Below are 135568 nucleotides of genomic sequence, written 5' to 3' on the forward strand. Positions count from 1 at the left end.
ACTGTTGCTTCACTTTCTGGTTCTCCTGAACCAGCCCATAGTTTGGGTTGCAAATTTTGAAGGGACAATCCAAACCTTTCCCATTGATTACAAAAAAAAGTCATTTCTGTTGGTAGATCTTTTATGCCCTAGAGCTTTTACAAAACCTATTTTTTGGGTCTAAAGTACCTGGCAGTGACCTTTTAATGACTGTTAGTGAAAAGGAAACACTGAGTGCTGGTCTTGGCAAGTGGAAAGATTTAACTCACCTTTTTATGTGTAAAAGTTTATCAAAATAGTAAGGTACAGGTGTGACTTGTTTGGGTGGGAGGGGAGCTGGAGAATGGGAGAGAAGTGTTTGACACTTAAGTTATTACTGCTGAAATGTATTGATTGAGCTGAGCAGATTTCTCTGATCAAGTTCTGTTTGTGAGAAGGTACTGTTTAATCGTCAGATATCTTTTTTTAAAAATAAATTATCCTGCTGTCTAAAAAAAGTTTCTTCCACAATGAAAGTGCAGAAAAAGCAGCAGACCTGTCTTTTGCACTGAACTAGCTGCCTTTAGAAGGCTCTTAGACCACAGAAAAAACCACACCTACTGCAACAAGAAGATGTTTATTAGAGAACACCATAATATAGGTCCATATCCACTGACGTGGTGAATTTGGCCCATAGTCAGGAGCCAAGTGAATTTCCAGTGGTTGGAGTAAGTGAGGTCTTCCAGGTTAGCATGTGTTAGAAGATGAAAGGGCTCGCTCTTTGTTTGCTGCAGCTCTGTCCTGGAAATCTAATTGTTACTTGTAGTTAGACCATTGTTGGACCTTTCTCAAACAAGGGACCTGCAGGTTTTCCTGGCATTCCAAGCAGAGCTATTCTCTCTGATTGGCAGAGACATAGTCATGATGCCTCAAGTTCAGTAAGAGCACAAGAATGGCCTGCAAGCCAGCGCTTGAAACCCTTCTGAATGTCATTCCTCATTCTCTGCTATTTCGCAGTGATTTAACTGGAGTGTTTGTTTTTGAACAGTTTGCCCCTTCTCAGATTTGCAGGCCCACATGCACCCCGGTGTTCAGTAGACTTACCCTGGGGACAAACGTGGCACATAACATCATACAGCTGTGCTTCCTGTCTCCCTTCTCCTCTCATCAGTGAGGATTGGCTCCTCTGAAGTCAGAGAAGGAAAACCTCTATTAGCTCACATCTTCCCCATCCCCTGAGGATCAATGCAGGATTGTCCCTGCAGCATGTGCAATGATTTTATGGCAGATACAGAGCTGGATGCCTTAGGAAGTGCTTGGAGTATGGAAAAGATGGAGAAACCCAGGAATTTCTCCACTTTCCAAGGAACGAGAGTTGGGGGAAGATTAGGAAAACCAGCCAGGTGTTGATGCCGAGTTTTCAAGAGAAGTTTAGACTATACGCATCCAGTGCAGCTCTGGTGTTCGCTCGGTGTTTCCTTGAGTCAGTGTCTCCTGGACTCTGGAGATTTGAATTTCCCTTGCTGTGATCACAGAAGCACTCTTTGTGTTGCCAGACAGCTTGGAAAGCAGTGAGCAAATGGCTAGGAGCGCTCAGAACCTCTTTCCTTCCAAGAAGCCAGGAGAAGAAATGGTGGAGTAGAAAGGAAGAGGCTCCTGCCTTCTCCCATCATCCCAGCATTCAGAAAGGGCAAGGCAGAGCAGGATCCAGCAGCACTAGTGAGGAGGGGGTTAGAAAGGAGGATTCATAGAGAGGAGGGGGTTCATAGAAGAGCCACAAGAATGATTAAAGGATTAGAAAACCTGCCTTATAGTGACAGACTCGAGGAGCTCAATCTATTTAGCTTAACAAAGAGATGGTTAAGGGGTGGCTTGATTACAGTCTTTAGGTACCTACATGGGGAACAAATGTTTAATAATGGGTTCTTCAATCTAGCAGAGAAAGGTGTAACACCATCCCATAGCTGGAAGTTGAAGCTAGACAACTTCAGACTGGAAATAAGGTGTAAATTTTTAACAGTGAGTAATTAATCATTGGAACAATGTACCAAGGGTCGTGATGGATTCTCCGTAACTGACTGTTTTGAAATCAAGATGAGATGTTTTTCTAAAAGATCTGCTCTAGGCATTATTTGGGGGAAGTCCTATGGCCTGGGGTGTACAGGAGGTCAGATTGGATGATCACAACGGTCCCTTCTGGCCTTGGAATCTTTGACTCTAGAATCCTTTATAACCAGGGCAACCTATCCATGTTGTATTCTATTATAATGGTTGTTACACTAGCATTGTGCTAGATTCCCTGAATTTACTACTACCATCCAGCCTCAGGATTGGTCTCCCATCTAGTGTACCTGTACTGGTAAGTCTGTTCTAGTAATAGCTCGCAACACCTTGCATCCTGTGGGTAGGATACACCTTGTTGAGATAGGTACAGTCCTTTGTTTTGGTGCATATACCTGCTTCTAATCTGATTTCCATTTAAGAATTCACCTTAATTTGTTCAAATGCCTACTGCCTTTGGCAGGTTTGTATGTTTATTTCAACCTTTCACCTATTCTGAGGGAAGAAAACAGGAGACTAATGGATGTTAGACAGGTATTAGTGGGGTTAGTGTGCAATCCTCAATGTAGTCCAGAAAATGAACAGAGAATTCCCTAACACACCCTGTTTCTCTTCTGGCCAAAACAGGATCGTCATGTCACGGTCCCTTCTGCCAGCCACTCCTGTATGTGTGTGTACATGCACAGTGCAATGAGAGTCTGACATGTGATCCATACGATGGGCTCAGACTGATGCAATGACAAGTTGGAACGGGAAATACAATGCACACTATTATCTCTGCCCTCAGGGTGGCTATTTTTCTGCTACCACAGGACTGCAACCCCACTTTCTTGGGCTTTGATCTTAAAGTGGAATTAGTTATGTCTGGATTAATTTGATTAAAGCAGCATGCATGTCTCTGGGGCTGTGGAAATGCAGATGGGGAGGGATAGCTCAGTGGTTTGAGCATTGGCCTGCTAAACCCAGGGTCGTGAGTTCAATCCTTGAGGGGGCCATTTAGGGATTTGGGGCAAAAATCTGTCTGGGGGATTGGTCCTGCTTTGAGCAGGGGGTTGGACTAGATACCTCCTGAGGTCCCTTCCAACCCTGATATTCTGTGATTCTAAGAACACAGACTAGGTACCTGCATAGGTGGTTCTAATGCCCCAGTATAATATGAAGGACTGCCAAGCTGCTGGAGATAAAAGTGAAGATGAGACACAACAAGAAAAAGTAGAGCGTCAGTAACCTGCTTTGTAACACTAAACACTTCAGTTTAATGTGGCTAAAAAAACCTCATCCTCCATAACTGTTATAGAACCACAAACTGGGTGTTTGCAATTACTGGTCAAATTTCAGGCAGGTTTGCACGCACTAAAGAAAATACCAATGTATGGTTTGAGTAGACTCTTGCGCACTACCCATACTTAATGCCATGTGGATCACTTAGCACTCTCCCCCATGAAGGAGGGGATTAGGTGGAGGCACTGGATGGGGTTGCTGGAAATTGGGGTCCAATTACTGGCTCTGCCCCAGCCATCTTGTATGACTTTGGCAATCTGTGCCTTGGGTAAAATGAAGCCAGGTGTGTTGGGAAGGGTGCAGCTACTTATGGTGCTTCGGGTGTGAGTATCCAGTGATGGGCCCTGTTGTACTAAGCACTTGAAGCTGTCATCTCTTTTCAAGTAATAGTTTTTTTGCTTTGATAGTTACAGGCTTCAGTATGTGCCCACCTCACTGATCTGGAAGCTCCTACCACAATGAGGAAACATGGTTAAGGAGCCAGACTTGGTTTAGTTTAAAACATTGTCAGGAAAGAACAGCATGCTCTGGCTGCAGCTCAGGGAGCCCAGTGTTGTAAGTGGCAATGAGCAGAAAAGGCTGGTCCACATTCTGCCTGAACTGCATCTGTTAAAGCCCGTGGGTCCTCTTATGACTAGATTTAACAACTGCACAATGCTCTAGCAAGAAGAGGTGGTCCCAGTCCTGATCAGAGCAGTAAACCAGTTCATTTCAACTCTCCCAAGAGTGGGGTCAACCTAAATTTGCCATTCACAGTCTGCATTAGATGTCTATTTTGCTGAACAGTTGAGCTGGCTGCTGTTCTCTGATCATACTGCACCAGGCACAGCTATTTCAAGCCTAAGTTAGGGGCAGATTTTTACAGAAGCATCTCAAGGTTGCACACCTAACATACAGCTGCATCCACTTACACTCTCAACTCTGCATGCAATTTGGGCAGACAACTCTGTGTGCAATTTAACATGCAGCCCTGGGCTTTACTAAGATCGGACATGGACAGTGATCAATAGCTCACTACCTTTGTCTTTATTTAGGAGCAAGAGACCCTTCCATACTAGTTAAAAGCAAAGCCTATATTCTACTAAGCAAGTTGTGCCACGCTCCACAGCGTGACTGGCCACAAGAACACAAGCAGACATAGATCCAAACAGCAATAGGTTTATTTTACACAGAACAAGTTTAAAGACTATATATACACAGCTTCATAGATACACTTCTGTACAATAGAGAATGTTCTCAAATACAAAGAGAATGGCTGGAGCTTCAGCACACCTGCATCATCATGGAGGTCACCATATTATCAAAGGCCCTAGAGAAGGAAGAGTACGAAATATTAAAGGAAGAGAAGACAGTCCACCACACTGAGATCTCTCTTATACAAAGAAGCTCTTCAGTTAGTAGGTAAGACATAACTTCTATTTAAGCATTTTTAATGGTAACTTCCCACAGGCTTGACAATAAATATTTCATTCCTTACCACTGGTGCAATGCATTTCACAAACAATTACTTTCCTTCTAATAAAGCTGAAGTAACCGTGGTTCTTGCCCTGTCAGTAGATTACAGTCATTTTAGTGGTAGGAATATAGAATCTGCTTTTGCATATGCAATGATGGTGGGAGGGGAACAACACTCATTGGTCCCATAAAAAGATTTTGAATATGAAAAGATGGGCACTGTCCTGTCAACTGTTTTGAGAATTATGCATTCTGGAAATAGTCTCCTCATCCATACTCCTCTACAGAGGATGAATTTTCAAAAGCTACAGCCTGCCTATTTAGAGGTGTCCAGTGGACAAGGCTGTTGACAAAGTATTATCCACCACGTTTCAATAAAAAGAATATTTAAGTGAGATCCATTGGTAACTTTTTTTAAGTAACCTCAGGTTCCTGAGTCAGCATCTCTAATATCAGTTCATAGAGCTACTAATGAGTGTGAAGTCTGTGGGAGACCGTTAAATGTAGCCTCTAATGAGGATGGTGCAATGGTAAATTTTCTATTATGTAGAAGTAGTCCAAAGAGAACACAGCTGCATGTTTTTGGAAAGGAGTTTGCAGCTCCCAGCTTTAAACTGATCACTCACAGAAGTTACATTCTTAAGAGCTAAATCCTAATAGCTCTGCATGTCCCAGAAAGGCAACAAAATCAAAAGGATTAGTGGAAGCAGCTCACTCACCTGGAATTAATGCAGTCCCCAGGGTTATAAAAGGGGTTGCACATTACATCTGTGTATGAATTATGCAGCTTTCGGAACATCTGAAAAAAGATCATGGTTTGTTTTTAATTAAAACCTAGAAAATTACTGTTGGGGGGAGGGGTTGTTTGTTTCTTGGCTTCTCAGCATTTTATGAATAAGTGGAAGGAACAAAAATACTGATCTGGCAAGTCACATTCTGATTTCCTGCACTTACGCTGCGGATCTCATTGTCTCGAAGTGCTGTGTTTGAAGAATCTACCACCATAACAAACTTCACCTTGGAATTTGTCACGTAGCCATATCTGTGCAGTTGATTAAGGAACACATTTTTGACACACAAGTGCCTGGAAAAGCAACTAAAATAAGACTTGAGTACAGTCAAAAGAAAAATTTACAAGTGGATGTCACCCTCAAATTGGTCACAATATAATCCATGTCTAGATGAGCTAAGCAAGGGATGGGTCCTAGAAATTGGACTTATTTTCTACCTTAGTGTTACCATTTCTGAAAGGATGATAACTTAGCCTCACAAGCATAGAGAGGGCTGTTTGTATAAAGATTTATAACTAGAAAGAGTTATGATAGGTTGTATTTTTAGACAGCTGCTACCTTGCCTGCCTCCCAAGGCATGTATTACTGTTCAGTAATGGCATAAATGGCCTTCAATCATCAGTCATTTTGATGATAATTTCTTTGGCTCTCAAGAACCCCCCCTTCATCAAAGAATTCTGATTATTCTTTGCAGCCATGCCCATTCGGGTAGCTAATATCACTGACTCAGTAATCACTCAACAGCAATGTTACAATATGGAATCTTCAAAGTTAGCAGCAGGATTATGAAGCCATGGATATCCGCTGTCACATACATTAGTCAGAAAGTGAGGACGTTTCAATCCATGTGATTAAAAGGGAAGCAGAAGGCCAGCCACAGAAATGTTAAAAGATCAACTAGTCTCATAATTATTAGGTATAGCTGCAGTCCTGAAATACCAACTTTGTATCTGTGAAAGCTTCTGCAGTCTTACCACCTTCAGCAGCATTACCAGAGGGGGTCCAATTCCGCTGCCTCAGTCACAGACAAGTTGTCATAATTTTAGCTAAGTGAAGAACTAGATACTATATTTATAAATTGTGAAATCTGATCAAACCATAGCTAGCTTCGGATGCACCAAACTTCCTCATTGCAGACAGGAAGGGTAGGTTACTACTGCTTAAGTCGATCTAACGTGTGCTGTTCAGGTGTGTGAAAAAAGACACCCTCCCTGAGTGACGCAAGTTAGATTGACCTACGCACTGTCTACACTGGTGCTATGCTCTCCCGCCGACATAGCTTCCGCCTCTTGAGGAGGTGGAATAATTGTGCCGACGGGAGAGAGCTCTCCCGTTGGCATACAGCGTCTTCAGCAGACATGCTACAGCAGCTGCATCGATGTAGCGCTTCTAGTGTAGACCTGCCCTAAGAGACAGGGCCAAGAATAAACAGAACTGATACTATTCAGACAAAAACATAGCTAAACAACCCTTAGGACTAGGGCTTCTATATGACACTGCAGCAGCACATCCTGTGTTTTGAAATAACTGCTCTGTGTGAATAGACCAATGCATGTTGCCACAGTGCCTTCAATGTGGCTTCAAAAAGCCACAGTGGTTGCCTGTGCAGAGCAGCTTGCAGGACTGGGGCCAAGCTAAGAATATATAAACCCATAATTGCATTGCTCAGCTGTATGGATGCTGAATGTCAGATGCCAATACCCACTTAATGATCACAGATACTGTGGTATAAAAATTAATATTTGAAGTGAAGGGTTTCTAAAAAATAAATTTAAAAATACAGGACCAGATGCTCAGCTGCTGTATATCAGCATAGTTTCACTGACTTCAGTGGAATTACTGATTCACACCAGCCAAGGCTCTGACCCCTTTTAATCTTCACCTTTTGCAACACTCATTGGCTATTTACATTCCTTGTAACAACCTAGTTTTACAACGGCCAGCAAAAGGGATGGTTGTCCATTTAAAGGTTTCATTTCTAGGTTTTTTCTTGCTGCAGTGTTTGTGTTTCAAACACTTTAAAAAGCAACCGTTTTCATTGTTGTTTTTTTTCTTTAATGGAGGAAACATTTCTACTGGTCTTAAATTTCCAAAACACTGGTTTTCACAAAATGTTAACTGACAGTGTCCCTTTAAGCACTCTCTCTCAGGTTGTTTTGGTCAAATGAAAGTACCAAAATCTATGAGATATATGCATACTAATCCTCAGCACACTTGCCCATTAAAAATCAAACTGCACAGTGGTTATTTCACAACACAGGATTTACAGCTGCAATGTCAAATGAAAACAATGGTAAATTCTAGAACTGGAAGACAGATACTTTTAAAACCTAACCCTGCATTCCTTGCTTAGAGAAATCAGTGGAGTTCTGACTGAATAAGGACAGATTGTAGGAACAGGCCCTATAGAGCACACCTGTCAGGCATTAAAGATACACTTTGTAGTCTTCAGTTGGGTACAGAAGTCCCAGATAGAGCTCTCTCTGATCCACAAGGGCCTTCCCCATGGCAGAGATCTTTTCATCCACAACATCCAGGGAAGTGTGCACTGTATAATGGAACTTCAGTTCATTTTCTGTTGGGATGCTTCGGATGTACAGGGGATAGTTCTAGAAAGGATGACGACAAATTGTGCTAACTGGGGCTACCTATTCTGTGCCCGAATAGATTAGCACTTGTAAGTGTAGTGCTCTGAGGATGCAAACTGCTATTATTTAAAAACTAGCTATTTTTAACCACAAATTCTATTTAAAGATATCACAGAATGCCACTGGTCTACACTTGTATAGCACAACACGTATTTATACTGCAGATCTAGCTTTATCCTCTACTATTAACAGTCTTTAGAAGAGGACTATTGCCAGGTTTACATTTTCTCATAACACAAAGGTAATGAGTGATCCATCCATCCCCCTAGGTGAGACTGTCCCAGCTCATTTGGTCATCTCATTGGAATCATCCTTCCTGGAAGAAAGTCCATAAAGGGCTCCCACAGAGTGACAAAAACCTGGGGCTTCCCAACCCCTGCTCCACCAACCCCTATGCCAGCCTCTAAACAAGCTCCCTGCCTCCCCTCAACCCAGTACCACTGCTTCCCTACCACTCCTGACCTTCTCAAATCAGTCCTACTGCCCCCACCCCAACCCCCCCACTGCTCCTGCCTCCTCCCCCATCTTCCAACCCAGCCCCCTCCCCCTACTGCTCCTGCCCACCAACCCAGCCCCCCCATGGCCCACCCCTACTGCTCTTGCCCCCAGGACCCACATCCTATTACTTCTGAGACCTGCCCCCAACCCAGCCCTCCACTCCTACTGCTCCCACCCCCCTGCCCAGCCCCATGACCCACCTCCTACTGCTGCTGCCCCCAGGACCCGCACCCTATTACTCCTGTCCCCTCTTCCAGCCCCCAGGACCCACCCCTACTGCTCCTGCCCCCCAGCCCAGCGCCCCCTCCCTGCCCTGGCTGCAGCGCGCCCCGCCCCCACCTCCTTGGCGATCACGGCGATGCACACCGCCATCTTGGACGCCGGCGCCCCTCCCCTATCACGTGATCAGGCGGACGCTTCCTCCTCCGACCCCCGGCGCGCGGGCTTCAGGTCATGTGACTCTCCGGTGAGACGGGCTCACGTGACCCGGTCCCGCTCCCGGCCTGGCAAGGAGGCGGGGGGAGTGGGCCCGTGGCGCCGGTTGCCATGGAGAGGCCCCTGCTGCTGTCCCTGTACCTGTGCTGGGCCCTGAGCGCGGGGGGCGCCGAGCGCAGCGGGCCCCCCAACCTCCTCATCCTGCTCATGGACGATGTGAGTGAGCGGGGGAGGGGCACTCAGTCGTTGGGGGGGCTGAGGGTGTTTCACTGGGGGTGGTGGAGGCTGGGGAGGGGGTTCATTGGGGGTGTAGGTGGGGGGCTGGTCACGGGGGGTGGTGGAGGCTGGAGGGGGTTCACTGGGGGTGTAGGTGGGGGGCTGGTCATGGGTGGTGGTGGAGGCTGGGGGGTTTCACTGGGGATGGTGGAGGCTGGGGAGGGGGTTCACTGGGGGTGTAGGTGAGGGGCTGGTCACGGGGGTGGTGGAGGCTGGGGAGGGGGTTCACTGGGGGTGTAGGTGGGGGGCTGGTCACGGGGGTGGTGGAGGCTGGGGAGGGGGTTCACTGGGGGTGTAGGTGGGGGGCTGGTCACAGGGGGTGGTGGAGGCTGGGGAGGGGGTTCACTGGGAGTGTGGGGGGGGCTGGTCACGGGGGTGGTGGAGGCTGGGGAGGGGGTTCACTGGGGGTGTAGGTGGGGGGCTGGTCATGGGTGGTGGAGGAAGCTGGGGGATTTCACTGGGGGTGGTGGAGGCTGGGGAGGGGGTTGTCACCTGGCTGCTTGGATGAGACGATAGTGTAGGGAGGAGGGGTTTAGATTTATTAGGAACTGGGAAACTTTGGGGAAAGGGGGAGCCTATACAGGAAGGATGGGCTCCACCTAAACCAAAATGGAACCTGATTGCTGGCACTTAAAATTAAAAAGGTCATAGAGCAGCTTTTAAACTAAGGGCTGAGGGAAAGCTGACAGATGCGGAGAAGTATATGGTTCGGACAGAGACATCCCTTAGGGGAAGATCTACCAGTGGAGATTCTCTGTGTCAGGGGTTCTCAAACTGGGGGTCGGGACCCCTGAGGGGGTCGCAGGTTATTACATGGGGGGTCGCAAGCTGTCAACCTCCACCCCAAACACCACTTTGCCTCCAGCATTTATAATGGTGTTAAATATATTAAGTGTTTTTGATTTATAAGGGGTGTCGCACTCAGAGGCTTGCTTTGTGAAAGGGGTTCCCAGTACAAAAGTTTGAGAACCACTGCCCTATGTCCTAATAAGGAGGAGAGTATGGAAGATAAAATACAGGTAGGATCTGATGAGAAACAGTCAAATGAAAAAAAGTCTCATTCAGTTGCCAGCAATGCCCCTCCCTCTGCCATGTACATTGGTCAAACCGGACAGTCTCTACGCTGGACACTCAATAACAGACTTAAAAGTGGCCATTCTTCAACAAAAAAACTTCAAAACCAGACTTCAGTGAGAAACTGCACAACTGGAATTAATTTGCAAACTTGACACCATCAAATTAGGCATGAATAAAGATGGAATGGCTGGGTCACTACAAAAAATAATTTCCCCTCTGTTGATACTCTCACCTTCTTGTCCACTGTTGGGAATGGGCCACATCCACCCTGATTGAATTGGCCTCATTAGCACTGACCCTCCTCCCTCCCCCGACTTGATAAGGCAACTCCCATCTTTTCATGTGCTGTATTTTTATACCTGCCTATTGTATTTTACACTGCATGCATCTGATGAAATGGGTTTGAGCCCACGAAAGCTTACGCCCAAATAAATGTGTTAGTCTCTAAGGTGCCACAAGGACTCCTCGTTGTTTTTGCTGATACAGACTAACACGGCTACCACTGAAACCTGTCATCATGTGATGGGTGACAGCTAAAAAGTGACAAGTTTTAAAAATGCTTATATACCAGTGATGGAAGTCTAAATAATAAGATGGGTGAACTAGAGTGCCTTGTATTAAATGAGGATATTGATATAATGGGCATCGCAGAAACTTGGTGGAGTTAGGATAATCAATGGGACACAGTAATATGACTGAAGGCCAGAAATGGGAGAAAAGAAAAAAAAAAGGGGGTGCTTAAAGATTGGGTTTGCAAGGTCTCAGTCTTGCAAACTACTCCATGTGGCCGAACTGCTGAACCAACACCACTGAAGTCAACAGGGCTCCGTGCGAGCACAGGGGTCTGCCCACGTGGAATAACGTGCATAATCGGTTCATTATTCACCCTTAGAACAGCTTACGCATGATAAATATTAAAAATTCTTTACAATGGTATTTGTTTAGTGCCAGTGTTTTGGGAGCGTTCTTGGCACTTGGGTTAACTATTTGAATGAAATTTTATCTGATACCAGTCATTGTTTCTTTATCAGATTAAAAATCTTCACTTGTATTCTGAAAATTGGAATGCTCTGATGTTCCCTTTCAAGCCCTTTCCAGATTTTATGTAAAAGTTATAAAGAGGTGGAGAGGAGTACCTGGGCCCTGAATACTGTGTTTGCATTAGTGCGTTACTGCCCCAGTCTACGCTGGCTACGTCTACGCTGGCTACGTCTACACTGCAATTAGACACCCACGGTTGGCCCGTGCCAGCTGTCTTGGGCTTGCAGGGTTTGGGTTACGGGACTGTTTAATTGCGATGTAGAGGTTCAGGCACCGGCACTCTGGGACCCTCCCATCTTGCACGCTTCTAGAGCCCAGGCTTCAGCCTGGGCCCAAACGTCTACGTTGCAGTTAAACAGCCCCTTAGCTCAAAGCCCACAAGTCTGAGTCAGCTGGCATGGGCTAGCCACAGGTTTCTCATTGCAAGTAAACATACTCACTAAGGCTCCTATCTTGCAAAAAAACTTATGCATGAATTTAACTTCACACCCATTAGTAGTCTTATTGAAGACAAATGGGACTACTCAGATGCATAAAGTTAAGCATGTGTGTAAGTCTTTGTGGGATCAGGAGCTAAGCACCTATGCATTTTTTCTAGTAGTCTACTCGTCAACACCCCTAGTGATTGTGATTCAGTTACTGCCTTTGGAAAATTATTCCATTGACTAACTGATCACACTGTTGGAAAATGTTTCTGAATTTCTCACTTGAATTTTCAGGGTATTACTTCTTCTTGTTCCACCCTTGACCTCCTGAAATAAGTGGCTTCTCCTTTTGAAGAGTCATTGTCACCAAAGCCTTGTCTATGCTACAAAAATATCCATTGGTGTCAGCAATGGGTGTAGTTTGAACCAGTGCAGAACAGAGTGCAGCTGCAAGTGTGGACAAGGACAAACCATGTTCAGCACACTTTCAGAAACTGATTAAAATTAGGGCTGTCAAGTGATTTAAAAAAGTAATCGCGATTAAAAAAAAATAATTGCGCGATTAATCGCACTGTTGAACAATAATAGAATACCATTTATTTAAATATTTTTGGATGTTTTCTACATTTTAAAATATATTGATTTCAATTACAACACGGAATATGAAGTGTACAGTGTTCACCCTGTATTTATTTTTGATTACAAGTAAAAAAACAAAAAGAAATAGAATTTTTCAGTGCATCTAATACAAGGACTGTAGTGCAATCTCTTTATCATGAAAGTTGAACTTACAAATGTAGAATTATGTACAAAAGAAACTGCATTCAAAAATAAAACAGTGTAAAATTTTAGAGCCTGCAAGTCCACTCAGTCCTACTTCTTGTTCAACCGATCGCTCAGACAAACAAGTTTGTTTACATTTGCAGGAGATAATGCTGCCTGCTTCTTGTTTACAACATCACCTGAAAGTGAGAACGGGCGTTCTCATGGCAGTGTTGTAGCTGGTGTTGCAAGATATTTATGTGCCAGATGTGCTAAAGATTCATATGTCCCTTCATGCTTCCAGGGGGCATGTGTCCATGCTGATGATGGTTCTGCTCGATAACAATCCAAAGCAGAGCGGACCGACACATGTTCATTTTCATTATCTGAGTCAGATGCCACCAGCAGAAGGTTGATTTTCTTTTTTGGAGGTTCGGGTTCTGTAGTTTCTGCATTGGAGTGTTGCTCTTTTCAGACTTCTGGAAGCATGCTCCCTACCTTGTCCCTCGCAGATTTTGGAAGGCATTTTAAATTCTTAAACCTTGGGTTGAGTGCTGTAGCTATCTTTAGAAATTTCACATTGGTATCTTCTTTGCATTTTGTCAAATTTGCAGCGAAAGTGTTCTTAAAATGAACATATGCTGGGTCATCATCCGAGACTGCTATAACATGAAATATATGGTAGAATGCGGGTAAAACAGAGCAGGGGACATACAATTCTCCCCCAAGGAGTTCAGTCACAAATTTAATTAACGCATTATTTTTTTAACGAGCGTCGTCAGCATGGAAGCATGTCCTCTGGAATGGTGGTCGAAGCATGAAAGGGCATACGAATGTTTGGCATATCTGGCACGAAAATACCTTGCAATGCGGGCTACAAAATGCCTGTTCTCACTTTCTGGTGACATTGTAAATAAGAAGAGGGCTGAACAAGAAGTAGGACTGAGTGGACTTGTAGACTCTGAAGTTTTACATTGTTTTGTTTTTGAGTGCAGTTATGTAACACAAAATCTACATTTGTAAGTTGCGCTTTCACGACAAAGAGATTGCACTACAGTACTTGTATGGGTGAACTGAAAAATACTATTTTTTTTAATCATTTTTACAGTGCAAATATTTGTAATCAAAAATAATATACACTTTGATTTCAGTTACAACACAGAATACAATATATATAAGAAAATGTAGAAAAACATCCAAAATACAGTATTTAATAAATTTCAAAACTGCGATTAATTGCGATTAATTTTTTTTGAGTTAATTGGGTGAGTTAACTGCGATTAATCAACAGCCCTAGTTAAAATCCAAACGTTGCACCACTAAGAGCTTCAAAATGAAACAAACAATAAGAAGGAAGCTGACTTCATTAATTTTCAGTGCCCATACTGAGAAAAATGCAAAGAAAAACAAATTAAATAAAGAGCAAAAATAATCACAGATGAATTAGTCTTAAAATTATTTGCCTTTAACCATCTATGATGGTGTTAGTAACATAGTTAAATAAATGTATTTGTTTACAACATAGGATTTTTTAAGTTGGCAGTATCCCCTCAGGTAGCTTCTCTTCGAAGATCTGCATTTATTTCTTTGGATTCTTTCTTGGCAGGAATGTGTTGCATGTAGTTTTGAGCTTCTCAGAAAGCTAATTGAGGGTGTCTATGGACAGAGGTGGTGTGCCAACTCACAGCTATCACCTACCTGGCTGCCTTGTGATGACTTGATGTAGCTGCCCACCTATGTTTCCCATTTCGTATTCAGGATTATTTTCTCCCAAGCGAACTTTAATTTTTTTCTATATTTAAAGCCCTTTGGGGGCAGGGATAATCTCTCCATATATCTTTGTACAGCACCAAGCATAATGGGGCACAGGCCCTGATTGGAGCTTCTGGGTGCCACAGTAATAAAAATAATACCCTCCCTTGGGCTTTTGCCTATTTCTCTGATCTTACTGAAGTATCTATGCCTCCTCCGTTGTGTCAGTGAATTTGATTGCTAGACTATTCTTTTCTCCTTCATTATCACTGGTAAAGATATTGAACAATACGGAACTCAACACTGACCCCTTTGGAACTCTTCTTAATTCCACTTCTTGGTTTTATGTTGTACCATTTCATTGCTCTCTGCTCACGATCCTTCAGCCAGCTTTGTATCTATTCTGCAGTATTCTTTTCCAAACTGCCTCATTCTGATGTCTCTATTAGACTCTCAAGTGGGACAGCATTGAAAGCTTTCCCAATATCTAGTTGTATTATGTCCTCTGCATTTCTTTTTCCCATCTGATACGTGACTGTAGTAAAGAAAGCTTTTGAATATTTAAGGCAGAGTATAATCTTTATGCAGGCATAGCGCCTAATTGCTCAGTAAGTTGCTCCCTTTTTGCTTCAGTATTATTTTTCAGTATTGAAATTAGCCAAATAGGTTGGTAATTTTCTAAAGCTCCCTTTTTTGCACAAAATAGGCTTCTGAGCAGGAGCTGTGTGGTCACATTAGCCACACATCTTTGTCCTAAGCCACACTATGGTAAGGCCATCATCTGGCACGCTGGCAAAGAGAAATGATGTGATTCCTGAGCTTTGCTTTTAAACTATACCCCTCAATGCCCTCAGTTATTATGCAACCCTACTTTTTTACTTAGATCTTCACTGTGCATTTCTGATTGCATATATCCAGTATTTGGAAATGTAGGCCTGCAGTGGATAATTTTATAATTAAGATGCTGGACTGAGACTGAAGAGATCTGGGTTCTGTTCCCAGTTTTGTAATAGATTTCTTTTGTCACCTTGGGCAAGTCACTTAATCTCTCTCTGTCTGTCAGTTTCGATCTGTAAATGGTGACAGTAATACTTCCCTACTTCACAGAAGGGTTGTGAGGATAAATTCATATTGTGTATGTGAAGTGTTCAGATATTATAGTGATGAGCACTATAGAAAAGCTTATAAAAATAAAAATGCTACTCTGGTCCAGAAGGTAGTACAGTAGTTTATAGAAAGCTAAAATTACTTTTGTCTTTTTTGGTCTGGTCTTTCTGCAGATGGGTTGGGGTGATTTGGGAGCGTTTGGAGAGCCCTCTAAAGAAACCCCTAACTTGGACCAGATGGCTTCAGAAGGAATGCTCTTCCCAAATTTCTACACTGCTAACCCTCTGTGCTCGCCATGTAAGTAAACTTCAGCTTTAAACCACCATGTAAAATTGCCACCTTCTGGGAAGATCAGGATGTTTGCCAGCATCTTACATAAACTAGCAACCAAACCAGTGATTACCCTTAAGGCAGTGTTAGGATTTGGAGCTTTCATCTTGCATTTTGCTTCCTTTTTATTTTTTTCTTGAGGAAAAACTACAATCTTCTGTTCATACAAAACAGTATTTTAGTCATCAAAACACTTCATTTAAAGGATTTTTTAAAATTCTGTTTTAGCCTTCAGGCCTCTGCAGCTGAATTATTTCATCTCTTCCCTCTTTGGGGCAATCAGACAAAACAGTATCTAAATCTTTGTTGGACAAATCCAACAGGAAGGAGGCACACAATGGGCTTGATTCTGTTCTATAGGCAGAACTTCCATTGACTGGGACTTCAATGCGTGGAGCAACTACACGTTCCGGCCCATTGTTGTCGCTGTTAGCCACTAAGAGATTTAGAGAGGGGAAAAGGGACAAAGCCATTTGAGTCCCATGTAGATTTTACATCTTTGTCACTGTGTCTGGTTCTTCAAGTCTGATTGCCAGCTGACAGCTAAAATATAAAGGAGAAAAGAGGACTTTCTGAGGCCTCCATTTGGGAAAACATGTAACCATATGTTTTAAGTCCATCCCCATTCAGGAAAGCACTAAAACACCTGCTTAAGTCCCATTGACTTCAGTGGGATTTAAGCAGATGCTTAAAGTTAAACATCTGCTTAACTACTTTCGTGAATCAGAGCCTTGATCTCTATCATGATAGAGCTGGATACCTTGCCTTTGTTAATTGTAGAAGTAGATAAAATGGTTTTGCCAAGGCAAGATAATGAATGTAAGTTTAGCAAATAACTGATTTATCTGAGCTAGGTTAAGATGTGTCTCCCATATACTCACCCCAGAAATGCTGTTTAAAGTTACTTGGACAGAATGGCGGCTGCATTTCCTATCTGGAGGTGGTCACGTTTCAGTAGTGGGTCAACTGCTTTCTGCACACAAGGGCCAGATTGCAATCTCAGTGGAACTGGAATAACTCCGTTAACATCAGTGGTGTCACTTTGGATTTATGCTAGTGTGGCTGTTATCAGAATCTGGCCAAGTATGTACATCACTTTAGGATCCTTTGGGTTGATTATTACTCTTATCAGCTAAGCAGTAATCTATAGCAGAAATTCCCTACGATCTCCAGTCATCATGCTGTCATCAGTCAAAACATGACCTCTGAAGCAGAGAATTTGTATAAAGAAAATAAGACACCCTATTCATGTTTTCTTTGTTTTGATTGTTTTATCTGCAGCACGAGCAGCGCTGTTGACGGGACGTCTCCCCATCAGGAATGGGTTCTACACCACGAATGCCCATGCCAGAAATGGTGCGAACATCAGTGCTGCTTCTCCTAGAAATGCCTTTTCTTCCTTTATTCTTTGCCTTTTCGCTTGGCAGCAGGCATGGCTGAATATTGGCATTTGGCTCTGTGCTCTACCTTCATGGGTTTTCCAGGAGGTACATTTTCAGAGTGACAACAAGCGATTGGCATGTAGCTCCACTGCAGGTGTGAAGTGTATTGCTTCTTACGCATGATGCTGAAAAGGAAGGACATCGCCAAATGTTCACATTAAGCAAAAAGACCTAAGTTAAGATGTTAATCTGTTTGCTTCTTCTGGCTGAGATGTTGGTTCCTTGGGTGGGCTAATTAACATTGAGTGAAAGAAGAAAAGTGACATGGGATGTGGTGTTAACGTCTTAGCTTAAGAACAAGCTGTTTAAAATCAAGTCTCTCATGGGGTTTACTACTCACTGCTGGGGCGTCTCCTTGTACTTCATCTGGGGATTAGTTCTTGACCAGTCTAACGCCCCCTCCTTCAGTTGCTCACCCCATGGTGTCTCTCTCTGGGCTCAGGTTGCTCCCTCTTTGTGTCTCAGGCAGTCTTTTGATCCGCTGGCCAGTCAGTGCCACTTTTCCAGTGGCCAGTAGGGGAATCCAAGCCTGCCCACTACTCGGGGTTCCAGCCCAGGGACTCTGTGCCCACCAACAACAGTCTTCTCCAGCTCCAACCTTGTTGCCAATTCCATGGCCTCTTTCCTGCCTTTCTTCCCTATCTTCTGACCCCCCTCTGCTCCCTGTGGCTATTTCACCCGTCCCTTGGGTTCTTGCCAGAGTCTGTATTCTAAGGCAGGATCCCAGGGCTTACTCCCCGCTAGGCCACCTCCTCATCTCTGACCAACTGCCCTCCTCTCTAGGGAGTGACGTCAGAGCTCCTCCCTGCAGCCCTTCTCCTCCCACCAACTTCCTCTCTTTATAAGCCTATCCCAACTCCTCCCCCAGCAGGGCTTCATCAGCTGTTAGGCCTTAGTAGTCCCTGCCTCTCCGCCGGATGCAGCCTGTCATGTAAGGTTAATTGGCCATTTTTAATGGTTTCAAGTCTTGTGTGGGGCAAACACCCCCTCATACAGTCTTACAGAAGTAAACCTCTCCCGGCCAGTAAAACAAGGAGAGTTACATAACACGATGCTGCCTGCCAGGAGAGCTCTCCTCCAGCACTCATGAAGGAATGTACCTGCTCAGAATGTCTTTGGGTTGGTCTAATTCTAAAATTACAGGTGCTTTATGAGACCACACATTCTGGGCACACACTTACAGCTACCTATTGGTTCACACTATGCATCAGTGGGAGAACTTGGGTATCTCCTAACTCACTGGTGGTTGTGCCCTGTGTTCTCAACTAGAAAATATTGGAGACACGCTATTTTGGATCAGCCAGTGCACTTTGAGCAAGTCCATTTGTCCTTTATTTAACTAATCCTTTGACTTATAAAAATACACTAGTTGTGGATAACTTCAAGCAGTTTGGCAAAAGTATAAACCAAACGGCCCCAACTTGCTCTCCTTACAGCCACCTGCATCCACACCGTCCCTCCAGCCAACAAAGGCTGCATGTGTGAAGGGCTCCCTTCCCTGGAGCAGCGAGTTTGCTGAGTCAGCTTGTTCCGAGACCTGGTGGGCTGGAGAATTTGAATCCTTTACTACAGTATTGTTGGACCATTAAGCTAGCCCAATGTTTGGTCCTGTCAAATAAGCTTCTAGGGATGAGTGTCCATAAGCTTTCCTGACCTGCTTGCTAGCCTTAGTGATGAGTTAAAAAACATGTTCTTGTTTTATACAGCCTATACACCACAGGAAATAGTAGGGGGAATCCCAGGTTCTGAGCTGCTGCTTCCAGAATTGCTGAAGAAGGCAGGATATGTCAGTAAGATCATTGGCAAATGGTAAACTTGTCTTGAAATTTCTTGTTTGTATGTGTGTGTGGTTTAGTAGTGTGGAGAGACTGGGAGAACCAGAGTTTCAAAAAACTCTTTTGAAGCTCAAACATCTGTCTCTTCAAATCTGGGCAGGATCTTCCCACCTGCTGTGATTAATTTAATAGAGTGCTATTGTTTTATAGATAGATATAGCCAAAAAAGGCCCCAAACCCTCAACCCTTTGTGCTTTCATTCAGCACCACGTTGTACTTATTTTCATCAGAAGTCGCAGAGATGTTTTGCTGGAGCATTTCCCTTGGCCTCTACAACTTTGTGTCTTTGGCCCCTGCTGTGTATCATTGATCCTCTGCAGATAAGTCTGACTTGTAAACTCTGGGGGCATCTTTTTTTTTGAGCAGCAGAATGTTAGGATAGAAATGAAGATACAGTCACATGAAGGAAACATGCTGCTATTAGACAGAGCGACAGAGAAGAGTGATGGCCTAATCTAGCAGAGCAAAGGGTAAATAAATAGACAGTGAGAGAGTATTGACCAAAGATCTGAGTGAACTACATCCCAAGAATTTTAAAAGGACTAAGGGCTTGATCCTGTTCTCATTGAAGTCACTGACAAAACTCCATTGACTCTTATGGATGCAGGCCCAGATCTTAGCAAAGGAAACATCAGAACTTGTGAACCTAATCTTCAATAAATCATGGCAGTCAGGCGAGGTACCTGACAACTAAATGCAACTGTGGTTCCTGTGCAGGGTAGGAGGGAAAAGCTGGAGAGCTGCCAAACAAATACAATAGGCTTCTTTGATGGGATTACTATTGTAGTAGTTGAAGAGAAGCCAGCGGGCATAGAACATCTGAATTGCAATAAAGAACTTGTGTGATGTGATTGAGTCCCCTTGGGTTTCTAGGTCTCCATGCTGGTAATTCACAATTCATAGTAGTACTATGTAATAAATAAATGCATAAATAATAAACTTCAAAACTGCATAGATACCAATTGGATATAACATGTAACCAACAGAGTAATTGTTAATAATACAACCTTCAAGTGGGGACCAGTATTAAGGTAGTCAGTTATGGAATCCGTATTATTTAACAATATTAACAATATAAAGAAAGGTATAGATTCAACTGTGATCAAATTTTCCAGCAACCCAGAAATTGGAAGGAAAGTAAACTAACCTAAGACAGTGAATTATTTAGTAGCCCAAATCCAAACAACAAAATGGTCAGGAAAAATCGGATCAGTGGGCTGAATGCAATGAGATGCATTCAGTGCTAATAAATGTAAATTCATACAGCTAGGGAAAGGAAATAAGCAGCAAAAATACATATTGGTTCCAGACAGTTATCTGGAAAGCAGCGAGTCTGGAAAACCTTCTAGGGATAATAAAAAGCAAAGTAAAAATGAACTCACAATGCAGTGTCATTGTTAACCTAAGAATTGCTGTACATCAGCTGCTTCACAGAAGGGTACTGGAAACTGCAGATGTGAGATAATCTGACTCCATTAAAGTTTCATCGAAACCCCTACTGGTTAGCGACTAGTTTAAGCCTTAAACATGAGGTTTTATATCTCTTTTAACCCTCTCTTTTAAGTATTTGCTATTACAACTCTGAATATTATTTGCAGTGTTGTTATAGCCGTGTTGGTCCCAGGATATTAGAGAGAAGGTGGGTGAGTGGTGGGACTTTCTACCACCTGCGGAGGGTGAGGAACCCCCGGTGGGCCAGCCTGTACGCCACCCTAGACTCATGGCCCGCCAGGGATATCAGTTGGCGGCTCCTTCATGGAGCCATGAGCACAGGTCTGTACCTACTGTGGTTCATCCCCATCCCCAACGCCCGCCCCTTTTGCAGTGTGAGGTAGATCCTGGTGCACGCCTATCTAGAATGCGCCAGGTTGCAGCACCTAATCTGACTCCTCCAGAACCTACTGTTGAGGTTCTGGCTGCACTTTTCCCCACATCTTTTCATATATGCACACCCTGTCTGTGGCCCCACAGAGTCGTGAGACCTCGTTAGCCTCCTCCTGGCACTGGCCAAAATAGCCATCTTCAACACCAGGAGGAGGATGCTGGATGGGGAGGTGCTTTGCATCTGTGGGGCCTATTTCTGTTCCTCCCTGGGCTCACTCATCCATGCAGAGTTCCTCTGGGTGGTGTCCACTGGCTCCCTGGACAGCTTTGAGGAGCAGTGGGTGCTGTCCGGGGTTCTCTGCTTGGTGTCCCCTTCTGGATCCCTAGTTTTGAACCTCTGACCTCCACTCCCTGCCCTGTTATTTCTTAGTTGTCCCCCATATTCAGTTGAGTCCTGAGTCCTCTGACTCCTCCCCAAAGGTTGCGCCCTTCCGCCTCCCGGAATTTCAATAAGGCCTTTTATTGGACCAACTTCTGTTGGTGAGAGACACAAGCTTTTGAGCTTACGCAGAACTCTTCAACGCTGGGAAAGATGCTCAGAGTGTCTCAGTTAAATACAAGGTGAAAAAGATAAAGAATTAACACATGTTGCAAGAGGCCATTCAAGGTGAAGTTAACAACTGAAGGAGAAAAGAGGGTTTGTGGGTTCCAGATTGTTGTAAATGAGACATAAATCCAGTGTCTTTATTAAGCCCGTAATTTTTGCTATCTAGCAGAGTTATGAATTTAAAAGCTTCCAGGCTCATCTTTTGAAGGTGTTTATGCAGAGGACTGAGAGGTCAGATATGGAGTGATCGTTCTGTAAAAAGTGTTTGCCCACAGGTGATAGGGTGTTTTTGTCTTTTATCATTTTTCTGTGTGAGTTCATTCGACAGCATAGTGACTGTCTGGTTTCACCCACGTAGATGCTATTGGGACATTTAGTGCACTGGATGAGGAAACCATATGTTGTGATCCGCATGTGTAGGAACCATGGATCTTGAAAGGTGTGTTGTGGGAGTGTTGATCATCGCAACGGGTGGAGATATGTCTGCAGGTTTTGCATCTGTTGTTCTGGAAGGGTCTGGTGGTGCTTTGAGGTGGTGTGTCCTGGTCTGTAGGGAGCTTGCCTCTGATGATGAGCTTGGCAGGGTTGGGGGGTTGTTTGAAGGCCAGAAGAGGGAGTTCAGGAAAGATTTCTTTCAACATGTGGTCCACATCGAGTATGAGTTATAGTTGTTTGATGATACCCTGTATGGGTTCCAATGCAGGGTGGTAAGTGACAACTAGGAGTGTGCAGTTGGGCGGAGGGGGGGCGGTTGCTGTATTGAAGCAGGTTCTTCTTGAGTATTTGGGTGGCCCATTCCATGATGTGATCTACTTCTCTGGCGGAGTGTCCTTGTGTGGTAAAGGTAGTTTTAAGTGTGCTGAGGTATGTATCCGGGACTTTCTCGATGGGGCATATTCTGTGGTATCTGAGTGCCTGACTATACATAACAGATGTCTTGGTATGTTTGGGTTGGTTACTGGATTGGTGAAGGTAGCTGTGGTGATCTGGGGATTTCTTGTATGTAGTTGTCTGTAGGGCGCCATTGTTGAAGTTGATCATGGTGTCCAGGAAGTTGGTGCTGGTGTGGGAATGTTCTAGAGAAAGTTTGATGGATGGGTGCTGGTCGTTGAAGTTGTAGTGGTAATCTTTGAGGGAGTTTAAGTTGTCTGTCCAGAGGATGAAAATCTCATCAATGTATCTCAGATATATCATTGGTTTGTGGTGCATTTGTCCAGAAATTCTTCCTCAAAGTGGCCCATGAAGAGGCTGGGCAAACAAAGAAAACCTGCACAACGCCTTCAAAAGACAAGCCTGGGAGCTTAAATTCATAACTCTGATAGACACCAAAAATCATGGGCTTAATAAAGACACTGGATTTATGGCTCACTATAACAATCTGGAACACACAAACCCTCCTTTTGTCCTTTGATTGTGGAGGTGTTAACCACCCGCTTCACCTCAAATGGTCTCTTGCAACATGTGTTAACTCCTTATCTGTTCTACCCTGTAGTTACACTCTGAGCTAGGGTGACCAGAAAGCAAATGTGAAAAATCGGGACTGGGGTGGGGGGTAATAGGAGCCTATAGAAGAAAAACACCCAAAAATTGGGACTGTCCCTATAAAATCAGGACATCTGGTCACCCTACTCTGAGCACTTTTCCCAGAGCTGAAGAAGAGCTCTGCGTAAGCTTGAAAGCTTGTCTCTCTCACCAACAAAAGTTGGTCCAATAAAATATATTATCTCACCCACCTTGTCTCTTTGAATTTTATGTTATCCTTATAAATCTTCAGTCCCTCTTTGAATCTTGCCAAGTTCTTGGCCTCAGTAACATCCTGGGGCAGTGAGTTCCACGGTCATATTATGCTCAGTGTTGATAAATGCAAAGGAATGCACATTGGAAACATAATCCTAACTATACGTATAAAATGATGGGGTCTAATTTAGCTGTTACCACTCAAGAAAGAGATTTTTGGAGTCATGGATAGTTCTCTGAAAACATCCACTCAATGTGCAGCAGCTAACAGAATGTTGGGAATCATTAAGAAAGGGATTGACAGAAGACAGAAAATATCATATTGCGTCTATATAAATCCATGGTATGCCCACATCTTGAATACTGCGTGCAGATGTGGTCGCCCTATCTCAAAAAAAGATATATTTGAATTGGAAAAGGTACAGAAAAGACCAACAAAAATGATTAGGTACAGCTGGAACAGCTTCCATGTGAGGCGAGATTAATAACACTTGGACTTTTCAGTTTGGAAAACAGACAACTAAGGGGGAATATGATCGAGGTCAGTAAAATCATGACTGGTGTGGAGAAAGTAAATAAGGAAGTGTTATTTACTCCTCATAACACAAGAAATAGGGGTCACCCAATAAAATTAATAGGCATTTGTTTAAAACAAACAAAAGGAACTATTTCTTCACACAATTCAGAGTCAACCTGTGGAACTCCTTGCCAGAGGATGATGATAAGGCCAAGAGTATAACAGGGTTCAAAAAAGAACTAGATAAATTCATGGAGGATAGGTCCATCAATAGCTATTAGCTAAGATGGGCAGGGAAGCTGGGAATGGGCGATGGGACATGGATCACTGGATGATTACCTGTTCTGTTCATTCCCTCTGGGGCACCTGACATTGACTGCTGTTGGAAGACAGGATACTGGGCTAGATGGACCTTTGGTCTGACCCAGTATGGCCGTTCTTATGTTCTTACTATGTGTTGGGTGTTAAAAGTATTCCCCTTGCTCAGTTTTGAATTTGCTGACTTTGGGTTTAATTGACTTCCTTCATTTTTGTGTTATGAGAGAGGGAGAACAGGAGCGTCTAATCTACCTTCTCTACCCCATTATTTATTTATTTATTTTGTATGCTTTTCTCATATTCCTTCTTACTCGCCTCCTTTGTAAACTGTCCCTCTTTTTAAAATCTCTCTGGAGATCAGATTTTCGATGCCCCTAGTCACTGTGAAGATAGCGAGGGGTATTTTTGTTGTGGTGTGTGTGCGCGCGTGCAGGCGCACGCGCATATATGTGGGGATACCACATGTAAAACTAGGGAGATTTGTGGTTCTAATTTACACAGCCAGTGTGTGACCGGATCAGGAATCGTGAGACTAAATTAGTCTCTGGTGTAATTCCATTGATCTCATCGGGTTTACACCAGGGACCAATTTAGTCCAATGAGTGCACTTCTGGTCCCCAAATTTTAGAGACAATACAAAAGAGGGCAACAGAAATATCCATGGGTTAAAGATCTATGAGGAGAGACTGAAGTGACACATGCATGTTCAGCTAGAAATTTGTCCAGTTGAGACAGTGAGAGAATGACCATCTATAAATACTTTCACAAATGAAGGAAGTGAGTTATTCACAGTCCCAGAAGATGTGGAAGGAAAGGAGCAGTAGCCTGAAGCTAAAGAAGGAAAGTTTAAATTTTATATCCAGGAAAAAAGCTGTTAACAGAAGCGTGTGTGTGTGTTTGTGTGTTGCTTTCATATGTACATTTTAAGGGCCTCATTGTCATTTACACTAAAGCCCCTTTACATCACTCTGGTGGCATAAAGGGCCTTAAAGTAAATGTAAATGTAATAGTAAATTACACACACTTTGGGGCCCCTTTACACAATTTACTGGTGTAGAAGAGCCTTGGTATAAATGAGACCTAAGCCCTAAATTAATTATTATTATGTATTTTTGCTGTGTGTTCTGGGCACCTCCACTCAAGGCACCATCATCACAGATAATCAACATGTTTAGAGAGAAGAGAAGTTGGACATTGACTTAGTGGAGCTACTGGAACAGTGGCAGGGATTTCTGTAATCTCTTTTGAATGCACGTTTTTGTCTAGTCATTATTTATTTGGCTATCTAGAGGACTGTAACTAACTAATCACTGACGTTTTCCTTTAACGTCATTGAAAGATGTTTCTTTCTACATAGTTCTGAGAAGATTACTATTTACTCCTTTGCAATGGACTCCTGAACCCTTTGTGGCTTTTGTTCCTAGGCATCTGGGTCACAGACCCCAATTCCACCCCTTGAAGCATGGATTTGATGAATGGTTTGGATCCCCTAATTGCCATTTTGGACCTTACGATAACAAAGCCACCCCAAACATCCCTGTTTATAGGGACAGGGAAATGATTGGCAGGTAATTCAGCTGTTTGCTCCATGGCTCATTTAAAAAAATATTTTGGAAGTTATCAACGGCTTGTTTTCTTTGCTTTCCCTGTGGTCTTATTCAGCTGTCCTGTGGTCTACTGAAAGACAAGCGTTCAATCAGCAAGCTGTCTTCAGTTAGGAGAGGCAGGCAAATACTCCTGGATCAGACACAGCAGTAACACCGAGGCTTGGTTGGATGGGCAGCAATCTCCAGAAACCTCTCACCATGCCAAGAATTATTGGACATGAGCGAAGGAAATGTCAGTCATAAGGGATGAACTGGTTCAAATATCATCTGACATGTACCACACGGCGTTTTCAGCACATGTAGTGAATTGGCAATCCTAGAATTGTTAAAGTGGGAAAGGGACCCACTGAAGGGGATGTATTTCCGCTCCCTTCCCACCCCCATTCTGTTTGCTCAGGACTTTTGTCCCTAGACCAGAGATGGCGGACTGTGAGCAGTGTAAGGCCCAGGTGACTGTTTGCAATCATGCTAAGCCAGAGGTGGGCAAACTTCAGCCCGCGGGCCACATCCAGCCTGTGGGACCGTCCTGCCCGGCCCTTAAGCTCCTGGCTGGGGAGGCTAGCCCCCGGCCCCTCCCTTGCTGTCCCCCCTCCCCTGCAGCCTCAGCTCGCTGTGCCACCAGCACTCTGGGCGGCGGGGCTGCGAGCTCCTGCTGGGCAGCGTGGCTGCGAGAGTATTAAATTGCTTCCCGTAGGAATGTGCTACTTAGGGAGCACCAGGACTGGCAGCCGTAAGAAGTACACCGTAAGTAGCACATTCCTCCAGGGAGCAATTTAATACACTACACCCGCCCTCCATACAGTTTCGGAACCCTGACATGGCCCTCAGGCCAAAAAGTTTGCCCACCCCTGTGCCAAGCCAAAGTGAGGAGCATTTCTTATAGGAGAGAGTGCAAGAGGATTTTGGCATCTGTGGGAGGACGGTGTTAGGTTTAGAGCATTTGTCACTTGGAGTAGGAGGATTTTTGCAGCTGAGAGGGCAAGTCGAGATGGGACACTTATCATTGGAGGAGGAAGGTGTTTATGAAGGAGGATCTTGGCAGCCAGAAGGATTCAGAGCGTTTGTGTCTGGGCAATGCCTGCTAGATCTTCCAGCTTCCTTTCCCACTCCCAGACTTACCTGTTTATTGAGAGAGATGCACAATCCAGTGGTTAAAGCACAGGGCTAAGAAACAAATTCCCGAGTTCTAAGCCTTGCTCTCATATTGTGTCTGTTTTCCCATCTGTAAAATGGGAACATTAATACTGCCCTACTTTTATAGGGTTGTTAATGTTTTTAAAGCACCTTGAAGATTATAAGCACTAGATCTGTGCTAAATTTTAGTCTGAACTCCTCAGCTGTTCCCTGGTGGGATCCTGGCATCCTCATCCCGACCTCAAAAGATGAACTTAAAGCCCAGCTGCTTTAGTGCTGGGCTTTTATCTGGCATCTTGCTTTTTAATGATGGAATGCTCTGGTGCTCAAGTCTGAAAGGCTTCAAAGGCCAGAGCACTTAAGAAAGGGACAAGGGAGTGCCCAAAATTCCCTTATGTGCCAGAGTGTTCACATATTTAAACCAGGTATTGCACCAGGAATTTGTCACAAGCGATGCAGCTAACATCAGGGGTGAATGTTGGCTGCTAGGGGTTGTGGCAGGCTAGAGAGCCAAGAACAAACTGCATGTTGCCGAAATGTGCTCATGGACCACAAATAGGTCATTGCTGCTCTAAACCATCTCCCAGAGGTGCTCATCCAGCTGTGCCTCTTTTGGAAACTGATTCCATTCCCTTAGTGAAGGCATTTTTATTTCTCCCCTCCCTGTTTGTGGTAACCCTTTATATGTTTTCATCATGACAGCCCACCATTTCTTCTGACCTTGCAATTTCACTGTTCTCTCCTAACATAAAAAAACATCAACAACTTCTTTTCAGTTTCTGAGAAGAAATGGCTGGTTACATAAGTGGTGAGTCTCTGTCCTTTTGTTGAGTAACAACAATGACCTGCCCATATAAATAATAGGGAAGAACAGCCCTTTGGTTCTGTGTTCCACGGGTATTTATTTTTTTTCCTGGTTCTGTTTTATTTTAAGATATTATGAAGATTTCAAAATTGATCTGAAGACAGGGGAAGCAAACTTAACTCAGATCTACTTACAGGTATTATACATTTTCTTTATACATTATACCCATATAGCTTTATAACCCACAGCCCTTTTTTGTTACTTTAGGTTCAGGGTTTTAGGTGGCGGAGGATGATCCTGTTAACATTAATTTCTGTTGTCATTTACAGGAAGCTCTCGACTTTATTAGCAGGCAGCAAGCCAGTCGTCAGCCGTTCTTTCTCTATTGGGCTATTGATGCTACTCATGCTCCTGTTTATGCCTCCAAACATTTCTTGGGCACTAGCCAGAGAGGGTTGTAAGTCACCTTCTATTTGATTTCTGCTGCCTACTGTGATAGTAGAAAACCACAGCAATATTTATTGGACTGAAGTAACATAGATCACTTGTTAAAAGTGTGTGTGTGCGTGCATGCGTGTGTAAATACACATACTAGCTAGCATGGAATTTCCTTTCGGTATTTTTTTCCCAAAAGACTGTGTCCAGTTTGATCTTTAATATATTTGTTGTAAGCCAAAATAAAGATGGTGTGATACAAATGTGGGTGAAATCTAAGCTCCCTGGCCCACCGTGTGAGTAATGAAACGCTGTTCTGTGGAATGGGTGCTTTTGTTAGTCTGTTGACGTAGTTTGATTAGAGCCTGGCTTAAAAGCCTGTAAATCAGAACAGCAAACAGGCTCCACATCATGGAAAATGCAATTTACAGTGGGGGAAGGAGAGCTTGATAGATATAATGGACCTTGCTTTTAAGATCACAGTTTCAAACTAGCATCTATAAACAAAATTATTTTATTAGCCTCAGTTCATGGCAAAAGTGGCCTCTGCTTATACTTGGCTTCATTTATCTCAATTGCTGGTCTCTGTCCAAGAATGCTCAGATCTTAGCAAATTGGAGAGTCTGAATATCCAAGAGAGGCTGCTTTCTGCAGATCAAAGAGACATAAGTTACAAAGTGACACTGGTAAACTTCTATTATGGTACCTGATGTGTAGGTGAATTATTTCCCTCTTCAGCACAATTAATTCAGTATTCTTGTGGGCTTTAATGGAGTGCTTTATGTTCTGTAAGACTACCTGGTTTAAACTATTTCTCCTCCTTTACTGGCTCGCATGTTTGTCATCTCTACTATCTCAGGTATGGTGATGCTGTGCGAGAAATTGATGACAGCATTGGGAAAATCCTAAAATCCCTTCAAAGCCTGGGCATCAGTGAGAACACTTTTGTGTTTTTCACATCTGATAATGGAGCTGCTCTGATTTCAGCACCTAAACAAGGTAAGTGTCTAATGAACAGAGCTGGACCTCGGCTATGAAGTTCGGGTCCAGATCCAAATACTCTCAGAGTTTGAAGACAAAGACATCTGAGGTTTTGGTTTGGTCCTTTATATAGATAAGAGAAGCCTCAAAGTTCGGGAGTGTTCAGAACTAGAGTTCTGCCTCCAGTCCATGCTTGTGTTAGTTGCTCACCGGGGCACACTCATATTTAGACAAGCACATGTGCATTCTGTACTGTGCCCCAGTGCTAATGGGTATATTTTTTTATTTTACTCTTAAAAGCAGTACATTAGCTTCCTACCGACTGTGTATTTGCTCCCACCTTCTCTCTTAATCTGTTGTTGATACTGTGTGTGCAGAAGTGACATACACAGGGAACTGCTAAGGCTCCTGTATTAGTTAATTAGGAAGACAAATTAGAGGGCCATTATCGAATCTGAGTTTTCTGGATCATTATAAAAGATCCAGGAGTCCCAATGCGTTTAGCTCTATGAAACGTTGTCAAGGAGGGTAAACGTTCCCTGCCATGGACAGCTTTGCTGCACTTCTCAGTTTTTCTCTTGTTTTCAAGCTTCTATTCTTGAGCAGATTGGTTTTATTTCCCCCCCTTTCCCCCCATTTGGAGGTCAGGTAGTCTTGTGATTATCAGGCCACAAGATGGGAGGCTCCTGAGTTCTAACCTTGGCTGAGTGACTGAATCTGTGTGGCCTTGGGCAAATCACATGACTTTCCTGGCTGTTCCTCAGCCAGTGCAGCTGTAAGGCTGCATAAAAAGTGGGGACCTTCCATGCAAACCAGCTGCCGTCTCTGAGCCGAGCTTTCCTGGGGAAATCAAATGGAATCTCACTTTTGTCGTCGTCGTGTCTATATCCAATGAAACTCGTATCTTAAAAGGACCCTAGAAAATCAGATTTCAATCTGAAAATGTTCATCGAATCATAGAAATGTGGGACCGGAAGGACTCAAGAGGTCATTTAGCCCACCCACCTGTGCAGAAGCAGCACCAAGTTGACCTAGACCAGTGGTCACCAACTGATCGATGGCCATCGACTGGTCGATCCTGGAGACTCTCCCAGTCAGTCGCGATCTCCACTCATGCAGCGGGGCTGCTGCTAAGTCCGGCTCCCTGCCTGCCTGGCCCCACACCACTCGCAGAAGCGACCAACACACCCCCACAGCCCTGGGGGAAGAGAGGGGGCAAAGGTCTCTGCGCGCTGCTCCTACCTGCAAGCACTTCCCCCACAGCTCCCATTGGCCGGGAACGGGGAACTGTGGCCAATGGGAGCTGAGGGGGCGATGCCTGCAGAGAGGGGCAGCTCACGGAGCCAGGTGCCCCCCCTCCCCCCCCCCGGAGCCACAGGGGCGCGTTTGCCCCTTCCGGGAGCGGCACGGGGCTGGGGCAGGTAAGGAGCCTGCCTTAGCCCCGCTGCACTGGTGACCAGGAGCTGCCCGAGGTAAGTGCTGCCCAGCTGGAGCGCACACCCTGAACCCCCTCCTGGAGTCAGCACCCTGTACCCCCTCCTGCACCCTAACCCCCTGCCCCAGCCCTGACTCCCTGCCCAGAGCCAGCACCCTGTACCCCCCCGCATCCCAACACTCTGCTCTAGCCTGGAGCCCCCTCCTGCACCCAATCTCCCTCCCAGAGCTTGCCCCCTCGTGCACCCCAACCCCTTGCCCCAGGCTCAGCCCGGAGCCCCCCCCACACTGCAAACCTCTCTTCCCCAGCCCAGAGCCCGCATTCCCTCCCGGACCCCAAACCCCTGCCCCAGCCCGGTGAAAGTGAGTGAGGGTCGGGGAGAGTAAGCGACGGAGGTTGTGGGGGGGATGGAGTGAGCAGAGCGGGGCTTCGAGGAAGGGGCAGGGCTTTGGGGAAGGAGTGGGGTAGATCCTGGGTTGCCCTTAAATTCAAAAAGTGATCTTGGGCATAAAAAGGTTGGAGACCACTGATCTAGACCATCCCTGACAGGTGTTTGTCTAACCTGTTCTTAAAAACCTCCAGTGATGCGGCTTCCACAGCCTGACTTGGTCACCTGTTCCAGTGCTTAACTATTCTTACAGTTAGAAAGTTTTTCCTAATATCTAACCTAAATATCCCTTGCTGCAGATGACGCTCATTCTTTTCCTGCCTTCAGTGGACATGGATAACAGTTGATCATTGTCCTCTTTGTAAGAGCCCATAATGTATCTGAAGACATATCAGGTCTCCCCTCAGTCTTTTCCCAAGACTAAACATACCCAGTTTTTTTAACCTTTCCTCATAGGTCGGGTTTTCTAAATCTTTTATCATTTTTGTTGCTCTCCTTCAGACTCTCTCCAGTTTGTCCAGGTCTTTCTAAAAGGGTGGCACCCAGAACTGGAGACAGGACTCCAGCTGAGGCCTCACCAGTGTCGAGTAGAGCAAGACAGTTACTGCTCATGTCTTAGATCTGACACTCCTGTTAATACACGCCAGAATGATATTGGCCTTTTTTGCACCTCTGTCTCATTGTTGACTCATTCAATGTGTGATCAATTTTTACCTCCTTCACTCACAGGAAACATTTAAGATTCCTATAAATGAAAGAAGTTAACAAAAATTTTTGTTTTGTTTTGTTTGTTTCCTTTGTGCATTTGATAGCACTCCCTAGCTAGTTTACTAATCAGTCAGTTTCTCCCCTGCTGAAAAGACCTTCACAAGCATCCACAGGAAAAACATCATAGTGTTTATCAATTTTCTTTCCTATAGGAGGTAGCAATGGTCGCTTTCTGTGTGGTAAACAAACCACTTTTGAAGGTGGGATGAGGGAGCCAGCTATTGCTTGGTGGCCAGGCCAGATACCTGCAGGACACGTAAGTATCTGGCCTTAACAATTTTAGGCCCAATCCAATGCCAACTGAAGTCAATGGAAGGAGTCCCATTGGCTTCAATGGTCTTTGGTTCAGGGCTTTTAGCACATTCTCAATGGAATCACTGTGTCAAAACCTGGGATCTGATTAAGTAAAGAATTGGTTGATGTATATACAATAAGATCAGTTAATTACGTTATTGCAATCTTATACCGTGAATGCACATGATTGGATTTTTTATGAACACTAAGGGGTTTGACTTTAGCCAGCAGATACCTTTTTGTTTTCCCGGTCTGTTTAACCCCTTCACTTTTGTTGGATCGTACGTCTGTATCCCCAGCATTTTTAGTGGATTATCAATGCGATCAAATGGAATGCAAGGACATTCCTGTTACTGTGTGTCCTGCTGTAGTGGAGGAACATGCTTTCTGGATGTATTCTGCATGTCCTGCAGCATCGAGTGATTTTAAACCTGACACTCCTGGTTTTTGTGGCTAGATAGCAGTTTCACTCAGGGAGGTAGGTCTGTGTACCAGAATGTTGCTATTTCCTGCCTGCACAGAGATTAAAATGATGCTCATTCTAAAATAATCCTCAGGTGGCAATACCAGCATGTGCAGGAAATTGTCCCAATACTCATTAAAGAAAGATTTAATCAGCTCTCCAGGAGGCAGGATTCCTCTTAAATAATATGCATTCCCTCCCCTTTGTAGATGTCTTTTATTCAGAAAGAAGTGATACTTCATCAACTCGACACTGTGCCCAAGATCGCAAAATATTTATAAAACATTTATTTTTCTAATTTACATTCCTTTTCAATGTTGTAAATCCATTAAATCGGATAAAGATAATTTATAGAACATATTTAGAGGGCCACTGTCAGATTTGGCCTAAAATTTGGAGCACAAGGGCAATTTGAGTTTGTCATTTTTAAAGGTTTTACAAAACCTAATAGGAATGTTTTTATGATTCTTTAACATTTGAAATGAAAACAGTTTATTGTTAGAATTTAAACATTCCCATGAAGTCCTTGCAAGCCAAGCATAAGTAACCTTGGACTAGTGCATGAGAACACAAAATTGAAACTAACTGTTTTGGTTTGTATGTATAAACTTGAGTAAAGTGCCTAAAGTAAACAGCCATCATTAATGGGGACAGGTACATTAGATATGAAAAAATAACTCTAAGGTATAATTAGGAACAAAGGCAAGAAAATTTTTTTTAGAAATAACTTAACAACAGTAATCTTGTACATGCAGTGTAGCTAGCTATTTTATGTGATGGTAAGAAATGTTTGCCACAGATTGGAGCTCAATGTGGTAGTTTGTGGTGAATTGCTTGCTCTTTTAGAAACAACTGAAAGTTTAACCTAAATTTGTATGATCAACCATTTATGTATGGTTAACACATTGGCACACCCAAATGAGGTGCCATACTGCCATGGGTACACACACAAAGGCAAGTTACCTCTATTTAGAAAAGCTCTTATGTAAATGATTAACTTTAAGCACATGCTTAAGTCTTCTTATTAGGCAGTTTCTCACCTGATGTAAATTGGCATAGCTCCATTGACGGATCTGCCTTCATTGACTTTAATAACACTTAAGTATATGCTTCACTTTAGGCATATGCTTAATTCCTTGCTTGATTTAGCCCCATTTCAGGAAACTGGACACCAAATGGTTACACATATAGAGGTCTAATCCTGAGAGGAGTTGTGCTCCCACAATTCCCATTGGGCTCAGACCGCTTTTCAAACCTGTGGTCCATAATGTGCTGCTTCATTCTGTGTTGTGGATGTGCTAGTATGGGTGAGATCTGTAAATAAATACATAATAACAGATATTGATAGGTCTTCTATGCTTGTATTCTTGCAATCAAGGCTCCTGCAGTCTGATGCCCACCGCAGCACTGTCCTCAGGTGAGAAGTACAGCATTGCTTCAGGTTTTTGGGTAGTGCAACTCTGCCATTGCCTTCTAGTGTTACAGTCGCATGTATAGTTTTTATAGTGCATAGTTATTTCTCAACAATTGCCTTTTCTAGACATAGTCGGTGGAGAGCTCCCTTCTACAGTTTTTTGTCTATTTTACATATAGTATGTTGAAGCTTTTACCTTCCCAACCTGACCAGGAGGGAGGAGTCAGAGGTTAATTCAGTGTTAGTGCCCATGTAGTCATTGGATTCTCTGCTAAATCAGTCGGGAACTTTGCCCGCTAGTAATACTGCTTTTACAATGGACACAAGTCCACCAGGAATTGGAGTGAACCCACAAACTGTCTCATAGTGATGACCAAACATCTATCAAATGGTGACAACTTTTGGTTACTGTTGACCGAGGCCACATTCAAAGCAGTAACCTGCTGTTGAAAGTTTCCCTATCCTGTTGCCTGCGCCATTCAGTTGCTCAGCCCCACCAAACTACTGGAGTTAAAGCATTCTCTGGAAGGGTCATGCCTCCTTGTTGATGGTCAGAAATTTGATAAATGCAGAATAATGCACATTAGAAAACATAATCCTGACTATACATTCAAAATGATGGGATATAAATTAGCTGTTACCACTCAAGAAAAGATCTTGGAGTCATTGTTGATAGTTCTCTGAAAACATGCGCTCAATGTGCAGCAGCTGTCAAAGAAGCTAACAATGTTAGGAACCATTAAGAAAGGGATAGATAACAAGACAGAAAACATCATAATGCCACTATATAAATCCATGATATGCCTACAACTTCATTACTGCATGCAGTTGTGGTCGCCCCATCTCAAAAATAATGTATTAGAATTGGAAAAAGTACAGAGAAGGGCAACAAAAATGATGAAGGGTATGGAACAGCTGCTGTATGAGGTGAGATTAAAAAGCCTTGGACTTTTCAGCTTGGAAAAGAGATGACTAAGAGGGGATATGACAGAGGTCTATAAAATCATGACTGCTGTGGAGAAAGTGAATAGGGAAGTATTATTTATTTCTTTACATAACATAAGAGTGATCATCCAATGAAATTAATAGGCAGCAGGTTTAAGAGAAACATAGGGAAGTATTTCTTTACACAACGCACAGTCAACCTGTGGAACTCTTTGCCAGGGGATATTGTGAAGGCCAGAACGATAACAGAGTTCAAAAAAGAATTGGGTAAGTTCATGGAGGATAGATCCATCAATATCTATTAGCCAACATGGTCAGGGATGCAAACACATGTTCTTAGTGTCCCTAGTCTCTGATTGACAGAAGCTGGGAGTGGACAATAGCGGATGGATCATTCAATGACTGCCTGTTCTGGTCATTGTCTCTGAAGCACCTGGCAGTGGCCACTGTCAGAAGAGAGGATACTGGGCTAGATGAACCATTGGTCTGCCCTAGTATGGCTATTATGTTCTTATGCTGACAATCTTACTGACTTGTAGCTTTTTTTTTTTTTTAGTGGGTGTATTTCTTTATTTCAAATAAAAGGAATGTTGAGTAGAAATTATAAAGGAAATCAAGTGGACAGTTCTAATAGGAACATCAGTAGCACTATAGGTAACCAGTTTGGGGCTCGGTGGGGGTCTTGCCACAGGAGGCTACTGCTGGTGTTGGCATCAAAATTCAGTTCCTTTTGGCCCCCTGTTTTGGCATGTTTATTCACACACAAACACCCTTTCTGTAGCTTCCTCCCCCTCTCCATTTTCCAGGTGAATTCATAACAAGTCAACATTTAAACATTCCCTGCATCACGTCTGCCTTCTGGAAAGATCTAGCTGAAAGAAATTCATATTCTGCTGGTATTTGAATCCTTCTCCTTCTCTCTTTCTGCGTGTCTCCTCCCCTTCCCTCCCCAGTTCCTGCTCCCTGAAGGAGAAAAGAACATATCAACCCAAAGACAGCATTGCAACCTTTTCTTCACTATCTCCCATGGGGCGCAAATTGAAATTGAATTAGACAGGGATATCAGGTCTGCTCGCTGTGATAACTGTAAAAGGATTTTATTTAAAAACACCCTGACATTTGTTCACCCAGTTTCAAATATTTAGCTTTTCTCCTTTCCTTTCCTGGCGGGGGCGACTTTATTAATTGTCGCCTTTGATTCAGAGTTAAAGCTTGAAAGCGCTGATAACAGCAGTGGTGACTATTTCTTCCCGCAACGTGGCCCACAGCAAAAGGATTTCATTTTCTTAAAGACGTTATGTGTTCACTGAGAGTTTATTTAAAAAAAAAAGGGGGGGGGAGCCCTTCTTACGTGCGTAATGCCAGCTGTTCCTCACTGATACGAGGAATATCTGATCTCGCTCTTCTTTTATATGTTATTTATTTTCTCTGGGCTGTTACTCTCTCTGGATTTTTATTTTTCTTAAGAAAAAATGGAAGAGGCAACTAGAATGAGAGTGCTGTTGACAGGAGAAAATGGTAATTTAAAAAAAATTCCCTGAAAATACTTCAAAGTTGTATAAATATTAACCTTTTTTATTTTTTCTCTCTCGTCACGGTGCTGCAGAGCACAGATAAATCCAAGTGGCTGTGGCACGGGCGTTTAATTTCCTTACGAAGTTTTCTCTGCTTCACGGAAGAATGTTGTCTGAGACCAGAAACGTAATTGAATGATTAAAGGGAGTCCTCTACATCTGGTTATGTTTAATAAAGGCCAGTACAAGAAGTCAGTGGTGGCCCCAGAGGACTGTCACAGTGTATAAATTAGATAGTACGTCTCAGCTTGGCTATTGCTTCTTGCTGTCTGTTAGCCAAAAGATTTAGGTGACAGGATTGAGTGGCGACGTGAAAAGTGATTTTTTTTGGATTTGCCTTATAAACTGTGAAAGGCCTAATTACAAAAAGTCTTACATGCTAGCTATCCTGTTCATTCCTGCTGCAGCAGGAGTACATGGAGAGCAGGCACGTTAATAACTATATCATGTGCCAAATATCCCCTTTATTAATCTCTCAAATCCTTCACATGGCATTTCTCCAACCTCACAATGCCTGCGACGTGCAAAGGGTAAGGAGCAGGGGGCAAGCATACGAGACTCAGCACCTCATGGTGTGTGAAGTTGTCCACCTTTGTCAGGAATGGATGTGATAGCTTCTTTGAAGGAGGATAACATTGTTATTATTTAATGTCTGTGCACTCTTAACGTGTGCACAGCCCTTTACAAAACACACACACAAGGCAAGATCCTTGCTCTAAGGAGCCTACAATCTAAGGGTATGTCTACACTGCAGCTGGGGGTGAGCCTCCCAGCCCTAGTAGACAGACTCATGCTAGCTTGGAGAAGGGGATGGGTCTTAGAGCCCGGACTCCAACCCAAGCAGGAATGTCTGCACCGCTATTTTTAGTCCTGTAGCATGAGCCTAAGTCAGTTGTTCTGAGACGCACTGCTGTGGGTCTTTTTTTATTTTATGTTTATTTTTTGCAGTGTAGGTGTACCCAAAGAGAGCAGTGTGGAGACAGTAGAGTGTAAGGAGCAACAGCAGCAACATCTAGGTCCCATCAAAATGGGGTCAATGGGGCCTGACCCCTCCCCAGATCTCTGTATCTGATAGCTACACAACAGCATTTTTGTTAGTGTTTGAATCAGCTATAAAAATGCACGTCTGTCATTCTTGCAAAGGAACAGGGAGCGTGTGTGTAACCATTGTGTATTTGCAGTGAGCCGCAGTCTCATTGGTGTCTGACTTAGTTGTTGGGGTGGAAGGCAATGGGAGGTTTGCCTGGGTAAGGACTGCAGGATTTGGTGCAGTGTATGTAGGTTTGTTTTGTTTTGTTTTGAAGGGAGAAAATATGGATCTCCCAGTACCAGTGCACATTATAAAACTAAAACAGTACGTCCAGTTTCACTGTAAAATGGGACTGTTCCAGTTCCTTCTCAGAGGTTGTGTAGCAGAGAAAGTTGCAAGCAGCTTCCCTCCATCCTCTCCTCCAAATGAGGAGATGAACCTTTAGAAGAGTTCGTGTACATACCTGCCTCTTGTGTTGCTCATGTGGAGAACCGTTTAATATTTCAGGTCCTGTGATTTAACCCCTTCCCATCCTTACTGCCCACAAAAACAGGCTGATCCTAGCCTCTTCCGAAGTACCTCAGTGCAGCAAAAGCTCTGAATCAAACTATGGGCCTGATCCTACGCAATGCCAGTAATCCCAGTAATTTCAGTCAGATTACTCTACTGACTAAAGGCTATTTTCATAAATAAAGGTTTCCAGGATCAGGCCCTCTCTATGCTTGCTGCTTTGCATTCTGTTTCTCCTGCATGGGAACAGGGGAAGTTTTGCCCATATCCTTCCTCAGTATTAAATGCTCTTGTCAGTGTTTTGTGATGAATTCAAATGGTTAAGAATTGAAATGACTGTAATCCAGCCGAGTGACATTGCAATGTTAAACGCTTAATCCATCCCAATAGTGCAAGCACAGCATGCAGCCTGTTGTTTTTGGAAAGAGGAAAATACTGTAATTTTCAGAAATATTTTTCAATTCCCCGCTTAAATCCTTAGATGTTCACTTTTTCAACCTATTGGCCATCTAGCCACTTAGAGCAAGAGGTTTAGTAATTCAGAAAATGGTTTGTTCCCCTTAATAGGGCTGAAGAAACTAAAACAACTGAGCTGATATGTTGCAGGGTTCCTCTTTTATCATAATTTGCTCCAGTATTTAAATACTGTTTTAGAGTCAGCTTAGTAAATGGAGATCCATTACTTATTAGCAGGAAGATTCATGGATAAGGCAGGCTTTGATGGTCATGATGTTATGACAGATATATTGGTATCCTCAGTATATTGGTAGAACATGAGAATCTGCCTTGGATGGAAAAGAAAGAAAATGGTTTTTCTCCACTGTATAAGTATGTTGAATTGGGTCACATGGCTCTTTGTTTCTGAGTTTGCGGTATGCCTGGGAAGGTTCTGTTGGGTGACATCTGGTACTGATGCATCTTGTCGCAAAGTGCTCATACTCTCTCACTTGACTGAAGATATCGGCCTCAACTTTGTGTAATGTTGGTTAATTCCCCATCCCAAGGCAGATGATAGTCTCCTAGCATAGTAGCATAGCACAGAAAGAGTGTGTGTAAATCAGTCAGAAGGTAATCGGTGGAAACAAATACTGTGTGGGATGCTTGTTTTTAAAACAGGAATAATTAAGACAGAAGGAATTATAAATATGGCTGCCAGTTAAATTTAAAAACCTCTTAAAAAACCACTAAAGCCAAATAATGGTGGTTTTTCCTTCCTGATAAAAATATTCTAAAATATTCCAGATTCACCATTCTAGAATTGTTGAAAACGGTTTGTAGACAAGGTCATTGGGACCTGAAGATCACTCCCCATCCACCCACTTCTGTACTTGCTGGGAGCTCACCCCTCGCAATGCAGGGCTCCGGAGAGGGCCAATGGATGGAATAAATCAAGGGGAACTTTGTATGGAATACTGATTTTTCAATCTCAGAATGAGTAATAATTTGCCTATGCACACCAGGGGGCCCTAAGCACCACAAAGAATGAATGAATGGAAAGTGGGTGAAGTAAAGGGAAAGGTTTAAAAAAAAAAAATTCCATAAAAAACAACATGAAAGGAGGGAAGGGCCTGATTCAGCCCTCTAGAAGCTAATGGGGACTTTGCATGTGACTCTCATATGAGCAGGAGCAAGCCCCAAGTGAGAAATTTTGAGAGATGCAAAAAAGGAATGGGACTGAGAAAGCAGCTCTTTTGTAGCAGAGAGGCAGGCAGCCTCGTCTGCTTGAATTTGTATGGAAAGTCTGTGCAAATGCTCTTCGTTGTCTTGTCGATTTCAGGTGAGTCATCAGCTGGGTAACGTGATGGATCTCTTCACCACCAGCCTCTCCCTAGCGGGATTGCAGCCTCCCAGTGACAGACAGATTGACGGTATTGACCTTTCTCCTGTCATCCTGCAGAGCAAGCTAATTGACAGGTTAGTTATGAGCACGGAGCTCACAGTTCCTCCCTCGCGGTTATTGGAGGGGGGCAGAACTCATTTGCTCATTTTAAAAATCTCTTCTTAAAAACTATTATTACTTTAGAAACTGGCCTGGTGCACTTTGTGTTCCTGATGGCTGAATTGGGGTGAGCAACAGAGATTTACTTTCTGTGCTAATTATGTGCTGGAGCTAGCGAGGTGGGATTGCTTGAAACTCAGCATATTGCCATGAAATGGATTCCCTGGGCACATTCAGTTGTCCAGGGATTAGCACAGATCCCTGGAACAGCATAAGGTCACAGTGAGGATAAATTCCGTGAACTCTAACCTGGTTAGGGAAAGGAGGTTTAATTATTTATTACTGTGAGGCAACCAAGAGTGTCTGGGTCCTTCACAGAACACAGCCACTGCCTGAAAGAGTATACAGTCAAAGGCCTTGACCCTGGAAAGGGACTTCACTGAAACCCCACTTGCTCCTCTGGGTCTACTTGTGTGGATCCTTTTTCACGGTTGGGCCCAAATTTTAGACTTGACTTGAAGAGCTGGAATAATGAGCAGCAGTGGGGGATGGGATGGGTGTTAAAACAAGACAAGATTAGACAGTGAACATTCTTGACTTCCTTTCCTGGGCAATGTAGAACTGGGAGTATTTCCAGGAATGCTTTAATTGAGCAGAGAGAAGCAGCCTGACAAATTAAAGTAGAGAGGATGTTCCATAAGTAGGGGAGAGCATGAGAAAAGGCACCGGGATACTTGCAGGATTCATCTGTGTTCTCTTCTGTGTTGACTTTGAACCTTAGGTCAGAAAAGCTATTTTTGTGCCCATTAGGGCAGAAAGCACCTGCATAGCACTGCAGGTGATTCACCTCGTGTCTAATTTCGGGCGTTACTGGATCTGTGAGTGCTGTGAAATGTTTGCGATTAGCATTACTTTATTTCTTTAAGGTTGAAGAGGTTCTTTATTGACATCAAAGAGTTTTTTCATTGGAGAGGCAAACGTTTTATTACTCTGCCCCTTGCACTACAATAATTGTCACTTCAGTGCACCAGGTGAACCAGGTCAGGTCTTCCAAAGCCAAAAACTCCATTAATATTTTTTTCCAGTGGGTTAGGTTTTAACATCCTTTTTAGCTAAGAAAGCAGGAACAGTAAAGATGATGTGGGGATGGAAAAGATTATTTAAAACAAAAGATCTTATACAAACACCCCCAACTAAAGAAAGCTCCTTGAGGAATGAGTGTTATGGGTGAGCGAGAACAGGATGAGTGAGTCCTTTTCTTTCACTGGTGGGAACATTTTGGACCCCGTTCTGCATTCTTGCTACCCCCTTCACTCTCATTATCCCTTAGAAGTTTTTGGTGCATACAGAGTGGACTAAAAGGAATGGGCCCTGTGTGCTAAGCTGGGTTTTTCCCTTTGTTCACAAGCTCCTCATAAATACAAAGAGCTCCTCATTAAATACTCATCGTTTGTGCAGGGAGTGATGGAGACTGTAGTTCAGTCTCAAACCAGAAGGGATCTAAGACCAGTCCTGTGCTTCAGTCAGGGAGATTTTTAACCTTCTCTTACCATGAAGATATGGTCTTCAAGGTGGCACCATAGAACCGGACAGTTCTTGCAAAATAGGAATTCTGAGTCCAAACCAAAGCTGCAGATTCAGAACTGATGATGATGAACTTTCTGACTTCGTGTAGCAGTCTATAACTACTGGAAAAAGCTGACCAAGCTAGAGTCCTTGCATGAGGAACTCTGCCAACAGAGTCTGCCCTCTATAGATGCTTCAGTTCTGCAGAAATGGAGTGGTCTGGTTTTACCTTCCATTCCAAGAGCAACAGAGTGCTTTGTCGGTGAAACCAAAGGGAAAAGGGGGGACAGTGCTGAGCTCGCCACAACATTTTTTGAAAGGGGGACACAGGCCATTAACTAGTCTGAATAGAATATATTTTCCAAATTATCCCCAGTGTGCTCCCTAAATTGAGAACCATGGGGTTTGAGAAAAGGCAGCACCCAGAATTGCATTAGGCCAAGTTAACAGGGGGTGGAATCTAAAGCATGTTGGAGTGCTAGCATTTGTGATTCGGGTGCATTCTGAGATGGCACTGGAAATCAGAATGCGTCTTTAATGCCGTTTTCCCCCTTCTCTGGCTAATCAGCCTGTGTGACAGTAACAGCTGGCAGTCTGGTGCTCTCTAGCTGTCCCCAGCCATAAACAGGAGACCAAGCATCACATGTTCTGTGAATCCCCATCACACACCCCACTCTTCTGAGACATTTGGTGTTTAAATCGTCACGCTCTATAGAAAATTCCAGGGGCTGATAGTTCAAGGATTAACAGTCACTGGCAGCCCAGTTGTATAATGTTTCATTCTTGTGCAATGTGAGCTCTCAACTTGATGAACACTTTAAAAAATGTTAATTGAAAACCTTGCAGTGGAGACTCTGAGAAGGCAGCCTGTTCCTGACTGATAGCTGAATCGGAAGTCAGACTCCATTAAAGTGTTTGTCTCCCTTATCAGTGTGCCTGCCCAAGCGCTTGTTTAGGCACATTGCATTTCTCATGCAGCTGCACTTCCCCTCCCCCTTCTGCTTCCCTGTCAGGCCGATATTCTATTACCGTGGCAACGAGATGATGGCAGTAAGACTTGGGCTTTACAAGGCTCACTACTGGACCTGGATCAACTCCTGGGAGCAGTTCAGTCAGGTAACAGAAAACAAAACCTCCTTGTTTAGTTCATTTCCCCCATTCCCAGTTGCATCAAGTGACATTTTCCTCATGGGGGGGGAAACCCATTAAAGGGGAATTTGAAATCCTTGGCATGTCCCTGCGCTCCATTTTAAACCAGCCTTTTATTGGAGACATTGATGTGTCATTACTGCTGGATCTGTAGGATAAAGGGAAAGGAGGAAGGAGACTAGTATTTCAGCACCTTCATATTGAAGTCAATGTCATTCCAGGGCAATCACAGGAAATTGTCCTCTTGGGTTGTTTTGGATGTTGGGGTTGGTTTTCTTTTTTTTTTTTTTTTAGCCTCTAATATACTCCAACGTTAAGCATCTTTTCTTGATCAATTCTTACCAAGCTTATATGTCACACCATTTGGAGTGTTACATTAAGTTGTTGGTGTGGATCCAGTGTCTGATATGAGGAATTCAATGTCCCTCACTATTTACACGACTATAAGGCTGCTTTGCTAAGCAATGCATGGAGAGGGAAGGAAGCCCAGCCATCAGCAGCTGTACTGTGCAAAGAACTGCAGCCGCTGAAAACAGAGCACTTGTGTTTCATCTCTTACAAAAGCATGCGCCGACCTAAATCATTCTCAGACGTAGCACATTTTTGAGCTCTCTCGGTTGACCATCCCTTTGTTCTAAGTGATACGCTCTTGCTGTTTTTCTGATTTTTGTATCTTTCTTGTTCCAAACTTGGGTAATAAACTCTGGGGCATTTCACAAATGGCAGCTCACCATTGTGCCATGCTGATTATGCCCTTAAAAGTGAAGTAAATGTGCTATGGCACAGCTCTCAGCAATTTCAACAGCAGGCTGGTGGTACAGGGGGTTGTTTGTAAGATTATGACTATTTGTTATGTATGGGAGGTCCTCAGGGCTTCACAGGTGTAGAACAAAGTGCTGCTGGCATTTGTGGATGTGAAAACAAGCATGTAGTTTGTATACTCAGGGTGAGGGGGGTGGGGGGTAGAGGCAGCATCAAGGGAGTCTTTTACATTCATGGCTGTAAACTTTGTATCTAGAAAGACTGTAAGGCTCAAAGAGTCAAAGTTGCAATTTTACATGGCGCCAAAGAGACTTACCAACTGGGAGGGAAACTTGCATCGCATACTTTACGCCATTGTTAACGCTTTGTGAGGGGGATGATGCAAGATATTGTCGACACTTGTATGTGAATAAAGCTCGGAGCTTTCAAGTGACATGGAAAGAGTGTGGAAGATTTTCACTGTGAGTGGGGACATTGGAAAAGGATGTGCACGTGCACAGGTGTGCACTTCCCATGTGTACACAAGACCATGTCAGATATGAGTAACTGCTCTCCATTGTAATATAAGCACATATGCACACTTACACACCTAGTTCAGAAAAAAATAAATGCCTATACTGATCTAACCTGTTTGTACATGTCTGAATATGTGTGTAGCTGTGATAATGGAGACCGGTTACTCATTTCAAAGACTCTCCCACTGTGAGCAGTGGCAGTTGTGTAATTAAGGAATATTTCTTTCTTTCTAAGTCTTTGGTTAACTACTGGCTGATTAAAGTCAGTAATTATGCTGTACATCAGAGAGATGATTAAAAATTCACTTGCTTTCCTGCAGCTTGTATCACATGTGGTTGATGTGGGTAAAATTGGAGCACATCAGTGGACAGAATAGCCATTAACAACATGCAGAGGAAGCTGGGGCTGAAATTTGTTCCGATTCCTCTCATGTCCTCCAGACGTTAATTACAACCCTCGCGAGCTTAAAATAAATAAATAAATCGGAATGCAAAATATTTTTACAGTTCTGATTTTTGTTTTCTTTTTTGCAAGCTTGTCATACATGACCGCTACACAGTTCCTCCTTGCAATTACTGCTTGGTTATCAGTAATATTTATATTGTGGTTGGAGTTATCTTGGCAGAGTAGGAGGAGCCAGTTTTGCTTGCTGGCTTCATTGCAAGTGGACTTTAATGTACACTTGTGTGACATTAGAAATCCTGATTGTCGACAGAACAGATGAGTTTGCCTTGCCAAGCCACTGGGGCTTTTGGCTAATAAGGCAAGTTTTTACCTTGTCTAATGGTGGGGTCTCCTGACTGGCTCATTACCTGATTATCTGAGTCAGATGTGGAGATGTATTAGACTCCCTTTGAACTTGGAAGCCTTTCACTCATAAAGATGATGATGGGGCCAAAGTCAGATCTGGTGAAAGCTGGTACAGTTCCATCATCTTTATTGGAGCTGCAACCATTTAAACAGGCCTGAGGTTGGCCAGATACGTCAAAACAACTTTCTGTTTATTTTCAAGAGGTTTACTTTACGGATAATTTAGTATCTTGTTATTTTTGTAGAGTTGCTTCATTGTTTCATGTTTCAGCCAAATCTCCATTTGCTCTTGAAAGCCCTTGTTAATTGGGAGAGGTTTTTTTACTAAATATAGATAGTCTTGTCAGAATCCAATTTTTTTCTTTAATTTCAATTATTAGTATCACTTTTTATTTCTACATTTTTACTGTTGCATGATATTAAGGGGTGGGTAGGGTTGGGGCAGGGCTGTAGAGGGCTCCCTGTGCCACTGAGGGGCCCAAAACACAGGTGCGAAGGAGGTTGCGGTCCTGACCTGGAGCAGAGACCACTTGATCAGGACTACATAGAGGAGGATGAGCCCCTGGCTGCTGGGGAGGCTACCCCACTGCTGAACAGTTCCCACACACCTGGCTGGTGGGTGAGTGAGTGGGGCCATGACAGCGGAGCTGCAGAGGACTCCCCACGTGGTCACAGGCCGGTGACACCCGATCCCTGCACGTGCAAGGTGTGGAGAAAGCTGCAAGCCTGGGAGGGCAGAGCGGACAGGGTGGTGCAGGACCCTTGGTCAGGATGGCACGGAGGAAGGAAAGCCCCCAGCCACAGCGGAGGCCACCCTGCTACTGAATGGTTTTGTCCCTGGGCAGGAGCCTTTCAGCAGCAGGGTGACCTCCCCCACAGCTGGGGACTCATCCCTCACAGGCCTGGCTGGGAGTCTCTGCTCTGCCCTGCAGGGCACTGGAACAATTTGTACAGTGCGGGTGCTGAGAGCCATTGAACCAAACTGTAACCCCTGCGTATGATGGAAACCACTTCAAGCCAGGGGGTGCGGCAGCCCCCTCAGCACCTCTAGTTCCAGCACTATGCTCGCCTGCTAGGACCGCAGCCTCCCCCACACCTTGCTCCTGCAGCGATCCAGTGTCACCATGCAGGAAGCCCTCTGCAGCTCTGCTGTCATGGCCCTGCTCGCTCACTCCCAGGACTGCGCTGCCAAAAGGCCAGTGACATTGGATCCCTGTAGGTGCAGCGTGCGGGGGGGAGGGGCAGGCTGCACTCATGCTATTACTGATGGATGCTTTTTTGTGTTGATTTCAGTGTCAGCTGAAATTGACATTTACCAACATCTATCAATTTAAAACGAATCCCGCCAAACCGAAATACAGACAACTTACGCTATTTTTAATTCATGTTTGGTGTGCTTTTGTTTTAAGATTTTTAAACCTGTAAATGCCACTGAGCAAACCAGAATCCAATTGATGTTAGGATTGGAAAACATCACATTGTTATCCTTCTGGCCACATGTGTGTCTTCTGAACACCTCCATGCTTTTCACCGTCAAGCTTGGTTAAGAAGAATTTGTGCAAGTTTAGGAATTTTAGCCTCTAACCTGGAAAGCTACTTGCTTGATTGCAGCGTTAGGCAGCTAAGTAATAAAGTATGTGTAAAATGGAGCACAGAGGAGACGCTTACAGACAGCTAACCCCAGGAGATAACTCGGTTGTGCATGCTTCTCCCCATATGGCACTTGGAATATTTACACTGCAAAGATCCCATGCCAGCAGTCCACTGATTTATAGTCTCTTTGCCTTATTAAACTCTCATGACATTAACATGCTTTAACTGGTACCCATCATCTGCATTCTAGTTTGGGATTCAATTTCATGTCATCAGTCACAAAGATGAAATGTGTTGGTTTTTTGGTTTTTGTTTTTTTATTCTCCAAAGCCAGTATTTTCTAATCCGATTCCTCCCATAAATCGTTATAATCTATTTCCTAGCACTATAGGACTATTTGATGTTATCTTCCCTGCTATTTCTACTTGATTATTTAGATAACTTATATTCATGAATGGCTACTCCCTTAAATAGCATAAGGGAAAGAAATATAAATCCACTCAGCGGAAATAAGTGAGACTAAGGACTTGATGGCACACACCACTCCTGCTTGTAAATTACATGGGACGCTCACATGAGGAATATTTACCTAGCTGCCATTTTTGTACAATAAAAAGCCTTTGTGATTTACAAGTGGTTCATGTTTATGCAGTTTGAATTGTCTGACATCCAGGAGCTGATGAATAGGACAGAGATAAGTGAATTTACTGAGAGAATATATTTATATTTGTAAATAATTTGAGATTTAATACATATTCTATTCCAGAGTTAGATTTGGTTTTGGACTGAAAAAAAGGAGACACGGAGAAGTTTAAGAATTCTGTAGTCTCAGACTTCATTGGAGAGTCAGTAAATAAATGATTTCACAGGAAAAATACTTCATTATTGACCCCTGGAGTTTAAAAAGAAGCTGTGAGAGCACAGGAAGTGTAGTCTGCAGTGGTGTGACCGAAACCTGTAACTGGATTCACCTGGAAGGCATAAGGCCAGATTGTCAGCTGCGGTAAGTCGAAATAGCTCCATTGAAATCCGTGCAGCTATGCTGCTTTAGACCTGCAGAGGATCTGGCCCGTACTATCCTTTGCTTTGGTGCTTATGGCTATCAGAGCGTAGGCTCTTCCACGGCCTTATCGGCGTTCACAACCTTGCTCTTCCAGCCAAATCCAGTAGGAATGAACACAGCAGTGTACATTTCACATCCCGTGCCAATTGGTCAGAGGATCTGTGTCACCAGTCAGGTAGGGTAGTTGGCTGGAAATTGAAGCTAAACAAATTTAGACTAGAAGTAAGGCACAAATATTTACCAGTGAGGGTAATTAACCATTGGAACAACTTACCGAGGGCTGAGGTGGACTCTCCACCATCCAGATTTGGATGTTTTTCTAAAATACATGCTGTAGTTCAAACAAGAACAAATTCCGGGAAGTCTCATTGCCTGTGTTATGCAGGAGAGCTGACTAGATGATCACAGTGGTCCCTTCTGGCTTTGGAGTCTAGGAATCACACCCAACTGGCATTCGGTGGTTGTGCTGAAAGCCAATTCAATTGTAAGCTAGAGCAGCCCCCCATGCACCCCACCACTTTGCCTTACAGCCGCCTTTTAGTTGCTTTTCCTGCTGCATTCCCCTGCCGTCCCTGTGGCATTTAAGTTGCTTGTGTTTGGCCCAACCACAGAATGCCAAACAGATTCGCTACCACTTGTGTGTATATCTTGTATCACATACCACTATTTGTCACCACTGCGTTTAGCCCAGAAGAGTCAGTGAGACAAGGCAGATCCTGGAGGACAGGCAGATTTACTCTACCCACTCTGAAACATATGCCTCATGCTCTGATTGCTCTCCTGCTGCCCTGCCCAGCTGCTGCATTTAGCCCTCCTCTGTTGGGAGGACAGGTCAGCTTTATGCAGGGTCGGGGGGAGGAGAATAAAGGGGGAAATTGTGGATTCTTGAAGGAATCTACTTGCCTCTCTTTTTTGAGGGGTAATTAAATTCCTTCCAAAATCCCGATTTTAGTGCTTCATTAGAGGTGGCAAGAACTTGAGCCACCAGGAGGGTAAAGCTCTCGCCTCTGCTTAGTCCTGAGATCACTCCCACAGAGCATAGCTCTTCGGTAGCACTGGTGAGGTGACCTTAACTGGAGCTTTGCCAAAATATTTTTTAAAAAGCCCTTTGGTTTAGTGGATTGTGGCTGATAAACTTCAGCCTCTCTGCTGTCAGCTTAGTATCTTGTTAGTAGTTTTCAGTGGTTTTTCATAAAGGGTGTGTGTGTGTGTGTGTGTGTGTACACACAAACACACCCTATTGTTTCACTGTAAAATGCCAACGGGGTTATTTGTGCTGCGGTCTGTTCTGATTGCCCTTCTCATCAACATGAAGGAATCGATAAAGCCTTTTCTGTGAGGGGGGATGTGAAGTCAAGTAGAACCTCACAAATAATGACATTTGATTGTGGTCCTCTGAGCATATGAGCTAGCTATCGATCGCTTCTGCTTGAGAGCCGATGGAGACTTTTCGATTTGCCCCTTTTCTCCGCTCCCTTCCAGACAGTTAACACATTAGAAGCGATTTTTGTTCAACAGGGCTGAAGCGGCTGCCAAGAGAAACCAGCACCAGCATTTTCAGGTGTTCGGTCACTCTGAGTTCCAATGCTGGAGGCTTTTGCTGAGAACTGCCACGAGTGAGAATCGCTGCTTTCCAGTGCTGTGGCAAGGACAAGAAGAAAGAGCAGATTGCTGCAGTGTTGGGGATACCTGCCTCAAACAAGCTGTTTTTTTTCCTAATATTAATATTTGTTTTGTTGTTCTGTGTTTTGAGCATTGGAATGAGGAAATGTTGACAAGGAGACGGTCCAGTGTTTGCTGTGCCACTATCATAATCCACAGTCACTTGTAAATTCAGAATGCGCTGGGATAGTGCCAGGGAGATGAATCGCCAGAGGGCTTACATTAACACAAGTGCTGATTCCATCGCTTGGCTAGGAGCCCAAAATGGCGAACTGTTGTATTTGTCTCATGTCATTATTGACATAACATCTGTGGGCCATTTACTCTGGAAATTGAGTCACAAGCCATATAATCAACAGTCAGTAGTTCTTGCTGAGGGGCTTGCAGTGGGGCTGGAGGGGCAGACACTCCTGCCCCCTTAAAAATCCACTTGTCCTGTCTGGAGGAAAGGTTTATTTTTATTTTTTATACGAGGAACTCAATGACATTCAGTGAAATTTCTCTTCACTGTGCAATGGTACAAAACATCATCCCTGTCCAGGAGATCTGGTCCACTAGCAGACATGCTTCTGGTTGCTATTTGCAAGTAATCTGATGCTCTTTTAGTTGGCTGTTTCTAACAAGGCACAGAACTGTGACTAGCTGTAGACATGTCCCTCGTGTTTTTATAAGTGTGCGGAAAAAGATCAGAGAATTTGTCTAAATACAAGCAATTACCTTTCTTCTTTGTGAGGTCACTGTTTATTGTAAATGAACATCTTACCTCATATAAGGTGCAGAGTAAACTATATTAGAATTGTGCAGGGAATCAATAGCCAGTTAAAAGCACATTGTTAGTAACAGGCTCTCGTAACTAAAATGTTTAAGGAAACAATATAATAAGTCTAATGATGGTTTAGGTTTTGTTGTGGGGAGGGCAGGAATTGGATCAACCCATTTCCCTTAAAGGGATTCTTCATTCTTCTCCTGTATGAATTTCATTTTTAAGTGAAGCTGGCCATCTGGAACTCAGCAAAAACACTGGGCCAGATACGCATCTGGTGTAGATCAAAGCTCCACTGATTTCAGTGGAAGGATGTTGATTTACACCAGCTGAGGATCAGGCCCACTGTATCTAAGGCTTGGTCTACACTTACCCCCCAATTCGAACTAAGGTACGCAACTTCAGCTACGTGAATAACGTAGCTGAAGTTCGAAGTACCTTAGTTCGAACTTACCTCGGTCCACACGCGGCAGGCAGGCTCCCCCGTCGACGCCGCGGTACTCCTCTCGTCTAGCTGGAGTACCGCAGTCGACGGCGATCACTTCCTGGTTCGACTTATCGCGTCCAGACAAGACGCGATAAGTCGAACCCAGAACTTCGATTCCCAGCCGCCGAAGTAGCGGGTGGGTGTAGACATACCCTAACATTAAAGCCTGCAAAGCTCTTAGTTTCTACGGCCTGTATGGTTAGCTTGTCCTTTTAAAAAGGAATGTCTAATTTGCCGAAGAGTGGGAAATCATTCTGAAACAGTGGCATGATTTCAAATTCCCTAACAATCTTCACCAGTACAAATATCGAGAAAGAACAGTCTCGTTCTTCACCAGTCATGTCTGCTTCATCAGCACTCACTCCAGCTTGTGCAGAGAAGGCAGAAGAACCTTCTGTGAGGCAGGAATGAAAACTAGTAATTCCTTTCATCCTGATAAAGGAAGATCTAGGGACAGTCTCCATCTCCCTTCCTCCTCTCCCCTCCCAAGCAGCATACACAACCCTAATCTACATGTTTCCCAAGACACCAGAGGCACCGTCCAGAGGTGCAAATGTGTGGATTGTCTGTTCCTGAAAATTCTTCCCAAATCTCAAGCAGAATTGATTAAAAATTCTCTGTTCTGGAAAAGGGAAGCAGTGCAGACAGAGCATCCTAGACTTTCAGTTTATTCATAGAGGATATTGAGTAGTTTCCTTCTCAAGAACTGGAAACCGCATTGAACGTAGGGAGAGGCAGAATTACCAGTCTGATATTTAAATAGTCAAGTGATTTTCCTGCAGAATCTAAGCTGGTTTAGTGCCTCTTAAATTGGGCAGTGATACTGCTGGTGTCAGGTTTCAGCAATAGGGCTCCATCAAGAGGAGGCTCAGAATGTCCATTTTAATGGGAAATTGGGGTTTGATGCATTGTCTGTAACCAACATTTTTTTCCCATCAGCACATATTAATTGCTCTGGCCAAATCTTTATGATGCCATCAGACCTCCTCACTTGTCTTGTACAATGGCAATGGCTGTGTCCTCAGTCATCCTGCTATGTATTGTGCTCTGACACCTAGTATAGTGTATATATAATATTCAGATTATCAACAGGTTACTTATTTATAATGTTTTTTACAGCCTCAGCCCTGCAGTCAGACTGACGTGAGTGAACCCTTGAAGTAGATGGGCCACACAAGCGTTCAGGGTCTGCCTGTGCAGTTTCTGTTGCAATACTGGGTTTTGCAGTTGCAAATGGGGCTCTGGTTAACTTGACTCATGAACCAGGTGGAAGTGTGCCCGCTACATATGCCTGCGTTCTTTATATTGGCCACCAGAGGCTTGAATTTTTAAATTGGCAGTCATTGGTTTCGAAAGCTCTTCATGGCATAGGACCTGGCAGCATTTGAGACCAGGAACCTTGTCCTGATGGATAGCAGCACTTGTTCATCATCTGCCATTAGGGATCCCAGCACAGCCCCATAACATCCTGTCTGGCACTCAGATGTATGCCGATGGACCTTTGTGCCCAAACCGCTCTGACTGCAGGATCAGGGCTTTCCTCAATAACCACCCTGATGTTCTGGGTCAGTCTGACCAGGAACCTGCTTCCCCCTGCTATCCATCTCAGTCCATCCCTCCCTATCTTTAGAAGTCAGCTAACAACTGTTTTTCCCAAAAAAGGTGGTGGTGGTTTTTTTTTTGAGTGATCGCAGTTGGTTCCCTATTTATTACCATCCTTCTGGTTTGTACTGGATCCTCCCATTTGCTGTTACCTCTTCCTGTCTCTTTCACTTACCTAGATATTTATTATGCCAGGCTCATTCCCATTGGCTCTCAGGGCCTGGACTTCTAAGAGGATCATTTTTAACTGTTGATGTTGTATTTTGATGTAGTGGTTGTTATGCTGGACAGTGCCTTCAGAGGAGATGGAGGGGGAATTTTATTTTACTTAGTAGTTGATATGCAAGTAGGAAAGTTTTGAGGCCATCTCTGGGCCACAGCTGGATTTTGATGTCACACAGAACATCATAAAAATGATTCGTATTTCACTTTTTATTTGTGAAGATAAAGTTGAAAGGCTTTAGAATGTAAATGGTAGTTTCAGCCACATTTTCGGGGTGTTATTTATCAATGTCACAGAATGTTATGTTTGAGGGATTTTCTTTTTCCCTCTAGTAAATTAGATTTGAAGAGGGAATTGGCTTTTGAAGCCAGAGAGACAGGTAGCTTTTTGTTGGTTCTGAGACACCTTTGTTGAAGACTTATTTCTCAGGAATCTGGGGATATAATCTGGAACGTGTTCTGGAGCACCTCATTATGTGAATTACATTTCACCATTTGCTTCTCATATAAGCAGAGCAATGTAGAAGCAAATGCCCAAGAGAATAAATTCTTCCCTCAAACTAAAACATTTGCAGTAGAGAAGCAGTGTATCAATTAGCAGGCTCTTAATTAAATAGCTTGTTTGATTTGCATCCAAATTATAATTTGTATGTTATATCTGGGCTTTGATACCTTTCCACTAACTGTTCCATGTATCTTTTTAAAGTTAAATTCTATTTTCCACTATCAAAACCTCATTCAGTCTCCAAGGTCTATGGTACGAGAAGGTTAAAAGGTCAATCATTTTTGTATCCATTTAAAGTCCATTATTAGTTGCTCGCTACAACCTATCAAGCAACTCTCTTATTTTTTCCAGCCACTGATTCAGGAATCTATAGCTCTGTGCAGATAAATGGGATTTCATGGGCTTCTAACCTTCTTGCTTTATTGAAAAGCAGAATATTAACTGCTCCGCTGACCAGCTGTCCATTAAAAACATACAGGATATTTTTAGAAAATTGTTTGCCAATCAAATCCTAACATCTGTGGAGAGCCTTTCAGTTTGTTTGTTGTTTTATAAGCAAATGGTACAACTGCTTTTCCCCCCTCCATTTAAATATTACCATTTACCTTCTCTCTGGGTCTCTGTCCATGTCTCAGGGCATTATGAAGTACAGTAAATAGCGCAGCATGTTAGCTGGAATTGTAAACCTGTGAGGTTTAACAAGTCCATTAGGTGCTAGTTCTTGCTAGTCTATGGGGCCTCCTGCTTTATTTTCTCTTCAGTGAAATTAGCACTTAAAATTTTTTGCTATTCCCAGAGCTAAAAGTGTTCTGTTAGCCCGTAGGACCGTAGGCCAAGCTCTAAGTTATTAGGGAGTTGACATCTGGCTAATAATTGGCTGGAGTTCAGGAGACACACAACCTGGCAAAGCATACAAATGCACAGATGCAGAGAGCTAACTGCTCTTGATTTCTGAACGGACAGCTCTGGGTGTCCCTGGGCTGGTTATTGAGGACTTAACCCATTGATGTGAGCAACTGGAATGTCCAGATACTCATGGTCATCATACCAGCCGCTACTGCTGGGGAAATCCTGATTTTTGCTTCCACAGAGTTTAATGATGGGCACTGGAGTTTTTTTCAGACCTAATGCAGATCTTCCAGCCCACCTAGCATTACCAGCTTAATAATCTAATACCGGGACTTCGAGAAGCTGTAAATCAGAAAGACAAACTTCTTTTTTTTTTTTTTAATTAAAATTTACAGCTTCCTTCAGTGAAATATGGCTTTGGGTCAGATTCAGAGAGAGACTGAGCTTTAACATTTCCCATCGAAGCTAGCAGGAGTTGTGGGTGCTCATTGTCTCTTGGGATTATGCCCTTTAATTTTATTGGATTTTTCCCCCTTTATAGCATTGTCACCAGCCAATCAGAACCCATCTATGCAGCTCTGTACTGCAGTAATCAAAGGGAGAAGATGCTTTTCATGTGCAGAGTTATGATTAAATGATCTCCCCTTTTGTCTTTCATTTGCCATTTCATTTTAATGAATATTTTATAGAGATGATTTCTGCTTTTTAATAGTACAGAAATGTGAGTCCTGCTTCAGTTCTCCCTCCAGCTTTACACCATATCACCTCCCGTAGAGTTACTTTTTTCACCCCAGCATAAATAACAGAAGAATCCAGTTTGCAGACTCATAATCAACTTCGGGTTAGAACTTCTTTTAAAAAAAAAAAAAAAAAAAAAAAAAAAAAGTCACAGTTAATAACGGGAGAGTGGGGAAAGTGGTCTCAGCCAAAGTCTTGGGAGCTGAGGAGTTCATATTTACATCTGTTATTAAATAATAAACTCAACCCCGTTCTCTCATCTCACATTCCCAATGACCCACTTCGTTCTCTCCAATGCAGGGTATTGATTTCTGTCCTGGGCAGAACATTTCTGGAGTAACCACCCATACTCAGGAGGAACACACCAAACTGCCTCTGCTCTTCCACTTGGGAAGGGATCCTGGGGAAAAGTATCCGATAAGGTGAGCCAGAAAGACACAAATGGAAATGTCCATTGCTGGAAATGGTCTGGTCCAGAAGGAGCTCGGAAGTGAGGTGGTAGGAAGCTCTTCAGCGAGCACAGTGTGACTTTAACACAAGGCTTAGTTCATCTGGCATTTACTCTCCTGTCACAGGTGCATTTGGTCCCATTATTTCACTGACCTGACTCTCTTGATTGCTGGACACGGTGGGCGAGGGAATATTTTTTATTGTACCAACTTCTCTTGGTGAGAGAAACAAGCTTTCAAGCTTACACAAAGCTCCTCTTCCGGCTATTCAGGTTCTGTTTCATATGGGTAAAATAAGCTGTATTAAATGGTCATCGTGTCATTGTGAGCATGATATTGTTTTCATGTCTTGCTGTCCATCTTAGTAATTCATTATTAATGGTATGTATTTTGTTAATTGATGATTATTTTGTCTTAAGAGGGATGTGAACAGGCAAATGCACCGAATGAAACTGATATGGCAATTGTGCCAATCTAGCAGTTAAAGCAGAATCCACACGATCATATAGCTATGGGTGGAAAGGAGACAGACATTTCTTAGGGAACAAGTGGTGGTGTAGTACAAAGATTATATCAGCATAGATATCACCTTGGGTATGTGGCAATACCTATATATTTATCAATAGACTTGCTAGCTGTTTCTGAAAATCAGGTGTTACACCTCAGAAAGCTTAGACTGGTGACCACAGTTCTAAACTAACAAATAAAGAACAGAACAAAATATAGTTTTCAAATGGTTTGGTCAGACACTGGGTTGGCACTTGTCCCAGCTTGACTTAGACTGTCTAGTGGCTCTTGTCCCATGTCCAACACCCCTTACCTTTTGTGTCCCATGGACAGGACTGACTCTAGGGTAGCTGCAGAATAGCAAATCAGTGAACGTGCGCACCCAAGCTAGTCTGCTGTCTGCGCTTGTTCTCCAGGGCCAAGCCTCCCCTTTCCCAACGCAGCACATTCGGAGAGGTTTTGCCACCAGTGCCTTTCCCCTGCATTCTGTGATGGCGAGTGGGAAGCTTTCAAGCCTGTGGGAGCTTCCTTAGAGAGTAATTGAGTTGGTGGCCCACCCTCTGCCCACCCCGCCCACTCTTTGGACTATGCTGGTCTCTTAATCTCCCATAACTGTGTCACTGCAACCTGCACCTCTAGCAGACTTCCTGCCCCAAATGATTTCTGCAAGGGTTTAAGCAGGCATCAGCTAACCCAGCCAGAAGGTGAATCTGGCCCTGTGAGTTTAATTACAGCCACCCTACGAAAAGTCTGTCTGGGCTCCGCCCTTCTCCGTTGATTAAGAAGAATGTTATGGGGGTTTTAGCAAGGTCAGATGGCGGACTGGGATATGCTATCTTTTCCATTCCCATTGGCTCTGATTTATAGAATGTATAAGTAAATAAGGAGGAAAGTGGGGCCGCCACAACCACCTGCACAGAAATGGTTTTGTGCAGTGGCTTTTACAGAGAGATGTTTTCTGAACTGACAGGACTGCAATTACTCAACCATTTTAAATAATTGAGTGGATGCACTCACTCCATTATTTTCAACAGCACTGAGCCTGTACTGTCCACTAAGTGTTCTCACTAGAGAGAGAAGGGGAGAAAAAATATTTTCACTTCTCTCTCTCTCATAACAGATGAGCACCCTAGAGGTACATTACACGGTGTATAAAACTCTCCAGAATCCCATTGCATTTGCTCTCTTTCTATTGCATTTCAGCACTAATGAACAAACCAAATCATATCACATCTTATTCTTTGCTGCTGCGTTTTAAATTCAGCTCAGTAAAATTACATTACTGGATTGGGATTCCAGATGAGATTATATCCTGTTTGGTTTAATGGTTGTGTTTTTTGCGGGAGGTGGAAATTATCTAATTTTTGGAATGGGGTGATCAGAAATCTTATCTTGGCTATGTTGGTCTGTGTTTTGAAGAGGCTTATCTGGGAGGTGTCTGTCTGCAGGGCACCTGCTGGCTGATAGTTTAAGCATTCCTTTCAACAGCCATGTTTTGAGGATTGAACTAAATTCCAGTGATACATCTGTAGTCATTTCTCATATGGTTCCATTGCTTTCTGGACACCCACAAGCTGTTGCCTTGATTGAATTTTATGGTAAGATTATGACATGATTATGGAAAGCAGTGATGTTATTTGATATGCAAACCATAATGGAAAGGATATTTTTAGTAAATGAATATTCCTTTCTGCAACATGTAATGTTACTCTTCTCTTGTCTCTGGTCACATTGGAAACATCATGGAAAGTAGGTCTATCCTATCCTATGTAGTACTTAAATTATCCTCATTTATGGGGATGTTACTGATGTGGCTGGTGTGTATTTTTATTTAGTTTAATTATCCCCTTTGGCCGCTTGCCCATTGGGAGTCCCTACATTAATGCTCCTCAGAGGGAAACCCAGCATTCTGTTGCCAAAAGGGTAATTTAACTCCGTACTGGTCCCAGTAAGAACCTTGATTATCTGCATCTCCTTAGCTCTTGTGTGGCAAGGATTGAACCAGTTTTGTGTCTTTGTCATCTGAGATGTTAATGATCATGTCTAAGAAGGCAGAGGGACAGACACTAATTTATGTCTTATGTTGTTTTTTGTAGCTCTGGGAGCTTATTTTTTAAAACATAAGATCATACATTAACACCGACAATGTGGGGGAGAAGCATTTCTCTAAGTCCAAGCAATGTTCATTCTCCTTGCAGGACACAATTCCTAGTCCTTCAGATTAATTTAAAACCACTGGAACTGTAGAAAGCCTTTGTTACAGAGACTGGACTAGGTGATTTAATAAGTCTTTTCCTTTATTAAATTATTTGATTCTCTGAGTATTGCACATCCCACAAGTACCATACAGGGAAAGGTTCTTTCCAAGAATATGATGCATCCAAGTAACATTTTAGAGAGATTAAAATAATCTGTTGCTAGCACCTTCAGAACCAATTGTGGGGAAAAATACTTCAGCTTTATTCACACATGCCTATATTAAGATGCTTTACAATACTCACTAAGAACACAAGCAAACAGCAAATAAAACTAAACTTAGCACAGCATAAAATACAATAAACCCAATACAAACTGCAATAAAGAAGGTGTTTGGAGTCAAACTCTGAAGGTGCAGAAGGAATTGTCAGGATAAATCTCCAGAGGTGCAACATCTTAACAAGCCAGCACAGAAAGCTAAAGCCATTGCTTGTCATTAATGGCAGTCAGTACTGCCATCTGATCTGAGTGATTGATCCTCATCCAAACTTGGAGTCCCCTAAACTCTGGGCCTGGAGAAGCAGTGACCTCTGATTTCAGACGATGTAGTTGACTAGAATGGAGGAAACAAATGGAATCCACAAAATTGACTGATATTTACTAATGATTTCAGAATCCAACAGGAACGTGTTTAAAACAGGGTTTACAAGAGCATGATGAAAAATCCTAGAAACCATCAAAGAATTAACAATGCTAGTTATAGGGCCAGAAAAGAGAGGAAGAAGCTCCTGGCAGAACTGATAGGAGAAAGATTAGCTGCTCTTCTGTCGGATCCTGACTTCACAGGTCAGGGCAGAAACGTCAGAACGAGCAAAACAGCTAAACCGGTGTATAATTTCACCCAGGGGATAATCAGAGGGAAAGTTATTCTGGATCCTCGCCATCTAACCAGAGGGAAACAGCAGCGGCTGCATTGAGGGAGAGCACTGGGAAATTACCTGCAGCCCAAGGAGGAGTGCCGAGGAAAGCATTAAAACTATGAAAAAGTTGCTGAGAAGTATGGTTAGACGCCTCAGTCAAGACAACAGGAACCTGCTGCCTGGTATCAACCAAGCAGGTGTTAGACAATGAAAGATTGCTAGGAAGCACTCACGTCCGGCACATGCCTGGAGTTCTTCCAGCAACACCTCTTGCAACAAACAAGTCGTCCCACTGCCTGGGGGGGTCTGAAGAGAAATATGACTGTGGAGGACAGCTTGTCGAAGTACATCTGTGGGCTTTTGCCCGCTGTAATCCAGACATTGGTACCTCTGTGTTGCAGTGAGCCATTAAATCAACCTCTCCTTTAGTAAGGCTTCTATAAACACCTGCACGTGTTTCGATGAGTAACCCTCTTAGCAGAGAGTGACGCTTCACAAAAAGGAATATTAAAAGAAACAAACTCGTGAATGAAGTTCAAGTGAAAAATTATCTGAAAAGGGCAAAGTCAGCTAATAAAAAGGTCCAGACAATGTCTAGACAAGTGAGTGGCTACAAGAAACCGCTGCCTCAAATCAAGACTCACAAATCAGCATTGAAACAAATACAGAAATATCAGGTGAATAATCACCATCATTTTTGTTTAAGTGGCCCATAATTAAGCAGTGGACAGTAAACGGCTGAAAAGTCAGCAAACCTCTCACAGATTATAGGTTGTACAGCGCCTCGCACAGCGGGGTCCTGGTCCATGACTAGGGGTAGCTCCTAGGTAGTATGTTAATAGTGCTACTACTGCTAATAATAATAGGTAGGAAATAAACTACTTCTGCCTTTTTCAAATCAGCAATGGGAAACTGCCATTTGGACAAGGTTACGGAGCAGGCATTAACTTATTATAAGGCTCTGCAACTAGAAACACCAATAGTGCAACTCCTCCAGCCCAACCAGCCATTGTAGAAGAGTGTGGAGAATAGTACCACCCTAATCTGTAACGCTACAGGGTGATAAGATTCTCCGAGACAAGTGGATCTCTGTCACTGCCAGGAGGTCAATACTCCTGATGATGGACCATATCGGATCTGTTAACCACAGACTGTGCATTCTGGAGTAAAACCATCCATGCTCAGATGACTGAGGAAGGGAAATACAGTCAACAGGAGGTGTGGAAATGAAATTAGCCAAACCTAGGGCAGAGGAAGAAAAGTCCTACTGGCAGATGACAGAGGAGAACCCCCAGCAATGACCTGCTACCCCCAGTGATAGGTCCTGGGAGCAAAAACAAAACTTAGCACCACCAAGTAATTAAGATGATGTTAAAAAAAAAAAAAATGAACAGAGTTTGAGCATAGAAGTTTCTGGTTATCAGGGAATAATAACTGTAAAAGCAGCAGCACCACCTATCCTCCCACTTAACCAATGCACTTAGCTAAACAGCAGCAATAAGGGCTCAGATGGAAAAAAGACAATACAGGAACGCTCAGCTCCAAGGCAACATCTGGTCTAGCTCTACCCTGTTTCACAGCTGTTTTGACTGAGGTGCGAGAGGCTGTGACTTGTCTGAGGTCATGCAGTGATCCTGGGGACTCTGCAACTGAGGAACCTCTTGTTTTCCAGGCCTTGGATAAAACTGCTAAACCACACTCCCCCCCTTCTTTCTAGGATCGTGGCATTCCCTGTTTAACATGTGCTTGTTGAGCTCTTCTGAAGACAGAAACTTGATGTAGGAGGTGTGGGGGAGGGGACTACCCTTCTCATCTTCTGAAAGATTTAGGGCTCATCTGGTGTTTCCATGCTTGGTAACACCTAATCAGTACAACAGTTACTTCCCTTTCCCACATGGGAAGGAAGGTGATGGTATGTCTGGGCTGCCTCTGCTTTCCACTGGGAGGAAGGGCTAACTCCAGACTAACACCCTGAATCAGCCGGGACTGTAGCTCAGTTCTACATGCCTACACTTGCCACAGTCCAGCCCTCCCTATGGTTTCCTTTTATCCAGTGTTATTTCAACAGCATTTCTTACGGCACTCTATTTAGAATTTAGGAGTAGTAGCCCTGGCTAAATGGATACGGTCCGCTGTCACCCACATTGTAGATAGATAAGATGTCCATCTCCAGCTGCCACTGATACTTTGTACAAGGGCTTCTCTCCCTCCTTCCCCCACTCCCCACCACCACCACCATGGCAAAGATTTGAATAGCAATAGTGCTTTAAAATTTGCATTTGATCAGTGTGTGCAGCTTTCATAGACTCATAGACTTTAAGGTCAGAAGGGACTATTATGATCTTCTAGTCCAGGGGTCGGCAACGTTTGGCACGCGGCTCGGCAGGGTAAGCACCCTAGCGGGCCGGGCCAGTTTATTTACCTGCTGACGCGGCAGGTTCGGCCGATCGCGGCCCCCACTGGCCGCGGTTTGCCGTCCCGGGCCAATGGGGGCGGCGGGAAGCGGCGCGGGCGAGGGATGTGCTGGCTGTGGCTTCTCGCCGCCCCCATTGGCCCGGGACGGCGAACCGCAGCCAGTGGGGGCCGCGATCGGCCGAACCTGCCGCGTCAGCAGGTAAATAAACTGGCCCGGCCTGCTAGGGTGCTTACCCTGCCGAGCCGTGTGCCAAACGTTGCCGACCCCTGTTCTAGTCTGACCTCCTGCACAACGCAGGCCACAGAATCTCACCCACCCACTCCTGTAACACACCCCTGACCTATGTCTGAGCTATTGAAGTCCTCAACCTGTGGTTTAAAGACTTCAGGGTGCAGAGAATCCTCCAGCAAGTGACCCGTGCCCCACGCTGTAGAGGAAGGCGAAAACCGTCCAGGGCCTCTGCCAATCTGCCCTGGAGGAAAATTCCTTCCCGACCGCAAATATGGCGATCAGCTAAACCCTGAGCACGTGAGCAAGACTCACCAGCCAGACACCCAGGAAAGAATTCTCTGTAGTAACTCAGATCCCACCGTATCTAACAACCCATCACAGGCCATTGGGCATATTTACCGCTAATAGTCAAAATAGCCAGCACACGCTTCAGGAACACTGTAAATTCTAAAGTTAGCATTTAAACAAAAGTGGTGTAAGCGGGTCCAGTACTGACAGCTGAGACCCAAGGAAACACAATTGTTGGAATTAATGATAATATGGGAGACCATCAAACACTCATTTAACCACACATTCCTTTATTAAGTCCAAAGGCCAAATGGTAGTTTATACAATTGCTCTAAACATGTCCAACAGCGTAAAGAATAAGCAATTACAGCACCCAATACAGTAACAAAGTATTTCATAAGCATGTGATCAGTATGCTTACAAACAGGCCAGACCTAGGGAACACTTGTCTATTCCTGGTATGCTCCAGCGTGACAAAGAACCCTCACATTCATAACTTTTTTAAACCCCTTCAACAAACAAACAATGTCCTAGGTAATTAATACTTTCATTAACCACCAGTTTGAGAGAGTTCGCCCTTATTTCCAGTCTTAATCCAGATAAAATATACAACCTCCCTTCTCCCCAAGGTGTCTCCTCTTTCTCCTTTCCCACCCTTCCTGCTGACCAATAGCTTTTTTGTTGCACCTGGGTTGCCATCGGTCTTCCTTTTTAAGATAACACTGGTATCCATGTTGGCTCCTTCGAAGACAGATTTTTTTGTCTTCTTTAAAACCATCGGCAGTACCCCTGTTGGTCAGAGGCCCTCTTTTTGGAAACTTCCCCGTATCTCATTAGTTTTTTTTTTTTTTTTTTTTTTTTTTTTGAACCAGACATCCTCCCTACTTCATTGCTTTTGCCTTATAACTTGTTTCTTTCAAGGGCTTCCTTTTACTTGCTAGCCAGGGCCTTTCTTTACAACACACATATTTCCTTAAGCAAATTTGAGCTAACTCTGAGTCCCTAATTTTGTATTTACTCTACAACAATGGTCAAAAAAACAAACAAACCCAACACCAGAAAAAGAAGAGCAGTTAAAAATAGGCTGAGATTAATTGGACCAGATGGGCAATCCTTTTGCTGATTGCTGGAGACAGCCAGCCACCAAGAAGAACCTGATTGACATACTCAGGAAGGGGGGTGCTCCCTAGATGAGCCTCTGAATTCAGAAGGCTTTGCTCCCAGAGAGAGCCAGCTAGAACCTCAGACAAAAATCAAGGACAACATGGCTGATTGTAAGTGCCTTGGAGAGAAAAGGTGTGAGGCAGTCACTCAGACCTAGCTCATTGTAGGCTTTCTATGTTGTCAGCAGGAGAACTGTAGAAGGAGTGTGATAATTTTGCACAGCAAGAGCCAAAAGGATTTAAGAGTAATTGTATTAAAATGCCCCCAAAAGCTACCAGAATAAAAGATGATTAAAATATGGGTCTCAGGGTTGTTTTTTTATTCTAACCCTCTTCCCATTTCCCTTTACGTCATGCCTCCTTCCAGTTAGTGCAACTTGCTGCATCTGAGAAGCAGAGCCCAGACCGGTTGTCTCCATCTCATCTAATACAGATTTTACATTGAGAATAAACTTGACAATGGAAAACAGCAACAAAGGAAGACTGAATAATAGCAGAAGATGAAGTCTTAGATACTACAGGGGTGGACGCTATAGGAAACCCAGAAAGTACCTGAAGTAGATAAGATTAGCCCATCAGGGTCTGGGTGTGATTATTTAATTATTAGAAACAAAAAGGGATTTATGTTAAACCATTCCTATGGAGAAAGAAGTAAAATACAGAAGCCACTTTATTAACCAGATTTGATGATGTTCCACTACCTTCACATATGTCTGGTACAATATGCTGTAAATCTGAGCACTGGTATTAAATAGCTTGGTGTCAGACTTCTATGAAGCTTGTTATACTCACACGAGGAGTCCAGTGGCACCTTAAAGACGAACAGATTTATTTGGGCATAAGCTTTCGTGGGTAAAAACCCCACTTCTTCAGTGGGTTTTTTACCCACGAAAGCTTATGCCCAAATAAATCTGTTCGTCTTTAAGGTGCCACCAGACTCCTTGTTGTTTTTGTGGATACAGACTAACACGGCTACCCCACTGATACTTGTTATATTATGACCATTTGGTAACATTTCTCTCAATAATAAGGTAATCCTATGGTTCCCAGGATAGAGGTATTGGAGTCTGCTTGTATATAAATCACCTGGAAAAAGTACAATTTAAAAACCAAGATCTAGCTCAAAAACTAAGCTAGCTAGAAATGTTCTGCCTGTTTGGGTATACTGTTTATTACGGGTTTATGTGTGATGAGAAAGATAAAGAAATTGTCTCATAACTTCTCATATAATTCAAAATTAGTAGCAAACCTGAAGGTGAAGGACTGTGAGGATTCTAAGATTAAAATGATCCTCTGTTAATCAAAGTAGTACATTAAAGACCTCTCCATCCCCTCCCCCAAATGTTAATTTCATTGTAGGGCATGGGGGAGGGGGGTTAGCAGCAGAGCAGTTTACACGTGGATTTGTTTGGAGAGGGAGGAGATGAGAACAGATTGCCAAAGCACAATTACTCTAAATGAACTAAGCACAGGCCACACCTGTGTCTGGGACCTAGTGCTTGCAATCCAGCCCTGATTGGCTCTCCAGAGACTTCCTGGAGGTAAAGTGTCAATTAGTGTAATGACCCTTGACTTTGTCCACTCTGTTCTTTCATTCTGAGCATGGAATAACTTCATGTACACAGGGGGCTCTCTTTTAGCAAACTCCTCTCAACAACACCTGCTCAACCCTTGCTCACGTTCTCTCTTCTTTCACTGCTATTCCCAGCTCTTCCCTTCAGCAGGATTGTTGAGCTAGAATACAAATGCAGTGTGCCCTGGAGGCAGAGTGGTCTGAACCTTCACTCAGATGGTAACATTCAAACACCTGGATAGATAATATCATTTTTATAGAAAATGCTGCAGAGTCTGCACTTGGGGCCTGATCCTGCGTTCCCACTGAAGACAATGGGGCGACTCGTAGGAGTAAGAGAGGTTCCTAGCTATGTTAACAGTTCACAGGTAGATTTCAGATTGGTTACCAGGAAGTATTTACCCCCTAAACCTTGGGCACTAATCAAACTCGCACTCCTATTACAAACTCCTTCTCCAAACATGCTTCTGCCTTGAGGCTGTGGGCAGTGGCAACCCACTACATACTGCTCTGTAAAAGCACGGCACGTGAGCGTGGGATCATCAGCAGGCATATTGTAGATATGAGCAGGTCAGCCTGCGGGTCTGAATAAGTTGTGAACTCCATGGGGCAGAGGCTCTGTCTTCCTCTGTTTTTGACAGGGCCAGCCACACTGGCACTCAAATAACAACCACAAAGGAGCGAATGATGATTTCACAGCATGACTCCAATTTAAAGTGAACAGTAGTCACATGGCCAGTGCACTCCCCCAGTACCACCCCCACACTCTTGGGACAGGACTAGATGAGAAACATGGGTTGTGTTTTAAAAACATGTTCTAGCTAACACATTTTAGGGCCAGACTGAGAGAACCTTACATTGACTAGTACTCTGGCCTACACCATGAGGAGTCCCATTGAAGTCAGACTTGTGGAGTAGAGTACTTCAGGTGAGTAAGGCTGTCACAATTCAGCATGTTTTAAAACACTTGCAGAGGCTCAGTGTAACTTTTAAGAACATGTCTGTACAGTACTTAACTTGTTTTCACCAACACCTTTTAGGTCATATGTTTTCAAACACAGCCTAGACATGGCCTTAAGTTTTAGACTGTACTCGCTTTAGAGGTGTGAAACTATTGTCTGAGCCAGGCTGCTTCAAACAGACCATGCTTCTGGAAATTGTCCAGTCTGTGCCAAATACTGAAAGGATCTAACTGTTGAGGTACTACAGTGATGGATGGTTCGGATACCCCAAGATAGATAGATAAAGGGATAGGGGTGTTCCCATTCCACTTTCCTTGGCTGATCTGAACAGGTTCACAGGAACTGATGTTGGGCCAAGGTTTCCTCTGGTGACTGAACTAGTGAGGGACACACAAACAATGGCCTGCACGTGCAGATCCGAGCAAGGAGATGCTGTGAATGACACTAGCCTTCTCCATTCTATTCGGCACCATGCGGACGTGTAACAGCTGGCTGGTGAGAAGTAGAGCTGTGGGCAAACCCAGTGGCTGTAATTATGACAAAAAGGAGGGTTTCACCATTGACAGCCTTGACATGTATGGAGCGAAAAGCAGCAAAATCACAGCAACACATTGGTACCTGTCAGCCAGGCCACAGCTCAGTTTTCCAGCTAATTTTGAACCCTGTGCCCCAAAAGCACTTTTGGTGGGTGAAGCATTTAACCCTTAGGTATTTTACAAAGAAGATATGAAGCTTAAAGTTCCACTTATAAATTGTTTATAAAAGGTAAATGCTGAATAGGGGTTAAATGTGTTACAGACATAAGTAGTATGTGTGTTTAGATCATTATAACCACATCGGTTAAAAGTGTGGTGGTTTTGAGCAACCTATTGATCTGTTGGACTAACAATTAATTAACCGTTTATTAAAACATCTTTAATCATTTATTAACCCTTTTATAAATGGCACCTTAATACGAAGTGTGATTAAATAAGGTTTTCAAAGCGCTTTGAGACCGATAGATGAAAGGTGCAATAGAAGGACAAAGCACTATTGCTATTAGAATGTATTTTCATGTGAAGTACACAAGCTATCTTGGTTTCTGATCCACCAGTCACGGTAGCATTTAGGCTTGAGAAGCGTTCTCTCTTTTCAAATTTGCAGCATAGTGACATTCCCCCTTTAAAGAACTATCCAATTTTAATGGGCTCCGGTGCCCAATTTATTGTGTAAGTCATTGTACATCTCTCTTACTACATCCACAGCCTTTGTGAGCTTCCCTTTGTGATGTCTCCTGACAGCGTGCGGGCGTTTCTTTGTGATCTCTTCCCTGTATGTCAACATAGATTAGCTTTTAAGGCCTAACAGCCTCAGCTGAATAACTTTTTTTAACAAACGGTCATCCTGGGAGTCCCGTGTGTTGAATGTGACCAGAGAACCTCCAGATACAATGTGGCCATTCGGGTGCAATGCTGTCTCCACTCACTGGCCACATGGCTGCTGCTTTGAATGCTCCTATCAAGAGTGGTAGCCAGAGATGGTCTTTGGGACCTGCAAAACGTGTAACAGAGAACTGTAGAACCTGCTGCAATTGGAGAAAAAAGGAGATAGAGTGTGATGGAATGGGAACGTCACAAGAATAATCTCTCCTGGTGGTCCAACCAAATCATACTGCTGGACCTGCTGATAGTCTCTACATTTGTTCTCTAATCCAGGATACAGCTAGGTAGGTGTGAGAGAGACAGATTAGCTTGCTTGAGCTTGTCATTCCCAATTCCCTTTCGTTCGCTATCAGCATAGCTCAGACCCATCCCCACAATCAGCTTCTCTCTGGAAGGCTGCCGAGGAGATGTTATATTTATAGGGTTTACTGGAAACAGTTGGCACATTGCTGGGCTTCAAGAGATGATTGTTTTTCAGAGAAGGAAATTAGCTGGAGTGTGGGGCTGGTGGCCAGGTTGGGCTGTTAGCAAAGAGAGCCTGGGGTCAGGACCACGTTGCATTGTTTCCCTTTTATCTCCAGAAGCAATTTGCCGTTCTCTGTTTCTTAAGTGACTCTTAATATGGGCAAAATGAGATCACTGGGTATTAATCCTCCATTTTAGAAGTACTTGAAGTATTACCACAGTGAAATAGAGTGTAAGCCACTTAAACAATACCTACTGAAGTAATAATGCTGATAAAAGGGAGATAGGTTCACCATTCTTTGCATGGGGGCTTTAGGCTGCCAACTCCCCATTAAGGTCAATGGGAGAAGCTTGGCTAGTGTCCTGTGTATGAATGGGACAGGTTGGTGCCAGCCAGCAACAAGAATGTTGCTGAAGAAAAACATTCTTGTGGTTTAAACATGGGGTGGGGAGTTGGGAACTCCGGGTTCTGTCCCTGGCTCTGTCCTGTGAGTTCTCTCTTTCTCGGGTTCCCCATTTGCAGAGTGGGGTTCGTGATATTTGCCCACCTTGCTGGGGGATTGAGAGGCTGAATTAGTCAATGTTGGGGGTGTAACAAAGATGCAAAGTACTGTTTTTTCCCTTGTTATAGGGAAAACGGGTGGGGTGTTCCAAGCACCGAGGCCCCCAATTCCGATTGAAAGGCAATGGAAGTTCGACACCCAGCACCCTCCAGTGTTTCTGGAAATCCTACCCAACTTTCTCATTTACTTATTTAGATGTGTTACCAGGTGCTTGTATAGTGCTCTAGGCACTGCCCCGGAGCAGCCGTACCAGGCATCAGTTTCCCAATGGCCCTAAGTGCCATGCACTGTACAAACTCCTGTCCCCTAAACATACCATACATCGAACCAGACACCAGGGTAGTGTCTAACTAATAACTCCTGTTGCTTTCATATTGTTCTAGGTTTTCCAGCTCTGAGTACCAGGAAGTTATGGAACAAATATCCCCCAAAGTCCAGCTGCACAAGGAGACCATGGTGCCAGGGGAGCCACAGCTAAACGTCTGTGACAAGGCCGTCATGGTAAGGGAGTAAAATATAAATCAATTTGAGCATCCTTAGCTTATAATGTATTTCGTAAAGCTTAAAAGTCTCACCTAACACTGAGGAGGGCTAGAGAAGAAACGTCATTCAGTGCTTTCGAAGGGCTATCTGGCTACTGCATTGAAGATACAGCCATTGGTTATCTGTGGAATGCCATAGTACAAAGTGTGTGGTCTTAGGCCTGGAAAGTCTACCAGCACACTGTGATAAACTCTGTGACTTCCTTCCTTATAGATAGTACAGTATCCACGGCTCTAGTGTCTTCTCCTCCTTCCTAATCCCCTCTACAAATCTCAGCAGTCCAGCTGCATTGCGAGCAATGGGATTGGCACCTGGGCTCTTGTTGTTCTCAATGGGTTTGGGTATCTTTGGTCTTGGTCCACCTCCCCAACCTCAGCCCACAACTGTTTTTCCAAAGTCTTCATGGTCTTAAACACAGCAAATGGAGAGTAGTGCTGCTTTTCTGTTCAGATTGTATTTGAAACTGCATGTTTGATAGTTGTGCTTTGGCATTTCAGTCAAAAAGTCCCTGATTTCTACTGAGCTCCTTCTGAACGTGATGGTTTGGGACATTGAGAAGGGCCCAGAGCAGTGTGCAAGATTTGAAGCATGTAAACCCCAAAGAGGGAGAATTATTTAGTGTAGTCCAAGATGTGTGTCTAGGATACTGGGATGAAACTGAAAAAAAAGGAAAATGATGTAGGTTGAATAGCAGGAAAAATCTTCCCGACAGTGAAATAATCTTCCAGGGCAAATTCCAGTGGCTACAGACTGTAACATAGGGAACAATCTTGCGTTAGTAGAGAGATGGATAGAGTCACCTAGTAAGTTTTTACCATCTGTAATTTCTAGGATTTTCATTTCTTGTATGTTGTGCAGGGGAAGCAGTTGAATCAGTTCTTCTGTGCTGCATTTGTTTCACGTTTGCTTTAATAACTGTCCTCACTCAGCAGTGGTATTCTATTGCCTCCTTTGATAAATGGATTGAAAGGTTCTCCAATTTCTGCACGTACCTAGTAGTGGGTCCCCATATCTCTTCTTGGTGCCAAGCCCATTATCTGGCTTGTGCCCTGAAGATCCCTTGGGGGGCTGGGAAGAGGAATCTTTCCTATTTAGCCATGGAATAAAGCAGATCAACCACTTTGTAGCTGTTACTCCGGTCTCAGGACAGGAATAGGCGCTGCAACTTTAGCACCTCTGCACCACCGATGTGGCAAATCCTCCACTCTCTTGTGCCCCAGTGCTCCCGGTCATTAATGTGCAGGGAACCCCTGTTGAGCTGATCTCTCAATGTGCTGGTTTGAAGAAACTGCCCCTCTGCCTGGACCCACACCAGTTTTGCTGGATGTGGGACTTGGCACATGAAGGGGTCTCAGGACGCGGTGTTTCAAGAATGGATCTATGAAAGCTGAATGGACTTAAATCTTGAGTCTAAAGCAGATGTAATCCAGTTTTTCAAAAGGATGAAAATTCCCTTTGTTTGTTTGGATCTATATTGCTTCAGCAGAATGTTTAGCCTGTGAAATTTCCAGTGGGTTTTCCTTGTTCGTATGTATTTTGAAAGTGAGAAACATATTTAGAAAGCAGAATTAATTGTTCTTAAATTGTCTGGAGCCCTTCATTTCAGGAGACACGCTCATATGAAATCCCTCTGCCTTCCCGTTCGCCGCCCACAGAGATTGCTGGTGCGTCACTGCCATCTGTTGTTAGTTATGTGGAATGTAAACCTGCTCCAGCATTTTTTTATAGCATTAATCTTTTCCCTGAAGGAATCTGATACTAAACAAATGCAAATAAACAAATGCAAGTGACTAGATTTTATATATATAAAAATAAAGACAGTAGGTCAGAGCAGACTTGAGCTTTAATAACTGACAAGAAGAATTTCCCATGGGTGTATGGGCACTGAGAGAGAGGAAAGAAAGATCATCATTTACCAGGCTTCTGTTTCATAGGAGGGAGACTGAGAGAGCAGAGGATTTCTGGAGACAGAACAGGAATTGTGACTTTTCATTCATTTTACTGCAATCCCACATTTCATTTTGGGTTTTTTTTTTTCATCATTTAAATACTCACCCCCACCCCCACCCACCCATTTCCTAATAGCCTTTTGGAAGCTGGGTTTCCTCACTGATCACATTTATCCTCTGCCGCCTGCACACTGGGACAAGATCATTCAAGAAGCAAGAAAAGAAGGGAGGCAAATAGCCTTGGTTCACATGCTTTGGCGTGGTCGTTATGTAAGTGCCTCCTAATCCATCAATTCATAGACTAATCCCCCAAAACGCTCATTAAAACGCAAATATTCTTCTCTCTCTCACCCTCAGTCTTCAGAGGCTGCTGCCTTGTACTTGGTTCCTTAAGAAATTTTACAAAATACCTTACTGCTAATAATTACAGCCTCTTTCTGGATTGGGGCAATTTGAGGGGTTTCACCAAACATGTAGATTTGCTCCCTCATCACGTTATTGGAGAGAGGGGTCACCACAACCCCCTGCACACTGCAGATCTCAGACAGGAGGCTAATGCAGGTGTCTGTTACTGAAGGAATGTGGAAGGCAGTTTCATAACCATCTGCGGGAAAAGGATTTGTGGGCTTTCCTGAGGACTGTAGGGATGAAGTTCCAAGGGTGTAGCTAGATGGACCCTGCTAGCTTCAGCCGCAAGTGAAGGTTCCTTTTTCAATGAGAATATGAAAGTGGTCTCGTGTACTAAAAATGTAAATGGGTCTGTTGTGGCTCAGGGCTCATTGTCTAGCTCCTCTTCCAGACCTTGACAGTTTAATTCCACAAGGCTGATTTTATATGTTTCTCTCTCTCTCTTTCTTTCTTTCTTTTTTTTTAACAGAATTGGGCTCCTCCAGGCTGTGAGAAGCTAGGAAAGTGTTTGGAACCTCCCAAGTCCAATCCAAAGAAATGCTTTTGGCCGCACTAATATTCCAGCATGCGCAGGGTCTGCTTGAAAGCCGTAAACAGCTGAGATCATGGTTCACAATGCACATGGACACTTGTGTTTACGTCATGGAAGGGAGTGATGTAAGATATCATCACCAACTCTTCAGAAGGGACCAATGGTTACAGCATTACTTCTCAGGGATTTAGCAATTAGTTTTCGTTTAATTCAGTGTCTCTCTTAATGGGTCAAATGAGATGTTGCTGCAATGCATGGTAAATTTTCAGTAATGAATATAATTTTTAAATGATATGACTAGAGAAGATTTTCAGCCAATCACAACTCTCACATTCCCTCAGGAATGACATGGCTGTCCAGTCAACTTGCTGCTTTCCCACTCAGGCTGTTCTCTTGGATAACTCTTCATTAAAGTGGCCTCAAGGGAAGGTCCAAGAAGAAGGTTGCCCAGAACTTTCATATCCTCCAGATAGAATATGCCAGATTTGCTTTGTTTTACTTTCTAGTCACGTAGGAATAAAGTTTGTAGCTAGCTGCAGTCATTTTCAGTAACTGTTTTAAAATTGTACTTCTAGTGTAAACTCTTTGAGGCATGGCCTTTTTTTCCCCTTTTATCTTTTTTAGTGTGTGTACACAGCACAGGTCCTAGCACAATGGTCTGTGATCCTTGGTTGGGCTACTTAGGTGCCATCACACGACAAACACCACCCACGGGCTCTGCGTCTCCCTGATGCAAACATTCCCTTCAATAGCCTAATATTACCCAGCAGGTTCCAAGCGGGAGAATGCCCTGTATTTCTCAAGCATGAATCTGCCAACCGAGCTGTTGTGAGCATGAGCTAGGTAATGTTTGTAATGCACTTTGAAGATGAAAAGTGGGATGTAAGTGCTATGTTTCCCTACAGTATTACAGGGAGTTCCTTTGGGACCCAGGGATGGCCCTCAGTGGCTTAGTCCAGGATTCACTCACTTCAGAAAATCGGGGTTCAGATCTGGATTTGGTCACACTTCCAGCTTGCCAAAGGAAGTCACTTTTCAGTCCTACGGGCACAGCCAGCTGGAGGCTCGGAAAGGCCCATTTGCATCAGGATCTTTAGTCTTGGCACTGTTCCCAGTTTATGCTCTATGGGGAATTCTTCTCCCGGTGCAAACTGTCCAAGTGCTGCACTCAGCATCCTGGGGCCAGCATTCCTGTAAGTGTAGTTCTCAGGAAATGTGGAGCCCCAGCAGAATTGCACATGGAAGGCTCTTCCCCTGGCTCTGTATCTGGTACTCATGCACCTCGCTAGTGCTAGTGGCTTTCTGGTGCACAAAGAAAAGCTAACAAGCCATCTGGGGATTGCTGGGGACATGCTAGCAGTAGTCCTGTACAGCCTGTCTGGGCCACTTCTGTCACTTCAGAGCACTTGATGCTATTCCCATTTGTCTTGATGCAGAGGTGAGTTGCTTCAGGAAGGCAACAACTCTTCCACTTCTCCCCCCACCAAAGCCCACAACTCCAGATAAATGGAGACCACCAGCTTCGGTGCTAACCATTATACCACCCTTTGCGACCCTGGCTCTACACCCTTTGTCCACACAAGCTCTTCTCCTGCTTCCAAGCCTAAATAACCCAATCCTTCTGTTCCCCAAAGTACTTGCCTCCTCTAAACCCCCTTCACAGAGGCTGGACAGGCCCACAAATATAGGATGGTCAAGAAGTGACACTGGAGTTGGCCTTAGCGCCCTTTGTGTCAGGAATTATAACAAGTACCAGAGCCTCACCCTCCAGCAGAGCCCTCTTAGTATCGCACAGATCTGCACATCTGTCGGGGTGATTTTTCTGCTGTTCTTCATCTTATTTACCTTGTGGGTTAGAGTGTTCCTTGTTATCCATCAAAGATCTCAAGGCATCTCTGATTGAGTCCTAACATATTTTATGTATGTCATCAGAGTATGGCTGGTGCAGACAGCCCATTTTGAGTGATACGCTGGATGACAGGAGATGATGGATTGGATCCTGACTGTAGCCATAGGAATCATTACAAAGCCGGCACCCCCATTTCAGATCTCTCTCCTCTCTAAGCTTGACTGCCGCTGGGATCTGTCACCCAGAAATGCTCAGAGCTCTACTATCCATATTTGTTTAATACTCTGCACTCTCAACAGGCATGGAGATCAGCAGATGTTGGATTCCTTTATTATGATGCTCTGAAAATCACTGTCAACCTAAAATGTAATTGTTATGAATGTAACGCTATGAGATCCATGGACGAAAGGCACCATGTAAACAGGGGTCAATGCTTGTTCTTTGAGGTCCAGCCCAAACACACTGAGTTATTGCTCATTCTAAGCATTTATACCATGCTCGTCACAGTAGGATCTGGGTGCCTCTTATCCCATGTATTCCTTACTTTCCTCCCCCTTTTTCTTTCTTTCCCAACTTATAGTGTCGAAGATGCTGCTTTTCCCCTCTCTATATATCTTGCTGATACAGGCCCATCAACTTCTTAATGCCCTCAGTATTTGATCAGTTACATGGAGCCCTGATTTTCATCACTCTGACAACTCAGTTGCTTGAGATAACACTCCCATGCTCCTGATTTCTGTGATCAAAAACAAAGGATCAGTCAGACACCGCAAGCCAACATCCTTAGTATATCTGACTGTTCCTTTACTAACTTTAGACTTTGCCAACTCCAGGTGGGTTGCATCAACTGAAACATTCCAGAGGAGCACATAATATTGACATTTTCCCTCCTTTCTTTCTGGTTCTCTAAGCATCATAGTGTTATATTATTGTCTGGAAAAAAAGAGGGGTGGGGAGAGAAACCAAGTTAGAGAATGTGCAAAAATAAATGAAACTGATGCACAAGCTTGTAAAGCAAAATGGCCGTGCACCCAGGCAGGGCCCCTTAATGGGGGCACAGTAAGAGATATGTAGCAGCCTTGAGATCCCAGGATGACTTGTTCTGATTAAACAGATATCAAGAGTACTGAATTGATTAGGGTTTTACAAACAGCCGTAAGTGTTCATTATAATATTTCTAAGGCCTGGTCTACACTACCCCCCAAATTCGAACTAAGGTACGCAACTTCAGCTACGTGAATAACGTAGCTGAAGTCGACATACCTTAGTTCGAACTTACCGCGGTTCAGACGCGGTCCACACGCGGCAGGCAGGCTCCCCGTCGACTCCGCGGTACTCCTCTCGCCGAGCTGGAGTACCGCAGTCGATGGCGAGCGCTTCTGGGATCGATTTATCGCGTCCAGACCAGACGCGATAAATCGAACCCAGAACTTCGATTCCCAGCCACCGAACTAGCGGCTGGGTGTAGACCTGGCCTCAGACACTGAATTTATAACAACGTGTCTGTGATGTGATTCGGAAACAATCATGCTGAAGTGATAAATGCTGAGAAGTGCAACACTTAGAGCCAGTTTTTTCAAAAGTGTGTGTGCAAGACGTCTGTGTGTGCACATTTTATGCAGAGCTACTGCAAATAAAATAGCCGTTTAGATGTCTAATTGATCTAATTAATCACTTGCATGTGCAGTTATGACGCGTGGATATACATAGCACTCTTATTTTAAATCAATCCCTTTTCCAAAGAGATACAGATTTTGCGCACATCTGCATGCAGAATTCTGGATGCTGTAAGTGAATTGACAGTGAGATTTAATTCTCTGCTCTGCACTTGTTTCTTTATAAGAGACAGAAATTTGATATGAAGGAGCTACTGCTTTAAATTAAAATAAGAATAATTGTAGCAAATGGAAATTAGCTTCATAGCTGTATTGTTAAGAAGTATTTTTAATCAATGCCTCTTCCAAAGGTGGACAGTTTTTAATGTTGTTGTGGGCCCAGGGGAATTGAAGAACAAAATAAAAAGGTATTTGATCAGCATGTGCAGCGTGTATTTTCTGAGGCTGACAAAACTAAGAGATGCAACCCCGATGCCAGCACTAGCATTAGAAACCTGCCTCTCTTCTCCTGAGCAGAGTGAGAGCCAGTTGGGGTGAATGGCGGGATTCTAGCCAGGTGCTGATACAGCTCGGAGAGATGCAGCACAGTCTAGGATGGGACTGGGAATCAGGAGAGTTCTAATCCCAGCTCAGCCAGTGACCTGCTGCATGACCCTGGGCAAGTCACCTCCCCTTTCTGTGCCTTTGTTCTCCTCCCACCCTATTTCAATCACAAGCTCTTTGGGGCAGTGTCTGTCTCTTACTGGTGGGGGGGAGGAGGAGGGTTCCAGTATAATGGGGCCCTTTACACACTACTGTCATACAAATAAATACCTCACATTGGGACAAATTCACTGATGAGATCCAACTTTTGCACCACTCTGGTCACACAGAGCAGCTGTAAACTTGGCTTACCTGGCTGGGTAAGCTGTGTTTATGGCTGGCTTGCGTCACTGTAGCAGCACAAAGCAGCCAGAACATACTGGTAAATCCTACCCTTAGTATTTATATAGGACCTTCGATGCAAGTCTGATCCAGGCTCCAGCTGCCCAGAACACTCAGTGAGTCAGTGCGCTCACAGTGAGCTCTCTGGTTTGGGAACTGCCCACACTCAGGCAGGAGTTGGTTTTCTTGTGGCTGTTGGCAGCTCAATCTTCTTTCAAAGAAGGCAGGCTAGCAGGTGGGTCTGGCTGACTGGCTGGTCTGTTATTGGCAGTGATGGTTTCTTGGTGTTTTCCTCTTTTAAGATGTGTAGTTTGGAGCAGCACATAACACGAACAGAGAGAGGACTTACGTCTTGAGTTTATTCATGGTTATGTGATGTTCCCTTCTTCTTTATATTTAAATATGTCTCCTAAATGGCATAAGCTTAATAGCTGCCCAGGCTGAGAATCCAGGGAATTCCTTCCTTGACTTTAATTTCCAATTAGCTGATCCAGGAGACTCCAGAAATGGCCTCTTCCTCACCCCCTGAGGCTATGTTATCATCAGCCCCTCAACGCAAAGAAGCTTCTGAAATTGATGTAACTAATAATCATGGGGAAAGTCCTACGATATTCACAGTCTATGGCTCCAAAATTGGAGGCTTGATTTGAAAACCTGCAGCGACAAATGGATTATCTCGGTGGCAAATTAGTCTCTGTGGACCAACAATTTGGGTATCTGCACACTGGAATTGAAAACCAGCAGATCAATTCCAAACACTTACACCCAAGGTTAATGCCCTGCAAACTGTGTTGAATATGGTGATGAAAGATATCATGCCTCTGCATTTTAAATGTGAATCCTTGGAAAGCAGCATTAAAAGTGAAAACGCAAAGGTTCTGAACTGACCTGCCAGAACGGAAGGCAATGACAGCTGTGCATTTGCTAATAAAATGTTGAGCCAGGCCTTGGGACGGAGCCCTCAGATGGGTATTGAGGTTGACAGAGGCTAGTGGGTTTTTACTAACGGACCTAGAACTAATACTAATGTGGAGGAGACTCTCGGACTTCAGGGGATGTTCATTTTAGCATCGGATCCTGCAAGGTTCTGAGCATTTTCAGATCCTGTTAACATCAATGGGAGCTAGCAGTTCTCAGCACCCTGCACATTCAAGCCTTTGACTGAGGTATAGGATACGCCCCCATGGTCACTATCTTTAGTAACAACTTCCCAAAGCCATGTCACTCTTTGTAAAGTGAAGCTGATAAGGTGGGTAACTTTTGGAAGGTTGAGAATACATTTTTTTTCTAGGGATGGCGAAGTCTACTCAGTCATAACACTAATGATTCTGAACAAAGAAGCACTAATGAAGAAAGAACTCATGAAGATGGAGAGCTATTGTTTTCATCTCTTTTTCAAGAATATTCCGATTCAAATTGGGAAGAAAAAAATTGAGTGGGATAAGGCAAAACATTCTGCAGTGTCGATAGTGGCTACTTCATCAGACAGGGAAGAGGAATCCCACACCAGTGATCTTGCTGCTGTACTGTGCACTGGAAACTTTGCAAACTACCACACAGAATAATTTTCCTGTTTTACCAGTTTTTATAGCAGTCACTCCCAGAACTTCAACACCCTAAGAACTGTGTTGGATTTCGATTGGTGTCAGGACGGTGGTCTTCTTAATGCATGGCTTGATTTCTCTTTCTTGAGACTTATTTGGAAATATATGGATTTGCTTGAATGTTTCTGTAGTATCAATGTTTGATACAAATTTCCTATGCATTATTGGAAGAGGGTAATACAGAGTAAGCTAATGTTATGCTTTGTTTCCTCTTGACTAAACTGTGGTCTTTTTTAAAAGCATGTAAAGAATAACGAAAAAATATTTGCTTCTCATGTGGGTTGCTTCCTCTTCTCTTGGTTATTTTTGACCCGTGGGCATTGTTTGCTGGATTCATGGCATATCTTTTTCTATGGTTTATATTTATTCCTTGTTCAAGATCTATTCAAAATCCTATAAATAAATTATAAAAATAATTCCATAAGAAGGTGGATTTCCAGGCAGGAATCTCACCTTTTAGGAGAGAAGAAACATGAAATCAATCACACTCCCTGAGAGAGAGCCAAGTCAGCAGCTGGCTTTTGGCTTTCAGTGCATTTTATTTCCCTGGAATCAGTTAATACCCTTCTGGGTGATATCTAGGTTGGATGGCAACGAGATTCCTCCATTGAAAGGGATACAGGCTATAAGCACCGGGAGATGTGATTTGAGGCATTTGTGCCAAATCCACCAGTTCTGGATCACTCTCAAAACCCCATTTTGGATGACTAGGCCAGTAAGGAAGCCAGTGGGAGGCTTTCGATTGGACCCTATGTCATGAAGCAGTCATGGATATGGCTAACTGTAAAATGACAGCATTAGACTATGGTGCGTTTGACTTTATTACAGAAACCTGCCTAATTATCCAGTACCAAAGCTGAAGGCTGCATCATAGAGCTGGTTGGAGGAAAATAACATTGACAGACCCAGATTCCAGCAGAATATCCAGTTCCATCAAAATCTAAACCCTGTGCGAAATCCGGTGGATTTCACTGGAATTTCTTTTCAGAAGAAAACCAGGAAAAAGTTTTGACAATGTTGAATCAGTTTCCAACATAATTGGAAGAAAACAGATCCGTTTTTTGTTCTGAAACGACATTTCCAAAACTTTTTTGTGTTTATAATTCTAAATTTCAAAAAATTGAAATGAAAGGTTTTGATTATCCAAAACTGAAGGCTTTTGAGTGTGGAATGAAGCCAGATTTCCAAACCCTGAAATCCTTAGTGAAATGAAACTTCTGCCCTCCGCACAGCTCTACTACTTTACCAGTGAGTAGTTAATCAGATTAAAGTTAGATATCAATGTCTTGTAGACAGGTGTGTGTATATAATAATATTTGTACCTCTCATGTCAGGATCTCAAAGTACTTTTACAGGCTTAACTAATTAAACTTCCCAGAACCCGTGTGAGGGAGGTGTAGCCTGGTTAATTTGATACGTTTGGGTGGTACTACAAATGGGCACCTTAAACCACAGTGACTTATATTAAGGGTTCAGCCTCCTGAATGCCTACAGTATTGGGATCAGTAGAGTGAGAATCACCGTTAGGAATTCTATTAGGTTTAGAGACTCTAGGAGCCCATGAGGAACTGTGAGTATATGGCGTGTGGTCACAGGTTATCAAACATCCTCTTATTAACAATTTAATTAAGCAGATGAACAATGACCCAGCTACTGAAACTGATACAGAGATAGAAACAATGAGATGTCCAGCATCAATGATTTCATACTCTCATCCCTTAGGGAAACATCGAGATGGGTAAAAAGATCATCAGGTGGCCTTCCTATTGGGTGTCCCCGACATGCTTCCCTCCACACTCAGGCAGGGCTACACCTTTTATCTCGTTACACCCGCTATGCTTATGCATCAGAGTAAGAGTATCACCCCTTTTCCTTATTTGTACTTCCACACTTTACTAACTTACCATGCCCCGTTTCTTATAGGTTATCCCCTTCACTTAGAATCGCAGGGCTGGAAGGACCTCAAGAGGTCATCTAGTCCAGTCCCCTGCACTCATGGCAGGACTAAGTATTATCTAGACCATCCCTGCTAGACCATCAAACCTGCTCTTAAAAATCTCCACTGATGGAAATTCCACAACCTCCCTAGGCAGTTTGTTCCAGTGTTTAGGAAAAACTTCCTGTCAGGGTGGTTAATGTCCAACCGAAACCCCCCTTGCTGCAATTAAGCCCATTGCTTCTTGTCCTATCCTCAGAGGTTAAGGAGAACAATTTTTCTCCCTTCTCCTTGTAACAACCTTTTATGTACTTGAAAACTATTATCATGTCCCCTCTCAGTCTTCTCTTCCCTTATTCTCATTAACATACACATGAGTTACTATGGTAACTTTGTTATTACAGAATTCTTTGAAAAGTTACTACCAGTCATCTTGTGGCATTAACTGGTGCATTGAGGCCTATTTCCCAGGACATCAGAAACTAATACATCTATTACTGTATCTCTCAATCTTACTGGCCCAGGGTTATCCCTCAGCCAACTTGTCATGTCAACCGCTTTCAGGCCTGGGACCTTCGATGGCCAAGCTAAATCTCTTACTGGCCTAAAGTCTGTAGGCCTTAGGTTGATGCTTTACCTTACTTATCCTTATCCTACAACTTAAACTTATTAACCACACATTGATTGTATTATGTATTCGTATATTCATCTATCCTTGCAGTTAATTTAGATACACCTCTACCCTGATATAATGCGACCCGCTAGAACACGACTTTGAATAGAATGCGGTAAAGCAGCGCTCCGGGGGGGTAGGGCTGTGCACTCAAAGCAAGTTCAATATAACGCGGTTTCACTTATAACGCGGTAAGATTTTTTGGCTCCCGAGGACAGTGTTATATCAGGGTAGAGGTGTATAATCACATAACTACATAATTATATCAAACGATTAACTACAGAGATTAGTAGTGGTTGCAGGCTGCTGTAATACAGTCACATGAAACATAGTCTTTCCAGGGTTAGCCATATAACATCCCATGTGTTTCTTGACTTGAGGAGGAGACACAGTCCTTCTCTGTCTCCCTAGCTTGTCTAGTCAGACTAGGTGGTCCAAACCTCACTAGTGATAGTCCAGAACTAAAGCATTTTGGCATGAATTCCTCACCAGTGGAGGGGTCTCTGCCTGGCTCAAACGGGCAGGACAAAATTAGTCCTAGGCAAATTCTTTTCAGATGAGACTCACACTGCCCACCCCCTCCCCGCATTATCCCTCTGAAAGTTAACTGGTTGCAAGGAGTAGGCGGGGGGAGCATTAGATACCAAAACCCAATATATTGGCCAGTAGAGCAGTGTTCATCTTGTCTCCTTTGAAATGGAGGAATAGAGGGGTGAAGAGCTTGTAGGGGTTGGGGCAATTTGATTGTTAAGGTATCTGACATGGTGTGATCTGGGGCATGGCAAAGGGTAGAAACATTGTTTTTCAGAAGTATCTTTATCAGCTCTCTGGCCGGGCTGATCTAGCATTATCCAGGGAGGGACCTGAGCCCCATCAGAGGCATGAAAGTCCCCTTCCCTTCGGATTGTGGGTAGAATCCTAACAAAGGGCTCCTGGGAGGCCCCTGCAGCTCATGGGTGTGAGACATTTGCTTCTCTAGGAGAAAATGGCAGAGCGTCACGGGGATGTGGTGTGGTGTCCCACGTTATCAATGCTAGCAGCGCTTTTGCAGACAGCTTGGGAGGGTTTCAAAGAAGAAAGGAGAGGCAGCCCAAATGGGAGAGGATGGCGAAACGTAAAATTTGTGTTCAGGGGCCATAGATCCATCAATGATGAACGGAGGAGGATGGAGATTATTTAAGTTTGCATTGATGGCACATTGCAATGTGGAGCTCCCACTTCCTAGCCAGTTTGCTATCCCTGGTGGGCAGGAAAATTACCTGAATAATTTCTTTCTGCTGAGAAAGCAGCCAAGATGCTGGAATAGCTGACTACACTGTACTTCAGTTGGTAAAGCAGCAAAACAAACTCCTCTGATCCACCTAGAGGAATTAACAAGAGAGCCGAAAAGCCTCCGTTCCAGTGGAAAGTTATGTGCTTGATCTGGGTTTGTTTCTTCAGTTGTTGAAGGGCTGGTTGACTTGGGCCAGCTGTTGCAGAGAGGATTTGCTGGTGGCAGATAGGACTTTTCCAAAGTCAAATTAGCTTATTCCTAATGGGAACTGCTATGAAAATAACCCACACTGACCTTCTCCTGCTGTTGTGTGTGTGTGTCTCTCTCTCAAGCGCTTTCTAAGAAACATAAATCCCTCAGAAAGGACAACCTTTGCACTGACCTTCAGCTTCCCCCAGGCTTACACTTAATGCCAGGTGGTCATTAAAACAGGTGTCTTTTTGTCACTTTGCCAAAGCGGGTCCATATCCCTCCATGTATGGAATAGATAGGAAATACAGCCGTGTAGCCTGCAGTATGTGGTGCACATCTCCCCTAGGGGGTTGCACCAAGAACGTCTGACTCTTCTCTTAGAGCAGTCATATATCCATATTGAGGGAGAAGTCGTATAGGACCAGGATAGGCTAACCAGGATAGGGTGACCAGATAGCAAGTGTGAAAAATCAGGACAGAGGATGTGGGGGTAATAGGTGCCTATATGAGAAAAAGCCCTGAATATTGGGACTGTCCCCATAAAATCGGGACATCTGGGCACCCTAGACCAGGATGAAGACAAACTAAAGCCAGGTGCAGGCTATGCGCTGTGTGTCTTAATTCATCGTGCCCTAGTCACAAATCACCATGGCGTTCTTTCCTGTAGGCTTCACTTCCTGTGTAGGCACACCCTGATTTCCACCACCCTGCAAAACGGGACTACTGCCCATGGGATATGAAAGCAGCAAGGGCTGTGAAAAACAAACCCCATTTTCTTTAGAGAGACATACCAGAAGGCAATTTGGCCACAGCAAACTGCAGAGTCTAGACAGCAAGTCACGTGACTCTTGGGTTAATTGACAACCACTGGTATTGCTACAGCCCTGAATGAAGTCAGTGCTACCCCACGTTTCTACAGCAGGTCTGCTCCAGCCTGCTTTCATTTGATTGGTCATAAATAGCCAGCTTGGGCCAGGGCTGACTTGCTCCTAACCTACTGGCTAGCCCACAAACCGCATGGAGACCTTCCAGTAAAACCCCGTGTGCGATTTATTTACAAAGTTCTTCTCCACCACCTCTGCAGACTAAGCAGCCTCATCCCAACAGTAACGTGGAATCGAGCCCTCCGCTCCTGACCAAGGAGAGGTCTCACAAGGTACACCCCCTGGCTGCTTCTCAGTCCCTTTACACCTCCTTCCTGTGCCTCTTGTGCCATCTGGGCTAATGAGATAATTAGCCTTCTCCAGCCCATCTCTGTCCATCCACTGGGCACAGGTCCCATAGTCAGGTGCACTCTGGGGAACTAACTGGAGTTGCGGTGATCAGAGCCCTGGCCCAGTTCGGTTCCTCAGCGTCACATCCCCACCCGGCCAGGACCCTCTTGCTGCCTCGCTGGCTGGCTGCTGCCTGAGAGCCTTGCTGCTGTTGCTGACCTCATGGAGGAGGAAGACAGAGCTCCTGCTGCTGGACTGAGTGGCTCGCTATACCCTCTGTGTTACCTCCTGGGCCTGTGGTGCTTGTTGCTTTCATTGTGGGGGAAGGGGGAGCAGCGCAGAGCAGGGTTCTCCGCTCAGTGTCTCCCTCTGCCTCCCTGCTTCTGACCCTGTGACCATCGCATCCTGGCGGAGTCCCTGCTATACAACCCCCAACTTGGTGCGTAGGTGGTGGAGTCCCCCTTGGTGTGCCAGAGGTTGGTCCTGGCAGGTACCACCCAGATTGGAGACCTCCTGGACTATGACCGGGGGGGATTCCCTGGGGCTTTCCACCCTTCATGTTCCCTGGCACATACTCCAGGAGGAGAGGGCAGCCTTACCACCCACCCCTCGGGCTTTCCTGAGCGGGTCTTGTGGGAGGGTGTTTCCCACCTGTCCTTCACCCCTGGCCCTCTGGATCTTGTCATCGGGCTCTGCCCCTGAGTCCTCCCTCCTCCGGCCGCTCCCCTGCATGACCTGCAGCCAGTTTGTTTCTGCACCGCACCTAGAACACAGCTGTACATGCTCGTGCTCCATGCCTTTCACTTCCTCACCCTCATGACTCACCCCGACACCAAGGGGCTGGACCTCCTACCATCTGTGCCGGCCGGGTGAGCCGCCCCAGTAGGCAGGTCTGTATTCTACCCTGGGCCCGCAGCCTGCCGGGGATATCGGCTGGCGGTGCCTTCCTGGAGCTGTGAGCACGGGCGTGTACTTGGTGCGGCTCACCCTCCTCCCCGACACCTGCCCCTTTTGCGGCATGAGAGAGACCCTGGCGCACGTCTACCTTGAGTGCGCCAGACTGCAGCCCCTTTTCTGGCTCCTCCAGAACTTTCTCCTGAGGTTCTGGCCGCACCTCTCCCCGCACCTCCTACTCTAGGCCCACCCCATCCGTGGCCCCACAGAGTCGCGAGACCTCGTCATCCCCCTCCTGGCGTTGGCCAAGGTGGCCGTCTACCATACCAGGAGGAGGCTGCTGGACAGGGAGGTGCTCTCTGACTGTGCGACCTATTTCCGCTCCTCCCTTAGGTCATGTCTCCAGGCAGAGTTCTTCTGGGCCGTGTCCACTGGCTCCCTGGACGCCTCCGAGGAGTAGTGGGCCCTGTCCAGGGTTCTCTGTTCGGTGTCCCCCTCTGGCTCCCTGATTTTGACCTTGTAACCCTCACTCCTGTCCCTGTTTAATCATGTGTTGTTCCCCGCCTTTACTTGAACCCTGGGTTTAGGGGCTCCTCCCTTTAGGCTGAGTGAGGGGCCTTCTGATGTTGCAGGCAGCTTGGGCCCACCCGCTCCCAGGAATTCAATAGGTGCCGTTGCTCAGCACTCTGTCGTAAAGCTGCGTACTCGTAGTGTTTGCTGTTGCATGTACAACATACGCCACAGATACTGTGTGTTTTTAAAGTATGGGACTTGCCTAAGGCTGCAAAGATGATGGCAAGTTAGGATCAGCAAGGGAATCCTGCCTACTGGGACCTGTCATTGCTGTAGGCTGCCCAGGGACCATCTTTTGGCCATTCCATAGGCTTGTTGTCAGTGCAATAGGAAAGCTCTAAATCCAAGTCTCTTGGCTAATATGTTCATTGTATTAGTTAGCTGAGGTTTGAACGTGCTGCAGAAGAAACAGGAGTTAGGAGTCTGATGTCAGGATGCTCTGCCCTGTGGTGGGCTGATTCTGAGCCATGTCACGCTGTCTGGAGTGGCTCACAACGGTGAGTGCCAACCTCAGGGCAGACTGGCAAGAAGCAGGGCAAAAATTCCAAACTGGTGGTGACAAATGTGAACTCCTGGATCCCTGTAACAGTCTTACCATGGAGTCACACACAGTCCCCTTAGACTGGAGAGTCTATCTTGCCAGCCAGGCAAGCTAGACTTAGTGATAAATAGTCACTTACACCAAAAATCACAAAATATTCAGGTTGCTCCCAGGCCAAGAGACCGGTCATGTACCCCAGATCAATTTGTATCTTAGATCTCACACCAAAGACAACACCTGTAGCCAATCCTGTAATAAACTAACTTAAAAGATTTATTAACTAGGAAAAAGAAATGAGGTTAAAGCATGCAAACATATACACAAATGCTTCGCAATCTAAAGCCTAAGAGTAACAGAGTTGTAGTGATCTGTCAATTCAAAGACCCAGAGGTACCCATGGAGATCTCTGGCTTCAGTTTAGTGTCTCTGGCCCTGTGAGAGTTCAAACAACAAAGAGATGGAAAATTTTCCTGTGTGTCTGTTTTATTTCCTTCATTCAGCCTCCAAGTCCATAGGATGAGCTTCCTTGCATGTAGCATTTCCAAGGTGTGATAGGGCCATTCACCAATCCTTTGTATTGCAATGTTCCTTGATGGCCCGGTCTGATTTTGATAGTTTTTTTTTTGGGGGGGGGGGGGCACTCTTCCCATCTGAGTTCACAAGTTTAGAGCAAACATTTTCAAAGTTATAAAGCAAAACTTATATATTTCCTTATAGCCTGGTAAAATACAGACATTACAAATAAGTGGAATGCATGCTGCAACTTACAAACATTCTTTAGAGTCTAAACACTAAATACGTTCTTGTAAGACTAATACCTATTTCGAGCAACACTAATGTGTGAGTGACCTGATCTGGGCACCAGCTATGAGTTTGTCAGTTCTTAGCTAATGCCTGCAGACTTTACAAGAGCTGGCATCTGGCCTGCCAGCATCACAAGCCAGTAGCCCAGAACTGAGCATCCTCACACTTCCTACTTGATTTTTTTCCGCTATGCAAATGAAACAACAGATTTTAACTGATATAAAATGCATACTCCAGGATGTACTAGTTTGTGCTTAATGTTCAGGTCATGCTGCAACCTATTTTATCAAGCATTGGAGAGGGTGAGAGATGTAGCGGGGTAGAGCCTGTGACAGACCAGGGAATGGGTTTGCTTGGTATTGAGTAACTATGGCTGGCTTTTGGTAGAGGGCGAAAGTGACACGTCATCCTGAGCTTTTGAATTGGTAACTTTTTTCTTTTCTGTTTTTTTAAGCCAGAACTATAAACCAAGTTCAGACTCCTCTCGGCGATGCTGCGGAGTTAGTGCTGTGTTGTTTCTAACACAATGCTGCTGACGTGGCTTCCTGCGTGGTGCAGTGGGTCCTGCTGTAGTAGGACTCGCTCTTCCCTTGGCACAGAGGCTAAAGGTGAACAGTGTCATGGCAGGGGCGGACAGCAGGGTGGCATCACAGATGTAACCTCATAGTGGCAGGCAGGTGATGTGGCCGGAATCAGTGTCATGAGGTCACTGTGTGTGTGTGACATCACCGGAGTGATAGCCCAGTGCTGGTGTCATCACGGGGTGGCTGGAAGGGAGTGACGTCCTCACAGCAGGAGTGACAGCATGATGACGGGCAGGTGTCGGCCTGCTGCTGTGGGTGGCAGTGTCTTCGTGGTCATGGTGGAAGGGAAGGTAACACCCTGGGGACGTTGTCACGGGACACCCATGGATGTGAGCTCATGATGCCACTGGGAGGGCAGGTGCTGATAGCGCCGGGCCACACCACCAGCAACAGCCCCAGCTTCCTCTCTACCCCCTCCAGCTGCAATGGTCTCCCCCCTCACACTTCCCCCCCTTCCAGCTGCAATGGTCTCCCCCCTCACACTTCCCCCCCCCTTCCAGCTGCAATGGTTCCCCCGACACACACACACACACACACTTCCCCCCTTTCCAGCTGCAATGGTTCCCCCCACGCTTCCCCCTCTAGCTTGCAATGGTTTCCCCCGCATTCCCCCCTCCGCTTCCAGCAATGGTTTCCTCCGCACTCTCCCGTCTCCTCCCCCCGAGCAGTGCGCGAGGCACTAGTCCGGCCGAGGGGCGCCTGCGCAGTGCCTGAGGCAGCATGAGCGGGGATCTGTGGGAGCGGCGGCGCCTGCTGGAGGAGCGGGTCCGGGCCTTCCCGGACTTCCCTTCCCCCGGGGTGCTCTTCCGGTGAGGGGGGATCAGGGAGCAAAGGGGGTTGGGGTGATGAGGAAAGGGGCGGGGGGCTAGGGAGGATGGGGGGGCTGGGGGTGATGAGGGAGGGGGTGGGGGACTAGGGAGGATGAGGGAGGGAGGGCGGGTCAGGGAGTGGAGGGGGGCTGGGGGTGATGAGGAAAGGGGCGGGGGGCTAGGGAGGATGAGGGAGGGTGGGTCAGGGAGTGGAGGGGGGCTGGGGGTGATGAGGAAAGGGGTGGGGGGCTAGGGAGGATGAGGGAGGGCGGGTCAGGGAGTGGAGGGGGGCTGGGGCTGATGAGGGAGGGAGTGGGAGGCTGGGTGATGAGGGGGGCTAGGGAGGATGGGGGTTAGGGAGCTAAGGGGAGCTGGGGGTGATGAGGAAAAGGGGGAGGTGGCTAGGGAGGATGAGAGAGGGGGAGGTCAGGGAGCACAGGGGGTTGGGGGGACTAGGGAGGATGAGGGAGTGGGTCAGGGAGCGAACGGGGGCTGGGGGTGGTGAGGGGGGCTAGGGAGGATGAGGGAGCGAAGGGGGCTGGGGTGATGAGGAAGGGGGTGAGGGAGGTTGGGGGTGAGGGGGCTGGGAGTGATGAGGGAGGGACATGGGGGCAGGACGTGTGCAATTACACTTGTGCAGCATGCACACTAGGGCACAGCGTGAAGCTTGGCCCTGGCACATGGATGGCGCAGCTGCAGAGTCCTACTGCCCTGGCACTGGGGATAGACCCACTTGGCCTGCCTAGGTTTGTCCTTGGTCTGCGCTGGCCTTTGCCCTGCTCACTCCGCAGCAGGCAGCCTCTGCCCTCCTCTGCCCGGTGCGCTGAAGCTGAGCTCAGGGGCACAGCCCATGACCCACAGGCTCCTGCAGTCACTTGGTCAGTGAGCAGCCAAGTTAGGCCTTAGTCCTGCCAGCAGTTACACATGGGAGTAAAGTCACGTGGTGTGAAACTGAACTGGTGTGTAGCTTTGTGGGAGAGGGGGGCAAACTCTCTCCCAGCATGTTCTTATCTGAGCACTTTATCAGCTGTGGCTGACATTGGTCAGGTATATGTATGGGTTATATCTCAGCAAATAAAAAAACACTCTGCAGATGCCCAAACAAGGGCATTTCTTAATGAGGGCTGTTTCAGCTTTTTTTCTATTACTGTGTCAGTGCTAGAACTCTTTTATTAAAAAAGTATGAATTTCATTATAAGAAGTTATTTTTCCATCACACGTATTTTCAAAACATCTGAATTGTTTTGGCTCAGACATTCTCAGAAATAGTCACCATCTGGAAATTCTCAGCCTAGAGTGTGAACACTTTGGAAAGTTCTGAGCATCTGAAAAAAGGGTTAGAATACAAGTGCTTAGGGAATCCTAGCAGCAGTTGCTAGCTATCTAGTTATAGGAAACGTTTCTTCACTCAGTGCTGAGTCCAACCACTGTTTCAAGAGATCTTGTAGGTAGCCCCTTTTGCAGCTATTATGAACTCCTGGAAATGGAGTGAGGACTCAAATCCAGTTGTGGAAACCAAGCTTCTTAAACATGGAGAGGGTAAACTGTGGGCTCTGATCTCTGTAATGTAGCTTTCAGGTTCCAGGGAAAACTCATTTTGTTCTTCTGTTTTTAGTGATATCACCCCTTTGCTAAAGGATCCTATAGCCTTCAGGACTGTGATTGATATTTTGGAACATCATGTGAAGACACACTATCCACAGATCGACTTCATTGCGGGTGGGTAGCATGATAAATGTTTAGTGAAACTTCAATAAAATACAGTAGAGAACATTACTGTTCATCCATACAGAGATCGCACGGTAAGTAAAGGTCAGAAACAACCCCTTTAAGGAGGCAGGAAAGATGGTATAACATCATGGTATTGCAACATTATGACTGTTTATCATAACGTTTTATTCTGTATGAAACTACGTAATACTAGTGTATGGTTGTTTTATTTCTGTGCTGTAGTTTTCTGACATGCTGTTCTGAGCGTTGAACATACTCGATGAACATTTGGCAATAATTTCCTTTATTTAAAAAGATTTAATAGCAGTAAGCAGTGAATTAGTCAATATAAGTGAATTACTACTCTGTCTTCCTTAGTCTATAACTTGCCTTTAAGCCAGGTCTAGTGTTATATAAATAGCAAAGACACAAGCTGTTTCTCCATTTTCCGCTTGTCTCAGAATGACTGGCTACCAGGGCTGGCTCCAGGCACCAGCCTACCAAGCATGTGCTTAGGGCGGCACCTGGAGGGGGGTGGCGCTCAGGCCCGAGAGCGGGTCCGCGACTGGGCTTGCCGCCCTCCCCGTGGCGCTCTGGCCGGCCGGGGAGAGCGGGGCCCGCGGCCGGGCTCTCCGCCCTCCTCCCGGCACTCCAGCCGGTCGGGGAGAGCGGGGCCTGCGGCGGGCTCGTCGCCCTCCTCCTGGCGCTCTGGCCGGTCGGAGAGAGCGGAGCCCGCGGTGGGCTCGCCGCCCTGCCGCTGGGGAGAGTGGAGCTGCAGCGGGCTCGCCGCCCTCCTCCCGGCGCTCCTGCCGCCGGGGAGAGCGGAGCCGCGGCGGGCTCGCCGCCCTCCCCCCTCCCCGGCGCTCCTGCCGCCGGGGAGAGCGGGGCCCGCAGCGGGCTCGCCGCCCTTCCCCCCTCCCCCGGCGCTCCTCTTCCGCCGGGAAGAGCGGGGCCCCCGGCCGGGAAGTTGCAGTGATCGGCCGGTTGGCTCGCCCGCCCTCCCGCGGTGCTCCGGCTGGCCGGAGGAGAGCAGGGCCGCGGCCGGGCTCAGCGCCCTCCCCTGCCGCACTCCCCGCCGGGGGGTGGGGGCGGGGCAGCGGGAGGCTTTTTTGCCTGGGGCGGCAAAAAAGCCAGAGCCGGCCCTGCTGGCTACAGACCAACTATAGCTGTGCCTTGTGGAGATAACTGTTCTGTTCCAACTAACATATTGTTTAAGGACATGGAGAATAATAAGTATTGAATGGAAGAGGGGTGATTTGACAATAACCCAATGTCAGTGAGTCTAGTGGACTCTATTCAATTCTTAGTGGCTGTGATCATGTAAACCCATCCTGAGTTTCTGGCCCTACAGTTGAATTGATATTGAGACTTAATTTCTTATCAGTACAGATAAGAACCAGTTCACAAACTAATAGAGGGAGCTTCTAACATAGATACTGTGGAACTCCAGGTTCCAGGCTGCATTTCATAGTAAGTTTGTGTGAATACAAACATACAATGCAAAGTAGGTGAGATTGCAAGTCAGTACAAATAGCTGCTAGACTCCCTGAGTACAGGAAGATAACAGAAACATTGAGCATTTGCAGAGAGAGTGAAAGCTGAACGGTTTCCCTTTGTTAACAGTGTTTTTGCTGCTCTGCTTTCCATAGGTCTGGATTCTCGTGGTTTCCTCTTTGGCCCAGTTCTGGCACAGAGACTAGGGATTGGCTGTGTGTTAATACGTAAAAAGGGGAAGCTTCCGGGTCCCACAGAATCCGTCTCATACACTCTTGAATATGGCCAGGTAATAGCCAGAAGAGAACCCTTGGTGGACACTGCTGTAATTGCTAATGTCTTGTTTGTTGAGATCACTGAGCTACTTTGGGGATGAGGATGGTGGTGAGATGAAGCCTATCTAATAATATTTGGTGCTAGAGAATTTCACAGCCACTGTAGCCCTTCTGGGGCTGGTGATGAGAACACAGCATTGGGAGTCAGGCATTCTAAATTCCATTCTGGTTGTGCCCAGTGACTAGTCCCTACATCATAGGGGTGGTGTGAGGCTTAAAATTTGCAAACTATTCTGAGATCTTTGGAGAAAAGGTACTTAGTTCAGACAGCTATTAGGTGGGGCTTGAATCTGAGTGTATGTATTATTAAGAGTACTGAGCATAAAAACTAATGGCTGCTGATTTTCAGAGGAACCTAGTTAAAGGACTGACAGCAAGTCCTGTGCTTCTGGAGAAAGGCCAGTGGAAAAGAAAGAAAGGGAAAAAAAGGAGGAAATAAGGAGGGTTGCATGAAGATATCCATTACTTTTTCCCACTCTTGCTTGTTTCAGTAAATGCTCCAGTTAAATGCTCTTTTTTATGGTTTTAAAGCAGGAAACAATTATTGCACAGCAGCTGGGTTCATGCCTGGCCCTTATTGGAAGAGATATAGCATAGACTTGATAACTCGGCCTTAGCTAGCTAACTAATGCTGCTGAATACTATTGAGGCAAGCCTTCCCTTGCATAGTACAAAGTTCTGTGGTAGTCATAAGCATTGCATGGGTCAGTCCTTATGTAGAATGGGTTCATCTCTCTTGGAGGACAGAGAAAAGATGCTTCCATGGCTGGCTGCATATATATATAGACACTAAAGGGCTGAAACCGAGGACTTTCTGCACCAAAACCATAGGAGTCTTGATCATGCATGCTTAGGCCAGTGTATTACATACAGGAGTTCCAGTCCCATCTGGGCTGCTGTTCTGGGAGAGTTTATCTAACAAAAGGAATAGAATACACTGTGTTAGTGTGCATGATTGGGACTCTGAAGATCTCCTTTAGCTCGAGGCCTGTGTATTTAGGTGCTGAAAGTCAGGATTTCATTATTGCTGATGAACGTGATATCTGCTTTTTGCCACACGCTAACATTTTCAAAAGCAGTGCTCTATAAAGTGAGACTAGAACAAAGTTGCCTTTTCAATCCTGCAGGCTGAACTTGAAATCCAGAGCGATGCCTTGGAACCGGGAGAGAAAGTGGTCCTCGTTGATGACCTGCTTGCAACTGGAGGTAAGAGCAGTCGCTTAGTTAAGTCTGCTCCATGTGTAGTTGTGCTGTAACTGGCATTGCTCATTCTATCTCAGGGTGTTCTCTGCTGAAGCTGCTTTGAAGAGGACAAAATCTCTTTGTAAAAGTGTCCTTGTGACTTTATGGGGAGAGGGATGCAGCAGTTAGCCAATTGGGGTTTATACTGTGTCTGTCTGAATTACTGTACTATAGTACCTGAAATCCCTGCCCTAAGGCCCGCCAGAGTTCAGCTTGGTTTAAAAAAAAGAAAAGCCAGGTAGGAATCCATTGTCTCATTCTTGGCTTTGCAATGCGCTGTCTGACACTTTCTGAAAATCGGAAGTTACCTGCTTGCATGCTTCTAACCATGTGATTAGCGATGGCTTAAAGTTGGAACTAAGACTGTGTGCCTTATCTGCTTGTAATACTTGGAGTGATTGTGTGTCTCTCTGCTTAACGTCCCTGTTGTGCAGGTACCATGTGTGCAGCCTGTGAGCTGATGAAGAAGCTGAAGGCTGATGTCCTAGAGTGTGCAGTGGTCATAGAGTTAAAATCTCTGAAAGGGGCAGAAAAACTGAAACCCTTCCCAGTCTACTCTCTGCTGCAATATGACTAATGAGCTTCAGATCAGAGAAGGTTGCTATGGTCTGATTGAGGCTGCCTTCTGAAGATCTGCTGCTGTTTCTTATCTTGGTCAATTGTTTGAAGGCAACAAGCACAATTAACTATGTTTGGGTGAGAGGAATGGGAGGTGTGGACAATACGTTCCTATGTGTTTTATTCCATTATTTCCTTGAGAGACGATAATACTAACCTTGACTTCAGTTTAGGTATTGAACAGGTGCTATATCATAACTACTCCTGTTTATTTTCCAAGTCAAAGATTAAAACTTCCTTTTAGAGAGATCAATGTGTAAATGGTGCTGCTAAGGGCAGTAGTGAACTAGATGGAGAACTGAGGTGATGCCTTTTGTGGGACCCATGTACTGGCTTTTGTTTTCAGCCAAAAATAGTCAGTACCATGCTGAGACTTTGTAATAGGCTCATTAGAAATACCAGAGATGAAAATGAATTATTATAAAACAGTTCAACATTGTATCTGGCTTCAGAAGATTGGATGCAGTGTTCTCTGCTTTCCTTTGGGACGCTGTGTGCGTTTGTGTTCCTTCCTGGCAGCGGAATGGGCTATTCATGTGGGAAAGGCAGGGACTGCAGATGGCAATGCAGAGTTGGTACAAATGAATCATTAGACCCACCCCTCCTGTTTTCTAAAGAAGGTAGGAAGCTTCTCTCCATTACAGCAAGGGCAGTTAGACCTCTCTTGTTCCAGCTCAATTCTGCTAAACTTCCTGCGCTGTTTATGCCCCCTTATTCTGGGGAAACTGACAGAGCTGAAGGTAGTTTTGAGTGGGGGAAAAAGTTGTCCTTCGATCTAAAAATACCATTTAGAAGCCTTTGTATCATTCCAATCTCGTGTTAGGTTTTGCTGTGTACTGCTACAGCTGCAGGTTTGGTGAGAAATGAGGAAGGGCTTTGAGATGTACTTGTGGTCAGGTGGAAGGAATCCGTTTCTCTAGATCAGTGAAGACTAACATCGTATTGGGCATCTGTACGATGGCCTCTTTTACTGCATCCACATGCTTGGGTTACAGCTGTTCTGTCAACCTTGTGAACTGTACACATTGGAATTCTTCAATTTGCAATGCTAATGGAGCAGTGGTGACTTCTTCAATATAAGAAATGGGTGCAAGTCCCCAGCATGTCATGCATGTTTTGCATGAGATAGGATGAGCAACTTTTTACATGCTCCCTTCTATTATATATACAGTAAAGTTCCCTGGACTCTGCCTTTAGCCTCAGGTTCCAGCAAACTGAAAGGTTACTCAGAGCTTAGGTTGATACTGTTGTCTTCCCTCCTCCCCTTCCAATCAACTTCCTTGTTCCAAAATACCCTCCAGTATTGGCACAGCCTAAAAAGGGAAGGGAAAGTGGAACGATGCTCACTTTGAGTGCTTTAGCATGAGCTCTGATATTAACAGCATTCTAGTTACTATGGTGGACAAAGTTTGATAGGAGTCTTTTTTCTAAAAATCTGCCTAATTGCAGTGTGTGATCTAGCTATAACATCCAACTCTGTCACAAACACTTACAAATCAGAGCCAGGGTGCCAAAATCTCCTTATGGATGAGAAAGGATGCTTTGGATTGTAACTAATATTGGTAATGGCTGTCTTCAATTGAATCTGTAGCTGCTTAGTAAATAAATATTGATCTTTTAATTCTCAAAACTATTCTGGTAGCAGGATGAAGTTGGTGTGTATTTCTCTGACCATTTCTCTTCAAGAAACCAACATCCAGTGAAACAAGCCATCTTGTGACTTCAGTGAAATTCAAAAGGGTTGGAAGTTGGGCCAGCCCAATTGCTTTACATGCTGAGCTGAACCTTTAACATATCTTCCTCATATCTGGTCTTACTGAATTCTTCCCCCAGCCTTGCCCTTTGAGCTCTCACTGGAAGATGCTAGAGAAGCCAACTTAGGGACTCGCTAATCTCACCCTCCTAGAACTGTAATACTTAATATCGAATCCTGCAAGGTAAAGAAAGGCAGTTACTTTTATTCAGTTCCTTGAGCACACAGGGCAAGGAAACTGTTGCTTCCCCACAGGTTTCTGAAAGTGTACCTTATACATGGAGAATAGCTCAGGTGCCACATTAAATCACCCAAAAGACCCATGGAAAGCAGCTGCAGCACTGTCACAAATATGTTGTTTGACTGCCAAAGCATGGCCCTGGCCCCGTGCAGTGCCAGAAACTGATCGCAGGCAAGGCTTGGACTGTACCCTCTCTGGCTTCAGGGCAAGTTTTTTATACTGAGATAGCTAACTTGAGTTACCTGTCTTGATTGTAAAATAGCCCTGTAGTTTTTACCTTAATGTAGCTCGTTGTGGCCAGCCCTGTCTCTTCCCCCTCGACCTGCTACATCAAGGTAAAAACTAGTGCCTTCTCTTCATTAGGATTTTACAGTAAGAGGTAATGCCTCTTAGGTATCTCACTATAAAGAAAACTCTTTTTTCAGGGGAACTATGCCAGCCCCATAAGCGTAGGTGAAAGCTAGCTTTGTTTCAGGTTCTTAGCATAGAGCACTGGACATCAGTCTTACCCTGGGGGGGGGGTTGAGTATCTCCATTTTGATAGAAGCAACATTGCTAATCCCCAAGTGGTTAAAAAGCATGCTCTTTATTTGCCTTTGAGCCTTTAGAGGTCATGTTTTCAGCTTTTTTTCCTGCACCTAGGAGCTATAAACTTGTGAAAGCTGAGATTTTCATCTGATCCTGTGACTTGAAGAGTTAGGATGGTAGGTGTTTTCCTTAAAATCCAAGAGGTGGCAGTGGTGTACAAGGGATTTGCTCAAGATCCCACAGAGGTGTGTGTGCCAAAGTTCAGCCTAGATGTGATCAGATTTATCTGCCACACATTACTGCTGTTTCCTACTCTTAGTGAAAAGCAGCAAGTTGGCTTTGTTCTGTTACACAACAGCTTCTTTTGTGTCATTACCTAATGCTAGCTCCTGCATGTGCACTACCACTCTGTCTACTGCAGTCATTCTGGGGGCAAATAGGCACCTTCTGAATCCGCTCCCTCAATCAGCTGGGCCAGCCTGGCTGTAGTTTACCCAGTGTAAAGAACAGAGCTGCTCACGGTTTGTACTTCTGGTATAAAGGAGCAGTAACTCACATTCATGTCCTAGTACTTGAGGCAAGGAAGACTTCTTCCTTACCTACACCTCTGAGGTAACTCCTCCAAGCAGTATTTGTATATCCTGAGGCCTTTTGAGCTGACAAAGCCCTTGCTAGCACAGACCTGGATGGCACCTCAGTGATGTATAAGCGCAGGGGTTTAGGGTCCACCCTCAGACTTACAGCATGGACCATCCAGAGCAGGGTTCCATCAACAGGAGCTTAATGTTCTATCAATTCACAACACATTTTAAAAGTGGTACATGAACCAACAGTTGCAGGTACAGAGCATTCTTCATTTGTGCTAATTAGGTTATGCTGCAGTTGCCAAAAGCTGTCAGCAGTTCCCTTCCCTTGAAGGCCTAACCTTTGATTAGGTACCAACCCTCACACACTAAACTGTGCTCTTAGCCATGCCTGTATGTACAAAAGCTGCAGTCATTTCTCTGCAAACCTCTGCTCATTTTTTCCAAGAAGTCTCTTTCCATGAATTGAATTGGCTGACACCCCAACCCTTCCCTCTACTGGTAATTCACAAAGTTCTGCTGCCGAGAAGCCTCAGCACCTACAGCTGGAGTTAAGGGAGCCTCAAGCAGCCCACTGGTTAAGGCAAGAGCTTTCGTTAAAGCAGGGAGCACTGCTACTGCCAATCATTTAAAAGTTTAATACCAACACATTTCAACAATATGTACATGGAGTTGAACACGTCAGAGCTGGAGTAGGCTGAGATGCGCGCTCTCTCTCTCTCTAAAACAGAACAGATTAAAAAGACCCCTGGGATTATTTTTTTCCAAAGGAAATTCCATTTTTCTTATTTCTCGCTTACTAGAAATGGCATATGATCCCATCCACCCCCACAGCACCTTCAGCTAATGGAAGAAATGGATGCAAGTTGTCATACTGGAAACTTGTTCAAGGGAATTAAACATTACATCATTGTTCAGAGAGGGGGGTCTGGCTTATGTAACTAAGGCCATGCCAGCCAGAGATGCTCAAACACCCCTGCTCCCACTGTGGCCCGAGCACTTTTATTTGTTGTACGAAGTTGCCCATAGTAACGAAGCACTGAGAGCTAAAAAAGGGAGCAATTTAGGTAGGAAAGCCAAATGCAACCTCCTACCCGTGGAGGGCATGCAGTAGTGAACATAACATATTAGCCCTCATGTTTGAGGGCCAGGGGAGTTGCCCAGAACTGTGCCAAACGAACAACCCAAGATCAAAGAGGTTTGTCTACCTTCTCGGTTTCCTGTGCATAGGTAGAAACCAGTGAGGTCACAAGCAGCCTTGAGAGCCCCATCTGTGCTACATTCAGAGGCACATTTAATTAAAATCAAGGTCTCACCCCCAGCCATCTCCCTCCCACCCCCCAGGAATCAGAGCTTCTCCTCCTCCTTAATCATCCTTGTCAGTCTCTCCATAAGGAGATTGAGGTCCATGCTCTTGTCCAGCTTGATGTAGGTGTCTTTCCTGATTGGATGGATGATGACCCAGTCAGGCAGCAACTCTGAGAAGAGGTGTAGGTGTTTCTCCATTTCACCTGCAGAGAACCAGAAGTGATCAGCAAGTTAGTTTCAAACAGCTTCTCCCAGCTGGCAGCCAGTGTATTACACATTGGGCAGCAGTTCTGGCTTCTGCTCCCTACCCAAATCACAGAACCATGAAGGTGAAATTCCTCCCAGCCATTGCTTCCGGGCTTTGAGTTTAGCCATCAATTACACAGCTGTGCTTGGCACTGCTGGTACACAGGGAAGCCCTATAAAAATATTCCCACACCTCTCTCCATCAGATGACAGCAGTTATTTTAGGAGTTTAGACTAACCCAGAGTTTCTCATGTCTGGGGGAGAGGCTACAGAACTCACATTACCAAGCAGATGAAGTAGTGTCAGCTTCTACACTGACAGGCAAACTAGTCTTAGGGTGGGTGCAGCAGCTAGGCATTTTGGGGGAGCATAGAGCTGCCTGATAAAGACTAGATCCTTCGCTTCCACCAAGATAGGTCTTAGGGAGACCACTGAAGGAAAACAAATGTTTACTATTGCTCCATTGACACTGTTCCAGGAAGCCAGCAAGACTAGCAAGCGGAGCATGAGTTAGAAGTGAGGCTACAAAGTAAAGGCTCTGTCTATAGGGATCCTCCAACTATGGCTAACTCCATGACAGCTTTTCAGCTACCAAAAATGTAGTTTAATATGGTAGCCATAGCAACCTCTAGAGGTAAGTGGGTATTATGGTACCCATTCAGTGCTTCCTAGCATGCAGCTATACCACTGCTCCTGGGCTGGCAGGAGATGTTGGATTTTGAGACTCAGAACTCACTGTAGGCTCTTCAGATATCTTAGAATCTCACATGCCAGAGGCAAAAAAACCCCCTCCCATCCCCCTCTATTACCAGATGTCATCGTGGTACGGTAGCTGTCGAGCATCCGCGTACATGCCACCTCCATAGTCAGCGCCTGCTTCTTCTCAGCCACGAACACATTGCGTAGGAGGCGTGCCATCTCTGGCAGCCGTGAGATCATGACAAGCCGCTCCTCCTGTTGTGGATTCCGGGTCATCAGAGCCTGCAGTTTCTGAGCCTCCTTTGCTCTGATCTAAGGGAACGGAAGTTAGTGGGGGTTGGGTCAGACACCCTCCAGACCCCCCTTGTCGGGGCCACTCCCTCTGCAGTCACAACCAAGTTACTCACCCTCTCTAGCAGGGCCTGGGACACCCCTTTCAGGGCACTGGAGGTGTTGGCTGTGGGTGTTGCTTTGGGGTCCTCATGCTTTCCTGGGCTGGTTTCAGCTGTTCTTAGAGCCAGGTTGGCAAGAGCCTTTTCCATCTGTTCACACGAAGGAGAGTCAGAGGTCACATGGGGGAGCTGCAAGATGTATCCAGGAAGCCTATGCTTGAAGCTAGGGGTATGGTTCCCAACTGTCGATTAATAGTTCAGGGTCTTTGGTCAATAGCAGGGAAGAGTCTAACGTGGAGTTTCCTCCCCAGGGAGGAGTGGGTGCTTGAGTATTACTGCGACTGGGTCACAGGAGTACCAATGATCACGTAGATGTGAGAGGGCGTAACAAGTTCACCACAACCATCCAGTATTGGTGCCGTGTACTCCAGCCTACGCAGCTCTGTCCCTTACCTTTGGGGTCATCATGCTCCGGGCCTTGGTCAACACCTCCTGCGCCGTGGTCAGCTTGTCCACCTGAGGGGGCTGGGGCAACTCAGCTGGTATTATGTCTGGCACCTCGTCTACATTGAAGCGAGGGTGCCATCTGGTCAGCTTGTCATCTGGTATGACCATTGGGGGGCTGAGGGAAGCCATGAATGTCTGGAGTGAAAAGAGTTGTGTGTCAGACGCTGCAAGTCAGATACTCAATAAGAGATTGGTTGTGTTACCCTTGAGCTAGCCATTACCTCACTGCAGTGTTGTGCTTTTAGCAGAGTTTAGTGTCATGTGTCTATGAGAAACCAGACCCAGGAGATTCCAGGACAGTCTCTCTTGTTAGGAGAATCCCAATCCTTGTCTCAATGTTTCAGATTCTCTCCCCACTCCCTGCCTAGGATTCCACGGACTGAACGGTTTGGTGGTCCAACCATGTACTTTTATTTTGGATCCCAGGCCCCTCTGTTAAATGGATTCTTATCTCTGCCTCTAGATATCAAAAGTGTCTTGGGGAATCCCAGATCCCTTAGGGTCACTTGTTGGCTTTCACCTAAAACAGAGCAGGTCTCATCATCGCATGATGGGGAGCTTCTGAATTGGAGATATTTTTAAGGAGGCGATTGCTTAGCTTCACGAAGTACAGGAGAACGCAGCACCCCCGAACAATAGTAAGGTTACAGATTGCTGCATGCACAGACGGCAGATTCACTCAGTCTGCATGGCCCGTGGTCTATACCAGTCTCCCCATGATACCAAAAAACCCGAGCCATTCACCTTGTGATGCTGTTTGACAGTGTTCACCAGGTTCCTGCTGAATACCCTCCTGCGTTCCAGCAAGCGCGATGCTGACAGGTGCGGGCGGCCATCTACCTTCTCCTCTAGAGACAAGAGATGGTCGTTCATTATCTGCAGGTCCTGCAACTGGAAAAGCTACAGGGGAAGGACTGGCAGGAAGAGCTGGCTGCAGCACCCCAGATCTGACACATGCCATCACACTGCTGCAGCTGTAAGTACAGGAGCAGGAAGCAACAGCCTCCAGGGCACCAGAGCCCCTTCTCTGCTAGTCATGCTGAACTTGGTCATCTGCTTCAGAGCCGGCCCTCCGCCCCCGCCTGCTATGCTGCTGCATCCCAGGGAAATAAACAGATCAGCACCTGGATGAATGCAGAGCACCAGTGTAGCCAGAACCGGGAGTGCCATCGACAGGTTATGTTCTGAGCCGAGTTTCAAAGGAACCCCTGGGAAAGACCAGCTTAGAGATCCATTACCAGCCGATAGTTTTACATGCCTGACCCACTGCTGGAACAGGTCAGAGCTGCTCCCCACTCTTCCCACGTTCAGGGAACCAGCCAGTCAGACTGTCTCAGTTCCGTCAGACACAGTGAACTCGTTTGGGGAAGGTTTCCAGAGACCCAAACATCCTTTCCCAACAAGCCCCACTAGGGATCGTATCAGAGAGAGAGCTTAGAGCCCAGCCTGCCAGCCAGGTCTCCTCCACAAGGGCTCTGAGCAGACAGTATGCTGCAGCACATACCTTCCCCCAGCACTGGCTCCACGGTGAGCTGGTAGCTGGATTTCTTCAAGAAACTGCTGAAGGTTGGGATGTTCTTCTCCTGGCGGAATTTGTACGAAGTGGGGTACACGGCTTTGATCTGACCCACATTCCTCTCTTCAAACTGCCTGTGGCATTGCAGGAAGAGTCAGAAATGAGGTAGCGGCGCTGACACAAACGAGCATCAGCAACAAGTGCTTAAACTCAGCAGCCTGATGGGAACCAGAGCAATGGGGGGCCCCAGGAATCAGTGACACCCATGTGACACGCAGGTACTAGCAGTCAGAGTCCCTGCCTGCAGTACATATGGGAGTCAACAGCAAGGGACAGAGAAGCTACAAGTTACAGAGCAAATTCTGTCCTGGGAAGTGGTCTGAGTACAGGTCCGGGAGCCAAGGGCTCTCCAAGTCTGATCCCAGTCTTGACATTGGCTTCCTCTGTGGCCTTGGGCAAATCATTGAATGTCTGTGCCTCAGGTCTGCTCTCGAACGTGGAGATAGTCCAAGTTTTCCCCTGGGATGGGAAATCGGTTTGTAAGAGGTACTGCAGGTAGAGCAGGAAGGAGTGAGAGTCACTCCACATGCTCTAGCCAAGTTTCCCTTGTGCCAGCATCACAGACTCCTCCCCCACCCACGTGGACACATCCAGCAATGCCACAATCCTCAGCTGTGCTGAGCCTGTCCTCATTTAGAGGGAAAGGTTACAACAAGAATTTATCACGGGTAGCCAGAACAGGTGCAACCCCCCCGCAACCCTTCCCTGTAGGCTTCTCTAGGTCCCTCTGTGAAGGCTTGGGAAGTCTGCCCAAGAAAGCCCAAGCCCTTCCAGTGCACTTGAATCCTGACCTTCTTAGATGCTGCTCATTGTGCATCTGCTCTGTACGAGGCACAAGACTGGAAAAGTTCACAGCTGTTCTGCTGCTGGCACAATTACAGTGAATGCTGAATTCTGAGTCCGACAGCTCTCTAGCAATTCCTCATCTATAGAGCTACCCGCCGGCAGGAGGAGGAGGAACTTACCTGTGCATTAGATCTTGGACACCCTGTTTGACCTTGGCAAAGGTTACAGTCTCCGAGCGATTGAAGAGCATCCCCACAATGGTGTCCATGCTGCGGAACATCTCTGCCAGTACCTTGTATTTATAGGGCAGCGTGAGACCTGGGGGAATATCCTGAGCAAGGGTGTGGAATCGCTGATAGGCAGGTGCCCTCTCGCTGATAGAAGGGAAGAGTGACCAGGAATTAGACCCACAACAAGTAGCTTCAACATGAGATTAATACCAGGTGTCTGTGAGCAAGTGTGTGAACAGACTGGCAGGTGGTTTGCTACTCAAAAAGGAGGCCAGTAGGAAAGCCTGCCAGTTTCAGATGTGGTAGAAATCTCTGAGTCAGCGCTGACATGGCGATTTGATGTTCATACAATCCCCAACCTCTGCCATCTTTTTCCTCTATGTTCTCCAAGGAACAATCCTGTGCTGGCAGGATGGGGATGGACTGGATGAGCTGAAAAGGTCCAGCTCAAATTCTGAGGCTGTGCTATGTATTCCAGTCTCTTTTCTTAGCCATCAGAATAGCAATAAGATACGTGTGAGTTTCATCCCAAGTTCACTATAGCATCTGTGTATCGCTTTCCTCAAGTGACCCTGCTGAAGTCTCGCCCCCAGATTGGCGCACTCTGCTTCAACAGAGAAGCCCACCCGCTTTTGCTGTCCAGAGCATAGGCGGCAGCAGGTCACCTCTCAGGGATCCCTCTTGCAATGCCATGTTAGTGCCCAGGAGCGGACGTTCTCAGAAGTAGCCGCTCATTTTCAGCCATTTAGTGCTGGCGCACTTACTTGGGTGAACTGGGCAAGCAGGAGATGTTTGGTCTCGGAGTATAAAGATCCCATCTATGCTGAACCCCAGCTACTGGATTTTAAACATCAGAAACATGGATGTTTGAGAGACCACTGGAGAGCGGCAGCATTTTGCTACCCAAGTGCCTTGGGCTACATTCTACCTCTGCCTTGTGGGTGGTAATTACCCTTCAGGAAACCCAGAGCAGCATTAGTTTTACCATTGCTGACTATGGCAATTAACTGGAACCCCAGGTCTACTGTCCCAGACTTTGTTTCAGCACCAGGTTAAACACACACTAAAGGTGAAGTTCTGATTCCAGCTATCCCCAAAAATGGCTTCTCACCTGGCTTCCGCGGTTGGCTCACAGGTCTCTTTGGATGGTTGCAGTCCAGATCCCTTCCCCTCCTCTGCCTTTCTGTTGCGGATTTTGGATTCTAGTTCCTGCACTTGTTTCAGGCGGCTTTTCAAGTCACTGCAGGTCTCAGAGGGGCAAGCTGGCAGTTTGGCTTTCCAAGTCAGCTCCTGGAGTCTCTGCAGGCGGTGTTTCAGCTCCTTGGATGAAACCTGGGATGGGGAGGGGGAGTGGGAAGGTAACAGATACAGGACTTTTAGGATGGAAGACTGTTTACAAGTAATGCTCGGTTGTTCTTCTGGAGGGTCAGCATAGCTCCAAGTGTCCCTTATACTCCTATACCATCATTTATTTAGCACGCAGGGGGCCAATCTAGGTACAGCCCACTTGCTGAACATACCAGGCACATGCTGGCATCTCAAGGACGACAGAAGTGGGTTAGTGATAAGAGATTTCATAAGGGATTCTGTGGGAATTCTACCCCAACCCGGCTTGTGTTCCATTCCCCCTTGGTGTTAACATGCAGTTAGATACTGCTGCAGGGCTAAGAGTGAGGGGGTTTGTATGCACCATCAAGCCACTTCTGAGTGTGAGAGAGCAGAAGAGCACAGAGTTACTAGCAGAGCTCCGTTCCCAGTCTCAGAGAGAACTCATGCTCTTTCCATACCTGCTTAAGGCTTATGTTTCCCTCTAGTGTAGCCAGGCCAGACTGCAGCCCACTCTCTGGACCTGGCGAGAGGGTCACATTCACCAGGTTCTTCACGTTCTTGTTAAGGGAGGACGGGGTTGGGGGTCTGAGGGCAGCACTGGAGCAGGGGCTGGAAACCTGCAACGAATTTGTTCTGTTAGAACATTTTGCCTTCACTGCCAAAGAGTCTCCCTGCTTTAGTGGGAGATAAACCTTCCCATACCTACGTGTCAGCAAGTAACTAGAGCTATAGTCAAAGTCAGATTTTCAATACCCATTGAATCCAGGTCCAAGCAGTGTGGTGCAACTAACAGACAGCATTTGTTCTTTGACTTCGCTACCCCCCAAACACACACTTCGTAACATCAGCCCTGCACCAGCTATTACAGCCTGGGATTAGGGATTCCATCCCTGGCCCGGTCAGTCTACACTAGGAGCATTTTCAAAACATTTCCTACACTAGTTCTGCTCCAACAAGTTTGCAACATCCAAAACCCTGGCAGAGATGGGCCACCAGCTGCCTCAGGCTGTTAATACTGAGTCCCTGCCCTTATCGAAGAGGATCTAATCTCCAGGTTGCACAAAATACTAGCAGCCTGTCTACACTAGAACTCCCAACGTTCTTAACACCAGTATGAGCAACAAGGGAAGAGTCCTTCCTTCCTTCCTGTAGCAGGACCCCTACGAGCCCAGCAATTGGGGTTTCTTACAGACTCATTGCTCAGGTTTGTTGCCCGCAGGGATGTGCCCCGTTTGCTTCAATGGGGTGTGAAGTCGTTAGCACAAGAACAACATTACGAGACACGCTGTTAATTGTTTCCCTGCGGATATTTTTGTCACTGGATCTTCAGCGCAGGCCAGGGCAGGTCAGGGGAGCAGCTAGGGCCCTGTTCGCAGGCAGCACAGCAGCAGGCAAGTAACACGCGGTACGGAAGGTCCCAACAGGGCCGCCCACTGTTCGCAGGCCTCAGACCCAGCGCTGCCCACAGAGGCCCCGTTATAAAGGGAACCCAGATCTGCGGAGCCAAAACTGCCCCCGTCCAGGGGTCTCGCGTGGGTCTTGGCTGGCCAAGGGCCTTCAGGGAGGTACCTACCGTCTCCTGCTCTGTACCCTGGGGGTCTTCATCTGCGGGCAGTACCAGCTTCTTCCTGGCCGCTCTCTTGCTGGTCTCCTGGGGCGGGAGCCTGGCTGGGGGGCCGGCGTTTCGCCCCGCTTCCAGTTCAGGGTCCAGTTCCTGTCTACACCGCTTTCTGCCGGTCAGTGTCCGTGCCGGGGGTTGTGGGGAGCTGGGATCGGGGCGCACCGGGGTGTGGGGGGAGGCCAGCAGCAGCTGCTGCTGGGGGCTCAGGGGAGGCAGCCCGGCTGCAGCGCTCACCCCCGCCCTATCGTTATTTTCCAATCCGACCAGCTTTGCTCCCGGGCTGGCTTCTCGGAGGCTCACCCGGGGCTCATGGCCGCTCCCTGCTGGGATCCTCAGCGGGGTTAGCGGGGCTGCGGTAGGCCGGCTTTTGGAGCGGGCGGCCCGGCGCTTCTCCCCGGCCACTCCTCCCGCGGGCCGGGTCTTCCTCCGCTTCGTGCCCAGCGGTCCGTCCCGGGCGGGGTTTTTACTGTGGGAGAAGAAATCGGTCACCCTGAGCTGAGCCATCCTCGCGCGGCCCGATCCGGGGGAAGGCCCCACACGTGCGTGGCGAGCCCGGCGCACTAGAACGTTGGCACAGCCGCGGGTCACCCAGCGTTCCACCGGGCGCCGAATGTATCAAACTTCCGCGGGAGCCCCGCCCCCTGGCTGGCGCAGCTGCGCACATGGCCCCGCGCGAAAAATTGGCGCCAGTTTTCTCGGAAAGGCACCGCCCGCAACCCGTCCCCACCCCTCTGCGTCTGCTGCCGGGTCTCCTGCCGCGGGGGAGAGCCCCCCCATGTGCCCGGCTCAGGCAGAGACAGGGTGTGCGCTGGTCCGTAGCATGTGCGGTGCCGCGGTAGGTATCACACGCACATTGCAATCATTTGGAGAGGAAGGGTGGTGTAGTGGTCAGGGGCCAGGCTGGAGCGAGGGGAGATCTGGAGTCAAGTCTTTGCTCTGGCACAGATTTCCCCTGGGACTTTGGGCATGTCACTTAGCCTCTCCTTGCCTTGGTTCCCCAGCTGTGCAATGGGGATAATTAAATGGGGGGCATTAAAGACTGTGAAGTGATCAGACATTCCAGCCAAGGAGGCCCCCCAGGCTGTACCCCCTCCCCCTGCTCCACACAGCCTGTGGACAGGCAGGCCTCTGTGGATTCTAGAGGAGATGGTGCTATACTTTGGTGTTTGAGACCTCTTCCAAGTGCATAGGGCATGATACACTCGGGCCAGGGAACAGATCAGAGACCTTGTATCCGGTCACTTTTCTACTTAAAAAGCGCAGCGTCTTCTGCTGTCAGGTGCCAGGGACATTCATGCCCTTTCAAAGACAAATATCTTCAGTGGCCTCGAGAGCGTGTGTTTGTACCTCCCACAGTGGGATGCTGGCCCATGGCCGGGGTTCCTGGGCCTACTAGAATACAAGAAAGAATAATAACAATTAATAATAGAGATAAATGAATGAATTGTATAACTAAGCATAAAAAGGGGCCCACTATGAGTTCATAATAAGGTTAGGGATGATCCTGTGAGACCTTCAGGCAATGGGGAAAGAATGCACAGATAGGCTGCTGAAGCACACCACTTTGGCTCCTTCCCCCTCCACCAGAATTTATCCCTCCAGCCCAGTGCTTCCCTCCAAGCTTATCAGAGTTTCCAGCATGTCTGTTAGCAAACAGATGTGGGTTTCCAGTCAACACACGGATACACTTTAGACTTGGCTTTTTAATGGCTTGTCAGCATTACTAGTTCGTTTTGCTTCATACTCCAACCCTGAATTAAAGTTGTTGACCTAAAACTTGATTCCCCCTCAATGATTTAACATGTCATAACAGCCCTGACCTATTCACATTTTGCTGTTTTGCCCAAACATCCCATAGCAATTTAACAATATCCATTAATAAACCTCACAATATCCTTGTGAAATATAATTTTTTTATTTTTTACAGATTGGGAAACTGAGGTACAGAGGCATCAAAGGCCAACATTTTCTAACTTTGGTGTCTAAAGTTAGGCACCTAAATTCATATTTATGCACCTAAATAAGCAACCTGGTTTTCAAAACCACTCAGCTCTCACAGCTCCATTAACAATAAGGCTATGTTTATGTCCAGGGCAGATTGACAGAGGCCCTGGAGGTTTTTTGCCTTCCTCTGCAGCGTGGGGCACGGGTCGCTTGCTGGAGGATTCTCTGCACCTTGAGGTCTTTAAACCACGATTTGAGGACTTCAATAACTCAGGCATAGGTTAGGGGTTTGTTACAGGAGTGGGTGGGTGAGATTCTGTGGCCTGTGTTGTGCAGGTGGTCAGACTAGATGATCATAATGGTCCCTTCTGACCTTAAAGTCTATGAGTCTATGTCACAGAGTCATGGAATCCATGACGGCCAGAGACCTCTTTGACATGCTCTGCTTCAGTCCCAAGAGCTGCGGGACTCGAACTGGCAGCCCATGGGGCCCTGGCAGGGTTCCAACGACAGGCAACAGCAGAGACAGGAGGCCCCCTGCAAGGTTCCAGCGAGGGATGACTGCGTGTGTGTGTGGGGGGCACCTTGGGTGAACGGCTGGGGATGTCCCATTTTCTTTTTGGGAAATATGGTCACCCTGCAGCTGTCACACAGCTCGGAAACCATGGAGCCGCAGCAGCAAAACTCACAGACAGGTCACGGGCTTCTGTGAATTTTTGTTTATTGCCTGTGACCTGTCCGTCACTTTTACTAAAAAATAGCCATGACGAAATCTTAGCCTTAATTAACAATCCTCCAACAGGTCCTCGAGTAAATAACAGAAGTCAAGTCCTGTGATTTCTAATGCAAAACAACAACAAAATCCAAGAACAAACCCCTATATTAACAACAAAACTCTTTTGTTTTGATTTATAATCATGCAGAACACAAAAAAGATACCGACACATTGTCCTTTGTGAATCATCTTTAAGGTTAATTAATCCATTCAAATTCCTTAGCTAAATCAATGTCCGTCAAATCTCTGGTGAAGGTATGACTAGCTGTTGGACCCAACTATGAGTCAAAAGATGCAAGGGCCAAGATGGCTAAAGACCTTATCATGGTTTCAGAATCGAGTGTAACTATTAATGCCCCTCGGAGACCTCATGGCAGTTACCTTATGGTTCAGTCCAGAATTCTGCAAGGACAACTGGCAGCCAGCGCAAGGGGCTGAGAGCCCTGTGTGTGGGTAACTCCTTCCAGACTTCAGAGACTCTAGGAGGTGGACACATCTGGGTCATAGCTGTTTCCACATCCACGTGGCTATGATCTGCTTCCAGGTTTGTGTCAAGGTGAAGCCAAATCTGGGACGCAGCTGCTTCCGTGTCCAGCTGAGCTTGAGCCTTCAGGAAAGAAGTCCCTGATGCAGTGCGCAGTTCAGTGTTCTGCAAACATGTACAAGTCATGGCAATACTCCGAAGAATGCCCTTCCTCCCAAGGGATCCCAAAGCACTTCATAAACATGGAAATATAAACACCTCTGGGATACAAGATGGCAACCAGCCAGCTCACGGCACAACTGCAGGGGAAGGGAAAGTTTGAGGTTGATGACACTGAGGCAAAGTTTATGGGTTCTTAGTCCAGGAGGGATAGCTCAGTGGTTTGAGCATTAGCCTGCTAAATCCAGGGTTGTGAGTTCAATCCTTGAAGGGGGCATTTAAGGATCAGGGGAAAAAATCTGTCTGGTGATTGGTCCTGCTTTGAGTAGGGGGTTGGACTAGATGACCTCCTGAGGTCCCTTCCAACCCTGATATTCTATGACTAGGAGCCTGGGGCTCCTGGTCCTAATCCTGGCTCTGACATTACCTCTTCCTGCAGCCGTGGGCAGTCACTGCTCATCTGGCAAATGGGAATAATGTTACTAACCCACCACCCTGGGGGATTAGTTTGATTACACTAGTGCCCTAATTTAGCCAGGTGGTGTACAGTCCCTGTCCTGAAGAGCTTATGTTCTAGCGGTTATTGTCAATCAAAATACCATAGCCCCAGCTAATAATGGATATGCCATGTACTTGTGTGGAGGATATGCTCCTTAAATGAACACAAGCCAGGAAAGGCTGAGGGCTGGTCCACACTACGGGCGGGGATCGAGCTAAGTTACGCACCTTCTGCTCAGTGAATAACATAGCTGAATATAATGAGCTATACCTATCTCATAGAGCTGGAAGGGACCTCGAAAGGTCATCGAGTCCAGCCCCCTGCCTTCACTAGCAGGACCAAGTACTGATTTTTGCCCCAGATCCCTAAGTGGCCCCCTCAAGGATTGAACTCACAACCCTGGGTTTAGCAGGCCAATGCTCAAACCACTGAAGTCAACATACTTAGATCTACTTACCACGGTGTCTTCACTGCAGTGTGTCGACGGGAGACGCTCTCCCATCGATTCCCCTTGCGCTTCTCGTTGAGGTGAGTACCGGAGTCGACACTTTATCGCATCATAAATCGACCCCCCCCCCCCCCCCGCTGGTTTGACCTGGCCAGTAGTGTAGACAAGCCCTGAGTTAAGGCTGTATGGATCTGATCTCACTTTCAATGACTTCAGTGGGCTTTGGATCAGGCCCCAAATGAACTTGGCATGTGGGTATATTTTCTAGGGGTCAGGACTTCTGAGTTTAATTCCTGATCCTTCCACTTACTCCTTGTATTAGTCTCTGTTTCCCTCACTGTAAAATGGAGATGATGCTTGCCGAGTTCTCCAGGAGGATGGGAAGTTGAAGTGTATGAAAAGCACACAGCTCTTTGGACGGAAGGTGCTAAAAACAAGGGGAGTACCACCTTTTCCTGGAACACCTGCATCGGCTCAGTACACAGTGTGTCAGGCTGGACTCATTTGCCGCTGTAGTCCTGACGTGTCTGGTTTTTGTGGGTTTGTTTCAGACTCTGGACATTTAGTTAATGCAGAGCTCTGTGGCTGAATGTTGAAGAATGCTTTGCCTTCAGTGAATACGTCTGGAGACCAGCGTCACCAGAATCAATAGAAAACCTGCATTGCCCAGGGTGTAAGGGAAATGAGCTGTGATGTGTGACTAGAAATGGAGTCTTTGTTCCGCTCTAATGACATCTGACAGCACTTAGGCCAACTGAAGCCATCTCCGGATCCTCTAGGAAGACTCTGACTGGGGCTGGGTTTGTTTGATTAGATCCGTGCACAGCACAGGTATTTCAAGCCCGTGTGGCTAGTAAATTAGGCTCCCCTACCTTACCTTAGGGCGCAATCCTGCTGCTATTGCATTCACTGGCAAAACTCCTGTTGGCTCTCCTGGATGTAGGATTGGGCCCTAGTAGAGCAGCATCTGCTCCTCCCACCCCATCATAAGTGATGCTTGTTCTAATTTGCAGTGGAGTTGGGATATTCCAAACCACATTATTTCATAGCAGCCCAAGTCTCCCTGCAGGTTAGAGTTTACCACAATTGAATGGGAGGAGCTGGCGGAGACAGCCAAGGTCAAGGCAAGGTTGCCCCCAGCATTGAGTAAGTGGCAGCTTTGAATTTTTATTGGGAGGTTTTTGTGTTCTTTTTTTCTCTCTTATCTACTCCTGTCCATGCCCTCATCTGAAACATCAGACACTACAGCTCAGTAGAGGTTTGGGTAGTTGATTGCTTGGTGCAGAGTTGGAAGTTTAATAAGATAGAGAAGCCATGCAAAAAGCTAGTTACAACCCAGGGATCTTTACAAATAAAAATTTAAAAAGTGTAATCAACTTGCAGGAAACAGTGGGAAACAAGCTATCTGGGGTGACAATTGGATGCTGTTTTATTTGACATGTACAAATGTACAGTGAGCCAAGGAATGTGAAGAATTTCATATGCCTGTTATTTCCTGTTACAGTGTCTGGAACACCATTTACCATTACCATCATTTGAAATGAATAAAACAGATCCATTCTGTCCCGTCTGGAAGGGGGACAGGAAAGTGTGTTCTACTTCAAACTGGAGCATTTATTTGCATGTATACATCAATGTGGACCTGTCTCCACACGAATGTTAAGCATCATATACTGGCCGCAGTCTGCACGCTCTAGTCCAGGGAGGTTAGTGGGAGCTCTGCATGTCAGCTGAGGACAGTATATTATAATACTTCACATTTATACACAGCTTTTGTTGTCAAAGCTGTTTACACACATGGCTAACTACATGGCCCTAAATGAAGCACTCAACCTCAATTAGATTTAATATTTTGTTTATCATAGGCAAACAGGAACCATATGATCATTTTGACCACAGATGTCCTTACCCTCTGCCTGCCTGCTGTAAAATGAGAAGTTGGCATTTGAGCACTTCAGTTCAGCCCTGATCCTGCAATGGGATGCCTGCAGGTGGACCCGGGCAGAGATGCATCAAAGTCAGGGCAGCTGGGCCTCCTTCCACAGTTAGATGCTTCTAAAAGGGCAGGGCAGTGTCCTCAGGGAGGGGTAGGGAAGTTATTTCAGGGGGAAGGTCTCCAAAGGCTAGTATTATACCCGGCCTATGCATCATATACCCCAGGGTGAAATTTTGGCCGATTGGGGAGTTTTGCTATTGATTCCAATAGGGCCAGAATTTCACTGCAGGCTTTGGGCTTGGCTACACTCGAAACTCCAAAGCGCTGCCGCGGGAGCGCTCCCGCAGCAGCGCTTTGAAGTGCGAGTGTGGTCGCGGCGCCAGCACTGGGAGAGAGCTCTCCCAGCGCTGCAGGTACTCCACCTCCCCGAGGGGATTAGCTTACAGCGCTGCCCCGCGCTGGGGCACTGTTTACACTGGCGCGTTACAGCGCTGTAACTTGCTGTGCTCAGGGGGGTGTTTTTTCACACCCCTGAGCGAGAAAGTTGCAGCGCTGTAAAGCGCCAGTGTAGCCAAGGCCCTACTGGCTGGGTTATTTGATGGCTGCCCCAAACAGCTGAGGATGGCCTGAGAGCCCACTAAATACATGGTCTCCATGCTGAGACTGACAACCAGGGTCTGGTGTGCCTCAGTCCCGTCCCTCAGTTCTGCATTGTTGCCCAGTGGTGGAAGGGGAATTGTTTGCTCTCATAGGTGTGGGTGTCTCCTAGCTGTCTGGGCCTTAGTTCCCATATGAATGGAGGATCTGAGAAGACAATGGCAAATCCAATCATCAGGACATTGATACCTGGCAACCAATACCCAGAGGGATATGGACTTCCCTGCCTCTCCTGGGGGAAGCTGACCCCCAGGTCTCTAGCTCCAGATCAAAGGACTGGAGAGGTGTGAGAGTTGGCTGCTGGAAGGAATCTAAGGAGGAGGTGAGAGAGAGAGGGAGACCTTGAACCAAGGGGTTCACTGCAGCTTGGCTGGGCTTTGGGCTAACCAGAATGGACTATGCTTTAACCTTCATTTGTGTACGCTACCCTAAGGACTTCCTACACTGTCTATCAGTTAATGAATATATCTTACTGTTTTGACAACGCTGTGTGAGTCTCACTGCAAATGTGAACGGAGCTCACAATGTGAAGCAGGCGTGCTGAAGGCTCAGAGGTCCAGTCTAAGGAGGTGGTGAAGATGTATGTCTTACCCTGGAGGAAGAGCGAGACACCCAGAGGGTCTGGCGCCCTGAAGGGTTTCCTCCTAGAAGGTGTTCCAAAGCTGGAGCCGGAGCACCGATCCTGTGGATCCAGGACAGTTGGTCCCAGGGTATGAGAGAGACAAGATGGGCGAGGTACTATCTTTTATTGAACCAACTTCTGAGAGAGTCAAACTTACCCAGAGCTCTTCTTCAGCTCTGCCAAAGGTACTCAGAGCATCACAGCTAAATACAAGGTGGAACAGATTGGGTAGCAGAAGTAGTTAATACATATTTAAAGGGACCATTCAAGGTGAAATGGCTCATTAACACCCCTGCAGTCATAGGGGAAATAAAAAAAAAAAGGGGGGGGGGAAGTTAGCGGGCTACAGATTGTTGTAATGAGCCATAAATCCAGTGTCTTTATTAAGCCCATGATTTTTGCTGTCTAGCAGAGCTTTTACTGCCAGGCTCATCTTTTGAAGGTGTGTGTTCAGGTTTCCTGTGAGGACGAGAACTGAGAGGTCAGATATGGAGTGATCGTTCTGTAAAAAGGGTTTGCCCACAGGTGATAGAGTGTTTTTGTCTTTTATCATTTTCCTGTGTGAATTCAATCAAGTGCATAGTGACTGTCTGGTTTCACCCACATAGTTGCTATTGGGGCATTTAGTGCACGGGACGAGGTACATCGCATGTTGTGATCTTGAAAGGTGTATTGTGGGGGGGTTGATCACTGTAGCAGAGGAGATATGTCTGCAGGTTTTGCATCTGTTATAAGTCGGATACAATACTGGAATTGGTCCCCAAGGCTTATCCCTGCTTCTCACCAGGTCCTGAAAACCCTGTCCACATAAAAGTTTTCAACTAGCAATAATCACGCCTTGGTTTGCACTTCATCTACAATACTGCCCTGGTGGTCTGGCAGGGTCTGGTAGTGCACTGAGTTGGTGTGCCCTGGTCTGTGTGGATCTGCTTTTGATGATGAGCCTAGTATGGTTAGGGATTGTTCGAAGGCCAAAAAAGGGGGCATGGGAGAGATTTCTTTTAATAATGCCTCCTTATGGGGTCCAGTGTGGTGTGGTAGGTGACAACTAGGGAGATGCAGCCAAAGGTGGTGGTTCCCCCCATTGAAGCAGGTTCTTTTGGGAGTATTTGGGTGGCCCATTCCATGCTGCAATCTACATCTCTGGTGAAGTGTCCCTGTTTGGTGAAGGCGGTTTTAAGCATGTTAAGTTGTGTATCTTGGACTTTCTCCTGGGAGCATATGCTGTGGTATCTGAGGGGTTGGCTGGAGATTGGAGTGGTTACTGGAGCTGCAAAGGTTGGTGTGGTGATCCGTTGTCTCTAGGGCTCCATTGCTGAAGCTGATCATGGTGCCCAGGAAGTTGGTGGTGGTGCGGGAGGGTGAGTTTGATGGACGGGTGCTGATTGTTGAAGTTGTGGTAGAAAGGGTGGAAGGCAGGTGAGCTCTGGCTAAGGTTTCTGGCTCCTGGCATATGGCTCTGATGGGGGGGGGGAAGAGAAGAGGATTCGTTGTTAATTTGCACAAGACACCTCTCAGATTGGTTTCTCCTTTTCTAAACGGCAGCAGGGACCAAGGCTATGATCCGATCCCACTTCACGGATAAAAGGGGTCTCCCAAAGCTCCCCCTCCACTAACCCAGCCGCAGTCTCCTCCTTGCGCAGGGCAGCCCGAAATACAACAGCGTGCACGCACGCTCCTGCCAGAGCCCTGCCAGCTCCGTCTCCTTTCCGACAGGGGCCCCCCACGCCGCAGGGTGGGTGCTGGGTGCTCCCGGGGAGCAAGCGTGGTCCCGGCGCTAGGTGGTGCTGGCTCCCCGGCTGAGCGCGGCGGCTGCCCGGGGACGGGCAGGGAGTGGGACCCGCTGGCGCAGGCCAGGGGGCCACAGCAAAGCGCAAGTTGGAGGCACAGCGCCTTGTGGCCGCAGCTTGCACACGTGCTGCGGGGATGGGGTCAGGATCCGAGCCCCGCCGGAGCCCCCCGAGCCAGGCCCGTGGGCATTAGGAGCAGAAGCCGTGCCCGGGGGGGGGGGGGGAAGGGCAGCTGTAGCTTCCCCATGAGCCCTCCCCGCCAGGCCAGGGGCCCCTGCCCGCGCAGCGCCTCCCCCTGGGCAGGCCTGGGGTGTGCTGGGGCGGGTGCACCCAGGACCCGAGAGAGGCGAGAGCCCGCCGCTCCCAGGCGGCCCTGCCCAGCCCATGGGGGCTGAAGGGAAGCGGCCCGGGGCTGGGCAGGGAGGAGACCGCGCCTATAAAGACCCGTGGGAGAGCAGCCGGGCCCAGCCCGCCGAGCTCTGCCCCGCGATAAATCCACCTTCTTCCTTCCCCCGCATCAGACTTTCCACTGGAGCGCCGGGGCCGGGCTGCTCGGGTTACACACGAGCCTGCGCGGGGCAGCGCGGCTGGGGCGGGAAGGGGGCTCCGCGATGCCGCGTCGTTCCGGCCCCCGGGCTCGGAGCGGGCCCCGCTGATCGGCCCGCAGCAGAGGGGTCAGCCGCGCCCGGGCCCGAGACTGTCCCCGCGGGAGCTGCCCGGCACCGAGGGATGGTTGCGCGCGGAGCCAGCCGGGGCTTGCCCAGCGCCATGCGCTGCGGGCGGCCCCTGGGCTCAGCCTGACCGCGGGCGCCGGCGGGGAGTCTGGGCGCTTCTCCCCCACCCTGAAGCCGCGGGGCGGGATGGAGCTGCGGGCGCTGTGTGGGGCGCTGTACTGGCTGCTGCTGCCTCTCTCGCTCCTGGCCGGTGAGTAAGGAACTGCCCCCCCACCCCGTTTGTCAGAGCCGGGGAGGGGGCGGCTGCTGGGGGTCCAGGCGAGGCCGCGTGGGTCGGGAGTTCCCCCTCGGGGCTCAGAGCCTAGGACAGTCCGAGCCCTCTGCCGCCGGGACCGGGCTGCTCGCCGCGCACGGGGGTTGGGTGTGGGATATTGGAGATGTTGGGGGGTATTTTTAAGAAGTGGCTGGCGACCCTTCCAGCCCCAGTGTGTGCCGCGCTGGGAGGAATCGCCAGCGTCGCGTGGAGAAACTTTGTGTCGGCTCTGGGCGCTTCTGCTTCCCGTCCCTTTGCAGAGCGGAGAGTTGCACATTCCTAGCTGCTGGTGGGCGGTCCCGCGTGGGGAGCTCGCCGTGACTCACCTGCACGCGTGGGAGGGCGGGCTTGAGAAGGAGACCAGGCTGGGGGAGAGTCCCGTGTGAACTCGACCTGTCCAGTCACTCCGCACGCAGCACGTGTGCTGCCATGGCCGGGGCCGCTCTCTGAGCAGCGTGGGCATGTCCATGGAGTGAAGGGACAAGCAGGAGAGAAACGGGGGTCACGATATAAAAACCACAGATCAGTCTCCCTTTTTCTTTTCCCCACCCACCAGTCCCTGAATTGCTTCATGTTGACTCTAGGTACATCCCCAGCAGCAATGTCCCTGCCCATAGGGGCCACCACCTCTCTGGCTTTTCTCTTCATTTCAACAATCTTTCTTCCCTGCCTGATGAGGCCTTAAGAAAAGACCCCCCTGTCCCATCCCCACCCTTCTGGCTGCACCCCCACCCTTCTAGTTGGAAGTAGGGTGACCAGATGTCCCGATTTTATAGGGACAGTCCCAATTTTGGGGTCTTTTTCTTATATAGGCTCCTGTTATCCCCCAGTCCCAGTAGCAATTTTTCACACTTTCTGTCTGGTCACCCTAAGTTGGAAGGGACTGGGCAGGAACCCAACCATGTTCCTGTCTTAGCCTGAAGGGCCCTTGTTTAGTGACCTGAGATGCTCCCATGGGTGAAAGGTTAGCATAGATCAGTGGTTCTCAACCAGGGGTACGTGTACCCACTGGGGGTATGCAGAGGTCTTCCAGCAGATACATCAGCTCATCTAGATATTTGCCTAGTTTTACAACAGGCTACATAAAAGGCACTAGCAAAGTTGGTACAAACTAAAATGTCACACAGACAATGACTTGTTTATACTGGTCTTTAAATGTGAGTACAATATTTATATTCCAGTTGATTTCTTTTATAATGATATGGTAAAAGTAAGCAGTTTTTCAGTAACACTGTTCTATGACCTTTTTGTATTTTTATGTCTGATTTTGTAAGCAAGTAGTTTTTAAGTGAGGTGAAACTTGGGGTGCACAAGACAAATCTGATTCCTGAAAGGGGTACAGTGGTCTGGAAAAGTTGAGAGCCACTGGCGTGGCGGATGGAACATGGGTGTCCACATGGCAGTGCTGGCTAGTTTGTGTGTATTTATATTCCTATGCATGGTCTCTCTAAAGCTGCCTACTGGGCACCTAGGTACTATGGCAACCAGTGGCATGCAAATACTCACAATAATTTCCCCCTACTTTACTCACATCTTCTTGTCAACTGTTTCAAATGACCACCCTGATTACCACTACAAAAGTGATTTTTCCTCCTGTTGATAATAGCCCACTTCCACTTTAATTGAATTGCCTCGACCCCCCCCCCCCCCACCACCACCATCACCACTTGGTAAGGCAACTCCCATCTTCTCATGTACTGTTATGTTGTATTTTCCACTCCATGCATCTGATGAAATGGGTTCTAGCCCACGAAAGCTTATGCCCAAATAAATGTGTTAGTCTCTAAGGTGCCACTAGTACTCCTCGTTGTTCTTGTTTTTGCTGATTTACAGACTAACACGGCTACCCCTCTGAAACCTGTCACAATAGTATGTCATCTTTTGAAGAGTGACTGGCTTGTCAATCACCACTGATGTGCGTGGCACATTCGAGACCTGTAAGACACCATGATCCCTACCCTGAACAGCATGTTTGAAGAACAAACTTGCATCAAAGCCCTGAATGCATAGAGTGGGATAAAATCAGGTGTCCTACTTTCCAAGATCCTTTGTGTTCATGCCCTGGGTGAACCTGACTTTCTGCTCTTAGGCACCTGTGGAACTCATTGCCAGGGGATGTTGTGAAGGCCAGATATGTAACTGGGTTCAAAAAAGAATCCGATAAGTTCATGGAGGACAGGTCCAGCAATGGCCATTAACCAAGATTATCAGGGACACAACCCCATGCTCTGGGTGTCCCAAAAACTCTGCCAGATGCTGGGACTGGATGACGGGATGGATCTCTCAATAATTGACCTGTTCTGTTCACTCCCTCTGAAGCATCTGGTTCTGGCGAGTGTTGGAAGATGGATACTGGGCTAGATGAACCATTGGTCTGACCCAGTATGGCCATTCTTATGTTTTTACGTTCTGTTGTCCCAAGACACAGCTAAATATGAGTCAACAGTGTGATGCTGTTGCAAAAAAAGCAAACATGATTCTGGGATGTATTAACAGGTGTGTTGTGAGCAAGACACGAGAAGTCATTCTTCCTCTCTACTCTGCTCTGGTTAGGCCTCAGCTGGAGTATTGTGTCCAGTTCTGGGCACCGCATTTCAAAAAAGATGTGGAGAAATTGGAAAGGGTCCAGAGAAGAGCAACAAGAATGATTAAAGGTCTTGAGAACATGACCTATGAAGGAAGGCTGAAAGAATTGGGTTTGTTTAGTTTGGAAAAGAGAAGACTGAGAGGGGACATGATAGCAGTTTTCAGGTATTTAAAAGGGTGTCATAAGGAGGAGGGAGAAAACTTGTTCACCTTAGCCTCTAAGGATAGAACAAGAAGCAATGGGCTTAAACTGCAGCAAGGGAGGTCTAGGTTGGACATTAGGAAAAAGTTCCTAACCGTCAGGGTGGTTAAACACTGGAATAAATTGCATAGGGAGGTTGTGGAATCTCCATCTCTGGAGATATTTAAGAGTAGGTTAGATAAATGTCTATCAAGGATGGTCTGGACAGTATTTGGTCCTGCCATGCGGGCAGGGGACTGGACTCGATGACCTTTCGAGGTCCCTTCCAGTCCTAAGAATCTATGAATCTATGACACAGTCTTAGGGGGTAGAAAAACAAACAACTTCTGCGTAGTGCTGCAGGGGGAGTAGCTCTTACAAATTTTCCCCAGGCAGCAGGGAAATGTATCGAATCAGTGCAGGCCAGCTGTTCACAAACATTCTCTTTACTTGACTTGCCTGTGGCTCGGTGAGTGGGACCACACCAGTTAACAGGACCTTGTCAAGAGGTTTAGGTTTGAAAAAGGAGTCTGCTGCATCCAGTGGATGGAGTACAGGACTGGGAGTCAGACCTGGCTTCCGAGTCTGTCAGGGAATCACTGTGAGAACTCAGCCTCTGGGCCTCAGATTCCTTATCTATCGAGTGGGGACAGTGGTGCTTGTCTGTGAAGCGTTCTGAGAGCTGCTGGTGTAAATACTAGGTGTTTTATTCCAGGTTTTTTAACTCCCAATCCAGTGACCCATCCAATAGCACTGTCTGAGGAGTGGAACTGTCCCAGAACAAACACGCAGCGTATGTGGTAGAATGTCAGCGACACAAAGCACAGTGGTGCAAGACCCAGGGCCACACTGCCCTCAGATGAGGGTGACCCAGCTGGGGAAGGAACTGCTGGAGATTAGAATCAAGCAACTGAGCACTCCTGGAAATGCTGCAAATCCTTCCTCTTTGATAAAGCTTTTCTACCACAAGTAGAATGATCTATTCCACATCAGCCATTCCTCAGCAGAACCTCCCTCCCCTTCTCCCTGCATAACTCCAGAGATAATGAAGTCCCTAATGTTCTTCATGTGTTGTCAATTTGTCCTAAGTGGAAGGCACCCAGCTACTATGCTGGTGAGTGGCAGTACAAAACCCTAAGACAGAGGTGGTTTTAATCATATCAGGTGGTAGTAACTGGTGTTCGTTGTTGTTTTTTTTTTTGAAGTGAGTGTCATTTTTGCAAGAGTTATTATTCAGAATAATAAAACATAGTGAGTCCTACCAAGGCACGAGTATGTGAAGTAGGAAAAAGTTGTGATGCTGGAGTCTGTTGCATCAAAGTTTCTTTACTTAGAAATCTAACTTCTTACTCTTCCTCCCCGGCCTCTGTCTGAAGTCTCTGCATGCATCAAGTCAGCCAGTATTTCAGAAATATTTAAAAAGCAAACTTCTGCTCATCCCTGAGCTGTTTCTGTTACTCCAGAGTTTACTTTTGCAGTCTAATTTCCAGAAACTTGTGAGAGAGGGACTGACTGGTGTACGGTGACGCAGGCAGCTGTTAGAAAATCTCTGCTGAGTTTCCAGGAGCTGTGCTAATAGCCTGCAGGGTGCAGTTTTGACTAATTTTGGCTTTTCCCCCTAATCCATTCACTCAGCCCGGAGAAAGTATCAATCTGTTAACAGAACATTCTGGGTAACTTGTAGGCTTGGGGAAAACCCACCTTGGCTGTAGCAACTGGTTTTCAGAGAGGTCAAATCAATAATAAAAAGCTGCTCTCAGACTGTTTTAAGCAATGTTATTCTTTGGAGACAGATGCACCACCAGCCTGAGCACCCATTTGGCTACTAGTCTGGAAAATACCAGTGTCCTGAGACTTAAAAAACAGAATCAACTCTTTCAATCTGTGCTGCTCTGTGAAGTACGTTAGCGGAGAGTGGACTGTCAGTTTACCTTTAAATAGACACTAATGAAAAGCCCTGTTGGGTCATCCAGCCCAGTGCTCTGCAGATGAAGGATTGCCCCCAACAACTTCCTTGTGTTTTGTCTGGCCAAGTTTTGAAAAAGTCCCAGGCTATGAGGCTTCCACCATTTCCCCAGGGAGATGAACCACAGCCAAAAACATCTTTAGATTCTAGTTAGAAACTGGGAGGCTGGGGGGGGGAGGGAAGATAGCGTGTGGCTTTCCAACCCAAATTCTGTGGCAAACTGCTGCTTGGAGGAAAAAGGAGAGCGGTTGAGGGGAAAATCTGCAGCTGTGAAAAGCTATAGTGTGACTCTTCTCCAGTAGGTCAAAATTGCTTGACTACTTTTGCCAGCAGCAGTGCCACCTCCTCCAATTCATAAACTGAAACTGATTGCCATGAGCGGTCAGGCTGCATTTGGGATGTGATTTACAGGGATTCGGGTGACAAAGTGGGCTTTCTTGGCGGTTAGAGAAAATCTGACTATCTCGTTAGTTGACTTTTTTTTTTTTTTTTTTTGGTGGCAGAGGCGTTTTTAAAAGTTGCTGACTTCCTATTTGTTCTAGTATGTGTGTCTCTCTCAAGCAGTGACTCACCGTGACATAGTGTACAGGATGTGAGAAGATAATTATAATTCTGCCTGCAAACACCACTACGAGAGTGTGTCCATGTGTCTGTTACAAACCCACTTTTTTGGGTGTTAACCACAGCCGCAAGAAGTTGATGTGGAGCGTTTCAGGCTGGGAGCAAGGATTTGTTTCCCAAATTTGCTTCATGTTGGTTTGGGCATCTTGGAGACACACATGGTTATAAAATATACAGGGGCAGATCCTCACCTGGTGTAAATTGGTGTAGCGCTGTTGACTTCAGTGAGGCCTACTGTCATTTTCACCAGTTGAGGTTTTGGCTGGTTATGTGTGTGTTCACAATGGATATAATCTCGTTCTACAAGAGACGTCCTCTGCTTGTCCCTGTAGTTGAACAACAGCTGAGATTATTTAGACTGAAAGAACTTGTTCGCTGTTCAGTCAGTTTTGACAGCGACACGAGCCTTGTCAGTTTCACCTTCTGCCCTGGCTTAGTGCTGGCAGCACTTGCGTTCACAGCACTGCAGGCAAATATTTAAAGCCCCAAAACTGTGTTCTTTAAAATCCTATTAAAATTGCTTAACTTCCCCCTGCACATTAGGTTCTGTAGTTGTTTCTTTACACTGGGAACTTAGTTAAGTAGCCACTGTCCTTTTTAGTTCTAGGAGATCAAATATAAGACTCTTGGGTGTGCTCAAAACTGTTTTTTTCAAAATGGAATGTTCAGGTGACCAGCTCCCAGTATGATGTGGGGAAGAATATTGCGAAACGCCTGCCAAGTTATTTCCTTCTGAGAAAGGCTGTTAGGCACCTCTGTGTTATTGAACACCACTGTGCCTGAGCACTTCGCAAACACCACCAATAAACTCCACAATAGCTCTGTGAGCTTGGGCAGAACTGTGCATTCTCTGGATGGGGAAACTGAGGCACAGAGAGGGGACATCACTTATCCAAATTCACACAGTGAGTCCGTGGAAGAACCATCCATAAAACCAGATCTCCTTACTCCCTTCCAAAATCCAGAACATAACCAAAATCCTGCAGCTTCTTTCTGTACAACATCTCTAAAACATAACCCTCCCTCCCCATCCCAGCTGCTTGTCCCTGCCCTAGTCTTCTCCTGTTCTAGTATCCTGTATCCCTGTATCCTCACCTCTCAGGTCTTTGATACTCCTCTCTCCAGTCCATCCAAAACTCCCTGGCTGCATCCTCTCCCCTGCCTGTAGTGTCACTTTCCTGCCTCCCTTTTGGGGTGCATGTGAACTGTAAGCCCCATATTGTCTCTTTCCAGGCTCTCCATGACACTGCCCCTGATCATATGTCTACCCTGGTCTTATTAGGGGTCCCATCCCCATCCCCATGCCAGCCTCCGTTCCCCTTCAGTCTCTTTTCACTATTGTCTCTGCTGCCAACAGCCTTCCCAAATCTTGTCCTCTTCCTCGCCCACCTCACTTCAGCTACTCCTGAAGCCCGTCTCTGGAAGCACCACGTGCGGAAAGGAGCGGGCATCTTCACTGCCAGCCCAGAGTGCTTGGCTTGGCTCCAGGCACTGGTCCAGGTCCATCACCTCAGTACGGTTCCTCAAGAACTCCGTGTCCATAGAGCCTGCCCTAACCTAGTCGCTTTGCTTGGATGCCTCTGCTCCTTCCTCTTCCTGCCCCTTTGCCTGTAGACTGTTCCTCTTCTAAGCAGTTTAGGGCAGGGAGCTTGTGTATGTGGGAAACACCTGGCACATTTACAGTGCTACCCCAGGGGCTGCTTCCTCAGAGCTATTTCCTCACTGGTCCCACCCAGCTGTCTCCATTGAGCCAGAGGTTCTGCTCTTGGTCAGAGGCAGTAATTGTGAATGGAAGCCCCTGTGCACACACAGATCTCAGGTCAAGGCTTGACATGGCTGGGGCCTGTGGCTGGGGCAGGTGTGTGTACTCGGACCCGATCTTGGCCTGCGATCTCATGCCCACCACAGGGAAGACGGACGTGTGGTGATCAGCGTGACGTGCGTTAAAGCTCTGTGTAGACGAGGCCGTTTGTAGCTTTAGTGTGTGTTCGCTGGTGGAGGTTCCTTGTCTGTACTAGAGTTTTGTTTAACATGATGACTAAAATGATGGCAATACCAGCTTAGAATACCAGGACCCGAGCAGACTCCTGACCGTGAGGAACTGGCACGGAACCTGCTCCTCGACTGCCCTCTGTCCACACCAGGACTGCGCTAAAGGTGGGATAAGGACCCCGCTCCAATGTGACCTGCTCTCGAAAGGCCTTATTTCCCTGGGTTTCCGCCTCTCTCAAGTGTTCTGTGTATTACAGGAGTCCCCCTGACCCCACCTGGTTAATAATGTAATTATAGGGGGTATTTTTAGGGGTTTCTCTCCTGGACGAGCCCAGGCGTTGGGTGCTGGCTGCTGTTTACCAGCCTCCCTATTTTAGCTTTTATTTTTTTTCTTCCTGAAATAAATACTCCACGAAGTAGGCTCCAGCCAACGACTCCACTCTCCCCAAGCTGCTGCTTGTCCGGGAGAGTGGGCTGCACAGCCAGTCACCTGCTGTGGTTGGGTTCTTTTTTTAACTAGAAGAGAAGTAAAACGGCATCAGTGTCTGCTTTTTACGGGCAGGGCCTCAAAGAAAAAAATAACTGGTGCTTGTAACAAAGTGCCAGTCTGCACGGTGTGCGGTGGAGTGTGTGTGTGTGTTTAGTGCCAGTCTGCACGGTGTGTGGTGGTGTGTGTGTAGTGCCAGTCTGCACAGTGTGCGGTGGTGTGTGTGTGTGTGTATGGTGTCAGTCTGCACTGTGCGGTGGTGTGTCTGTGCGTGTGTGTATAGTGCCAGTCTGCACCGTGTGCGGTGGTCTGTGTGTGTAGCATATGTGCATGTACAAATATGTCCTGTGTGCAGGGTCCTAAACCAGCACAAGTTTCTCCCCTCTGGGCCTTGCTTAAGGGCATGTGCATGAGCACACCTGTAGGACCTCGGCCTTGCACCCTGCACCGCTTCTCACCAACCCTATCTCTGTGCGACATCTCCCTCCCCCTCCCCCTCCCCAAACACTTTTGTCATCTTGCAAGGCTGGCTTCAGTCCTGCCCGTCTAGTTTTTGGTTTCACTTTGCTCCCCTCCCTCCTCTCTTCCCAGTCCTCCTGTCCTGTCCGTGCCCCCCACGGTCCCTCCCTGCCAGTCGCATTGTTTGGCAGCTGCCATACAAACCTGCCCATGATCAGCCTGGTGAAAAAGTTGCTGTGTAAACAAATTCCAAGCGGTGGAATGTAAGCGCACCCTGCTGTGTGGGCCAGTCTCCTCTTCCTTTGGCCTGCAGTACTGGCTGGGGTTTCTAGCTGATCCGGAGCGTTGGGGGGCACTGGGACGACAGGAGCCGCTCTCAGCCCCGTTGCGGTGCCTGTGCTCTGGGTTATTGATTCGCTCTAGGACTGTTTAGCACTCTGCTCCCGTCGGACACAGCGAGATAAAACGCCGCACACGTCCGAGGGCTTGTAGGCCAATTTGTATTGTCAATGAACCGGCTCTGCACGTGTTCGGCCCCCTGCGTGGCTCTCTGACTGAGCCCTCTGCAATGCCATCCGCGTAGTAGAGATCCAGCTTAGACCAGTGGGCCTCTGTATCCAGTCACCTGGCTGTATCCTGGCTCTGTTGGGTGGTTAAAACCACTGAAGCATTGAGCTCTTTTGGGAGGGAGAGGTGGGGGCTGTTCCACTGATTCATTTACGTTGTTTTTTTCCAAAGGGTCCATGCTGCTGACTGTGTCCTGGCCGGCCGGGGGAAATGGGACCCGGGGAGGGCAGCTGACTGTAGTCAGCTTGCGAGTTTACCCAGTGACGTGTGCAGTGACGTGTGCTGGGCTAGGGGGGTGGGGGTGGGCTTGTTTAAACAACGGGTGTTTAACTTCACTGCAGTGGCGTAAACTGCTGAGACCTGGACAGCGAATGGAAACTATGATGGCAGCGTGGGGAATGTAGCTGTTGGGAGAGAGAGAACCAGGCAGTCGGCCGAAAGCAGGAATCGGGTAGCTTGGTATCTAGCATGGGTCTTACCTCTCCAAGGGCAGTGTGGCTGGTGACTGCAGCCCCACTATTCTTGGCCAGTGTAAAATGCCCCTGCTGGGATCTGACGTTTGAGTGAGACTTGCAGATAAGTAATGGAGTTACTGTTACTCAGCACGCCGCGTTAATGACACCTCCTGGGAACTTGGCTCGGGAAGCTGAAGCAGAGAGAGTGACTTGCCCCCAGGCCACAGCGGGGTTGGTGTCAGCACTGGGATTAGAACCGAGTTCTTGGTTCCCACTCTTGTCTTCAGCCCATGCCTCTCTCTTGATTCTTTGTGTCTTTCTCCCCTCACTGGGTGATGCTAGGCTTCTCTCAGCTCAGGAGGGGGCTAGCTTATGGGCTGGGAAGCTTGTGCAAAGGGCAATGTGACTCCCATAAATCTCTGAGAATGTTGAGCCGGCCAATGTGAGTGAATCTGGTCCTGCCAGGCCAGGGCGGAAGTGCCGAGATGCAAAAGGAGAGAGATCCAACGCCTGGAACACTTTCCTTTCCAGTCCTTCCAGGGTCTCAGACGCTGAAACCCCAGGGTGCAGGTAATGCTCTGAGATGGTATGGGGCTGGGCAGCCCAGCTGGGCCCCGACACCTACCCAGCAGAGCTCTGCTCCACTGGGGGCAACAGGGCTGTTTTGGGATCGCAGGGTCTGTTATGAAGAGTTGCGGGTTCACACCCAGGACAGCAGCTGCTTCAGCCCTTCATTGTGAAGCTGCATTCTCAGGGTTCCTCTGCTGTTCAGCCCTGCTCATCCCGGTGGGCACAGCAGGGACTGAGTTGGCAGCCGCCCTGTACCACACACAGGTCCCGCTGAGTTCCCTGCCTGCCTATGAAGATTGAAGTTTGCAGGCAGATTCCAGCCCCCCAGGTCAGAGCAGCACCATCTCCCCTCTGACGGGGGATCATTGCCCTTAGTGCAGGCTGTTGGCATTCCCCAGGTCTGGCCCCAGTGAGCCCAGACTTCCTAGCCAAGCGTGCTCCTTGGGTTATCCCTGAAAAGCACCCAGCAGTCTCAGCTAGTGCAGAATTGAACAGCCCATCTCTTAAGAGGGGAAACCGCTGAGCCCCCAGTGCTGTGCCCTGCCTGGGACCCAGCTCGCTCCTAAGCCACTTCTCCCTGCATCCCATCGCAGGGCCAGTGGGGTCCCTTCTGCTGGTTGGTTTGGGGGCAGGGGCTTGTCCAGACCCCTCGCTGCCTGGGAACCCCCAGCTCCTGGACTGATGGGGGAGGGGTTTGCATCCCTTTCCCAGCGTGCCGGGGGCTCTGTTCTGGATCTGTGGAGCCGGGTGACTGCACGCTGTTGTTTCAGTGATCGTGAGCTGCTTGTGGGCTGCACTGGTACATAAACCACCCCTCCCCAAACTCCTCACTGGGGTCAGCCACACACTGTGCAGAGGGGCCTTGCAATGGGCAGGGCTATGGGGCAGGGAGGGACATGGTGGGGAAGCATCTCAGATGGAGCTTGAGAGGGAGACCACCGGGGCACAGCCAGGGGATGAGAAATCGGGGTGGCTGGTCTGAGCGAGCCCCTGGAGCTCTCGGTTGGCTCTGGAGCAGGCTGGCAAGCCGGCGATGGTGCTGGAGGCTGGGGAAGGAGCCGTGGTCCCGTGCAGGCTCTGGCTGCGGGAACGTCTGCCATCCTTGGGGCTAAAGCAAAGAGTCTTCCCACATTGTTTTACTTGATTCTGCTGGGGCTGCAGCCTAAAGGTGTGTCGGCCACACACTGGCCAGGCCATCGGGACGCTGAGATTTCTCTGTCCCCTTCAGCAGCTCTGGGCTGGCACAATGTCCACACATCCTGGTTCCACATCCCGATGAGCTGAGGGCTGGGGCATGCTCCAGTGCCCCCTCCCCCCCAGCTGAATGCACAGGGGCTGTGTGGCCTAGTGATTGGCGCACAGGACTGAGGAACTGCTGCTGGGGGGGTTGTGACCCTTAATGTCTGCAGACAGCTTTAGGATCCTGGGGTGACGGGCTGTGGAAATGAAAATGATTCCTAGGGGTGGCTCCGCCTGCCAGTCCTGAGCGCCAGAGGGTGCGTTGCACACAGCTCTCTCCTGTACCCCGCCATGCGCCTGGCGCGCCCTCCCCATTGCTGCAGGGGCAGGTTCCCGCCCGAACCGGAAGGGCTGGTGGTGCAGGATGGAGCCGGGGCCATGTATCCATCTGTAATAGCCAAGCTCCCCCTTCCCTGCTGTCTGAGCCGCACTGGTGGCCTGCTCTCCCTCTGGGTGTCTGTCTGTGCCCGGAGCCTGCCTGTCACGCTGGCTCCTGCTGCCTAGACATCCCCTTTGTGCCACTGCTGAGCCAAGGGTGGGCACAGGCTTCCTGTGGGGATGAGAGCAGTGGAGTCCAGGCCAGGGGCTTGTCCGGCCTCCTCCGCTGGGAAGTGAAACCTGGGCTGAGCCCTCTGCCCCTCCCTACCCAGCTTCCCTGCTGGCCTCCTGGGTTTGTGGTGTATGGTCCTGCCTGGCAGAAGCGGCAACCAGTAATAGAGCCCTGCAGCTCTGCTTGGCAGGGCCGGGCAGGGCCTTTCGGCCACCTCCCCGTTAAGATCTATTTATAGCAGAGCAAAGAAGCTGTCTCCCTTGTGGGGCATGCCTTGTGCCCCTGTCGGAGAGCTGGGCTGCTCCTGTAACGCCTGGACCCCTCTGCACCCCCCCCCCACTCTTCACCCAAAGGTGGCATCCAGACCCGTGGGGCTGCCACAATAGTGCCCTGGGGTGGGAGCTGCCCCTTCAGAGAAGCAATCTGGCTGCAGCCTCTCATGCTTTCCATGGCCACTGGCAAGGGAGATGAGCACTGCCCAGCCTCTCCCCACACAGCCTGCTGGGAATGCCTGGGTCCAAATGGCCACCCCCTCGGAGTTTGGTGACCCCGACCCCCTCCGCCAGCGGAGGCCCCGGGGATCATTAGCAGATGTCTGCATCTCACGGCGCAGTTAGGAGTTGGATTAATTTTCCATAGAAACAGGATGTAGTGGGTGAAATGGCATTTCTGATCGCCTCTTCCAGTAACAGGAAATCTCGACTGATTGGCTAGGAATCTGGCTGGCCGGGAGCGCGTTCGATACGGCCCTGGCAGCACAGAGCGATCTGTCGGCCTCTGAATTAGTGGGCAAGTGGGTTTTTCATCTGGGCGCCAAGTGCGAGGCAGCATGGGGGTGCGCACCCCGGGGAGGCTGGAGAGTGTGGTGGGGCGGGCAGCTCAGGTGGGACAGAAATGCAGTCAGGGTGGATTTCCCTGTGATTTGCTGGGGGGGGGGGGGGGAGCAGTTGGCTTAGGGAGCCTGCTCTGGTGCCAGAGCTAAAGAGTTCCTAAGCCTGGTCCCACTAGCATGGGGAAGGGAAGCCCTGGAGCTGGAATACTACGGTGACCTGGGACGCCCGAAGGAATAGCACTTTGAGAACGGCAAAGTCCTTTTACCTGAGGATCTCCAAGCACTTTATATCCTCTTATTGTCATGGTAGCGGGGGGGGGGGGGGGGAGTGCTAGGTGCTTTAGAAATGTCTAAGATGTTCTCGTAGCCTCCCGATAGGTCGCGTCCCCCTCTGTGAAATGGGGTAATGGAGGCACATAAGGGTTAAGTGACTTGCCCAAGGTCTCACAGCGCAGCAGTGGCAGAACCAGAAGTAGAGCCCCGGAGTCCTGTCTCCCAGTCCCCAGCTCTAATTAACATGCCACCCCCCTTCCCCACCAGGGCTGGTGTCAGCCAGAGACAGCACGCTGCCTTCCAGCTGTTTGAGTCACAGCTGCCCATTCTTGTGGGCCCTGAGATTGCCGGCGCTGGGAGCGTGATGGGATCTCGTCGTTCAGTTCACTGTGTAACGTGTGGAGACACACATCTGTCCTGTCTTCCATGGTGTGAAAATAACCCCCCAAGTGCAGGAAGAGCGATGCCTCTGCAGCCTGTGGTCACACGCGTGTCAGCCTCACCCTTGGGCCACTGATCTGGTTGACGCCTCTCTGTGGCTTGTTTGGGATGAACGCGAGGTCCGGGTGTGAAGTAACATCGTGGGGACGTTTGCCTGAACTGCCCCCCCGCCATCCCGGCTGGGGAGCTGGAGGGCGGCTTCATGTCACTGCCATGCCGTGGGAGAACCCGGGCAGCTGCCCACTGTCTGCGTCCATCTCACCCAGCTTTGCTGCCCCTATGGGAATCAGGGATGCTCTAAATGGGGCACTGGGGTGAGTGCTCTAAGGAACAGGGGAGCCAGGAAATTACTCTAATGGGGGTTGTAGGGGCAGTTCGCTGGATAATCGCTCTCATCTATGGCTGTGAGGGGGACATTGGAGGGTTAAATGCTCAAAGCATCCCATTAACGGGGTGTCCCTTGGCTATGTCCCTTGTTCCTGTCCTCTTAACCAGGGCTGTGGCGCCCTCCGTCGCTGCCCCCCATTGTGGGCATGTACAAATAGCGCTGTGTGCCATGGATTAAATAGTGCTGTGTTAATTACTGCAGAATGCCAGCGGGTCCCTGTGAGTGCAGCAGCAATTAATGAGGCCGGCTACTTAGCATAAAGTGCTCCCGAAACCTCTTCAGTTGCTATTTCCAGTGAAACAGCCACTGCGGAGATTCCCAGCTGCCAAAGGCGGCATTCGGTTCAGGCCGATCCCGCGAGGGGGACGCTCTGTTCAATAGGCTGTGCTCCGTGTGTGTGACACCGCAGTGACTGTGGGCAAGCGTAGCACTGAGCAGCCTTCCCGGCACGGAGAACCGGCTGCCTTTCCAGGGGCTCTGGGGCTGGCTGGCTACTTGAATGAACTTGGGCCAAGAGGCCTGGAGGCTGCTTAATGTTGCATTAAGAAACCACCTGCCTCGACCCGGCAGGTGGCTTGTCCCTGTTCTGCCAAATCCCTTCCTTTCTGCTAGTGACCCAGCCAGAGAGCCTGAGTCCCAGAGCAGCACAGCTTGGAGGTGCTAGCCACTGACTAGGAAGTAGCTCCTACCCCCTGTAGTTAATGCACCCCCAGCTATTCTGGGCCATGACCTGGGGCTTTCACGCAACATTCTGTCCCCCACTGTTTGCTTCAGAACCTCCCTTTCTTCCAGCACTAGCTGCTGCAGCCAGAAGTTTGTGAGCCGGAGCTGGGTTTCATCCTGAGGCTTACCTGGGAGAATGTGAGCTTGGGGTAGCTTCCCTTTACATGCCCCGGTCCGAGGGCTGGGTGGATGTGGGATCTGCACTGTTATTCAGACTGCAGCACTGTTTCTAACATGGAAGCTAAATGAATCAAGTCTGGCTGTGGATTTACTCTGGGGCTGATGATCCAAACCAGTAGGGTTCCCTGCAGCCATCGTGTAGCAAACACCCCGTATCCTGGCAAGAGTAAATTACTGTCTGTCGTTCTGGAGATGGCTTGCTATCGGCTGGCAACAGTGAAATGGGAGATGGGGCACATGCTGTTCCTTGACTATCTTCAGCTCCTTGCTGGAATTCCTGCTCTAGGGGATGCACCTGCCATCCGTTCCAAGAACCTGTCCTTCTTGGGTCAGTCGTTCAGGATTACTGCCCTCAAGGTGGGTTTCTCTACCAGCTTCCTGGCTACACCCATGAGATCCCACTGGGTGGGAAGGGGTTCAGTGGAGAGATTAGTCCTGCCAAATAAAACTAGTGGGACTGAGCACCCGCTCTACGGAAATGTGATTGATTCCCATGGGGAGGCCAGGGGACGCTGGTGGCACAGCTCCCCGAAGCGCTGATGTGGTGATCTGGGGCCCCTAAGTCCATAGATCGCACCGCTTTGCCATCAGGGTACAGTAGTGTTTGTACTGGTGATATTCCTCTCCAGGGTCATGGGGCTTTGTTGTCCCGGGTATTGAAGGTGACCAAGTTAGGAAGCTCTTCCACAGAGCTGAGAATGTCTCTAGAGTCCAGTTCTTGACTTGCAGACTTTTCTGGAACCGGGGAAAAGCAAAAATTGTCGTTGTCGTCTTCCTTCCTTCCTTTTTTTTTTGTTTTTAAATTGTCTAGCTCCTTCTTTCTCTGCTTGTGAAATACCCTCTCCTGTCATTGGCCAATATATCTTGCTTTGAAATTTTCGGCACCAGTTGTTACTCTGGCTCGCTAAGCCGGCTGGTTGGCCACTTTGGCTTCCCAATCATTGATATTTCTGTCGCAGTGGGGGAGGACATATGTGGGTCTCTTCCTCTCTTTGCCTCGTCACCTCCTGCCCATTTTAAAGTTCACTGTAGATTTTTCCTTTTGGAACCTGTCGTCTTCCCTGCGGAGGACGTGTCCAGTCAAGCCAAGCTAAGCTTTCATAGGCCTGTCTTCAGCACTGTTTGTGCAACATCGCTGGAGAACCTCTCTATATGCATGACTTGATCCGGTTACCTGAAACGAATGCTAGCGCAGAGACCTTTCCACCCCCTGGCTATGCCTGGGATAACTCCTCCATCTTACAGTGCTGTGGAATAAAGTGGAAACATTACACTATGGGGAAGGGGGACTTTGTTCTCATGCATGACCCTGTGCTGTTCCAGACTTGCTGCTGCAATCTACCATGTGGTAGAACATGTCTGCACTCCCACTATGCTACAGCGTAAGCCCTCTGTCGTGCACGTGGAGAAAATCACTCCTCCTTCCCTCCTGAAGGTGACCTAGAGAGTGTGTCTAGATAGCCTAGTACCCCCTTGGGTGTGGTGTAAACAGTGATAACTCTGGAAGGACTCGGTCAGTTGTTGTTGTCAGGGAGCACTCCAAAGAAAGGGGACCCATCCCATTGAGAGTACTTGACTCCCTTCCCTTGCCCCCCTTCGTGTTTCAATAGATGATATTAATAGTTATTTGTAGCATCGTATTGCCTGTGAGCCCTAGCCGTGGGCCAGGCCCTGGTGTGCTAGGCGCTGTACAGAGACCGGACAAAACAACTGCCCCTGCCCCAAAGAGCTGACAATATACGGATGAGACAACAGCTGGAGCCAGGCAGACCCATGGGGGAGCACAAGGAAATGGTGCTGGTCAACATGACCAGCTGTGTGCTCAGCACCGCAGCAGCCGAGCCATGGCCATGTGTTTCTGGCGGCTTTGAAGGAGGAGGAGGAGGGAGCTTTGGAGACTCGGATGGGGAGCCCCTCCCAAGCGTGAGGGGCAGTGAGGACCTTGTGGGACTAGCCCCTCTGCTGGGTTGCCCCAAAGCAGGCACACAGCAGGTGCGCAGGCTTCCAAGGCTGTTTATGGCAGGACTTGAGGCTCTTCTGGTTTTGTCGCTCTCCCCACACAGTGCCAGGGAGCGCTCAGCGGGCCGGATGCTGCTCCCCTTCTCACCCTGAGCATCGCTCTCCTCCCCACGCGTCGCTGTGACCAGGGGCACAACTCGGAGAGCAAAGCGATGCTCAGTAGGTGCTTGAGGGTGGGGAAATCTGTCCCCTGGAAAAAAAAAAAACCCTCCTCTCTCTCCTTGTCACTGAAGGGGTGGCTAACCTGCGGCCTGCTTACCAATCACGGCTCGCCAGGCAGCCCAGTCCGCTCTTCCTCAGGCATGAGTCCCGCCAGCCCTTGGAGTGAGCTGATGGCTTCCTCTGAGTCTCTCTAGAGCTGCTGTTAGTCATGCTGGGGTCATGCACAGCACGCTGAGAGATGAACGCCTCTTCCTTTGTGCAAAGCTGTTAACTGACTTATTCCCTCTGGCAAGCTCTCCAGATCCTCACTGATCACGTTCCAGGCTGTAAATCTGACACCAGCAAGTCTGGGCCCTTCACCTGGCTCGCCATGCCAGCGGAAGCCTGTTTCCTGAGCGCACCCTCTTCTGCACAGAAGGGCATTAGGAGGCAGCGCGTCCATTCTCTCGAAATCTGGGCCGTTTTTCTCTCTCAGCAGCGTGAATCATTATTCTCCTGAAGTGCCCAAGATAAGAGTGTGACCCTCTCTATTCTCTGTATCAACTGGGCTGTGATGGCCTGTCAGCCATGGCTTAGTGCTCTGGCAGAAGGAAGTGGACAGTTCATAGGGTACCCTGGCTAGCCCCTGCACTACATAGGATGAGCAGTGGGAATCCTAAACAGGCCTGCCCAGGCATCCACTCCTGCTGCTTCCAGCTCCAGCATCCCAGGGCTCCTGTGCAGACTTGCAGACTCCCAGCTGCCGCTGGTTGCCCAATTGACCTGCATCTGCTCAGATTTAGAGTGAGACTTTTGTGTGGAGCCCCTCCAGTTCTCTAGTGGGCCAGTGCCCGTGGTGAGCATGGCACAAAGCAATGGATGTGTCGGGTTCAGGTTCCCTTCCCCAAGAAGGCCAAGCTATAGACCTACCCAGTTCATCCCACAGAAAGTCCCACGTCTACCACCATAGATGGACTATATGTGTTGGGTACATGGGCCTATGCACTGCCCCTCTGGGACCCAGTACCACTCTGAGATCCACAGTCTAGTGTCTTTAGGGAGCCAATTACTGTTCTGAGAGCCAGAGGATGGAGGAGTGGTCCTTTCTTCTACAGACTGGGCCATAGAATGGCAAAGCTAGAGACCCACTGGCTTTGACTCTTGCTTGCAGCCTGGTCAGCCAGTGTGCAGCCCCTGGCATAAAGAGGGGCCCTGGTCTCGGTTGGGGTCTGTGCTGTGCCCGGCTCAGTGGGGGGCCCTGGTCTCGGTTGGGGCCTCTGTGACGAACTGGGACTGTTCTTAATGTGGTCTTTGAATGCTGACAGGGGAGAGTGGCTAGGATAGTCTGCATTGGGGGATGGGAGACTGGCCTTGAGGGAAGATACCGGAGCATGTAACATGAGAACCCAGGAAGGGGTTAGAGGCCAGGTGACACCTTTGCCCGGGAAACTGAACAAAGGCTGTGGGAGGGGTGGCTGAAGGGAGAGGTTCAGGAGCTGGCTGGTGGAATGGCTGGGAGGCAGACGGGGCTCTGACCTCCCAAGGGGGCTGGGGCGCCCTGGGAACCCAAGATGGACCTAACCGAGGGGGGTCCTGTTGTCTGTGCCTGCAAGACCTGTCTTGGACTGTGTTCCTGTCATCTAAATAAACCACCTGCTTTACTGGCTGGCTGAGAGTCATGGTGAATCGCAGGAAGCCGGGGGTGCAGGGCCTTGTGTCCCCCCACACTCCGTGACAGCCTCTAACTCTCCCGTAATGCAGCTAGTAAATCCTGTCGTGCCAGGGGAAGAGTCACTCACTCCGTTTTGTGGCTTTGTCTTGCTGTGCCCTCACCTCTCCCTGCTGAGTTGTGCCTGCCGTTGCACTAGCCGTCTCCTCCCCACGCCCAGCGAGCGGTGGTTGGAGATGGGTTGGAGATTGCACCGGGTGCGAAGCGGCTGAGCGAAGGAGACAGTGAGGTTTCGTTTCCTTTGCAACCAGTGTGTAGCCGTGGGCAAGTCCCTTGCACTGAGCTCTTCTGATTTCCCTTCCCAGCCTCGTGGGCAGGGCTGCTCCTAACCCTAATGTGCAGCCCAGATTCATCTGGGAAGATTTCAAAGCTGGGTTAAAGGTCAGCGTTTAAACAACCCAGCAAAGTCAGAGCTGAGCTGTTCCCGAGCGGTGATTTATTCTCTCCTCACATAAAAGTATTTGAAAGAAACAAACTCCTGGGGCTGGCAGCTCCAGCTCTGAGTAACGCATTAACCCTCTCCTCACTCCTGCACCGTGACCGGTTCTTCCACCCCTCCCTTGCCCCAAGCGCTTTGTCCCCGATTCTTAGAGCTGCTTAGAAAAGGGCTCCCCATTTCCCCCATCTCTGAGGGCCCGGCTCGCCACGCTGCTGCCCTTGCTGGGAGTCTGTAATCCTGGCCCCCGTCCTGCACTGCGCAGGTGCTGCCTTTACTGGCCCAGGGCTATTCTAGCCCTGTTGAAACCCCGAGCATCTCTGAGGTGTGAGAGGAGGAGCCACCGCAGCCTGGGTCAGAGCCACTTGCGCTGTGAATCCCTAGGTAGTTTTCGCCATGCAGCCAACCCCACCCCAGCTGTGATGGTCTCCTCTGTAAGCTAAGCCGGGTCAGGCCAATTCAGCCTCTGGAGGGGAGACCTCCGAGGAGTTCTGGGGAGCTGCAGGAAGCTGATTCCCTCCGCAGCCATCCAATGCCCCGGCCATGCAGCTGCGGCATAAACCCCCTGGTGAGTGTAAAAAGTCCCTAGGTGGCTGCCCTGCTTCTTCTGGTGCTTCAAGCTGGGAGAGTCCCCGGGTGACCCCAGTGGTGACAGATGCTCTGAGATGCGTCAAGGCTGCTGTTGGCTCCCCAGGCTCCTGGCTGGGGGCAGAGCCGAGCTGCTCTGTGCCAGAAGCCCGCTGGCTGCCCTCCGCTGATGGATGGGGTGTGTGCAAGGGAAGTGGCTCTGCAGCCGCTTTCTGAAAGGTGCTGGCTCCGGGGTGGTTGTCTGCCTACGTCAGCGCATTGGAAAGGATTTCATGGGCACGTCAGTTCACTGTTTCCCAAGTAGCCCTGCGCCGGGGGAGGAGGGGGGGGGTATGGGGGGAAGCAGTGTACTCCAGAGAGGCATAAAATAATCAACCCATCTCCTCGGAAAAGTCCATAAAACCCAGTGCTTTGGCCAAATCTGGAAGATGAACATGGCCCAGCGGGAGCAGCTGTCTGCCCAGAAAGCGACCGGCACAAAGCCCTGGTGAGGGAGGAGGAGGCGGGATTCAAATTCAGCAAACTTTAGCCCATGCAAAAAAATTGCTGCTTCTCTCCTCTCCCCCGCATCTTCCTGGCTCTGGCAAGCCCCGCTGGCTAGGCATGGCTGCCCCCTTGCCCCCGCTCTAGAGCTGTGTGTGTAGGGGGTGAGCCTGAGGGATCTGGGCAGGTTAGTGAGACCAGCAAGGTGGGCGAGGGACTCTTCGCAAGAAAGAGGGCCCACTCAGCAACCCCTAGTGGCTTTAACTGGGGGGCTTGGACAGCACCTCTTTACTGCCCCCCGCCCCAAGGGCAAGGCCCTGCCAGCCACAGGCCAATGGGGTGAATCTGTCAGGTTCCTTCCCCACAGAGTTCCTCTGGTCCCTACAAAAACACAGGGGAGGATTGGATCAGAGACTGGGAGTGGATGGGCCATTACACAAAGTAAAACTATTTCCCCCCCCAACCCTCCCTACAGTTCCTCACATCTTCTTGTCAATTGCTGGAAATGGGCCATTTTCATTACCACTACAAACAGTTCTTTTTCTCTCCTGCTGATAATAGCTCACCTTAACTGAGCTTATAGTGTGTATGGTAACTCCCACCTTTTCATGTTCTCTGTATGTGTATATATATCTCCTCACTATATGTTCCATTCTATGCATCCGATGAAGTGGGCTGTAGCCCACGAAAGCTTATGCTCAAATAAATGTGTTAGTCTCTAAGGTACCACAAGTACTCCTGTTCTTTTTGCGGCTACAGACTAACATGGCTGCTACTCTGAGACTTTTTATTAATTTTCAACATTTTTAATAGACTCTAGACTGTCTTATAGATCCTGGTCTGAGGTCTCGGGAGAGGGCTCGGAATGAGAAATCTGAAACGACTGGTGCTGTTGAGCTTGGAGAGGAGATGAATAGGAAAGGCCCATACAGAGGTGGTCGCAGTCATGGCTGGCACAGAGCGGGCAGATTGGAAGCTTCTCTTTACCCTTTCTTTTAATCCAAGCGCTGGGAGACAGTCAGTGCAAGCAGCAGGTCTAAAGCTGATAAAGGGAAATGCCCCTTTTACGCCAGGCCTAATTAACCAATGACCCGAGGAATTGTTGAGGCCAGAGCGAAGCAGGTAGAATTGAAAGAGGATTAGCCTGATAAGGATAATCAGAGCCTGTGTGATTACATTGGATGGGATAGAAATTTTTTTAAAAAGGGAGGGGGAATAAACCCTCATGCTTCAGGACATAAGCTAGCCACTAAATGATGGGGGTCAGGAAGAAACTTCCCTAGGGACGGACATTGCATAACTGCAGCCCAAAGGGGCTCTTGCACCTCCTGTGAAACACCTGGTATTCGCTACTGATAGAGACAGGGTGTGGGCAGGGCCGGCTCTAGGCACCAGCTGAGCAAGCTGGTGCTTGGGGCGGCAGACTGTTCGAGGCGGCGTTCCGCCCAATCCTAGGGCGGCACGGCCGCTTTCTTTTTTTTTTTTTGTTTTGTTCTTGTTCCGCTCCGGCCGCCCTGTAGGGGGCGGCGGCACGGAGAACCAGAGCGCCCTGCAGGGCAGTCCTCTTCCTTCCCTCCCCGCGGACCGGAGTGGAGCCTTCGCAGGAGGCGGCGCAGCGGGAGGGGCCGCGTGGCAGCGCCCCTGCTGTAGCCCTGGCCGCCCCCTTCTCTCTCTCTCCCGCCCGCTCCCTCCCCCCAGCCGGTCCCCCTGCACCCGCGCTCCGGCCGCGCCGCAGGTTTTTGGGGTTTTTTTTTGCTTTGCCGTTCTGGCTGCCCCGTTTTTTTTTTTTTTTTGCTTGGGGTGGCCAAAAAGCCAGAGCCGGCCCTGGGTGTGGGACTAGATGGACCTCTGGTCTGATCCAGTCTGGCAAGCCCTGTGTCCCTAATGGAGAGTGTTCTCACTG

At 47.0% G+C, this 135568-nt stretch overlaps 4 protein-coding genes across 4 annotated transcripts; 2 read left to right on the forward strand and 2 right to left on the reverse strand.

Moving 5' to 3' along the window:
* Positions 1–4444: 4444 nt before the first annotated feature.
* On the reverse strand, positions 4445–9133 carry TRAPPC2L (trafficking protein particle complex subunit 2L). Its single transcript, XM_065416602.1, has 5 exons — positions 9032–9133; positions 7983–8155; positions 5710–5797; positions 5475–5554; positions 4445–4609 (listed from the first exon to the last, which is right to left on the reverse strand). The coding sequence occupies exons 1-5, from the start codon at positions 9062–9064 to the stop codon at positions 4564–4566; spliced, it is 420 nt and encodes a 139-aa protein (XP_065272674.1). The 5' UTR covers positions 9065–9133; the 3' UTR covers positions 4445–4563.
* Positions 9134–9232: 99 nt separating this feature from the next.
* Positions 9233–74648, forward strand: GALNS (galactosamine (N-acetyl)-6-sulfatase). Its single transcript, XM_065416386.1, has 14 exons — positions 9233–9343; positions 15741–15864; positions 17179–17253; positions 19046–19148; positions 25602–25745; positions 27853–27919; positions 28053–28180; positions 29018–29157; positions 31883–31986; positions 39738–39874; positions 42479–42581; positions 54487–54608; positions 67724–67841; positions 70710–74648. Exons 1-14 carry the CDS (start codon positions 9239–9241, stop codon positions 70794–70796), a joined length of 1557 nt encoding a protein of 518 aa, XP_065272458.1. The 5' UTR covers positions 9233–9238; the 3' UTR covers positions 70797–74648.
* An 11499-nt stretch (positions 74649–86147) lies between these two features.
* On the forward strand, positions 86148–93288 carry APRT (adenine phosphoribosyltransferase). Its single transcript, XM_065416388.1, has 5 exons — positions 86148–86258; positions 87874–87977; positions 89618–89751; positions 90925–91003; positions 91474–93288. Exons 1-5 carry the CDS (start codon positions 86170–86172, stop codon positions 91614–91616), a joined length of 549 nt encoding a protein of 182 aa, XP_065272460.1. The 5' UTR covers positions 86148–86169; the 3' UTR covers positions 91617–93288.
* Positions 93289–95382: 2094 nt separating this feature from the next.
* On the reverse strand, positions 95383–103962 carry CDT1 (chromatin licensing and DNA replication factor 1). The gene is made up of 10 exons (XM_065416605.1): positions 103411–103962; positions 102296–102454; positions 101620–101840; positions 100458–100652; positions 99421–99566; positions 98661–98764; positions 97863–98051; positions 97425–97559; positions 97128–97329; positions 95383–96274 (listed from the first exon to the last, which is right to left on the reverse strand). The coding sequence occupies exons 1-10, from the start codon at positions 103960–103962 to the stop codon at positions 96111–96113; spliced, it is 2067 nt and encodes a 688-aa protein (XP_065272677.1). The 3' UTR covers positions 95383–96110.
* Between the last annotated feature and the right edge of the window lie 31606 nt (positions 103963–135568).

Source organism: Emys orbicularis, chromosome 14 (assembly GCF_028017835.1).
Source record: "Emys orbicularis isolate rEmyOrb1 chromosome 14, rEmyOrb1.hap1, whole genome shotgun sequence".
Classification (NCBI taxonomy): domain Eukaryota; kingdom Metazoa; phylum Chordata; order Testudines; family Emydidae; genus Emys; species Emys orbicularis.

Excerpts from the sequence above, each read along its gene's own strand:
- TRAPPC2L (XM_065416602.1), bottom strand. The coding sequence starts at position 9,064 with ATGGCGGTGTGCATCGCCGTGATCGCCAAGGAG. Across the intron at positions 8,156-9,031 it reads TCGCCGTGATCGCCAAGGAG|AACTATCCCCTGTACATCCG; the intron begins GTGGGGGCGGGG and ends CATCCTTTCTAG. Across the intron at positions 5,555-5,709 it reads GAGACAATGAGATCCGCAGC|ATGTTCCGAAAGCTGCATAA; the intron begins GTAAGTGCAGGA and ends ATCTTTTTTCAG.
- GALNS (XM_065416386.1), top strand. The coding sequence starts at position 9,239 with ATGGAGAGGCCCCTGCTGCTGTCCCTGTACCTGTGCTGGGCCCTGAGC. Across the intron at positions 25,746-27,852 it reads GACAGGGAAATGATTGGCAG|ATATTATGAAGATTTCAAAA; the intron begins GTAATTCAGCTG and ends TTTTATTTTAAG. Across the intron at positions 54,609-67,723 it reads GGGGAAAAGTATCCGATAAG|GTTTTCCAGCTCTGAGTACC; the intron begins GTGAGCCAGAAA and ends ATATTGTTCTAG.
- APRT (XM_065416388.1), top strand. The coding sequence starts at position 86,170 with ATGAGCGGGGATCTGTGGGAGCGGCGGCGCCTGCTGGAGGAGCGGGTC. Across the intron at positions 86,259-87,873 it reads TCCCCCGGGGTGCTCTTCCG|TGATATCACCCCTTTGCTAA; the intron begins GTGAGGGGGGAT and ends TTCTGTTTTTAG. Across the intron at positions 89,752-90,924 it reads ACACTCTTGAATATGGCCAG|GCTGAACTTGAAATCCAGAG; the intron begins GTAATAGCCAGA and ends TCAATCCTGCAG.
- CDT1 (XM_065416605.1), bottom strand. The coding sequence starts at position 103,962 with ATGGCTCAGCTCAGGGTGACCGATTTCTTCTCCCACAGTAAAAACCCC. Across the intron at positions 101,841-102,295 it reads GAAACATAAGCCTTAAGCAG|GTTTCATCCAAGGAGCTGAA; the intron begins GTATGGAAAGAG and ends TCCCCATCCCAG. Across the intron at positions 100,653-101,619 it reads GAGCCAACCGCGGAAGCCAG|CGAGAGGGCACCTGCCTATC; the intron begins GTGAGAAGCCAT and ends CCCTTCTATCAG.